The sequence below is a fragment of the Myripristis murdjan genome, chromosome 5 (genome assembly GCF_902150065.1).
Source record: "Myripristis murdjan chromosome 5, fMyrMur1.1, whole genome shotgun sequence".
NCBI lineage: Eukaryota > Metazoa > Chordata > Actinopteri > Holocentriformes > Holocentridae > Myripristis > Myripristis murdjan.
This window is the reverse complement of record NC_043984.1, coordinates 20,592,455-20,714,350: the sequence shown is the minus strand read 5'-3', so window position 1 is coordinate 20,714,350 and position 121,896 is coordinate 20,592,455. Positions and strand designations below refer to the sequence as shown.

At 41.7% G+C, this 121,896-nt stretch overlaps 9 protein-coding genes across 18 annotated transcripts in view; 4 read left to right on the top strand and 5 right to left on the bottom strand.

Annotated features, from left to right (window-relative positions):
• Positions 1–504: 504 nt before the first annotated feature.
• Positions 505–6,251, bottom strand: LOC115359800 (uncharacterized). Its single transcript, XM_030052442.1, has 8 exons — positions 6,202–6,251; positions 5,162–5,237; positions 4,771–4,824; positions 3,469–3,685; positions 3,099–3,259; positions 1,680–3,014; positions 1,374–1,591; positions 505–1,256 (listed from the first exon to the last, which is right to left on the bottom strand). Coding segments are annotated over exons 1-8 (2,133 nt in total). The 5' UTR covers positions 6,204–6,251; the 3' UTR covers positions 505–1,186.
• Positions 6,252–6,907: 656 nt separating this feature from the next.
• On the bottom strand, positions 6,908–23,630 carry LOC115359799 (uncharacterized). The gene is made up of 10 exons (XM_030052440.1): positions 23,600–23,630; positions 23,148–23,223; positions 22,769–22,828; positions 22,160–22,219; positions 21,564–21,623; positions 20,051–20,255; positions 10,796–10,950; positions 8,354–9,688; positions 7,697–7,914; positions 6,908–7,575 (listed from the first exon to the last, which is right to left on the bottom strand). The coding sequence occupies exons 1-10, from the start codon at positions 23,602–23,604 to the stop codon at positions 7,506–7,508; spliced, it is 2,244 nt and encodes a 747-aa protein (XP_029908300.1). The 5' UTR covers positions 23,605–23,630; the 3' UTR covers positions 6,908–7,505.
• A 2,721-nt stretch (positions 23,631–26,351) lies between these two features.
• On the bottom strand, positions 26,352–50,848 carry esyt1b (extended synaptotagmin-like protein 1b). 3 transcript variants are annotated; one of them, XM_030051377.1, is made up of 52 exons: positions 49,609–50,848; positions 48,051–48,092; positions 46,887–47,021; positions 46,689–46,762; positions 46,539–46,611; positions 46,312–46,401; positions 46,116–46,171; positions 45,826–45,946; positions 45,208–45,384; positions 44,870–44,952; positions 44,609–44,657; positions 44,431–44,520; positions 44,197–44,292; positions 43,589–43,660; positions 43,374–43,460; positions 43,110–43,259; positions 42,715–42,828; positions 42,446–42,622; positions 42,148–42,233; positions 42,019–42,067; positions 40,839–40,928; positions 40,658–40,753; positions 40,473–40,544; positions 40,246–40,332; positions 39,651–39,797; positions 39,382–39,488; positions 39,129–39,303; positions 38,273–38,443; positions 38,064–38,146; positions 37,111–37,159; positions 36,927–37,016; positions 36,656–36,751; positions 36,180–36,251; positions 35,895–35,981; positions 35,623–35,769; positions 35,395–35,531; positions 34,266–34,398; positions 34,084–34,181; positions 33,590–33,725; positions 32,469–32,645; positions 32,282–32,364; positions 31,412–31,460; positions 31,171–31,260; positions 30,846–30,941; positions 30,622–30,693; positions 30,437–30,523; positions 30,159–30,305; positions 29,887–30,035; positions 28,781–28,912; positions 28,561–28,663; positions 27,281–27,330; positions 26,352–27,152 (listed from the first exon to the last, which is right to left on the bottom strand). In XM_030051377.1, the coding sequence occupies exons 1-52, from the start codon at positions 49,969–49,971 to the stop codon at positions 27,125–27,127; spliced, it is 5,520 nt and encodes a 1,839-aa protein (XP_029907237.1). In that variant the 5' UTR covers positions 49,972–50,848; the 3' UTR covers positions 26,352–27,124. The 3 variants fall into 3 exon arrangements, with proteins under 3 accessions (XP_029907237.1, XP_029907238.1, XP_029907239.1); XM_030051378.1 differs by having other exon boundaries at positions 33,590–33,722; XM_030051379.1 differs by lacking the exons at positions 39,129–39,303; positions 39,382–39,488; positions 39,651–39,797; ... (5 more) ...; positions 42,148–42,233; positions 42,446–42,622.
• Positions 50,849–50,987: 139 nt separating this feature from the next.
• zc3h10 (zinc finger CCCH-type containing 10) lies at positions 50,988–55,805 on the bottom strand. Of its 2 annotated transcripts, none has more exons than XM_030051381.1 (3): positions 55,715–55,805; positions 52,074–53,365; positions 50,988–51,982 (listed from the first exon to the last, which is right to left on the bottom strand). In XM_030051381.1, the coding sequence occupies exons 2-3, from the start codon at positions 53,220–53,222 to the stop codon at positions 51,470–51,472; spliced, it is 1,662 nt and encodes a 553-aa protein (XP_029907241.1). In that variant the 5' UTR covers positions 53,223–53,365; positions 55,715–55,805; the 3' UTR covers positions 50,988–51,469. The 2 variants fall into 2 exon arrangements, with proteins under 2 accessions (XP_029907241.1, XP_029907240.1); XM_030051380.1 differs by having other exon boundaries at positions 55,594–55,795.
• A 625-nt stretch (positions 55,806–56,430) lies between these two features.
• LOC115359084 (dnaJ homolog subfamily B member 9-like) lies at positions 56,431–58,339 on the top strand. 3 transcript variants are annotated; one of them, XM_030051384.1, is made up of 3 exons: positions 56,431–56,566; positions 57,418–57,670; positions 57,883–58,339. In XM_030051384.1, the coding sequence occupies exons 2-3, from the start codon at positions 57,424–57,426 to the stop codon at positions 58,203–58,205; spliced, it is 570 nt and encodes a 189-aa protein (XP_029907244.1). In that variant the 5' UTR covers positions 56,431–56,566; positions 57,418–57,423; the 3' UTR covers positions 58,206–58,339. The 3 variants fall into 3 exon arrangements, with proteins under 3 accessions (XP_029907244.1, XP_029907243.1, XP_029907242.1); XM_030051383.1 differs by lacking the exon at positions 56,431–56,566 and adding an exon at positions 56,877–56,998; XM_030051382.1 differs by lacking the exon at positions 56,431–56,566 and adding an exon at positions 56,922–57,143.
• Positions 58,340–58,452: 113 nt separating this feature from the next.
• Positions 58,453–65,024, top strand: LOC115359516 (sorting nexin-6). Its single transcript, XM_030052047.1, has 14 exons — positions 58,453–58,838; positions 59,079–59,189; positions 59,372–59,479; positions 60,084–60,144; positions 60,305–60,432; positions 61,671–61,754; positions 61,834–61,908; positions 62,037–62,067; positions 62,522–62,609; positions 62,735–62,774; positions 62,874–62,960; positions 63,460–63,549; positions 63,765–63,830; positions 64,454–65,024. Exons 1-14 carry the CDS (start codon positions 58,833–58,835, stop codon positions 64,589–64,591), a joined length of 1,113 nt encoding a protein of 370 aa, XP_029907907.1. The 5' UTR covers positions 58,453–58,832; the 3' UTR covers positions 64,592–65,024.
• A 25,028-nt stretch (positions 65,025–90,052) lies between these two features.
• LOC115359931 (leucine-rich repeat neuronal protein 1-like) lies at positions 90,053–102,463 on the top strand. The gene is made up of 2 exons (XM_030052631.1): positions 90,053–90,381; positions 99,291–102,463. The coding sequence occupies exon 2, from the start codon at positions 99,546–99,548 to the stop codon at positions 101,691–101,693; it is 2,148 nt and encodes a 715-aa protein (XP_029908491.1). The 5' UTR covers positions 90,053–90,381; positions 99,291–99,545; the 3' UTR covers positions 101,694–102,463.
• A 1,138-nt stretch (positions 102,464–103,601) lies between these two features.
• Positions 103,602–111,086, bottom strand: sumf1 (sulfatase modifying factor 1). The gene is made up of 9 exons (XM_030052608.1): positions 110,781–111,086; positions 109,289–109,462; positions 109,002–109,076; positions 107,278–107,360; positions 106,940–107,062; positions 106,710–106,824; positions 105,763–105,876; positions 105,611–105,670; positions 103,602–104,650 (listed from the first exon to the last, which is right to left on the bottom strand). The coding sequence occupies exons 1-9, from the start codon at positions 111,039–111,041 to the stop codon at positions 104,549–104,551; spliced, it is 1,107 nt and encodes a 368-aa protein (XP_029908468.1). The 5' UTR covers positions 111,042–111,086; the 3' UTR covers positions 103,602–104,548.
• A 503-nt stretch (positions 111,087–111,589) lies between these two features.
• Positions 111,590–121,896, top strand: part of LOC115359857 (inositol 1,4,5-trisphosphate receptor type 1) — a 75,799-nt gene continuing 65,492 nt past the window's right edge. For all 5 annotated transcript variants that reach the window (XM_030052514.1, XM_030052511.1, XM_030052513.1 and 2 more), the window contains exons 1-3: positions 111,590–111,751; positions 113,412–113,526; positions 116,024–116,094. In XM_030052514.1, coding sequence (XP_029908374.1) covers positions 113,435–113,526; positions 116,024–116,094 — 163 coding nt within the window. In that variant the 5' untranslated portion in view covers positions 111,590–111,751; positions 113,412–113,434. The remainder of the gene's footprint in view (positions 111,752–113,411; positions 113,527–116,023; positions 116,095–121,896) is intronic.

Below are 121,896 nucleotides of genomic sequence, written 5' to 3'. Positions count from 1 at the left end.
GGCTCTTTTGATCGTCTTTTATTTCTCCAGTTAATTTTTGTGAAGACCAGATTAATGCCCATCTGGTATTAAGAGGAGATTTTGTATTTCTACCGTTAGAAGATCCGGTTTTGTAATGACTCAGTCGTAAGCGCGTTCTTTTCATTTCCTTGGGTTCTTCCTTAGCTGTTCCTGATCTCGCACTCTCCTCTCTGCCCTGCTGCTGCTAATGCTACCGTTCTGGTTGCTCTGATGTGTCCTTATGCTCAGCCTCTGTCCCAAAATGCTGCTTCTGTCAGAAGGTTGTCAGCCATATCTTAATGCATGTGAAACATAACAACAATCCCTAATGTAACTAGAATAACAAGTCCTTATTTTGCTTACCTGTCAGCAAGTGTTATTTTGATTTATGCTGTTGCACATGTTTTGTCTTTAATTGAGAGAGAAGTACAATCATTTTACATAAAGAACAGTTTTGCAAAATCATACATGCATTTTTGGAATTAAGTTGTTTTTGATTAGTCCTTGTTTTTTTTTTTTTTTAATGAAAAATGACATAGCTTTTATAGTACACAATGCATGGAGGCTCAGACTTTCTTCTGGAAAGAGAATAATGTTTAATTTTTGCTGGAGTACTTTACAAACTAAATAACAGATATTGTTATAAATAAAATTTTCAAAAATTGTACAGAAAGGAAGAAGCCTTTTGTCCTTTGTTTGCAAGCTGTGCATATATAGTTATGACTCAAGTGTTGATTGGTCAGTGTGAGTTCAATCGTTTATTAGATAGCTGTTCACATCCTGTAAATTAGGCAATGACCCATAACACAAATTAAATGTATGCATGCAAAAAAGCCATTCATTAAAGAAGAAGTATGCAGTAATAAATGAAAGCAAATACTACATAGCATACTACATAGTATCCAATTTGCCCTCAGGGTTCAATAAAGTATTTCTGACACTGATTCTGATTTTGAGAGCATGTACTCTAGCTGTTAATGCTGTCAAGTAAACAAATACAACAAAGCAGTCCTTACGTGCTTATGATGATTAAAAAATAATAATAAATTAAAAAAACATTGGAGAGGAGACAGCACACAGTATATTATTTTGAATTTCCAATAACCATTCTGAAAATATTACACCCCGGTCTAAATGAGACATGCAGCCATCCCTTGTGAGCTATGTGAGCTACTATGAACAGTCTTCACTCGATGCCTTTCGCCTTCAGCTTCTCTCTCACTCTGCCCAGGTAACCGGGGTCAGGGTATCCAAATCTGTGGAATAACACACATACATAAATATACAGTACCTGTGCAGTCAGGGTTGAGTCACAACACATGTGTAACATATCTGTAGACCAGCATACAAAAAACAAGATTTGGTTGCTTTACTTCAGTGGTCCTCCATAAGTGTAGGTCTTGTGCTCAATGTCGTTCCAGATCACCTGGTCCGACCCCCCGGTGTTTCTGGAGGTCCCAACAGTGAATATCAGTTTCTGATCAAAAGCTCTGCGCAGCAGTTGCAACACCTCTCTGCCTTCTCGGTTGTCTGGTAGATAAGCTGCTCTTATTACACCAATATGGGGCTGTCCAGGGTTAGGATGTTTCGCCTGAAAACAGAATGTGGAAGGGGGAGCCATAAGTGATATAAAATTACCTTTGGATTACTGTTACGGTGTCTTTAGTAAGTGCATTTACCATCTGTGTTCCACTTGGAATATTGTAAGTGATGACTATTGAGCCACAGTCTGGAAATCCAGGGAGGGGATGACGATGTGCAATCCATGACATAGTTCCATCAGGCTGGTCTCCCTCCATCTTCCCAAAGACAGTTTTACACAAGGGACAGATGGGTCCCATGCTATTCACTAACTGTGTCAGGCATTCCTCACAAAATTCATGAGAACATTTGATCTTTTTCTTGTTGGTAAATGTGTCCATGCAAATAGAACACGTATCTTCTTCTTCATTCCCTCCTGTCGTACTTCCTGCTGTAGCTCCCCCTTCCATTACTGCTCCACCATTAGATGTAGTGTGCCTTGAGTACTGAATCCTCTGCTTGTCCTCCTCTTTCAGGACAGGTCCACCTAAAATCTTCTCTAGCTCATCAACAGCAGGACCCAAGGTTTCTGGTAAGCCAGAGATTCTCCAGGCACCTGATTTCCCTCCTACTTGAACCCCAGGGTGTTTAGAAAGAAACTTCTTCAGCTTTTCTCCTGCATCTTGGGGCAGGTCAGGGGCCAGCAGGGGGCAGCTCATGGTTGATGTTGCAACCTTCTGGTAGAGGCACTGAAGAGCTCTGAGGGCATGGCTCTCAAGGGAAAAAGCTCCTACGGTGCTTGCAGCACGAGCTTTCACATTGACTTTACCCTGAGAGATCTTCAGTGGTTCAAACACCACATCAAATTTAGCCACGATCTGTGCTATTTTCTTATCAAAGACAGTGGTCATCCCATTCCAGTGGCTCTCATCTATGGTTAGTCCAGCAGAGACCAGAGGATCGTTAATACCTTTGTCAATCTTCTGTAACGCGTCATGAGATTCCCATGCAGTTGCTCCAAACAAATTGTCACCATTTATGAAGTCGTCTGAAGTTGTCTGTGGTGTTTTTAAGACTCTAAGGACATGATCTTGGCTCTTGCTTGGCCCATACACAGTTATTTCATCAGAGGACACAGAAAGTACAAGCTTGGCCTCGTTTGCCTGAGTGACTTTCAGTGTGTCCTTCCAGCCATCAGGATCTGCATGCCGAAGAGGGATCGTGGTGCCACTGGAATTACCTAAGCATGTCTGGACAAGGTTTGTAAACTCATTAAAGGCACTGTCTGGATCTCCTCCAGCTCCCTGCTTTGCTACAAAGGACACGTTTACATCAGCCATGATTTGAACCCCATGCTTCCTCTCGATACGTCTCATTTCCTCCTTGTAGGCCTGGCTCACGTACCAGAAGTGGCTCGGTGAAAGAGTGCACCTGATTGTCTCCTGTCCTGTGGCAGCAGCAGCTGTGCTAAGTCCCTGCTCTTGGACTTTCTCCTGAGAAAAAGATAGCACCTTATTTAAGTAATGAACATACATTTTATGCATTTAAATCACACTAATTTATGAAAACATACATACATCTTGTGCAGCAGCTTGAAACAGAAAAGGAACATCCACTGAGTTACTGCCTGGTATTTGAGTTTCCGGCTTTGATACTGAGATACTAAAATTCTTTAGTATGGCCGTTGTCTGGTCTTTGAAGCTTAGTTCAATTTCCTGTGAGACAAGCTCATTCAGGGCTTAAAAAAATAATAGCAAATGATTAATTAATCCAAAAAGACATATAAAGACAGCCTATGATACTGTATTGCAAGACCAATATTAATGGAGATGCTGCCTATAATTTGTTTGAATACACATAAAAGTAATATGCTTTAATGTTTACAGCAATTCATTGTTCCTGTCCATTTGTAAAAACTTAATAAAAGTAATTCCGACATAAACCTACCTGAAGTGGGTTTAATCATTATATCAGCTCTTCCATCTGGTGTGACAGTTAAAACATTGCAAGTCACATTTTTGTTGTTTCTGTTGAGCCAAGACTGAAGAGCTTTCTGTAGCTCTGCTTTTTTCAGTCTGTGTTGTTGTGGTCCATGTTGTTCTGACCACTCCAGAAAGGCAGCAACTTGAATTCCCTCTACATTCATTACTGAAGTCCTCTGAACCTGAAAACATGTTAATAAATAAGTACTGTTCTTAATTTGACAATAGTTGAAAAAAGCCTAGCTTGAGAAATGGGCCATTCAAGCCACAAGAATCGCACTGTGTGTGTGTGTGTGTGTGTGTGTGTGTGTGTGTGTGTGTGTGTGTGTGTGTAGCCCATGGCAGTGGTGGTTCTGCCTATGTTGCCGCCCTATGCGAAATTACTGGCTTGCACCCTTTCATGTTACTACTCCAACCCCCCCGCCCCCGTGGCACCATCAGGCGGCATCACGCGAGCCGGCCGCGGCACCAGCTGGCATCAGGCCGCTCACCTGTCAGATCCGGCAGACCTGACCGGGTGGGCGCGGTACCGGCCAGTGCCGCGGCCGGCTCGCGTGATAGGGTTAGGGTTAGGGTTAGGCCTTACCTTTCTCATGATACATTTTATTTTCTGCGCGGAAACCGTGCACCACGGTCACTCTTCCAGCTTGTCCATGCAGTTTCCCCAGAAACTGCACTTTTCTAGTTTTTTTTTCATTATTTTACCCCTGTTGTTGAAGTTTATTTAAATGAGTGTAAAAGGGCTTTACATGCCCACAAGTTTACAACAAACAGGACGACAACCACAATTTAATCCTGCTTTAATTAGTGCTACTGTTTTGCAAGTTCCTTGCAAACATTTTCCAATATGACAAACCAGGTCCTGAACATGGAATATGCTTAGTGTCCACATCTACCACCTTTTTTGAATTCTAGGACCTGCAACAGACTGAGTGGACTCTCAGTGAAAGCCTAATGTTTGCTCTCTCTCTCTCTCTCTCTCTCTCTCTCTCTCTCTCTCTCTCTCTCTCTCACACACACACACACACACACACACACACACACACACACACAGCACTTGCTTGATTTCAGAAAAATGATTATGGCAATATCAGAAGGGTTCACCATCTGACCTCCCTGAAGGTAGAAAAACAGTGGGGGCTTATAACGACCATAATAGTGTAACTACACCATAAGTAGGTAGTTATGTGTGAGCAGGCTTCCTGACATAGACATATTGTATCTACACTTCCAGTTCCATGTGAAAAATTCAATGACATACACATACCTCAGCTGCAAGGTCGTCAGGGTTTGCTGAAAATAGATATATGTCGTCTGAGGTCTATACAACCATGAGAGAGAGAGAGAGAGAGAGAGAGAGAGAGAGAGAGAGAGAGAGAAAACATTTATCTGTTTCAAGCTGAGATATGTCTTGACTTCAGATAATTATAATCTGAACAAAAGCAGCTATTCATACTGAATAAAGATGACTGTTTTGTGTGTGTGTGTGTGTGTGTGTGTGTGTGTGTGTTTTAACAGCTATGGGCCTAACACATGATTTTATTGCTGATGATGATGGTGATGATGATGATGATGATGATGATGATGATGATGACATTTAAATAGCGGTGTTACTCTTCAAGCGCTCAAAAACAAGTGAAAACAACACTCTAACTCACGTCCATTGGCTCATCCACCTCCGTCTCACTTAACCACTGTTCATCCGTCTCAGCTGACATTTTGATGGTGCTGTTCCTTTAATGAAACACAGCGCACATTTGCAACACTGACATTCCCCACGACTTCAACTGTCCAAACATGTTCAGGTGTCAAACTCACTTCCCTTAACTTATTAGTCTGTGTTTATGAGGGAATCACGTCAATTTTTGGTGATATGTTGAAGAAGTTGGCTGCCATCGCTCGATTCTATTTTACTTTCGTTTTTGCCAGTTGGTTCACAGACTTTAGATTGTATGGTAACAAACCCGTAACTCCTACAGGTCTATACAACCATGAGAGAGAGAGAGAGAGAGAGAGAGAGAGAGAGAGAGAGAGAGAGAGAGAGAGAGAGAGAGAGAGAGAGAGAGAGAGAGAGAATATTTCCAAACCTCTGATGAGAATTGTCCTCAACATTAGAAATTCGACCTTTGTGGACAGAACAGAATCTGTGATTTTGCAGCTATCCTTATTTCAGACATCATTCGCTCAATAGGCTACTTGAATTGCACTGATATGCCCGTTCTTCATGTGCTCAAAATCAGGTGAGGAATCAGTAGACCAACGATGGGCTCCACTTCAGACGTCTCAAATTGTGACATTTTGAGTTTTCTTCCCAAAACACACGGCGAAAACTGTGTGCTGAGGAAAATCTTATGAAATTATGCCCAACATGACCCTAACTATTTAGTAACCTGAACTGTTCAACCACCACAGTTCAAACATACTTACATAGTACCTGTTTCTTTACCTTATCTTATTGCAGAAATTATCTGGAAATGATACGTCAAATACTGACATGAAGCAAAACTGTCGCTCTATTCTCATTTTGGCTGTGACAGTTTTGTTTTTGTTTTTTTGTTTGTTTGTTTTTGTTTTTGTTTAACTGTTTCAACGCATAACACTTTAAACATTTTCTGCCGTGTGAAACTTTGACGTCGGATGGTTGCCTGACTAACCCAAGACCAAGAAAATGAGCTATAGCCCGACATACATTACTTACATTACTTCACGATCATGGGCGCTTCCCGGGAAATGAAAGCAAAAGTATCGCTCCTCTGACGTTGTTTTTGTCTACGCCCAGCAACGGTGATGACACTATCCGAAATACTATCCCTTGCTCTTTTCACCTCTTAATACAACTGGAAAGTACCTAGTTTCAACAGTCACTCATCCAAAAAAGGTTAAATAGATCTTCTACCCCCAGTAAGGCTACTGCATAAGTTTTGATACAAATCGAATGATACAGAAATATAGCCTATGATTATGGAAATAAGGTGTTGCCTCTACAAGACTATTTTGAGAAGAACACACGAAATATGAGACCTTAATTCCGTCAGACATTTAAATCGAGACACTCGGATCATTCACACATGCACACTCTCATCAGCCCTTCAGAAAATGGACACACATGCTTTCTGGAAGGGATGTGCCCATATCCCTGCTTGGATGAGAGATTTAAATATAGCTAACATTTGCATATTGTGTGGGGCCAATTAAGGGCCTCCAGCACCAAAGGGCATAAATGTGGAGACTGGAAACCCTGCTTGGCTCCAAGATCTACGCGGTCGAGTGAGATGATGACGCTGGGGAGCTGCTGGAGCAGGACTTAACACTGGACCAAGCAGGGCATATAATTCAAGCACATACACCCATACTGTTGATATATAGCTATGACAAGTGTTGACTGTTTGGAGGCTCAGGCTTTCTTCTGGAGAGCAAATCTTTATTTTTTTGCTAGAACTTTACAGACCCAATTACATCTATTCCTATGAATAAACTTTTACAATTTGTACAGAAAACAAGCAGATTCCCTTTGTCTTCCGTTTGCAAGCTCCACAGAGATAGTGATGAGTGTGTTGATTCATCAGTGAGTTCAATTATGTATCAGATTGCTGTCAGCATCATGCAAGTGAGGCCATATGTAGGACTATTCTAAAATCAAAATATATACTTGCAAAATTTACTCCCAAAAAAACCTTCTCTGAGTCACCAAAAAACAGAAGCCAGAGGTCATTTAGGAAAATAAAAACGCTCTAAGTGAAAACAAATATTATGCATTGTTACATATTTACTCAAGCTGTTATAGCAATGCTGTCAAATAAACCTTGTGAAAATAATCCTTACTCACTGGTAATACAAAGAATTACTGAATTACTGGGCAAAAGACAGCTCACAGTACACATATTATGAATATTATGTAGGCTATACTGCAATTATCATTCTGAAAATATTACACCCTGAATTATGAAATGAGACATGCTAGCCACAACCCTTGTGAGCTATGTGAGCTACTATGAACAGTCTTCACTCGATGCCTTTCGCCTTCAGCTCCTCTCTCACTCTGCTCAGGTAACCGGGGTCAGGATATCCAAAACTGTGGAATAACACACATACATTAGTAAATATACAGTACCTGTGCAGTCAGGATTTAGTCACAACACATCTGTAACATATCTGTAGACCAGCATATAAAAAACAAGATTTGGTTGCTTTACTTCTGTTGTCCTCCATGAGGGTTGGTCTTGTGGTGGATATCGTTCCAGGTCACTTGGTTGTCAGCCCCGGTGGTTCTGGAGGTCCCAACAGTGAATATCAGCTTCTGATCAAAAGCTCTGCGCAGCAGTTGCAACACCTCTCTGCCCTCTGGGTTGTTTGGTAGATAAGCTGTTCTTGTTACACCACTATAGCGTTGTCCAGGATTGGGATGTTTCTCCTGAAAACAGAATGTGGAAAATGAGTTATAAGCAATGTAAAAATAAATGAAGCCAAAGGTTCATAACTATGTAGAAATGAACGAAGACACATACGAGATAGGTCTGGCCAATATTCTGATACTATATCAGTACTGTGACAGGGGAGCATACAATCTGGGATTTTGAATATCAGCTTATCATTATATGGCATCAGTATTGTCTTTTCCTCATTTTTAAGGCTGTGTTAGTGAGGGAATGCAGTTTTGTGAACTTAGTTTGATCTGTTTTGTTTTTTGCCTCTACCTGCTTGGTCATCATAACCACATTACTCACACAACATCATCACAATACTGATATCAAGGTATTTGTTTGATTTTGTCAACATGAATACGCCCTAAAAGAAACATGCAATGGCCATTAAGGTGTCTTTACTTTAATAAGATAACTGTGTACATTTACCGTCTGTGTTCCACTTGGAATATTATAAGTGATGGTGATTGAGCCATAGCGTGGAAATCCAGGGAGGGGACGGCTATCTTCAGTCCATAACATAGTTCCATCAGGCTGGTCTCCCTCCATCTTCCCAAACACAGTTTTACACAAGGGACAGATGGGTCCTATGCTATTCACTGACCGTGTCAGGCATTCCTCGCAAAATTCATGAGAACATTTGATCTTTTTCTTGTTGGTAAATGTGTCCATGCAAATAGAACATGTATCTTCTTCTTTGTTCCCTCCTGTCGTACCTCCTGCTGTAGCTCCCCCTTCCATTTCTGCTCCACCATTAGACATGATGTGCCTTGAGTAATGAATCCTCTGCTTGTCCTCCTCTTTCAGGACAGGTCCACCTAAAATCTTCTCTAGCTCATCAACAGCAGGACCCAAGGTTTCTGGTAAGCCAGAGATTCTCCAGGCACCTGATTTCTCTCCTGCTTCAATCCCAGGGTGTTTAGAAAGAAACTCTTTCAGCTTTTCGCCTGCATCTTGGGCCTGGTCAGGGGCCAGCAGGGGGCAGCTCATGGTTGATGTTGCAACCTTCTGGTAGAGGCACTGAAGAGCTCTGAGGGCATGGCTCTCAAGGGACACAGCTCCTACTGTGCTTGTAGCATGAGCTTTTACACTGACTTTACCCTGAGAGAGCTTCAGTGGTTTAAACACCACATCAAATTTATCCATGACCTGTGCTATTTTCTTATCAAAGACAGTGGTGATCACCTTCCAGTGGCTCTCATCCATGGTTAGTCCAGCAGAGACCAGAGGATCGTTAATACCTTTGTCAATCTTCTGTAACGCGTCATGAGATCCCCATGCAGTTGCTCCAAACAAATTGTCACCGTTTATGAAGTCGTCTGAAGTTGTCTGTGGTGTTTTTAAGACTCTAAGGACAGCATCTCGGCTCTTGCTTGGCCCATACACAGTAATTTCATCAGAGGACACAGAAAGTACAAGCTTGGCCCCGTCTGCTTGGGTGGCTTTCAGTGTGTCCTTCCAGCCATCAGGATCTGCATGCCGAAGAGGGATCGTGGTGCCACTGAAATCACCTAAGCATGTCTGGACAAGGTTTATGAACTCATTAAAGGCACTGTCTGGATCTCCTCCAGCTCCCTGCTTTGCTACAAAGGACACGTTTACATCAGCCATGATTTGAACCCCATGCTTGCTCTCGATACGTCTCATTTGCTCCTTGTAGACCTGGCTCACGTACCAGAAGGGGCTCGGTGAAAGAGTGCAGCGCTTTGTCTCCTGTCCTGCAGCAGCAGCAGCTGTGCTAAGTCCCTGCTCTTGGGCTTTCTCCTGAGTAAAGAGATAACACATTACTGAAGTAATGAACATACATTTTATGCATTTAATTCACCCTTCTGTTGTCTTCGGGTCAAAATGACCCGCCACTGTGTTTAACAGCACAGAAAAATCCCCTAAATGATATTTTTTCAACTTGAAAATTGATGACTTTTCCTAGATTGACCCCTACATTAGAAAAAGTGAAGTGTTGCCTTTATTCACATTTCCACGTGAGCTGTACAAAAAACTGTACTAATATTGTCTTCGGGTCAAAATGACCCAACAGTTGAAATCACAGCCACAGAGTCAGTTACACACCACAAAAATGTGAGAATGCTTTAGTTCTGTCTAATATTGATCAGTAGCACACATAAAAATGACAAGACATGTGGTCTTTACCAACAGAGGGCCCTGCCTGTGACCAGCTCTGACCCAAGCAGGTGGCACTATAGATGTGAGTGTCAAGAAATGTGGGAACAGACAGGCTCTCAAGATCAAAATATAACAATGTTGCCACCTTGTGTGTGTGTATGTGTGTGTGTGCGTGTGTGTGAGCAGTTTCAGACCCTACAGAGACTAAAATGTGAGGGACAACAGGTGTGGGAACATACAGGCTCTCATGATCAAAATATAACAAAATATAACAATATTACCTTACTAATTCTAAGTTGAGACTCTGACCTGGTGGTGGCGCTAGAGGAAGAGGAAAGGTTATAGGGCCACCAAAATCAATAGGGTTCATCCTCAAGGTGTCATAAATATGGCCAGAAAATTTGAAAAGATTCAGATGAAAGCTTTTAAAGATACACTAATTTTAAAATTGAAAGTTTGACCTGATGGTGGCGCTAGAGGAAAGGTCATGGGGTCACCAAAATAAAGAGGCTTAATCCTTATGGGTTCATTAAAATCAGAGACATGGATGAATTTCAATCTATATCCTCTTTTGAAAAAAATTCAGATACAAATTTTTCCAGATATACTAACTCTAATTCAAACATTTGACCTGATGGTGGCGCTAGAGGGAAGGTCCTAGGGTCACCAAAATCAATCGGGGTCATTCTCAGGGGGTCATGAGTGTCCCCAGAAAATTGGAAAAGAATCAGATGAAAGCATACATACATCTTGTGCAGGAGCTGGAAACAGAGAAGGAACATCCACTGAGTTACTGCCTGGAGTTTCCAGCTTTGATACTGAGGTACTAAAAATCCTTAGTATGGCCGTTGTCTGGTCTTTGAAGTTAAGTTCAATTTTCTGCGAGACAAGCTTATTCAGGGCTTAAAAAAGAAGAAAAAAGGACACATCGTTAATTTGACAAGGATCATACTGTACTGCAAAATCAATATTAATGGCAGATCCTGCCGAAAAGTTTTGATTCTCATAAAAGTCAGCTAGAATAATAGTAGTTTGTGTTTAATTTTCTTTCTTCTCCTTATCCTGTTTCCCCTCTGAACTACTAATCCAGTTGCCTCTCTCCCGTCTGTGGGAGTGAACAGTGTCAGTACATGGGTCTTTCCCCTTACGACCTGGCATGCCTGTGTCAGGGTCTGTTTTATGTTTGTTCTGTTCATTTTACGCTGCTCAGTCCGTTGTTTACATTCTGTTTTTATCTAGTTATTCTCAATTGCACTCATTATTATTTATACTGGTTATTCAGTTGTTTACACTGTTTAGTCTGTTGTTGTACATTCTGTTTTATCTAGCTATTCTAAATTGCACTCATTACTATTTAGCTCCTGTTTTTTAGCACTAGTTATATAGACCATATCATACCAGTTATATAGACTATATTTATGTATAATATTTATATTTATATATACCTAAACGGTCCCACAATTCCATCTCTGCTGTAATCCGGAAGCCAAGCAACGACATTTCGTTGCCAAAATCTCACTGCTGTTTTTTTTTGTGCAATGACAATAAAAGAAGTCTAAGTCTCTAAGTCTAAGTCTTTATTTCCTGTTTTATTTTGAAAGTTTCATCTCCCCTTGTGTTGTCGCTGTGTTTACTTCCCTCTTTGTTCTCCTCCCGCTTCCTTTGATTATCCCAATGTGTTCCACCTGTCTCGTTGTCCCCTCTCTCCTGTGTATATAACCCATGCTCCCCAGTGTCTCAGTGCCAGATTGTCTTGTCTCTTAGTAGCAGTATTTCAGCTTTTTTTTTTTTTTTTGAGTATGAATCCCCATGCATGACCTGTTTGTTCCGAGTTTTTCCAAGTTTTGTCCTAGTCCCTTGTGCCTTTGCCTGAGATATAGTCTGCCTGGTTTTTGACCCCTTCTGCCTGTCGTCTTGGTATCTCCGCCTGTCTGTTTGTTTCTCTGGATTTTGACCAGGGGGCTATTCCATGAAAGCAGCTAAAGAAAGCTGCGCTTCCGTGATATAGCCTGGCTTGAATTAGCGTCAACTTTCACTAAAGCCTCAACCCGTTCCACTAACGCGATTCAGCCGCGTCAAGTCAGCGCTAATTCTAGCCACGTTTGAACAAGCCTCAAGTGTGCGCGTTCACGGGGCACATAAGCAGCCCAGAACAGTCGATTGTCGAAACGAACATACAACTGTCTCAAAAGGAGGGGAAAAGGAGAGCCTCGACATTTTCAGCGGCGGAGCAGACACTGCTGATCACAAACAGGGCCGGCTTTTGACATAGGTGGTACAGGCAATTGCCTAGGGCGCCATCTGCTGGAGGGGCGCCGCTAGCGGCCAGAGGGGCGCCGGAAGCAGGATTGTTGACCGGCGCGACACCGTCGGGATATGGAAATCAAAAAACTGGAAAAGGAAGTAAGTATAAATTTAAACACAACAGAAAGCCATGGTTTGGACTGTATTTAATGCTTTCATTCTTTGTCTTCACAGCTTGAACAAAATGATGATTATTGAGTTTTTTTTTTAATGGTTAATAGGCTAAATGATTTCAAAACTTAGGAATTTATATTAGCCTATATATGAAATTATAGGTAGGCTACATGTAAAAATCCAAATATAAAGGGATCATTCAAAAAGTGGGATGACCATGAATCCAATTGGGATTAACTGAAATATGTGTTCTTGTAAACGTCCCTCACCTGTGTCAACTCACCTCTTGGCTTCGGGCAGAAGAGAGGCGGATCATTGCAAATTGCGGGTGGGAAATAAAATAAGACGTCTTTTTTTTTTTATTTAACCTCATGTTCTTTTCAACCCTTTTATGTTCAACGCTTGTTGTTGCATTTGATGTATGACTTGTGCTATATGAATAAAATTTGATTGAGTAATTGATTGTTTATTCGGTTGATTTCGGAGACTGACAGTGATAACACATGATTTTCATTACGTTTATTTTTATTAAGTAAACACGTACATTCATGCTTGGTCACATTGTGGGAAATAGGCTAAGTCTGAATTTATATTTCCGAACACAGACAAGGTGCTACATAATTAAATTTGAATTTAATTAAATTGAATATGTGATGCCGGGGCAACAATACAGACGTGACGGAGCCGTCATTTGGGGGTCTGTTTCCGTCCGTCGGACATTCTCTGACACGCAGCTGAGCTAAGCCAGAGAATCTCTAATATGGGGAGAAGCATAGATATCTTAGTAAGGGTATTTTATCAGATATTTGACCAATCTGCCAACTAAATCGTTACCAAGAAATTTCTTCACCAATGTGTTTCTAAAGGTGTGTAATAACATGTACTAAAAGGTTGAAATTCAACTCCTGGGGGAAACCTCATAAAAAACTGCTTAAAGTTGGGGTACCAATAACCGATTTTTCAAAAATTCTAAAGTGCTTAAATTGGACTTGAGTAACTTTTGAGGGGTCAAACTTGGGGTTTTTCACGATTCTGAGTTGATTGCTAGCATTTATTTTTCACCAAGACCACTCCCTGGTGGAAAAACGGCCACACCCACTTTTCCCGCTCGACCGCGATCACCCCCAGTGGAATTACGGTGGAACTGCAACCAAGTTCGATACAATGGGGGTTAATGGAGAGTGGCAAGGTTCGTCGTAGACGGGCTCAGGTACTACTCTGGGTGCAATTTGATACAACATGTTCTCATGAAAGGCAGCGGCTGGGCTGATCAAACCAGAGACTCTACCTCCAACAGAGGGTGCAGCTGCACAGCATTCTCTCTGTGCCTACCTACAAACCCAGGACTGGATCCTTCTACAGAGCATGTCCCTGGACCCCAGTGACTATGGATGAACATTAGGGGCTCTAGGGCCCTATCTTGCGCCACCCTCTACCCGTTGCCACTACCCGCTATCCGTGAATTGCACATTTAACAGCTTCCACTATCCCTAAACGGTATCTTGCTACCCGCTATACATTATGCCGACTCCGTTATTTGCACCTGGAGCTGTGCCCGTGGGCGTGTTTTATACGCTTTCCCTACAATTGCTATCTTGAGCATACACTTCAGGGAAAGCGGACAGCGGGTCTTCGAAACCACCCACTATCCCATTTGGGCTTTTACAGGAGCGCGCCCAGGTGGCTTCAATACGCGTCCACTTGGACACATGTGGACGTGCACATGCGGCTCCACCTCCCGAATAAAAAGCCACCTTGCTTTAGCCTCAGTTGAACCCCTAAGAAAATGGCAGTGATAGTACTAAATCGCGACCTGCCTCTCTCCATCGCGGGTTTAGGATTTAGGATTTAGGATAGCGCAGCCTTCTCTTAAAGGCAATGGCACCTGGCACACTGATTGGTTTAACTGGCGTAACGCCCAAACCACACCTATGCATAATATAGTGGGTAGCGCAGGTGTTTTACGGATAACGGCAGGTGCGCAAGATAGCAACTTTTGAGGGGGAACACCTCTTACGCAATGCTAAATCCCCAAATAATGGGTTTAGGGACTCTGGCACAAGATAGGGCCCCTAGTTTCCCGGTGCGGCACAGGGTGGCGCAGTGAGGCGAACCCCCAGCAGAGCTAGTTTCAAGCAGCGCAACCCGAGGAACGCTCAGTTTGGTAGTTTGGCAGTCCAAGGTGTGCTGAGATGAGAGTAGTGTTGCAGCAGCGGGAGGTGTTGACAGATTCAGCTTGGCGTGGTGACAGTTTCATGCCAAAAGGCTTTGCCAAGGTGCGCTCAAAGCTCGCAATCTGAAACCAGGTCTACTTTCAGCGCAGCCGGTGTAGTGGAACTTTGGCAGACCAGCGCGCAGTGTGCACATGTCACCAAAACCTTACAGGCAGGTGTCCAGAATGTCAGGCACATTAACAATGCAATAAATACCGTCGAAATCCACTATTCAATGCTACTGTCTCAATTAGCACATACATTTATTTCCATATCGACTGTCCCGTCTAGGGTTGAGTACCGAAACACGGTGCCAATAGGGCACTGGTTCTGACGTAAATGGTAGTAATGAGACCGAATAAGAACAAAAATTTGTGCCTCATTTCAGTGCCGCCCTCTGGTGTTCCGGCATGAACTTGCGGTTGTTGAGCGTGACGTCAGCGCCGCTACTCAGCACACTTGTTGATCAGAACTGATAGTGAGAGGATCAATAAAGACGCTGAAGGCAAAACGCTCCAAGGTTTGGCTACATTTCACGTCTAAGGAGGATGCAGACTCTGCATGTAACAGATGCCTTAAAGCAACGTCATGCAAGGGAGGTAACACGTTGAATTTAATGAAACACCTGGCGACACATGGAGTTTATTTAAAAGCCGAACAATGCACCGTGTTTGATAATCTACGTCAGCGGTCCCCAACCACCAGTCCGCGGACCAGTACCGGGCCACAAGACATTCCCGACCGGGCCGTGCAGCCCGACTGTAAACCCCCCCCACAACACCCCCCACCCCCACCCACCCTGCGGTTGCGCACAAATGGCATGAGTTTATTATTACCATATGTTACTTGTATTTATATTGTTTAAATATTTAAGTTAATATTGTGTTCAATTTGGCCCTGGAAATAAAAGGGTATTGTTTTTTGACAAAGTGTGCGCATTTTTGTTTTTTTTTAAGTACCGGTTCAAAAATCGTTTAAGCACCGGAACCGTTTAAAAAATACCGAGTAGACACCAGTATCAGATATAACCCAACCGATACCCAACCCTAGTCCCGTCACAACTGATGCCAGATCAAAGGAGATTGACACCTTTTGGCATGCGTAATGGAAACCCAACCTGATCACCTGTCAGTCAAACAATGTGTCCAGTACGGTGATGTCTTTTTTCCAGTCATGGTGTCTGGAGCTGCTAATGTTAACTACCCAGTTCCTCTTCCAGATATATAAATATTCCTCACAAATCGAAAATGTAAAAGGCATCAATTCCTTGCCAGACTCTGGGCGTTTAGAACAGCAAATGTAAAAGCTTTCATGAACCGGATTTTGTTTTAATCTCTAGTGTGTTGTTGCATCAGTATGTGATGGAGACGAAAGTTGCAAAACAAATGTAATGTATTTAAATGAAGGTGGCGAGGATTATCCTTTGAGGTAAAAACATTCATTAAAAATGGGGGCTTCACAGTTAAATTTATATTTGCTTGTAAAAATCAATAACTTTAACAGACGGTGACAGAGCTGGAAAAAGAGATGCGAGGCAGGTAGGTAATGGAAAGACGGGAATGAGGAAGACGAATGTAAGGATAGATGGATGGATGGATGGATGGATGGATAGATGGATGGCAGCTCCAGCATCATTCCAGCAGCCAAGACTGGCCTCACTGTCCTGAGTGTGTGTTGCGGCTGCTCTCTTCCTCCATGTCAATTGTGTAAACGTTCATTATGTCTTCGTGCAGCGCATTTTAAAGGCGAGGACAGGGGCTCATTTGATTGGTTTAAAGTGAATCGGCTGTGTCAACCCCACTCCACGCCTTCTCTCCTCCCTTCCGCCGGTAGGAGGGACGGCAGAGTACTTGCGCCACGGCGCATGGCATGCCAAACTTGCAAAATCCACCTGGCCACACCCAGTTGGCGAAGCGCAGGTGCGCTGTGCCCCCGCCTCGCCAGGTCTGCGAAACTAGAGCCCTAGGTGTTCATGGTTATGAGCCAGTTCCAACACTAGACCCCATGGCTCCTGAGGAGCTACTCCAGTTCACAAACTGCAATTGTAGTGGAGATTGCAGCAACCAGTGATGCAGCTGCAAGTAATGTCAATCTCATTTTATTCTGTTTTTAGGGTGACTCTGTGACATCTGTCCAGGGACTACAGATGAAAAATAGCCTCTTGGCTAACTCTGGCGCATTTACAGTAATGTTAATTAATGTGCACTGTCCCTGTCAAACAAACAAACAAACAAACAAACAAACAAACAAACAAACAAATAAATAAATAAGAAGAATAGTGTCAAGTGCATCTCAGCATGTGGAGTTTGTAAAGGCATTACATGCAAGAATGTTATTCATGATGGTGTTGAAGAAGACTCAAACATTGACTCCTGAAGCATTTGACATGGTGGATCAGTATTTGCTCTGAGTATTATGCAACTAATTGAAATAAATGCAACTTTATATGTAGGCTAAATGCAAAAGTGGGCGTGGCAGTTTTTCCACTAAAAAGTGGTTGTAGTGAAAAATAAATGCTAGCAATCAACTCAGAATCATGAAAAACCCCTATTTTGTCCCCTCAAAAGTTACTTAAGTCCAATCTAAGCACTTTAGAATTTCTGAAAAATCGGTTATCGGTACCCCGACTTTGATCAGGTTTTTTCGGGGTTTCCCCCAGGAGTTGAATTTCAACCTTTTAATACATGTTATTACACACCTTTATGAACACACTGATAAATAAATTTCTTGGTAACGATTTAGTTGGCAGATTTTTATATGTTTCCCTTACTATCTATAATAAAGGCTAGATGTCTTACGGCGGAGTCTGTAACGTCATCACCGGGCGGCCATCTTACCACAGGCAAGCTCTCTGGCAGAATCTATGGTAACAGACGGAAGGTGTGTGATCTGCACAAACGTAAATACTCTTATCTCGCTGAAATCTTGACGGATTTACAAACGGTTTGGTTTCTTACAAACGTTATTAACGTGGCTACAATTCTGGATGTTTGACTGGAAGTGTAACAAAATTATTAATTAAATACAGTATTATAGCTACATCTCTGATGTTTATAACAAACCACGCCGTTTGAAAATCTGTAGAAAATTGAGCAAGTTATGGTTATTTAAAAGTACATGCACCACTACCACACAATGTTATGGGTGAGCGAGCTGACTGTGGCAAGATGGCCGCCATGTGCGGACGTGCAACTCCATTGGCCGGCAGCGGCCACGAGACATCTAGCCTTTATTATAGATATCTATGGGGAGAAGTGGCACTCTCGTCTAACTTCCGGGTCTCGGAAACACGTCTCTGTCCATGTGAGGGCGCTCGCGGGCGAGTGCAGAATGAATAGGAGTCTATGGGGCTACACCCCTAAAAATCCACTTTTCTCTGGAAATAATTTTTTGTCAAGTAATTTGAATGCTGTTTTCAAAAGTTGGGGCTAAAAAAATACACTCAGCTGAATATTGGATTTTTTAAGTTCACCTATATATTCTAAAAAGCCGTTCAAAAAGTGTGATGACGTCACACATTGAGAGGTGCTGCTTTACGGCGATTTCCAGAGCCCGTCTCCGGAGAGCAGACGGAGACACTCGAGAGAGCCCGCCTGTGCTATATTAGAAATTCTCTGTATACACAAATATCAGCTTTGATGGAAAAGTCCTCTTTAAGAGTGGGGTTTCCCGTTTCTCTTGGTCTTCGGGTGCCATCAAGTGGGATCCCTCGTCGTAAACAGCCGCAAGTCCGTCACTGACCAATCAGCATTCATTAGCAAATGCTAGCGTGTTATGGCCAACAACAGCCCAAACTGTAGGAAACTGAAAGGATATAAGTCCTCGCTAATTTCACTTTTAACCTATACTCCATACTGGACTTTCAGAAACTACAACAGTATTTGCGATCTTTCAAGCATAAACAGGAGTAAGAGACAAATTTAGCCGTTTAGCTCCATAGAGCCCCATTCATTCTGCACTCGCCCGCGATCACCCCCAGTGGAATTAACTGCAACCAAGTTTGATACAAAGGGAGTGGCAAGGCTCGTCGTAGACGGGCTCTGGCTAAGCTTGGCTGTAAGCCTGCCACGGAGCAGGCTAGTTCTGCTGACTAAGTTGCCATGGTTACTGAGCTGCAACTTATATAAGCCACTTTGATGGAACGGAACTCTCACTTAAATTAGCAAGGCTCATCGAAATAAGCCAGGCTATCCCGTTAGCCAGCTTGATGGAATAGGCCCCTGGACTGAAATAAATGACTTTGAGAGCTGTGATTACTTGCCTGCCTGTATTTGTGTCCGCCAGTGTGTATGTTCTTGACAGCCTGCCATCCCACGGTCCAGCTGCCTCCTGTCTGGCCATACATTAGCTGCGCCCTTCCCTGCCCTTTACCTCCTGTATACCTATTGTTTCTAGATGTTTTTCTCTTTCTTCTCCAAAACTGTCTCTCGTTTCCTTAATCGTTTTCCTTAAACGTCCACCGTGGGTCAAAGAGAGACCCACGTGGGTCCCTCCCTTTCACCTCCGAGCTGTTACTGTGACTGATGGCTGTGGCTGATGAGCACCTCTGTCCTGCTGCTGCTGTCTGCACTTGTCTTGATCTGTTTTTGTTTTTTCCCCTTTTTGGCTTCTGGGGTTTTGTGGGAGTTTTTCTTGGCCCCTTTGGGGGTTTATGCCAGGGGGTATTCTTTTCTACAAACTGAGCTTGTAAAGCCCTTTCAGACTTTAACAGTGATTTAGGGCCTGCTCACATTGGCAAGTTTGTCTCCGTATCGTGCTAAAGCCAAACCCCCCCCCTTCCCCAGTCCCCGGCTGGCCTGCGCTCACATTACCTAAAGCCCAAACGCGCCCAAGCTCGATTGCCCCCGGTATGCACGTCATCATGTTGAAATACGATACAAGCATGGCCCGACGACATTATAGATCAGTGTAGTTCAAATACATTCATCATGTCTTCCTTTTAACTAAAATACGTTTTTGTTCCTTTTAATCAGACATAGGGTGTTTATTTACCTTGACAGTTTCGGAGGTAACTTCCTCCTTCTTCAGCAAGGTCCGACTGACAGCCGGAGCAGCACCTGTCAGATCCGGCAGATCAGACCTGACCAGGTGCCGGCTGGAACCAGGTCTGCCGGATGTCCGCGCACACAGACTGCTGTACTTTCATTATAAACTGATTTTTGTTTATACGCGGTTGCAGCAGCACAATGGACAATGACACAGACAACACATTATTGACGATACGGAGCGATCACACTGGTCAAAGAATCCGGATTTTAGGGGCAAACGTGCTTGGGCACGGATCAAACTTGCCAATGTGAGCAGCTCCTTAGAGCTCAAAATAAACTAGGAGTTGAAGTTGAACTTCATGAAAATCCCAACACAAACCTACCTGCAGCAGGTTCAATCATGATATCAGCTCTTCCATCTTGTGTGATATTTAAAACATTGCAAGTCACATTTTCTTTGTTTTTGTTGAGCCGAGACTGAAGAGCCTTCTGTAGCTCTGTTTTCTTCAGTTGATGTTTTTGTGCTTTATCTTTCTCTTTCCACTCCAGAGAGCAAGTGACTTGAATTCCATCTGTTTTGTCTTTAATCTGAAAACATGTAATAAATTAATAAAATTTTATGACTGAAATCGCACAGCACAAAATCCTCTGACCTCCAGTTGAATAAGTTTGGCTTGAAGATGATCTGTCATTACATCCAAGACAGCAAATGACATGGCTGTCAAACTGTGTGGTTCATGCTGATTCAGGTTAGCCCTTTAGAACTGGAATACAGGTCAAAAATACCAACAATGCTGTGTATAGTTTGTGGGTTCTGAAAGGAGGAATCTGTAATTGCATAATTGAAAGATTTTACTGCCATATTATACAATATATTTATAAGCAGTGTACGTCTTAAGTTTTGTCCTAATAATTAAAAAATGTAAAAGTGTAAATATCAATGAGTGTGAGCTGGTGGCTACACAAGTGGTGTAAAAGAAACGCAATGCCTTAAATTTTGCTGAAACTAACATACAAGTTTATAATATTTTTTTTCTGACTTTCTTTTTTGGAGGAGACTAAAATAGCTTTTACAACCAATTGTACTGCAATGAATTCATTTTGGCAGATTGCTTTTACCACAGAAAAAGCCTTGACAGTGTTGACAGATCACCGTACAGTGGCTAAGAATATGAACAGGAACTATTTGAGCAAGACGAGTTATGATGCAGGGCAGCTCTGACCTGGCACAGCAACAGATGGTGGTTAGCTGTGACGGTGTACTCAACTTTCCCTTTTCTTCACTGTAAACATTTCACTTTCACACAAATTAAATAAAACAGACTACCACTTATCAGTAGAGTTTTCAGTTCTCAGTATGATAAGCTCCTGGAGATGGAATAATGAATGATCTAATCCAATAATGACATTCACAGTTCTACAGTGGCCTCTTCCCTCGCCATTTTCAAATATAATTCACATTTTCAAATACATGTCTTGGCAGGTGTTCTGACAAAAAGTGACTGTCTGCCAAAAGTGATTGCCATCGGCACGCAGCCTGTTAAAGCTGTATCAACCACTTTATGAAAATCCGTATCTTCTTCTATCTGGATCAAACAGTCAAATAACATGAAAATACACATAACTTTATGTCCGTGATAATAACTATAACGTTTCTTGTAACAAACGTACAGAGAGAGAGAGACAGAGAGAGAGAGGGAGGGAGAGAGAGAGAGAGAGAGAGAGAGAGAGAGAGAGAGAGAGAGAGAGCGCAATGGGGGCATGTAACAACCCAGGTAAGACTGCCCTGTCACAGCAGGCATGTGACTAAGTTGGCTCTCTGTTTCAGCTGCCTGCTAAATCCATTTGAACAACGGTTATCACAACATTAGATGTTGGACAGAAACAGAAACCTACCTCGACAGCAGACTCTTGATGGTTTGCTGAAGGTTGATCAATTTGACCGTTGTTTGAGGTCTACACAACCATGAGGAAAGAAAGAGAGAGAGAGAGAGAGAGAGAGAAAAGAAAAAAGAGAGGTGTTATAGTATAATAAAGCATGACATTTTCATAGTTTGGCGAGTCTAATATCCTTGTTTAGGCCCACATTTGGAAACTAGACTGTAATTAACATGATTTACAGATCACTTTGATTGTGCATTATCTCACTTGCTCTGTGCCCCAGATTATAACCAATCCAGTCCTTTTATCTTTTTTTTTTCTTAGCCACAATTGTGATAGCCACAATACTGCAGACGGCAATCACTTTTTGGCAGGTCATCATGTTTTGGCACCTGTAACCAAACAAGTATTCTCTCTCTCTGTCTTTAACAAATGCACAGAGAGAGAGAGAGAGAGAGAGAGAGAGCAATGGGGGCATGTAACAACCCAGGTAAGACTGCCCTGTCACAGCAGGCATGTGACTAAGTTGGCTCTCTGTTTCAGCTGCCTGCTAAATCCATTTGAACAACTGTTATCACAACATTAGATGTTGGACAGAAACAGAAACCTACCTCGACAGCAGACTCTTGATGGTTTGCTGAAGGTTGATCAATTTGACCGTTGTTTGAGGTCTACACAACCATGAGGAAAGAAAGAGAGAGAGAGAGAGAGAGAAAAGAAAAAAGAGAGGTGTTATAGTATAATAAAGCATGACATTTTCATAGTTTGGCGAGTCTAATATCCTTGTTTAGGCCCACATTTGGAAACTAGACTGTAATTAACATGATTTACAGATCACTTTGATTGTGCATTATCTCACTTGCTCTGTGCCCCAGATTATAACCAATCCAGTCCTTTTATCTTTTTTTTTCTTAGCCACAATTGTGATAGCCACAATACTGCAGACGGCAATCACTTTTTGGCAGGTCATCATGTTTTGGCACCTGTAACCAAACAAGTATTCTCTCTCTCTGTCTTTAACAAACGCACAGAGAGAGTGAGAGAGAGAGAGAGAGAGAGAGAGAGAGAGAGAGAGAGAGAGCAATGGGGGCATGTAACAACCCAGGTAAGACTGCCCTGTCACTGCAGGACTAAGTTGGCTCTCTGTTTCAGCTGCCTGCTAAATCCATTTGAACAACTGTTATCACAACATTAGATGTTGGACAGAAACAGAAACCTACCTCATCAGCAGACTCTTGATGGTTTGCTGAAGGCTGATCAATTTGACCGTTGTTTGAGGTCTACACAACCCATGAGGAAAGAAAAAGAGAGAGAGAGAGAGAGAGAGAGAGAGAGAGAGAGAGAGAGAGAGAGAGAGAGAGAGAGAGAACATTTATCTGTTTCAAGCTGAGATATGTCTTGACTTCAGATAATTATAATCTGAAAAATAGCAGCTATTCATACTGAGTAAAGATGACTGTTTTGTGTGTGTTTTTTAACAGCTATAGGTCTAACACATGATTTTATTGCTGATGATGATGGTGATGATGATGACGTTTAAATAGCGGTGTTACTCTTCAAGTGCTCAAAAACAAGTGAAAACAACACTCGATAACTCACGTCCATTGGCTCATCCACCTCCGTCTCACTTAACCACTGTTCATCCGTCTCAGCTGACATTTTGACGGTGCTGTTCCTTTAATGAAACACAGCACACATTTGCAACACTGAAATTCCCCACAGCGTGATGTGTTCACGACTTCAACTGTACAAACAAGTTCAGGTGTCAAACTCACATTTACAACGTCAACTGGGCGCTTCCCTTAACTTATTAGTCTGTTTATGTGGGAATCACGTCAATTTTTGGTGATATGTTGAAGAAGTTGGCTGCCATCGCTCGATTCTATTTTACTTTCGGTTTTGCCAGTTGGTTCACAGACTTTAGATTGTATGGTAACAAACGCCTCACATGTTCAGCCTTTTTTTTGACTCTGTTCACTAAAATGAGTTTTGTTGCTGAATAACCACACACAGAGAGCCGAAGCAATTTGATTTACAAGAGGCTTACTTACTCCATGTCACCTAGCGTCGACTGCAGCTCACTCTTCCTTAGAGTAGAAATGAAAACGAAACTGTCGCCGAGTTTTTCACTTCTTGAGGGGGGTGGGGAAACAACCACAACAACATGAAACACTCTCATTAGTTTTGTTTTTATTTTGTTTGTTTGTTTGTTTGTTTATTTGTTTGTTTGTTTGTTTTTTATCCATGATTTAGAAATAAATGGTCATATTTTGCTCACCAGATATTTTTCTGCACGCAGAAAGGTGGAAGGATTTATGCTTAAGTGTAATATTCCTCTGAGCACTAGGTGGTGTATGGCACACGCCGAGGCTGGCCACAGGACATTTAAATTCATGCCAATGATCACAAATGTTGCAAATGTTTGTGACAAAGTTTTTAACTGTGCTCGGACCAAATCATATGGTTTGGTTTAATCTTGTGTTGAAAACTTAGTGGAAGTGATTTGGGCAATGGTGAGAAAATAAACACCTTATTATCCTAAGTATTGGTAAAACACAATGTGTTTCTTTTCTAATTCAGTAATATATGTATGTATATTTATGTAAGTATCTATACATCTATATGTATACACATACTTAGCAACTCACATACACACACACACAGGCTATATATACATATGTGTGTGTGTGTGTGTGTGTGTGTGTGTGTGTGTGTGTGTACATATATATATATATATATATATATATATATATATACACACACACTTTTGGCCTGTATACAGTACAGGCCAAAAGTTTGGACACACCTTCTCATTCAATGTGTTTTCTTTATTTTCATGACTATTTACATTGTAGATTCTTACTGAAGGCATCAAAGCTATGAATGAACACATGTGGAGTTATGTACTTAACAAAAAAAGGTGAAATAACTGAAAACATGTTTTATATTCTAGTTTCTTCAAAATAGCCACCCTTTGCTCTGTTTACTGCTTTGCACACTCTTGGCATTCTCTCATGAGCTTCAAGAGGTAGTCACCTAAAATGGTTTTCACTTCACAGGTGTGCCTTATCAGGGTTAATTAGTGGAATTCTTGCTTTATCAATGGGGTTGGGACCATCAGTTGTGTTGTGCAGAAGTCAGGTTACTACACAGCCAACAGCCCTATTGCACAACTGTTAAAATTCATATTATGGCAAGAACCAATCAGCTAACTAAAGAAAAACGAGTGGCCATCATTATTTTAAGAAATGAAGGTCAGTCAGTCCGGAAAATTGCAAAAACTTTAAATGTGTCCCCAAGTGGAGTCGCAAAAACCATCAAGCGCTACAACGAAACTGGCACACATGAGGACCGACCCAGGAAAGGAAGACCAAGAGTCACCTCTGCTTCTGAGGACAAGTTCATCCGAGTCACCAGCCTCAGAAATCACAAGTTAACAGCAGCTCAGATCAGAGACCAGATAAATGCCACACAGAGTTCTAGCAGCAGACCCATCTCTAGAACAACTGTTAAGAGGAGACTGCGCCAATCAGGCCTTCATGGTCAAATAGCTGCTAGGAAACCACTGCTAAGGAGAGGCAACAAGCAGAAGAGATTTGTTTGGGCCAAGAAACACAAGGAATGGACATTAGACCAGTGGAAATCTGTGCTTTGGTCTGATGAGTCCAAATTTGAGATCTTTGGTTCCAACCGCCGTGTCTTTGTGAGACAAAGAAAAGGTGAACGGATGGATTCCACATGACTGGTTCCCACTGTGAAGCATGGAGGAGGAGGTGTGATGGTGTGGGGGTGTTTTGCTGGTGACGCTGTTGGGGATTTATTCAAAATTGAAGGCACACTGAACCAGCATGGCTACCACAGCATCCTGCAGCGACATGCCATCCCATCCGGTTTGCGTTTAGTTGGACGATCATTTATTTTTCAACAGGATAATGAGCCCAAACACACCTCCAGGCTGTGTAAGGGCTATTTGACCAAGAAGGAGAGTGATGGAGTGCTGTGGCAGATGACCTGGCCTCCACAGTCACCGGACCTGAACCCAATCCAGATGGTTTGGGGTGAGCTGGACCGCAGAGCGAAGGCAAAGGGGCCAACAAGTGCTAAACACCTCTGGGAACTCCTTCAAGACTGTTGGAAAACCATTTCAGGTGACTACCTCTTGAAGCTCATCGAGAGAATGCCAAAAGTGTGCAAAGCAGTAATCAGAGCAAAGGGTGGCTATTTTGAAGAAACTAGAATATAAAACATGTTTTCAGTTATTTCACCTTTTTTTGTTAAGCACATAACTCCACATGGGTCCATTCATAGTTTTGATTCCTTCAGTGAGAATCTACAATGTAAATAGTCATGAAAATAAAGGACACCCCATACATTTGTGAAATATTGCATTAACAAATCACTCTTAGGTCTTCAAGTGCAATTTCTTTTAGTACAGTCCCAGCCAAAATACTAAACAAATCCTAAAAAAGCCATTAAAAACTTAAAATTGATTGGTTCCATAAAAATACATAAGAAATTTTGAGTATTGGGTCATTTTGGTACCAGTGATGAAGGTCGTTCTTTTTATTAAAAGACACAATTTTTGTTGTCAAGCTTCGTGTCTATATAAAGCCAGCACATTTGAAAGTTCTTCAGACACAAAAATGGCTAAAACAAGGAACCTAATGCAGGAAACACACCTGAAGATAAAGATTAAACTGTCAAGAATTTAGTTTTGTTAGTTTTCCTTGTAAACAATAAACAAAAAAATAATTTTGAATTGCCAATTTTTAACTGTGACTGTACAAACCAGCTGACCAAGGCTGACATGTGCAAAATCTGTTTATTGTCATTATACAATCATCTTCCCACCAACAACAGCCTACATCCCATGCAAACCATAATCCTTGCAAATATACACAAAAATGACAAACATACTGTAACTTAATGTTGGCATAATAACAAATAGGCTACATGTCTCAACTGTAGAAAAAAAAAATATAAAAGTCCATTATTTTCAAACATGTCAATGTAGCATTGAGAGACAAAGCAAAGTGCTGTGAAACATAAAAGAAATAAAACGTAAACCTGTCATGAGACAGATGTAAAATACTGAAATGGCATTTGCATTAAGTGGTAAAAGAAACAAACAAAAAAAGTCAACCAATTCTTTGCAAGAAGAATAAAAGCAAACAATGCAACAACATACAGGATGTGGCATTACTTTTTGTCAGCCTGTGTATACTAAATTAGCCTAACCAATCTCCTCAAAAAAAAAAAAAAGTATCCTTCAATCAAACTCATACTTCATCTTGATCACAACAAAGTAGTTCAGCCTACAGTAAGTCTCTTTGGTGAGGGAACTGACAGGGGAATATATCAATATAGGGTATTGATGTGTGTGCATATACAGTACAATCTAATTCTATGGTATACATTAACAGGCAGAAAAACAGGTGAATGCAGGTAAGGCTGCCACAGTGGTTTCTGGAAGTGTAGAAGGGAAGGCATCAGCGTGAATTGCAGCAGTGGCACAATGCCAAGGCGACATCATCATCATCATCATAATAATAATATGATATCAGAAGACAGATCCACTACTCGGCCTCATCTTTCAGATCAAACCTGGATAAAGAGAGCAACAACTATTACTTTAAAACAGCCAGAGAAGTAAATCATCAGTCAGCTGTTACTGCAGTCTGGGGAAGCTTCAGTCTCTTTTCTGAGGCTGTGACCTCCTGTTTTAAACTCACCATTCAGTGACACCGGAATCCAAGTCAATTTGGGACAGCTCAATCTGCACCTAAAGATCAAGGATGACATGTTAACCAGTATTAGCGATGTTTCTTCTTCTGAGTTTCCTTGACCCTTGTTAAGTGTGAGAGTCACTACACTGCTAAAGCTGGAGGATAGTCAGGCCAATGTGGTCGGTTCTGCTTGACAAGAACTTGCAAAGTGTGAACATATTGCTTGCATTTACATAAACTGTGTCATTATCTAAGGCTACCTCGAAGATTTGCAGTACATAATAGTATACATATTACAAATATTATTGGCTTCAGAGGACTTCAATCATGCTGCTCTGACCCTGGTGTCATTTTTTGTCCTTTTTATGACTCTAAAAAGCTACCCACTGACATTACTTGTTTTGGCGAAGGCTTATTTTGGAAAGAGCTGTTCTAAATACCTTCCTGTGTGTTGAATGGACAAAGACGCTCCACCTGCTTTTAAACTCATACAAGGGTGAGTAGCTGACAGTCTGTTCCTGTAATGTCCTTAAATTTCATTGGGAATCTCTGTCTAACAATGAATGTACCAATAGTAAAAATAAATAATGTGAATATTTTTTGTTTATTCACATTTTTTATTTTTACTATTGGTAAAAAATGTACATGTAAATATGTTTGTTTATGCGTGTATGTTTATATAATTTAAAATCTGTTAATTTGGTTAATATGTATGGAAGTCAATTGACGCAGTGGTACTGAGAAGTGGAGAAGGGGTAGGATTTAATAAGCATACACTTCTTCCTTCTCCTTTTTGGACGTGTCGCCATCATAGTTTTGTTGTTTCAACTATTTTGTATTGTTTTGGCATTGTGATTTTCACATGTTCAAAATAAAGCCTTCATTCATTTATTCATTCATGTAAGTTATTGACCCAACTAACAATATCTTTTTTCCCCAATAAGGGCCACTGACGTCCAGCTCTAAGTGTACAATGCATTCTGACTGCATCTATCCTATCATGGATTTACCCATATTCTCTGTTTGTTTGTTTGTTCTGTGCATATTAATGCTTACTTCACTTAGGTCCTGACATCCATGACAGTTCAGCAGTCAGCAAAATCATCTTAGTTATACAGAGGTATGTAATGTCCCATCCTTGACTGGCAGCACAAAAATCACTCTGTGTGTGTGTGTGTGTGTGTGTGTATGTGGTAATGGATTTTCAAAACCAGTAGGGATTTCAGAAGTCTTCCAGTCTGTCCTCAGTCTAGCAAATGCAGGTGGAGGTTCAGTCTCAAACTAACCTGTCCAAGGACGTCTCGGCTCCTGAACGAGGAAGAATTGTTCTTCACTGACACACTGAGGCGCCTGAATCTTGTCTCTTTCACAGGTAGATCATACTCGAACCTTAAAGAAACAATCAATACATTATGAAGGATTAGATTTGAATATGAGACAAACACACACACAGGCCTTGACACTGACAGGCCTAGGAATAGCCAATACAATCAGTTACGCAGTTACCTCTCATTGTATTCAGGGTTGAGGTCTCTCTTCTTCACAGCTGTCTTCTTCTTGGTGGCCTTGCTTTTGTCTGGCAGCAGCATGAGGGAGACATAGCTGTCTACTCCATCCTTACCTTGAGACAACAGACCTCTGCACGAAGGAACAGAAAGCATTAGAATATGTAGCTTCACAAAATTAAGCATGAGAACATTATATTTCAGTCCATGACCTATAGTATACTGTCTAATGTTAAATATTTTTGTGCCCCAAAACTGTATGTTCTTTATGTTTTGAGATATCAGATTGAAGTGTCGAAGTCGAACTCTCAAACTGACACATGTCAATGATAAAAGAACTGAATGTAAAATAGCCCCTGCATGAAATTTGAGGCTGGAACAGGTTTGTTAATAACTGGAACAGACAAGAAGGAACCACATAATTTCTTTATTTTGTACCAGTCCTTAGTCCTGGCAAATCAGTTTGTTAAATGATATAGGATGTACATGTGCTGTATATGGCCTAAAGTCAATCAGTTTACACTGTGAGCCAATTAGTTGAGAGACTGCCAATAATTCAGTGAGAAGCTGTCATTGGTGGCTGTATGAAATAAAAACTAACCAGTGTTTGAAAATGGCCTGTATGTTCCATGTTTCACTGAGGTGCAAAGTTTTGCTGTGCATGGCCGATGTGATCCTGCTGCAGCAGCAGCGATAAACAGATGTTACAAAAATGAATCGTGGATCCCACCTGGACTTTTGCTAAAACTGCTGAACTCATTTAGCGAGTTACGGGTATTGTGCAAAGTGTGCACTGTCCATTTTTCATTTTAGCTGTTAAACAATCCAAATAAAAGGTTGGGAGCTCTTGCTTGTAAAAACACATTAATAAAGCTGCCATAGTACACAAGTACACAGACAGCATAGACGGACTTTGTGTGGATGGCTGTTAAATGATACCCTCACTTTGTTCAATTCTAAAGTTTTTTCTTATTTTATGAACTGTTAGAAAAAGAAAAAAAGGACATGCCTTTCAGCACTATGACTTTGGGTTTCCCTATATCATCTTTACTATGAATGAGATATGACAAAATGAAGTGTTGTGGTACACTATTTGAGGAGGCACACCTGCAGGCATGGACAATGACGACGAGCCTCTCCTCCTGTGAGGCGTAGGAAAGAGACAACTTCACCTGCCCGTTTCCAGATCCACAGCCAGAGGCTGCACAGGGCAGAGTGCCTGCACTTATCATGTCCACCATTCTGGACGCCAGAATCTATGAAAACACAAATATCCACTGGATAAAAACATGCTGTTAATACTTAACAAGCATTTAATACTAAGAGTACTAATCTAGTACTAAGAGAGTGTGCGTGTGTGAATGTGTTTGTTCTGTCACCTTGAGTTCAGCCCTCAGCAGGATCTGACTCTCAAGTGCTGCTCCGTCCAGTTGGAACCACTGGTCCAGGATCAGCTGTGGCTCTGACAGCAGGTCTCTGACAGGAACCACCAGAGATCCCATTGGCTGGTCCCAGGCACTGGACAACTACAATATCAGAGACCACAAATGTCACTATGATATTAACGCTGCTAAATTTGTGTAATATAATCTATAATCTCAAACGAGTGTAGAGATCAACAGCATAGATGCTGAACTTTTCAAATCAAAACTCTCACCTTTATGATAAGCATCTGATGTTTGGGGTCACGGACCTGGAAGTAAAAGGACTCACTCCACTGAGGAGAGACACCGCGATCACACACCTTGAGAGAGATGATTATTTGAGAAAAGAGACAGTTATTAGCATTTTAATTAACCACAGACAGACTGAGAATGGAGCATCACACATCAAGAGTCTGACCTTGGTTCGGTACGTTGTTTCACCAAGGACAAGCTCAGCTCCTGCTCTGGGCTCCTTTCCACTCTTCTTCAGCTATGAAAGAAGAAAAGCACTCATGTTTTATTCACCAAGCCAGGTGAGCCGAGTCATTCTGTAACCTGCTGCAGAGTATGTGGGATTTATTGATCACAACACAGAGATGTCAAAACAAATCATGGTAAGGTGAACGACTGTGGGTGACTCACAGGCAGTGAATGTGCTCTCTCCAAGTGGACAAAAAGCAGAGCAGCAGAAGGAACGCTTTTGTTCTGGTAAGACTGGAGCGACTGGAGCTGCAGCACCTGAGACATGGAACAGAGCCAATTAGGCCTGCAACAAACAAATCTGCTGCAGTGTGTATCATGTGCCCGGTGTGTGTGTGTCAGCTGGAATGTGACTCAGGCATTAGCCAGAGAGCTGCTTTTTTAAAACCATATAAATATTCCACATTGGAAAATATTTGAATAAAGAGAGAGGGTGACGATAAAACTAGAGAGTGAGAAAGGCTTATACATGCAGGTGAAGACTGACCTGGTCAAGTCTGACTGACTCTGAGACTGTAGGAACCCACTCCAGTATCAAGTGAACCCGGCCAGACTTTATATCCTTCAGAGTGTACCACTGAAACAGAGTCAATGTCATTTACAGGGGGCAGGCCAACACCATTTCTGCACAATGTACACAGGCTGGAAAATAAAAGGAAGTGCAAGTGCAACAGAACAAAGCTTAAAAACCAACTGGCATGATTTCAAGTTATGAATCATTGACTAACCTGATCTGTGTACTGGGACCTGATAACCTCATTCAGCCTAATGCTGAATCTGTAAACAAGAAGAAAAAAAAACAATAGATTTTTTACAGCATTTATCATCTTTTAAAGTCAGATACTTAAGATATTTGAGATACTTCACGTTTTCCATAATCAAATTCACATTTTTCTATATTTACATGAGAATTTTACCTGCACTACCACAACTCACACAGTTAGAAACTTAAGAAAACTTGGCTTTGTCTTACAAGCTAATGACAAAATTACTGATCTTCCTGTAGATTAGGAAAAATGTGACTGACTGTGCACACTGATAATCTGGTATGATAATTTGGGCATAATCATATATTTTGAAACCTATTTAAAGTTAATGAGAGATTAGAGTGCTCATCACAACTGAATGGACTACACAATTCTTTAAAAAAAGTATCTCAAGACAGTATCCACTTTTGTGGCAACAGTGGGACACCACTGGAATTGGGACTATTTTTGCTGGGAATAAGAGGATTCATTTTATCAAAACTGAAGTGTTAAAACACATGAAAGCAGTGTCAACATGAACTGGGCAAATGTCCTAACATGCTGGTCCTTTTGTTTCTTCAACCTGAGACAATGTCTGCCACTCTGAGCCAAATAATCTGAGAGTTTTCAATCCAGTCAAGAAATAGACTTAAGACTAAAATGTCTGGGTCTGTAAAGAAAGCATGAAACATACTCTTTTTTATTTATGGTACATCTGAAGACACATTTATGAAAAGTTAGTTACAGTTGTCCCATTCCACTGATCAATTTATGCTACGTTCCACCTTTTATCTTGAGCATTAACTTTAAGTTACTGATTAAACAACACTGAGAGGTACATGCAGCACACACCTGCCAAGGAAGTCATCAGCGTCTAAATCTTTATCAAAAGCTTCAAACTGGATCTCCTGGTCACCTTGCCCGCTCAAAACCACCTGCACAGAACGAAGCAGAAATCTGTATAAATCTGTATGCAATCCAGTCCAACAACACACATGCACACAAACACACACACACACAAGACCAGAATGTTCCGTACCTCATACATCTCATTCCAGGTTGGGTTGAGATTCTCCTTGATCACGTGACTCTTGAATGCGACCCCACCAATATTGATCTTGACATAAGGGTCACTCTTGCCCTTCACCATGCCCCCCATCAGGTTGTCCTTGGCGACCAGACTCTGGGCCTCCAGCAGGTGGATTCTCAGCACCCCCTACAGGACAGAGATTCAGGAACAACTGTACCACTTGTGCTGCTTCTTGCCTTGCACTTTCACACTGACTCATGAACTATTTGGTCAGTGTAAAGTCTCACAAGAGCGGGTGAGTCTTTTTCACAGTGTGGTGTGTATTTATGATCTGATGATAGGAAACAAAAATAAGCGAAAGGGGCCTGAGAGCGCAATAGTTAAGCTGCCTCGGTAATTCATGTTTATTATTAAAAAAGGGAGAATTCACCCAAAACATAAAGATATTGTCACACATACGCCCAGTGCAATCTATACTTCCAGATAGTTTCTGTGTGATTTGGTGAGGTTTACAGTCTGCCATGCTCTTCCCTATCTATATATATGATATAATGGGGCTAGATGGGTATGTGCATGTGGAGCAGCAACTCTTTCCAAAAACTATGACACGGATACCCCCAATGATCCACAACTGTCAAGGGAAAGAGTTTTGTTGGGAACTATTTTCTGCTGAGGAACACAATGACGGCACGAATGACAGGTGGAGCAATACAGTTTGCGTGTGTTCTTCAACAGGAAATAGTTCTAAACAAAACTCCCCGCCCCCAAAGGGCTGCCAATTATGGCGTACTTGTTTTTTAAACAAGCTGCTGCTGTTGATTTTATCACATGTACATTTTCCTTATTTTCTGTCAACGCAAACCATCAAAGGTTTGAGCTCTGAGGTTGCCAAATCACACGGAAAACTATCTGGATGGACAGACTGCACTAAACATAAGTGGGATAATATCCTTTTAGTATTTTGGGTCAACTGTCTTTTAGAAAAATACTCAGACCATCTCAGTCCATTCCATCACACTGAAAATGCAGGTGATGAATAACTCTTTGGATCTTTTTTTTTATCTGTGGATTCTTTACGGGTCCAATTATTCCACCGTAAGTCTAGTAATCAAGGGCTAATTCAAACACACCTCACTACTGAAGTCCTGGCTAGGGCTGGTGTGTTGTGGTAGGTCTTCACCAGGTTGGAGTTCTTCTGTGAGCTCTGCTGGCTCAGAGGGAAGACCAGTCACCGTGGCATGGGCGAGGTTGTCTACAGCAGTCCTACTTTAACACGCATGCACACACACACACACACACACACACACAGAAAGAGAGAGAGAGAGAGAGAGAGAGGGAGAGAGAGAGAGAGAGAGAGAGAGAGAGTACAGATTTAGTCATGTTTTTATGATGTTTCTTTGTAAAATGCATAAACTAGAGAAAAAGCCAGTATTTCCTATAAATGCAAAAACAGTATCTTTCTCCAGCAGTCACAAGGATCATAATTCAACTATATAGCCTTCATTAGCGTTTCATTCATTATTCATTTGTGGCTGTTTTTCTGGCTAACGGGTCTTTGAGGCAACAAGGAGAAAGGGGGAAAGCTGTGTGTGCTCTGTGTGATTTGCTTCAGTGCAGAGCTCACCCCTCTGTTGGCACTTGCCACGGCTGAAACTCTCCCTTTGCTGCTGCTGTGACTGCCTGCGGGGTCGGCTCTTTTGCGTCTGTCGGCTCCTCCACCAGCTGAGCAAAATCACATTTAAGCTATGAAGCTGACCACGCACAGTTAAGACCTGAAACAAGTGACTGTTATGCACCGTGACTCACCGGAGCAACAGGGTGGGCATCTGGGTCAGCGTGCATGGCAGCTGGCTCAGCAGCAGCAGCCTCTTCCATGGTGGCTGCAGCGTCCCTCTCCACTGCATCAGGGTCTTTAGGCTGGCTGCATACTGCACCAGACCTGACAATGCACAGTGGTGTTATTAAAGCCCCTTTTCCATTCCATGGCATCCACTCTACTTGCCTCAGCTGTATCTGCTTTTTTGGTTTTCCATTAGGCAACATTTTGGGCAGTATCTGTTATTGGATATTATTTTTGGAACCACATCTGTTGAGGTTCCAAGTTGCAGATACAAAAATGCAGATACAAAGCTGATAATCTATCCTTGATAAAAAAAAAAAAAAAAATCATATGGTGCGCTGGTGGAGGAGGGAGGAAAAACTAGTCAATACACCCACAAGCGACCAATGAGGATCCACCGGTATTATGTGCAGTGGAAACACAATCCTGAAAAGTAACTGGTACCAAAAGCTAGAAGAGAACAGGTGAGTAAAGCAGATATTATATAATGAAAAAGAGCCCAAAATGCTACAGCCAGAGACCTGACAGGAACTAAGATATTTCCCCAATTTAGTATCATTGGCTATGAGTGCAATTTAGGATTGATTTAACGATCTTATTGATTACTTTTAAGGAATGTTTTTATCTAGTGGCCAGCTACGTTTCTGAGCTTCTGAAGCACTTAAGAGTCCCTGAGTAACCAGAGATCCTCAGCAGAGCTCTTTTGGTCGTTCAACAGTCTAGGCTGATGATAAAGCATGATAATGTTTTCTCCATCAGCGTCCTGAGGCTCTGAAGCAACCTGTCCAGTGAGATCAGGCTAGCCTACTCAATGCTGTCCTCTAAAACACTCCTTTTAAAGCTGCCTTTTACTTGAATGATGGTCTGTTTTATTATAGTTATAGTCATCTTTTGAATTTGCACTTTTACACTGGACATGTTTTGTAGCAGCATGTTTGCTGGTATATTGGTATACTGGATAGCAGGCTGGGTTAGGGTTTATATTTGTCAGTGAACTGTAATGGTCATTATTTCTTGATTTCTTTTTTTTTACCTAACACAATTAATCAACAGTCTATACAGTTGTAATTAAAAGTCAGACATAAACACACTCACTCATCAGATGGCAGCTCAGAGCTTAGCCTCTCCTCGCTCGGTGCTGTGAATGACTGCTCAGTGGTGATGACCGGTTCCTCTTCTTTTGTACCTGTCAGAGGTCCCTGGGGAGCTTCGGTCATTTTAGAGTTCAGGACCTGTTATCCACAAAACTCTCATTAATTATTCTGTATTTCACTGACGAAGGAAATAATCATGTCTGTGCGTGTGTATGTGTACATCGCCCACCTTGAGCTCAGCCCTCAGCAAGATCTCACTCTCAGGTCCGGCTCCATCCAGCTGGAGCCACTTGTCCAGGACCAGCTCTGGTTCAGAGAGCAGCTCTCTTACTGGAAGCACCAGAGATCCCATTGGCTGATCCCAGCCGCTGGACAACTGGAGAGATGAGGACATGTTTACAGAGAGCGAGAATGTCAGTCAGAGCCTGAGAGGCTCCTGACGCTGGCAGCAGGTTTCAGGTCCTGCCTGTTAATAACATAAAACACTGAGTGTTCAATAACCTTCAGTATGAGCATCTCCTCTTTGGGGTCACGAATCAAGAAGTAGAAGGCCTCATCCCACTGAGGTGATCTGGAGCGTTCACACACCTGTAGACGGAAACAGAGGAGTGTCAAATGATAGGATGATCTCCAAACAGGCATTCAACAACAGAAGTTTTTAGGTAAGTATGAGTTCATTTCCCTGACAGAAGTTTTTGTTCCTAAATGAAAGGTTTCTGCAATCAAACAGCACAGAGTTAGCTAGAGCGTGTGTTATGTGTTTAATATCATAACAAACTGTTTTACCTTGGTTCTGTATGTTGTGTCGCCAAGAACAAGCTCAGCACCAGCTTTGGGCTCCTTCCCACTTTTCTTTAACTGCAGGAACACAGAAACACATAGCATACAATGGAGTGTGAGATACTCGATTATGTGATGATTTGAATTCATTGTCTGTCATGAATGCAATACTGAGATGAGGAAATACAACTTCCATTTTATTAAAGAAATAGCACATTGCCTTCCAACAGTGCATCACAGAAGCTAACAACAGCTACTAGTCAGCTACTGGGAACATTTTTTTTTTTTTACAACAATCTTTTCTTTGTTATTTTAAACAAGCAGCCTCTTAAAAAGATGATAGGTTTAATGACAAGTAACTGGTGCATTCCAATAAGATCTAACTATAGATCAAACTATAGTACTACAAACATCTCTTACTGTCTTATTTAACAGAGTTCATGTTTTTTTCCACTGTATCATGTATGATGCAAATGACTCACAGGCAGTGAGTGTGCTCTCTCCACACAGACAAAGAGTAGAGCAGCAGAGGGAACGGCCTTGTTCTGGTAAGCCTGGGCAGACTGAAGCTGCAGCACCTGTGGTGGTGAATCACATGAAAATCATGTTAGAAAGATTCAGCGCTAAATGTGGACAGTGAGTCAAGAATGGATGGGATCATATTCAGAATGGTAAAGAGGCTGGTTGAATAGAGAGGATATATGTATGGATGAAAGAGGAATAAAAACATTTGATGAGGAAAGTCTTACTAACTTTTTCCAGTCTGTCAGTTTCAGACACTGTTGGAACCCACTCCAGTATCAGATGGACCTGACCCGACTTCACCTCATTCAGAGTGTACCACTGGAACAGAGGTGTATACTTACTGAATCACAGCCCCTTTGTTACAATAGTTTAATATATATCATATAATCTAAGAGAAGGATGCAAAGCTCACCTGATCTGTGTACTGGGACTGGATAACATCCTCCAAGCTGATGCTGAATCTGTTCCCAATAAAAAACATAGTTTCAATTTTCAGACCATAACCTCCAAGTTAAACACAATAATGTACTCTACATTAAGCTGAGACTAGGGGTTTCATGGTATGATGATAACGGTGATATTTAAAAATGAAATATTGATATCATGTTAGTAATACGCAAATGATAATGTCATGTAAGTAATCCAGCACAGCTATCGTAAAATTATTTCCATTTCTTTCCCTTCTCACTTTGTCGCCCTCCCCCAACACAACACACACACACACACACATTCCTGATGTGGGTAAAGACTCAGCATTATTATTATTATTTTGTTTCAGATTTTCTATAGATATCGCAATAATATCATTAATGCATTTTATTTTGGCCACAATAATTGTTTAATGAAAATCTGCCATTGTGACACTCTGAGCTGAGACAGTACAAAATCGACTAAAACATAAATAAGACGGGCTGAGTGCAGAGGAAGATAATTTAAGATATGCCATTAACTTAAATGTATAATCAAATTTTAATGTCTGTCATTAAATCATGTTGTTTCTGTTAGCAAATTCAACTGCACTGCTTTTAATCATGTATTTTTTTTTTTTTTTTTTTTTGCTCTGAGGTGAGATGCTTTTATAAGCCCCTTTGTTTTGTTTTGTTTTGCTCTATTATTTTTTCTCACTTTCTTCTGCATTTCATTAATTTTACACAAGCAAATGAACTCTAGCATATCAAACTTGACTGGTAAAGATTAGCAGGTAACTTTCATTAACCCGGTAACTGCAACCAAAACTGGCATTGCCCCACTCCCTTAGATTATTTAGCCCCAAATTAGACTGCATGCAGACTAGGAGACTGAAGATGAATCCAAAAGTATCCAAGCCAATGAGGGAGGGCTACCATCACCACACATTGCCCTCACCTGCCCAAAAAGTCATCTCTGTCCATGTCTTTATCATACACCTCTACCTGCACGTCCACTCCTGACTCAGGCCTCAGGACCACCTGCGGGAAAATCATAACAACATTCAACTGAGCTCTGATGAGCTAAATAACACACAACATTCATGTTATGCCCTTCTTGTAAAGTGTGTACAGAGCAATGTAAACTTCCCAGCCCTCGCTCCGTACCTCATACATCTCATTCCAGGTTGGATTGAGATTCTCCTTGATCACGTGACTCTTGAGTATGACCTCCCCGACATTGATTTTAGCGTAAGGGTCACTCTTACCCTTGAAGCCCATAAGCTTATCTTTGGCAATCAGACTCTGAGCCTCCAGCAGGTGGATCCGCAGCAACCCCTACAAGACAGAGGCACAAAGACTCAACACGGTAGTGTGCAGCTCTGGGGCTGACATTGAGAAGAAGATTTCTAAACAACAAGTTGGTGCTTCATTGTGTTTTACTACAGGATGTCTGTAGAAGTTTTAGCTAGGAATATACTGTAGCAGATTATTAAAGTAGACTCTATGAAATTTTATTACAAAAGTTTAATTCAGGTTAAACACCAAGGTGGACTCTGTAAGAAATCTAATCAGGAATTTTTCCCATAAAACAGAGACAGGTAAATACAGGTAAGTATGGCAGATTAAGTGTAACATGAGTGGGGTTAATCTACAATAGGCATTATCCCAACAGGTAAGTGTAGCAGGTAACATTAAGGGAAAAATTAAAGCTTTCATAAGATCAGAAATGTTGACTAGTGCAAATATTATTGACAAATATTACAAAAATAAATAAAAAAAGTAAAATAAAAAATATGAAATGAAATTACATAGAATGTGTATGTTTAAATTAAGACCTCATAAATTCAAGCATAAGATGTTTTTGTTTTTTTTTTTTTAAGTCTTAAGGCAGAATATTGATGAAATTTAATCTAAAACAGTTTTAAAAAACGTAATGGCCTGCAGACATGCTGTGACAAACTGGATGTCATGGTCTCACACCTGTTGCTTCTATGAGCTGCAAACCTATAAGCAATCTCACCTCAGTGGCAAAGCTGGGGTCTGGGGAAGTATGTGGAGGCTGTACTACAGGAGGACTTTGGGATTCTTCCTCTTCCTCTTGAATCACATCAGCTGAAACTTCCTGCACATCAACATCCTCACACACAGAGACTGGAGTAATGGTTTCCACAGGAGGAGCGTCCACAGAGCTTGACCTGAACACACAAAGAGTGGCGTTAAAGGCAGCTTTAGAAAAGACAGTGAGAACAGCGTTTTAAGATTAACTGCCTCACCTCTGCACCCTGTCTGTCTCCAGTTTTTGCCGAGCAGGGGACGGCTCTGAAGCAGAGCTGGGTTTAGCCTTTTCAGTGGCACCGGGGCATTTAGTAGGAATCAGCATCTGCAGTTGAGCAAGAGTCAATATTATCATTATTGCATATCAGTTTGTAATGGGAACAGAGAGAGATAAAGGGACAGAGACAGAGACAAAGACAGAAATGCAGAGAAAGAGAAGGACAGAGACAGAAACAGAGACAGAGACAGAGACAGAGAGTTCTCCCACCTTGAGTTCAGACCTCAGCAGGATCTGACTCGCAGGTGAAGCTCCATCCAGATGGAGCCACTGGTCCAGGACCAGCTGTGGTTCAGACAGCAGGTCTCGGACAGGAACCACCAGGGAGCCAATGGGCAAGGTCCAGCTGTGGGACAACTGGAGAAAGATAAGACAGAGTTGAGGAAATTACTCAGAGTCAGAAGCTGTTCAAGTTGTACGTTATTGGGTGATCACTATACAAACAGCAGGCCAGTTGTAGACAGATTGTAGACAGAAGTTGCTCCAAGACAGCGCCTAACTATTTAAATTATTTTAAACTATTAAAGACTGGTTACAGTGCCATAAGATTTAGTGATTAAAACAGACCAGGATATAAAAGAAGCAAAGGACAGTGAGCTTTTTTTTATTAATGTGACTGGTGGTGCCTCAATTAGCTCTGAAGCCTGAGGTTCTTTGCATTTCCATCAATGCATGTGGACCGTCTTCATCAGCTGTTTGCATCCATAGTTATTATCCATGCTTAACTAAGGTAGGTAACATTATTCCATCTGTACAAGCGTATATTCTTTCTTTCAACTTAATTTAAGAACTCAAGCCAGCTTACCTTAACTACAAGTATATCCTCTCTGGGGTCACGAACCAGGAAGTGGAAGGCCTCATTCCACTGAGGCGATGTTGTGCGATCACACACCTTCAAGAACACCATAATTGGAGGAAATTACTGATGAATATCTATGTCACTCACTCTTACAATACAGCAGTTAGTATGATAGAAAGTGCACTGAAACACAGAACAGTCTACCATTAACTGAATGAGGTTTGGGGTTTTACCGTAGTTTTGTGGGAGGTTTGTCCAAGAGAAAGCTCAGCTCCCACTTTCGGCTCTTTGCCGCTCTTCTTCAACTGTTAAAAGAGAGGACCAGCCTCCCAATGAGTTTAAAACTAATAAAGTGCATTATTGCTCATTTTAGCGTCCTTCTTTGCCAGCTGTTAAGTAACATTCAAAAAAGACTCACAGGTAGGCCGTCTGCCTGCTCGACATATACAAACAGCAGGCCAGTTGAGGGAACCGCCTTGTTCTGGTACGACTGTCTGGAATGGAACTGAATAACCTGAAACAGAGGAACCGGTCAGTGAATCTGGATCAAGCAACTCAAGAAGTCTCTATTAATTAACGGCTTATTTGTCAGTACTGACCTGGTCCAGTCTGTCTGATTCTGAGGCTGTGGGAACCCATTCCAGTACCAGGTGAACCCGACCAGACTTTACATCACTCAGAGTATACCACTGAAACATGAGCAGCACACACACACACACACACACACACACACACACACACACACACACACACACAGAGTCTTGTGGGTATGGTCCAAAAACAGGAACACAAACACGCAAAGTTTCCTCAACGATGGTGGTTCTGTTATGGTGCTAAAGCATAATGTTGGCTGTTTTTGACCAGCATTTTTCAACATAACAATCAACACTGCTTATCATCTTCACACTCACTTCACCACAGAGCTACTCAACATTGCTTGAATGACTACAGGACTACTGGACATACTACTGGACATCCAAAAAAACACCCTCAAAAGCACCCACAGCATGTCCCTTTCATTACATTGAAGCCAGCATGACATGATGCATTTCATGATCTTTTTTATTATATTATACTTTGCCCAACAGAGCATATTGAGATGCAGCTGCAGCATGCCAGTGTGTGTGTGCGTGTGTGTGTGTGTTTGTGTTTATGTTGAAAAAGACATGCTTTGGGTGCTTTTGAAGCTTGGTTTTGTGTGCATCGGCCCTTCATGTCTGTACTGGAGACCCATGCACCCTTTCAAGCAAGAATGTACATAGTTCTACATTGATGTGACTTTGGTCGATGGAACGTGGGAAAATAGTCTCCAGATTGAAAACGGATGTTGTTATTCTTAAAGGTACTTTTCCTGGCAAGGTTTATACTACTATGGAGATATCTGTGGATATATCTTCATCTTCATAAAGTGATTATCAGACAGTTACAGTATTTCTATTTCCCATAAATGCTAAATTAGGGTTACATTTGACAAATGACAACAGTGATGGCAGCATAAGGCTGCCGTCACTGTTGTCTGAAGGTTGATAAAGGCATTGTCATTCGGGGAGACACTCCCTCCACCAAGAGAAATGTATCATGTGATGACGATAATAGGTCAGAATTATGCATGTAATGATTTTGACTTTGCCTAGCTCTCTCAGGGATACTTAGATCCACTCCACATAAGAAATGCACTCAAAACCAACAAACCATGACAGGATGTAATTTTTTTTCCTTTCATGTTGACCTCAATTAACCTAGACATAATGAGGTTTGTTTAATTTTGATGAATCTCACCTGATCGGTGTACTGAGAATCAATGATGTCCTTCAAACTGATCTTCAGCCTGAATGTAAGGGCATGTGAGATTAGAATACGCCTTAAAATAAATTAATCTTATCAAAATATTTAATTGTAGGCTTCTACCTGCCCATGAAATCATCCTTCATGTCCATGTCTTTATCAAACACCTCCATATGCAGCTCCTGACCAGGCAGCTGGGTCAGGACCACCTGAGGGACAAACAAAGCTGTAAACTTGAAGAGGCACTATCAAACAGAAAACAATTATAAGCATATTTCAAAGCAAATTACAAACAATGAAACTGATTTTGCACTATTTTGTCACTACAGTTTTATGAAAACTGCTTTTTTTTTTTTCATTTTGCCTCATATACAGAGGAGTGGCAGCTTTTGAAGTCAATGAGAGACCCTCTGTTAATCACCTCATACATCTCATTCCAGGTGGGGTTGAGATTCCCCTTGATGACCTGACTTGTGAATGTTTCACCCCCAATGTTGATCTGGACATAGGGGTCACTCTTGCCCTTCACAATGCCCCCCATCAGGTTATCTTTAGGCACCAGATTCTGGCCAGCCAAGAGGTGAATTCTGAGTAGTCCCTGAAAAAAAAAACAGACACCTAAAATTAAGTATATGTATTATCCACAGACATTTGAAAAACAACAAGAAACACACAAATGTCCTTCATTACCTCAGTGGCAAAGCTGGGATGTGGGGAGGTCTCCTGGGGCCGCTGTTTGGACAGTCCAGCCTCCAGACTGGATGATACATCAGCTGAAATATGTTCCTCATCCAACCACAGGACCTAAATAATGGATGAGAGAAGGTGAGAGGAAAAAAAGCAATGCTGGAAAGAAGAAATGTATCAAATGAAATCAAATGCAGTGAACTAGTGAACAGACTAATTTGCCAGATGAGACCCCAATAAAACTGGAACACAATGCACTATTTTAATTATCACCCACAAGGTGTCTGTTTTCATATTGTAGAATCATGTGAAGATCATCCTTATGAGGACCAATTAAGCGTTATTTTATCGTAGTTGTTCAAGTGCAGAATTAATTAGCATGTCCAATCCTCCATTACCCTGAGCACTGCCTTGATGGAGATGCGACTGGCCGGTCCAGCTTTGTCCAGCTGGAACCACTGGTCCAATGAAAGATCAGCACTGGACAGCAAGCGGGAAAGAGGGAGTGTCAGACTACCCAGTGTCTGCACACGGTCCACATCCTTCACCTGGTAAATTTAACACAAAGGAAAGCCAAAGAGACATCAATTGAAAGAAAGTAATTGCAACACGAAAGGCTGTCAGAACTTACAGTTTTGAAAACTACTTGTATGCAATGTTACCTGTATGTCTATGTCCTGTTTGTGTGGATCCTGGATGAAGAAGGTAAATGCTTCCTCCCACTCTGGATTGATGGTTGTGTAACAAGTCTAAAAGTAAGTGTATAATATAGATAAGCATAAAAACAAGTCAGCATCTATCAATGACAGAATGACATTAATAGACACACATGAGAGCATCATCTAAAGTATTTAATCAGCTTTCCCTTTAGACATACCCTGCTCTCTCGAGTGATGTCCTGCACAGACAGCTGTACCATGGGATTGGGCTCCTTATTCCCCTTCTTCATCTAAAACACACACAGATACAAACAAATATGAATACACAGTAATTGGTAAGGCCTGTCAAAAATACAGACTTTCTTCAGCCAGTGAATATACACACCTAGCATTCTGACCAACACAGGGTTAATTAGAATAACAATGGTTAAGACTTGCATGGCAACAGCACAAAGAACTGAAAGGAAGCAACCGAGCTGCCTCCCTTTATAAGGAAGTATAAATCTGCACTGATAAAAACCCACAATGGCTGAGCTTCAAACCAAAGAGTCTACCACTCTGCCCTGCCCTTAAAATCTCCCTTTGAGTTTACTATAACATGAGAGGCAAAATTAACATGGAAATGCTGTGTGCTTAATGATGTTGGATAAGGTTACTTACACCCGTCCAAACTGGAGTGGCGTGAACAAGGTTAGTGGTTAATGCAACAACTTTGTTGAATGTCAAACAGATGGCAGTTACATCTGTGCCTCAACTTAACCACGCACAGGAAGCCGCTCTGAGCTGAGAGTATGTGAGGACACATAAGGGGAAAAAAATTACTCACAGGAAGTGCCTCAGCCTTGTCCAGATAGACAACCAAGATGGCTGAAGACGGTGGATCAGCTGTCTTGCTCGTCACACTCTCATTCCTCTTCAGGATCTGGGAGAGATATGGTTGGGTACAAACACATTTATTCTGCCTCACAGTGATTATAGTGCACAGAGCTACAGAGTGCTAGATAATACAAAAGCACTGAGGCCTGCAGGTAATGTATCAGTGCAAATAAAAGATTCACACCTGCTCCAGTCGATCGGTGCTGGGCAGCAAGGCCAGCCACTCCAGTCTGAGATGGACTCGTCCTGAACGGGCGTCTTTCAAAGTGAACCACTGAGAAGACAGACACACATTTATAATCCACCGATGAAACCGGTTGCTTTCATATTTGAAGACTGTGCTGATTGTTGTGCTTACTCACATCATCAACAGCAATGGATTTCTTCACAATGCCCAAATCCAACTTGGTCCTACATTGCCGAGGAGTGAAGGATAGAATGGGTTAAGACAAATGAGCAAATGTATGAAAACAAAGGAACATCAAATTCCATATTTGTTAGAGTAGGATTCTATGGTTCAGGAAAGGTTAATACACCCTTTTGGTATGAGAGGTGAGAGATGAACTGTGATATTGTGAGATACAGCAGAGGCACATGGACAGACATGAACTGCATGAATGTACCTGCCCAGGAAATCATCCTGGTCTGGGTCTTTGTCATAAACCTCCACCTCCAACTCCTGACCAGGCACTTCATGGACTATAACCTGATGTACCAGACACACACAAGGACATGAAGACTGGCACACGGATTTGAATGGAAATTGGCTGTGGCTGGTTACATCTACCATGAGTGACAATGAATACTCACAGAACTAATCCCCCCAATTACAAATCACACTGAAATGAAATATGATATCTAATGCATCCGTGACAAACACAGGATTCTGACGACATCTGCACATGAGCTTTACTGATGATGCCGATGTTGAACTTGACATTAAATACTTGCGTCTCCTTACCTCATACATTTCTCCCCACTTGGGAGAGAGTGTGTTGTCTATGTGTTGGGATGTGAAGGTCTGAGGGCCGACTCTCAACAAGGCGTAGGGGTCAGACATGCCAGCCATCACACCCTTGATGTAGCTGTCCTTGGCGGCTAAATTATCTGCTTCCAGTAGGTGGATACGTACCACACCCTGGGGGAGGGAGGGAGGGAGAGAGAGAGAGAAAGAGAGAGAGAGAGAGAGAGAGAGAAAGAGAGAGCTACAACATAAAACAGCTACAACATAAAACAAATTCATTACAGAGTACACACTGGACCAACATAAATTGGCTAATGTGGAATCATCTGCAGTGAATGACTTTGCTTTGTGAGTGCAATTGTGCAATTTATGTCTCAGTACCAACTTACAATTTTTCCAATGAAAAGAATCTTGTTTGAATTCTGTCCCCTCATCCTTGTAAAATCACATTAAAAGGATCAAATGTAACAATGTTTCCTTTAATAAAAGTGACTCAGTAACTTTAACTCTTTTTGAGCTACTAATTTTTCCACCAGTAGTTTTACATCTACTTAGGTAAAAATTCAGCAGTGCTCTTTTCAGTATTCTTTCCCACTCCTGATATTCAGGTCTTACCCTGGGCAATGGAGAACGCAGCTGGGCCACATGCAGATTTGGAACCAGGGGAACAGTCAGGCGATTGGGCAACACCAAGAAGGAGGCAATGGCATCCATGATCATGCTATCAGACATGACACTGAGACAAAGGAAAAAGAGGCATGAGAGTGAAAACCCACTGCTATATGGAGTACAACATGTACTTTTAAGTGTGGACGTCTAATTCAATGCACAAGGTGTAACATAATGTGAGAAGAGGGTTGTTACTAATGTATAACTGAGCTGAAGTGAGATTGAAGAGAACTCACTTCAGTCCAGGAATATCCAACAAATTAGTCAATCCAGTCCAGTTGATGTCCAGTTTCTGAGAGGAAACAAGACGGAAGAACGTTGATTGATGTGTGGAGAAGTCAATAAAAAGAAAAGAACACCAGATCAATACAGTGTGTGGGGGGTGGGGGTGACTAGGACAGGAGAAGTGGAGCAGAACAGAGATGGACCCACCGGCCTCCGGATGAAAAACATGGTGACCGCACCCACTATTGGCACATCTCCAATCAGAGGCTCCAGAATCACCCGCATCATCCCATGCAGCTGGAAACAGGCAAATAATGAGGATATCTTATGAAAATCATTACTAAATGCAGATTCTCTATACATCTCAAGTGCCTCTTCAGATTTCTTTTCATACCACTTTATATTATAGTAGAGCAATTATGATTTAAGCTTACCTGTATTCCACTGACTCCTGCTTTGCAGAAATATCTCTTCACCTCAACATTGATCTCGACATTACCAACATAGCTGAAGAGGGAGAAAAATGTCATCCACTGAAAAGCCTTCTACAGTCTGTATCAAAAGGATAATTAGTGAATGCTCACCTGATATACAGATCTAGAAGCACTTGTCCCTTGTCATTTTCTGTGTGTGCCTTGATTCCTACAACCTTCATGGCCTGTAGCAAACAGAAAGCATGTGTATTTGCGGCCTCGTGTCTCTCTCCCAGTGTGAATGATATCAATGTTTTCTGAAGAATTATGATGTTGATATTAGATGTATTAAGTTATCTATGGCATCACCTTGTCTCCCATGTCCACCTTGGTGAAGCTCAGAGTCTGGAGGTGGCTGCTCGAGGCCCGGATAGACGGAGCGATGGTTTCCACCAGCAGTTTCTCAAGGTACTGGCCAACAAAGGGCCATACCTGCTGCAACACCTAGGCAAGCCCAGCAGACACAGTCACAATTTGGAGATTTTGTACACTGCACTGTACATTCCGACAGTCTGAAACCTAAGACTACGTCTTTAAGTAAACTTTGTCTGCAAATATTAACAAAACTATTTATCACATGCCTTGACTTCCACATGCCAAGAATGAAAAATGACACAGACAGCTGCAGCCAGTTTTGTAACAGCTGAGTTTCCTCAGCTGTTACAAAACGTATGCCATGATGGATCTTGTGCTCTACACATGCCACTGCTTCACTGAGTACAAAATATTACTGTTACTATAGAAACTTGTTTGTTCTTTGTCCCAAGGGTTGTGTTTCTCTAAAAACGGAAACAGTGGTTGTGTACTTGTGTGGTTCCACTGCACAAAAAAAAACCCATAGTTGGTTGCAGTGTGGCATAAGTAGAGAGTGAGTCATCAGCTGCCTGCTCCTCTGGAGGATGAAGACTGAACAACAGGGGACTCTGCTGATTGCCATTCCAGGAGTCAGCCTCAAGTATCTGCTTTGTCTGCCTCTCTGACGCTCAAACCTCGTGTTTCTGTTAGCATGATCATTATTTCTGTCTTGGCTGAGGGATCTATACTTAGTAGCCAACTCAGGCCTGGAAGAGCGAAGGGGGGGAAGGGGTGTTGCAGTTTGATTTGATTTCGGGTTTGGATGGCCCCTCCCCTTCCTGTGAGCCTGACTGCAATGAAATGGAAAAGTTGAGAGGGTGGCCTGGCAATGGACTTGCTCTCTGCAGTACAGACAGTGACTACAGGGAAGGGGGTGTGGCCTTTCCCTGCAACATGGAGGCAACAGCAGCAGTGCTACCATCTATCAGCTAACACCAGCTATTAATGTAGCATACACAATGAAGCGTCAATCAGCGCAACAGCTGGGCCACAGAATAAACTGCTGTGAGTGTGTTTGCTGTGGTTTAAATGGAGGGACAATAAAGGGACAACAGTGCTTCTGTAAGGGTCAGACAGAGTGAAATTAGAGAGTGAAATAGGAAAATATTGAATATTTACCTTATTCAGCCATTCAACTTTCTCCACATCTGGAAAGCTTACCTGAAACAAAAATGAGGCTTTGTAAATTCTACATAGAACCTGTTAAGAAGTTACTGTGCTCCCAGCTATCTGCACTTATTATTAAATAAAGATGTAGTATATTACAGTACCTTTTACATCACTTGTCATGTTTTTTACTTGTTGCCATGTAAACATTGTGCATCAGTGGTATAGGAAAACAAGCTGCTTTTACTGCTCTCTTCTTTGAGTTCTTGGACAAAGGATGAGATTGTTGCAGCAGCTGTTCTCAGTTATTTGTTTTTTTTTCTCTCATACAACCAGAGCTAATCGTTGGACAGCCCATTTTATCTTTACTGGTACTGAGAATCGAGTATATAAATGGAGCAAAAGGGTATAGGGATATGATTCACCCATTGGTGGTGTGGTTCTGAAAATATTAGCCCACTCTAGATGATCAATAGCTGAAAACACTGCCTCTGCCATCTCTAGCCTTTTTCCATAGGGTTTTAGTGTCCCTTTCAGATTATACAAACATTTACATAAATCAGCTAAAACCAGCTAAAGTGCTGCAATTGTCATTTAAAACAGACTAAAAGATGTTAATGTCTGTGTTTTACACTGACACCAAAGCCACACGTGAGGATAGCTCTGCAACAAAGACAGTGCTCTAAGGACTGGCCTTGAGCAACACACCCGGGACAGGTCACCTGATATTGCATGGAAAGCCACTGTGTGATGGATGCTAGAGGAAACCTTTGGCATGCACAATGGATGCCCTTTCTGAAAGATGGGACAGAGAGAGTTGTGTCTAATCGCAATATTCAGTGGATCGATTTCACCATTTATTCAAAGGCGTGGCCACAGGAGCCATTTTGGGTGTGGTTAGAGGCTCCTGATCATAAGAAGACCATGTGGGGGTTTTCTGCATATCAGTCTCTGGTGCATACATTTCCAGAATGATTGGCTTGCAAATAAGCTTTCAGTAGATCAGTCACACAGTTTGGTTTATCTCACCCAGCTTACTGCCAGTCTTTATAAAGCCCTTTTCTTATGAATCAGAAATTCAAGGTGTTGTTTTAATACGGGCAATTTCAAATCGTTGCCCAAACCTCATCCAAAAAGCAGCTCTTCAAATCCTCCTCATGGTACTGAGTGGTACTTCCTGCATACTCATCTTTTCTGATAGCCCCTGCCTAAATATGGGCAAATTACGCTCTCATGACCTAACAACTATAATGAATAGCTCATTTTAGAAAGATATTGCACAAATATCACAGAAAAGATACATGAACATTTTGTAAGATGGTAATAATGCTATTATAGCAGATGAAGTATCATAATCTACGTTAATGATACCAGATAAAGTACAGCTGAATACCACACACTGTTATTTTGTTTGGGTACATTACAAGACCCGCTGCTGGGCAACGGGTTACATTCGGTCACGACAGATTTGATAAGTCTAGGGCCGGTGTCCATGCGGGTCCTGTGCGGGTGGGTGGGTGCTTTTTGGACTATTTCTACTTATTCTCAGCGCCGGATACTCATCTCTTACCCAAGCAGGCAGGTCTCGCTTGCTTTTGGACACTTTCATCGATGTGTACTCCTGCTCGTTGCTGAGCAGCTGCATGGCAGACCGCAGGCGTGTTTCCTTTGCTTCTCGGGCATGTTTCCATCCCGTGTAGACCATCAAACCGAACACCAACAAACTGGTGCTGACCCGGTAGTATCCGGCCAGGTAGACGGGCAGCAGAGCAGTCAGGCACTTCCCAAATGTCCACAGCACCGCAACTGCGCTGATCCCTTGTGGTTTGGCAGCCTCTGTGTCCCCGTCACTCGGCGGCTTCTTCTCCTCTGGAGCTGCGCTCGGACACTCTGTGCCCTTAGGTCCGCTCGGCCCCGACTCGTCGCTTTGCATCGCGTTCTCTTCAGTGGTCACAAATGCTGAGAGATGGGTTACGATTAGATCAAACTCTTCAGTTCTAAGCACGAACGGCCGGAACCCGCGATGTCCTGAAAAATCTGAGTTTTATTTTAACGATCGCGTGTCTCGCTGTTTTTTGCGTGCGCTGTCGCCAGATTTCTATCACCGAACTCGTTTCATCTTATTTGATGGCGCCGTTGCAATTGCTGAATTTGTTTAATCGGAGCAGTTTTACATCGGTGCAGGCCTTTCAGTGTGATCCGAAGTGCCCGACTGCAAGTTGTGCTTTTCTTCCAGTTCCGTTAGCTGAATGAAAACACGCCCATCAGGAGGAAAAAAAAAATGCATCCATGACTTTCAGCGCTGCGGCAACACAGTCAGCGCTGGCCTGAGGTATCTGATGTATTGCTGCGCCAAATCACAATTAAAGGCTAGATTTTAGGGCGGCAGATGCGACTCAGTCAGCTATTATCTTTATTTAAAAAATAAGTTAACTTCTTGACTGGTTAAGTGTGAACAACTGGATTTGACAACGAAGGTGATTTGATAGAAATAGCTCAGTAAGCATTGGTTAGTCTAACCTGTCAGTCACTAGTAACTCTGGAGCCAGACAATGCTTTCTGCTGCCTCAGACCTTTTACATAAGCAGACCGAGCATTCTCCTCAGTCCTAAAATCCTGCATGTGTGCAAACCCTGCCTAACATTATTCTAAGTGATTACTGTAAGTTTACAAAACGACGAGTTGCATTTGTTTAAATAGCCACACGGATATTAGTGAAGAGGCACAGTATGCTCTTGTTATGTTTACATAATGTGCCTCCACCCAAACAAGGCAAGCAGTAGGATGTTTAGCTCTTACATGTGCAGCTGTTCTTTTACAGGTCTGAGTTGTTCACAACCTCTACAAAGCTCAAAACTTAATTACCCCTTCTGTGTGAGCAAAATAAGTATGGAAAAAAAAAAATGGAGCAGTTAAAATAGCAGTTTGAAACAAGGTGACAACATAAGATACTTTGTTGAGTGGTTGTTATTCTTGTTTTCCTTGATCTGAGCAAAATATCAAAGTTAATTTACACAAGAGCAGCCCACAAAAATATAAACAGAACCTACTGCCAAATCTCCTTGTAATGACACAACAGTCAGTGTGAGTTACGGGAATGCTTCAGACACAATGACCTCACATATTTTCAGTTTGTTGCTATTTTGGTGCCTATGTTTGAAAAGGCCCCAACTGCACATAGGCATTTGCTGAGTTCATGGGTCAGTCCAAAGGAAACATTTATTTGTTTTGTGGCCACAGAACAGACTGAAAAAGCTGGACAGAAAAGTCTTTTTGCTTGCTCTCTGGTGGGCTTATCAGTTTACCTCACTGTGGCAACTGTAGTCAGAAGCTACTGGTCTCTGTAATGAGTTGAGTCTCAAACACATAAAAGAGACAATGTTCAAAATCCCTCCTTACTTAAGGGTAATAAAGTCCTGACGAGGAATCAGTTAGTGAGGCAGAGTGGTGATCCTCATGCTCTGACTAGCAATGGGGTACGACACCATTGGGGTGGTGGCATGGCTCATAGTAATGACCGGCAGAGGTTGTGCCATGGATACTGCCACTGGTGCCACAGATACAGCAACTGGTGCCATGGAAACAGGGGGTGCCATCCCCTGGGCAATGGTCTGTGCCAGGGCAGCTGAGAGGGGGGTGATCTCTGGATTGAGATGGGGCGGAGGGGCTGTGGGTGGGGCAGCATTAGTTGGTGGTGCTGTAGGGGCACCCGTGGGAGCTACTAGGTCCTGCTGGGTGACGGGCCGAGGCTGCAGTCCAGCGCTGCTCAGGGTGGTGTGGGTTTGGGCAATGCTGTGATTGTAGGAGCTTACTGCACCCACAGGGGGCGCCAGACTCTGCTCGGTGGGGGCTGGTGTGGAAGACAGTGTCATCACCTTGGCCTGGCTTCGGAACTGGGCATTCTGCTCCAAGAGAACCTCATTGGTGGCAATAAGATTCGAAACCTGACAAATACATAAAAACAAATTTGAGCAGGAAATACACATTTTTGTATTTTCTTCAATCACTTTGTAATTTGATATCTTTCAGTCTAACCTGCTTCTTCAGCTCTTCCACTCTCTTCCTCAGCAGGGAGTTTTCTTCCTCCAGGAACCGGTACTCCAGAGGACGAGGTGGCAAGGTAGCCTGGACCCCCAACTCATAGTGCCCACCTCCACTCCCATCCGCCAGCCGCAACCCCTCCAACCTCCGTCTCTTCAGCTGCAGTGCAGTGTGGTCCACAGAAGCCTCCAGGGATCCCGTTTCAAACAGACCACTCTCAAACAGGGGGTCATACACAGAACAAGAGCCCCTGTCATAACGACGTTGTCCTAAGGAACCTATGGATAAACAGCCGCTCATTCCTCCACCCCCTACTCCCCCAACTCCTGAGATACCTGGATCTCGGCAGCCACCCAAGCTGGGGCAGCCCATTCCCATCATATTGCTTCCACCTCCGCCCCCAACAAGTCCTGCCATTCCTCCACAGGCACCTCCTCCACCTCCACCAACCCCTCCACCAGCATTAACCATCCCACTGACTCCTGGCCCCATAACACCACCCACTCCCACCCTTGACGGTTCATACTCATAGTCCTTCTTGACATGCCGAAATTTACATTTATTGCCCCTTTGACACTCCCCCTTCAGGAAGTCTCTGCAGATAGGGACCTCTCCCCGACTGTGGGGGAGATCCATGGGAGACAGGCCCAGTCGTGCTGCAACTTTCCCTCTGAGTCTGAGTGGCAGCTCTCCTGTCTTCTTGTAATAGTCCTCATCCTCTTTGGAGCCATGTACAAAGCGGCAGTTAGAGCGCATGCACTCTTTATTTTGATGGTCATGACAGAAGATAAATTCATTCTTCTGTACTCCCAAGTCTGGCACCTCATTGAAGTCTGGATGTCTGAAGCGACAACGCTTCCCTCTCTTGCAAACATTGCGTATGAAGTCCCTGCAGACACCGTCCAAAGCCAGTCCAGAACCCAGCCCGCCGCTTCCGCCATTCCCACAACTGTTGCCGTTTCCAAGAGCCCCTCCTCCCCCCATTCCCCCAGAGCCAGAGACGCTGCCCCCAACACCTCCCCCTGAACCCACTCTGCCCTCTCCCGTGCCCCCGCCTAAACTAGCTCCAGGTCCACCTTCGTCACCCAGGCTGCCACCACTCCCACCACCGCTAGACAGGTAGGAACTGTCCCGGTCAGGCATGGCGCTCGGCCCAGCTTGATGAGAAAACAGCACTCATGTGTATCTGGGGGGTTGACGTGGCTGGACAACCATTCACAAGCACAGGTAAACAGGTCATGAAAATGACGGATTTCCTTGAGCAGAGGAATCTTCTATTCACAGATCTGAAAAATAAATAGAGACACACCCGTTGAAAAAGTGATATAAGGTACAGCAGATGTGAAGTAATAATAATCTCTATTGTCCACAGATGTGGAAATTTAACTTCAGATTCACAAGTTTGTTAAAAACACATCACTGTTAATCACAAAAAATTATAAATTGCAAAAACAGATACAGTTCCAGTCCAAATGGTGTTGACAAGTTTAGCAGAGTTACTGCGTGTGGTATGAAAGACTTTTTGTAAATGTTCTCAGTTGCTGCTACGGCTCTATAGCATCTTCCCGAGGGCAGTTTCATGAACTCTTTATTGAGAGGATGAACAGGATCAGACACAATATTCCCAGCTTTTTGTTTCACCTTTTATATATACATCCTAGTTGTCTCTGCTCTTTCCCAATAATTTTACTGGCAGTTTTTATATTTCTGGAAATGAAAAGTTTAACCAGTTTCCACAAGATTTATGTAAACAGTCTCTAAAACTCCCTTACTTATATGAATCCAGTTTCCTGATTTAGATACAAGCCTTGCATTCTTTTTTTAAAGATCTATTCTGTGTTAGCTGTAAAACTTGTGCAAAACAAGTGCCATCAAAAAAGGTTCCTCAGTATTTAAACTTCTCTACTGCTTCAACAGTCTCTTAATAACCAGCTCTTAGTTTAGTTAATAAAAAGGCCTCTGTCTTCACACCACTTAGTAGACTGATATGTAGACGGATGAACAGTGTCCCCTGTCTGCATAAGACCAACTAACACCATGTCATCAGCATATTTAAACAATTGAAAAGTTTAATTCATAATCTGTATTTCATTAGTATATAGGAAAAACAAGACTGTTGAGAGCACACAGCCTTGAGGTCCTCCTGTAGTCAAGATGATTTTATCAGAAGTAACACCACTGTACCACACTCTCTGTGGTCGATCTGTGAGGAGCTCTTTCATCCACTGTATATCATGGCTGTTGGTGTTAATGTCACAAAGCCTTTTCATCAGTTTGTTTCTGCATGCACTTAAAAGCTGAGATCAAATCTAAACATAGGAGTCTGGCATAACTCTTACACAGCAGTAGATATTTACTAACAGTATTCATCAGTGTCAGTGTTGCATCACCAGTACCTCAGCCTCTCTTACATGCAAACTGAGGTGGGTCAAACCATTCACTGAGAGATGTTGAATGATTGTTTACTATAACCCTCTCCATACATTTAGATAGGATGCTGATAAATGCAACTGGTCCAAAATTATTAAGCTCTGCCACTCGTGGCTTCTTAGGGACAGGCATGATATTGGTGAGTTTCCGTGTGTTGGGAACAGTGTTCATTCGATAAAAGCTGGAACAATTTTGTAAAAACTGGTGTGCGGTGAAACCTAAATGATTTAATCACCCTGTCCCTTAATACATCAGGTCCAGGTGCTCTACTAGGTTTGATTCTTGCTGGGCTAACTGCTACTTCCACCTGTCAGTACAATTATGAAGTGATCAGAAATGTCTGTAAGGACATCAAAGCAGGGGTGGTTATTGAGTCTAGAGTAGAAATGATTCAGGTCATTAGCAAAAGACATACCCCTCTTCAGTGGGACATCTTGACTTATCCCTTCATTACCCATCATAACACTGGATCTGTTCTAGCCTTCCATTACCTGAACATAGCTGACTCTCTACATTGTCTTTATATTTCATCCTATTCCTCTTTAAAAACTGACATTAGTTTCTTCCTCTTAAGCATACACAGGTCAACATCCCCATTAATAAAAGCAGTTCTTCTCTCTTCAATACACTGTCCCATTTCTGTAGAAGCCTCTGTTTTGTTATTGGGGTACACTCTAATAGTTTCTTGGCAGTGACATTAGCCCCTCATATCATAAACTGGATTAAGATACATGGTTCAACCGGAGGAGGCTATGGCACTGGCACGTGATAGATGGAAATAATAGGAAGCACGAGCACTGCTGTTTACATTGGAGGCTGAGCAACAGTCGGCGCTTTCGCACCCCAAACTAGCCCTTTGATTCAAATGGTATAAAACTACAATGGATTTCCGACCGCATTCCTTAAAACTGTACTCCCTCAACAAAATCCCGAGTAAGTACATCTACGAGTTTGCCGCGCTGTGAGGCTGGTGGCTGTAAACTAGCCAGCTAGCTCGCTGACAACATGAGCCAGCCAATGTTAGCTGGCTAGCTGGCTAACGCTGATGTTATCTGGTTAAGGTTAAAGGTTGTTGTAGGCTTACCACGAACGCACCCGGAGCAGCATGCGGAGAACAGCTTCCCATTAAACCAGAACTACCTCCGAGAATCTGAGTAATACACAGTTATTTACACAAACAACAACAACAATCAGCCTGTCGTTACTTGACAATTCCTCAAGGCCAAGTCTTCTTCTTCGTCTTCCTCTCCTCTGTTTGTGTTCTTCTTCTTCTTCTTGTGTTTTTCCTGTGATTGACAACCAATTAAAAATGTGTTTTACTGCCACCTATCGAATTGGAGTGTATGTGCAGTATAAGTACTACAGTTGCGCCCCCCTGAGGACAGTTGAGATCCTGTGAAAGCAGTAAAATCATACATCTGTGGGTCGCTAATACATTACCAAACAAATAACAAATTGTGAATTTTTTAATGCAATGAAAATCATTTGCGTTAACAAGATAAAAATGTGGAAAGAAATAGTTTTCCATATGAACTAAGCGCACCATATTCTCTGTTGAATGACAGACTATGGTTTCACTTCACCTGAACTATCTCAAACTTCCACTCATTTTCTTAATCAAACAGATAAGATTAGATAAAATGAATGCAATGCATACAGTTTTCTGTGCTACCCAATTTGCTCTCCATTGTACCCAGTCCTCTCTGGCAGTACATTAAAAAATGATAACTTTCTGTTCTTGACAATAATTTACTCTAATTGTTACCCAAGTCATCCAACTTTCCCACCAGTCATTTGAATCTATCTCTCTGCATTTCTTTGCTGATGCGCCACCATTTACAACGCTACCCACAGGACTTGAATTAATTAAAGTACTCAAGGCTTGTGGGCCTAATTGGGCTTTTTCCCGAGACAAGACACAGAATAATTAAGAGCTAATCAAACTGAACCGTTTGTGGTGTCCCATTTTCCAACGGCGGTTTGTGAACAACATAGCGGCGCATTACCGCCATCAACTGGATAGGAGTGTAGCTATTTTCCAACTGGGTAGGAGATAAGTGAGTATCATGAACCCCCCAAATATTAATTTAATTTAATTTAATTTAATTTTATTTAATTTAATTTAATTTTATTTAATTTAATTTAATTTTATTTTATTTTATACATGCATGCAAAGAAGATTCTTCCTTCTCTAAAATATTCATTTGTTTCCCTCTGAGCTAAAGCATCATAACATCTCTCTCTTCTTTATAGCCTAATGAATGGTATATAATCATGACCTCCATCACATTTTCCAAGTAACAATGCACTAATTAGTGTTGCATCATGTTCCTACTCTGAAATGGGAAAACAGTTGTTTACCTTTTGTCTCTGCTAACGACGACGAGGAAGAACTTCTTCCTCTCGGAGCGGGTTTTTTTTTTAATCCTTCCAGGCCCTTGGTGAGGTAGTGAATTTAGTTTTTACTGGAAGATGTGTTCCGCCTGTCTGTAAGTAGGAACTGGACTAGCAACAATTTTAAAAATCCAGTTCTGCCACGTAATGTGATGCATTGCGAGGCAGATGACAATGCTACTTCACAGTTGGTGAGAAAAGGGAACAAGCTGCGTTTGATACACTGAGCCATTGTGGTTTGTAAGTAGGATTGTTTAACTCCTTCATTTTAGCTGGTTTAGTCAGTAAACTGTCGAGTTAGTCCAGCTCTGGGTTCACGGACAGTGCCAGGCTGTGTGTGCCTCATTTTTAGTGCACTTGTCTCTCCAGCTGCACAGGCCAGCTGACCTCTGCTGCTGCTGACGTGTTGCTGTGATAGCCCTGCAGATATGATGATGATGAGCTGCCAAAGCAAACGGTGGCTGGACGTGCAGATAAACTGCTCTGTGTGTAAGTCCTATGTGTTCTCTTAAAGCTCAGGATGGCAGTGCAAGGCGTCTCCCCCTGGATGTTGGCCCAGCTGATGACTGCAGTGGTCCTGCTCTGCTTATCTGGAGCTCAGCCTGCCTCCTCAGAGATGAGCAGGAATTATTACTCCACGCTCGGCGTTGAACCGACAGCAACTGAAAGACAGATAAAAAAAGCTTTCTACAAACTGGCCAAGAAGTACCACCCTGATAAGAACAAGAGCTCCGAAGCAGAAAAGACTTTTAGAAACCTTGCCGAAGGTAAATTATAATATAAGCTGTAATATGCTTGACAGTTATCTGTGCATCTCTGAAAGTTATAATTTACAACAATGATGTGAATTCTGTTGCATAATGACCTGCTAAATTAATGATTTCCACATAAAGTCAGGAAATACACTGCTAGTGGTGCTCTTTTTATTGCAGCATGTCAAATGTTGTTAAAGTAAGAGCTTCATTTTCTTGATCCTCAGCTTATGAGGTGCTCTCTAACAAGGAAAAGAGGAGGCAGTATGACCAGTTGGGCCATGAGGCTTTCCAACAGAATGATGACTATTTTAACCAGGAAGCTGCACATGAAGCCAGCGTCTTCGAATTCAGTTTTGATGACCTGTTCATGCATTTTGAAATGGATGAGGAGCAGCCACACTACCGCTGGAGCTTTCCGATGGGATGGGAGGATCAAGAGGACCACTATGAGTATCACAGTTTTCAGAGGTCTGACTTTTCTGATGTCGTGGACTTCTTTTTTCACGGGCATGAGGGGGAAGGGGAGGAGCATGAGCAGTTCTACTAGGCTAAAAAAAAACAAAAAAAAAACAAGCCGTTGGTACCAATGCTGAAGTGGGTGGGTGTGGAGTTAATCCTGTATGAGTGTTTTGTGTTAACGTGGTGTGCTTTGTTGATAATAAAGTCTTCACATAAATTGTTTACTCAGTATCTTGTCTTGTATCTGGTGTGCCTCATACAAATTCAGCTGAACTGAACCTTGGAAATGACCTAAAACAATATATTCAGCCTCTTTTATGGGATCACTTGTAAAGTCCAGTGGTTGTTTACAGGTTTGCAGGGCTGTCAGTGTTCACCCGCTAGGAACTGATGGGGCTGTTTTACCACTTTTCCTGTATGGGTGTGCCGAAGGTTCTGAGTTACTGACTAATAGAATTTACTCATCTTCTTTTCCCCTGCGCCAGCACTTTAGATTGGGCACTTTTTCACTCCCTTTCTTGCAGGACCAGTGTGCACTTTGACCTAGAGGATATCCTGTGCTTTCTCAGCAGTTGGAGCGTGTGAGTGCACTTGAAGCCATTAGAAAACAGAAGATCTTAAAGCTTTTATGCACTTTTATGAAGATAATAGCGGATTTACCCATTCCACAAACACAGAGAGTTGATACAACATATCTTAGCACACAGGCTCTGCCATGATGGTAAGTGTGATTCTGTGCCTGAAAGGTTACTCTTTGCAACTTGAGTATCATGTGACAGCCTTTGTGCCTGGCAGATGCACAGCGATATATATTTACTGAAATCTGCTGCAATTTAGTTTGCCTATTATTAAAGCAAATTTGCAATCTAGATAGAGCATTGCAGTTATCTCATTGCTCATTGGCTCTGCAAGACTTTTAACACTTTTTTTAAGACTTTTTTTTTTTTTTTTTTACTTAAAGGAGGCTGCCAAAGGAGAAACAACTACTCTCAGTGTCACTTCCCATAATATCAAAGTTACAGAGGCAGTGCAAGATGAGGATACACTTACTTTTGTAATTGTATCTCAAAAGGTGAGAAATTGACCCCCTTTATTGGTGATTACATGCTACAGGTATTGCCTAACATTATTCTTAAGTTAATCCAGTACACCTGTTAGATGGGTTAGTTTATTTTTATGGATTATATTTCTGCAAAAACGGGCTCATTGGATGTCATATATATCGGTCTGTTTTGTTTCTATTCTCTGTACCAGCTATCTGGGACAGGGGAGTACCATGTGGTCCGGACTTATGATGACTTTGAATGGCTACAGCAGCACCTGTTCTCTCAGGAGGATGTGCCTGGCATACAAGGCATCATTGTCAGTACTTCATCATGTGGTCTTAATCGCCTGACTCGTTAACCTAGAGATGATAATGGTTTGAAGAAAATTAGTATGGCTGAGTCCTCCTAGGGGAAATACCATGTTTACATAATGTTGGGGATTCAACTTCAGTTTGCAACTTCTGTTGTGTGTCATTGTCTCTTTCTTTTTTTGTTGTCATTAATAAGGGGCTATTTAAATGCTTGGTGGAGGGTGGAGGTTGACATTCAAACCTCCACCTTTTAACACCAAAATGCTTTGAGTGTGGTGACCAAGATAATTGCTCTTTTCAACTAAAATTTTGACTTAGCCACTATACTTAAAATATTTGTCAAGCTTTTTCCTGCTATGCCGCTGTACAAATGGCTGGCTCATGCATGTGTGGCTTCTACCATAATGCCTGGTGTACAAGTGAACTGTGTTTCCTTTATGGAGGACTCTGCAGCTCATACCATAATTCATGAACATACAGGGTATCTAATCCAAAAAATGAAATGTGAATATTTTTCTTAAATAAATACCATTATAAGAACATAAGACATATTGCATGTACTACAATTAAGCCTTACTTTTTTTCATTCTTTTTTTTTTTTTTTTCAAGTTTCCCCCTCTTCCAGCAAAGGCTCAGGTGAATGGATCTGTTAAAGTTATCAAACAACTTGGTATGTACCTTTGCAAAAATGTCTTTTATACTGCAGCTATTTTGAAGTTCTCTTTAAAATCAAAATAAATATTACATTTCTGCTCTTCAGTTTGTCTTTAGTTACACTGTAATCTGTGATGTGATCTGGTGAAAATGTTGATGGCCTCTTTCTGCTGCAGGTTTCCTGGCCATGGGACAGGACTTGCGGCCCTACTGCATGGCACTGGAAGCTTATCTCCGCCAGGTTGCTTCTCACAGCACACTCGGTAAAAACAAAGCTGTGGAGATCTTCCTCACTTGTCGAGATGTAAGTGGCCACTAACAAAATTACCTCACAGTTTTTTGTAATCCATTGTTGTGCCCCAGAAGCAAGAGAGGATACAGTGTGAAACCTCTTTTTATGAGAGTAAAGGCCAATAAGCTGTTAAACTTTATTGAGATTGTTTCAGAAGACAGAAGCGAGAGATTCATCTGCCAAATACCTTGTGAAGGAGAACACATTAAACCTGGCAACTTAATTGTAGCGGGTAGTGGAAATCTCACACAACAAATGCAAGTAAATTCTGTAAGGAAACTTAAATGGAAGTGAACACAGTGGGAAAAGAGCGCAGAGGAAATTGCACAACTAAACCAACTGAAAGTTTAAGCCTGGCACGAGGAGGTGAAACAAGACCTCACAGTCTTGTTTATGTCAAAGAAGAATAAAAAAGAAATCACTAATTTAGTGAGTGTATCATAAATGGTCAGGCTATGGAATGCTATTAATTTCTTATGTTGGACACTTACTCCATGTCATCAGTTTTACACATTTTTATGCTGACAAGGGAAACTCAGTGACATGTAAATCATATAGACGTTTGCCTTTGCCTCATTAATGATGCATCATTAAGCTTTGTTGTTTTGGATGCAGTTGTACGTTACTTCAAATCTGCTTTTGCATGCTGGAACATGTTTGATTAGCAGTTAGGGACAGATGGCCTGGCAGTTGCCTGAAGTTATAATGATTCAAAGAGAGGCAGCAAAGAGATTTTTCCTTAAAATGAAAATGCTCTGTGCTAAGGAAAGACCTGCCTCATAGAAACTAAACATTCAGTGCAGTTCATTGTTTGATTTGTAAGGCTGACGAAAGGAAGCAGGCCTACTATACTGAAACTTTAGGGCACTCTAGCTGGCTTTTCTTTGTTGTATTTAGTTTCAAGAATGGTCACTTTGGCTCATAGACCTAACTCAAACTAGTATGACACACATCCTGAGTAATCGTGTTGCTTAATTGTTATTCAGAATTTGCTCTGGTGAAAAAAGTATTGTGGTTTTCATTCATGCTGATTAACTTCCTGTCTGGATGAGTCTTATTCTGTGTGGAACTGTATATCTTCAGCAGAAGCAGCTTTGGTAGTGCTGTGTGCCAAAAATTTCTAGAGTCACCTCACAAGAAAGAGAGTATGAGCAATAACTCTGAAACTGACTACGTCTCCATTATTAAGTACTCTATTTTGCAAAAATACAACATTTTTTAAAACTTATATGCGCCTTGTGTGTTTGCAGCCCCCTGGCCATCAGAAAGTAAGGAAAAATATCTTCAACCGTCTAAGTCAAGCTGTAGAGGAGATGAGGAAGGAGGGTCACAAGGTACTGCACAGACAAACTCACACCCCGCACCTTTGCATCGCTATGAGAGGTTTTAAATGCATGATAATTGTGTCCGCAGGATGTGGATGTGTTTTTTCAAACTGAACGTGATCATAACCTTCCTCTCACTGCGTTCACCAAGACGGCAGTTGAGGTGAGCACCAAGTCAGAGTGTTTGTTTGTCTGTCTGCCTGTATGTTTGTCCTCCCCATCTTGCTTACATCCAGACACAGATACTGCCCTTTTTTCTGAGCTGAGTTTTTTTTTTTTTTTTTCTCACAGAAATTCCTGGATGTGGTATTGACTGAGCAAAGTAAGAAAACTGGTTTATTTTTCCCACAGTACCTTCCCACTAACACAATCTGCAGCGGGGGATAAGAAGTGATTAATCCACTGGTGTAATTTGTGTTTTTTAAGAGTGGTTTGATTCAATAGCTGATATTTATTGGTGGATATGTGTTTGGTCAGATCCATATCACATAACATTTGTAAGTACCAATTCTGAGCATTTTAACTTGTTGGGAGTACCGAGTGTGTCCACTTCACCATGGTAAGCAGTTTAGATCCTGTCAGGTAAGTTACTGATCACACAGAATTGGGATTTGTCATTTTCTAAATTTTTATGATACTCGTTTTATTACCCAGTGTACTAAACCCCAATCCTTTGGCACCTCAGCTAAATTATAACAGATGCGTTGATTTATTTGCAAGTGCTGCTTGACAAAGGTTTGGTGGTGGAGCTTGATTCATTCTCCACTCCTCTACAGAAATAGCGATGGCATGTGGACATTTCTCCACTGCTCTGCAACTCTGTGTGGAACCCGGGGACAATCCTGACAAACAAGCCTTCTCCAAGTGAGGCGATGATAGTATTGGTTTTTTGTTCATTGCATATGAAATTTACACACAGTACATTATGCACAATTTGCAATAAACATGCTAGTAAAAATGGACAAATTGACAGTATCTCTTTCATACAGGATTTGTGTGAAGCTGTCAGAGGTCTTTGATTCAATGAGGGTAAGGTATACAATATAAAGTAGCAATTCCATAGAAGTATAGTTATGTTCCTCTGTACCATATGTTTGGCGCATCATCTGTGTGTCTGTGCATGTGCAGAAAAACACTATGAGTGTAGCTGAGAACAACGTGAAGACTCTCGGGCTGGGCCTGGACCTGGAGTCACGCTACCAGGAAGCAGAGAAGGTCTGACCCCTGACATGATCACCCACAGCTTCTGCACACCATGAAAAAAATCCCACTTGTTCCATATTTGCAAATAAACTTGTCTCCAATATTTTCTTGAATCAAGTTTCATTTTCTTGACGGTAGCAGGCTGATTTATGTTACTCTGCCCCGTTTCAACATGCTTATACTCGTTCCTAGAAAAATGGTTGAAACATGTGAAACTGCATTTAAAATGAGTGGAATTTTCTCATCCCTTTGGCACATTTTTCTTTATAAGAAAAGCAAGATTTTTAACTGATTATGAGACTCAGCTTGATAAAATTGTGATTTTTTTTTTTTTTTGTCATGGATTAACTGCATTGTCAAGAGATGTCCACTCAGTGTGTATATGTGTGTTTTCCAGATGTAACCTGCCTCTGCATTTACCCACAATCTGAGCCTTCTTTCGGTGCATTTCTGTTGGCCCTGTAGCATTTTCTTGAGTATCATCACACGTGTGTCTTTGTGTTGAATGCAGGAAATGCTGTTCAGGAGAACCTGTAAACTGGTGGAGTTGGAGACAGCCAGCAGGAATGCTGAAAAAGCCAAACCTGTGAAGAAGGCTGCAGTGAGTGTCCATTCCCACACATATACAACAACCCACAGCCAGAGAAAAAAAAAAAAAAAAAAAAAACACGTTTTCTTATGACCAGTAGGTGTCAGTAATGCTCTGCTGAGTTGAAACAGTAACATCGTCGAAGCATGGGAAAGCTGATGTGAAGACGTTTGCATTGATAAACACCAAATATATAATTATGACGATAAGCTCTCCATATTCATCAGATGGAGGAGTTGAAGAAAGCATCAGAGAAGGAGTTTGATCACATATCTACAGTGGCCAAACAGGAGGTAAAACATCTACATGATTGAGCTGTGGATTTCTCATTGCCTCTCCCCCAACCTACCTTAGGCCTTAAAAGTTATTAGTCAGCATTAGTCAAGTTGTTCTGCATTAGAGTCAGCATTTCCAGTGTTATAAAACTCTAAGCCCACCTAAGCTTAAGCTGAAACCTAATTCTGCTTTTATACTTACCTGCAACACTTCCTTGTTGGTAAAATGTCCATTGTAGACTAGCCCAACTCACTGTATACTTATCTGTCATATGTAATTGTAGAGAGACTTACCAGATTATGTACATAGAAAAAAGTAATGATTTCATTTATTACAGTAGCACCTTGCTATTTCATCTAAACCAAAGTGTTACAACAGTTCATAGAGCCATCTATTTAATAGCGTGCCATATTCCTACCTAAATTTTACCTCTGCACTGGACCAGATGTATAGTGCTTACCTTTATATGTAACTGCAATGCTTATTTGAATAATAAAAATCAGTCTTAAATTTCCTGGAAATGTGTCTGGAAAATATTGTTAAAAGCCTTAAATTCAATGTTCTGATACCTGTAGACTCCCTGGTGTATACCTGTAATAAGGTTTGTGTGTGCGTATGTGTGTGTGCATGTATCTTCCAGATTACACGGCTCAAGAGTGCACGTGTGGGCATGTTGCAGCAGGCTCTGGTTCAGTGGTGTGAACAGCAGCTTCTCACGGCCAGGGAGACTGCTGACTGCTACAACCAGCACCTACAAGCCTTTATAGGGATGGCCTAGTGACCCTACTAGCACTTTCCCAGTAAAGCATCTGCAGGATGTCCAAACAGCATTGTATCTATCACCTAAACATGTTCCTGACCTTCCTACACTATCCTCTGCCAGTTTATTATGTTCATTTTCAGTGTAAATGTGACAATTTTAACAGAACTAAGCAAACCTTTTCCAATTCTCAGATAGTACACTAATGTTTTGTCAGTCCAGTAAAGTACATCGACACACACACACACAATCCTCTGTCAGCATCTCTAGTTACACACTGTAATAAAGCTGCTGTGAAAATGAAGCTATTGAGATCATAGCAGGTAAGGCCATGGTGTGTGTGTATGTGTACTTTTCTATACTTTGGCATTTGTGCTGAGAGTGTATTGTGCCGCTCTCTAGTGACCACATCAGCTTGGGTCACACAAAATAAAGTGTGATGAATTGATTGCCAAACTACTTGCTTGCCTGTGTGTGTGTTTCTCACTCCTGGATCATTAATCAGTTGGTTTGACTGCTCCTGCAAGGTCATAGCAACAAGGACACACTCTCTCTCTCTGTCTGCTGACTACAGTGTCTTAGTTCTGAAACAATTCTGGACTTATGATTATCCCTGGTTAGTGATCTCTCATTCAATCCCTGTATTTTAGATGTCATATCCTTTATCGTTATCTGAAACCTGCAGAGAGGTCCAGCCTAAAACTGTGGTGCACTTAATGAAAACTCCTGTGCATTTGATACTGTAGGTCTTTTTGAATGAAACGAAAATTAGAGTGTTAAGCACAATGTCACCTTCTCCTTGTACTGTGGACTGCAGGTCCATATCACAGCACTGCTGTGTTCTTCATCTCATCTGTTACAGCCTGTAATCGCTTCTTTGAGAGGATGGGGAGGATTAGTTCCCATTTCAGGGGAAGTGATGACTGGTCTCATAAGAAAAGAGGCTGGGGAGGAGGTTTTACTCATCTGACGATGAAGGAGTGGTGAGATACTTCCCTGATGGTCTTCCAACCTCATATCATTTTTATATCTGCATTCACTGTATACATCAACTCTGCACTCTGAAATCAGTTAAACAATGAATTATCATTCCTCGCTTCAGACTGCATCCTTGTAGGTACAAGCTGTTATCTTATTTTACTCATTTAAAGGAAAATAAACCTCACCCTAAAACAATTTTGATACTTAAACCAAACACTACAGCAAAACAGGTGCTGGTGGCATACTTTAAGTTTTTGGTCCTGATTTGTTGTCTGCTAATGTATTTTTCTTTTCCCTTTCACTGACCATACTTAGGAGTTGCAATGTCAGGCTGAGATACATCCTGCACAGCTACAGTGGAGATTAATAGGAAAAACAAATTCAGAGATCCCAAACATCAACAGGATGCATGAGGTTTTTGAGTCAATCCCTCAGAACCAAAGAACAAAGACAGATACCTATTTCTCCGGTGATAGTTGCCTCAGTAGAAATGAATGCAGTCTCAAGAAATGTTATGTTTTGAGTGAAGCACATACTGTACTTCAGTGAAAATAACATTTTTACATGTAAGTTAAGGGTTTGTTTCAAGTATTTGGGGTTGAAAAGGGGCTCTGTGCAGATTTTGCAAACCTGCACCAATTGGCAGGCAGACATTTTGGAACCACAAAGATTGAGCAGCTCTTTCCTGGAGGTCCTGGCCAAGAAAACAGCAATATGACAAAGTGTTGCAGACCAATCCTGCACAACAATATATAGCCTGCAGTCAAAACAGTCAAAGTCACATGAAAGAGAGAACAAAGTAAAATTTTCTATAGAAGTGCTCCAAAAAAAAAAAAAAAAAAGCAATAGTCTCATATCACACTGGCAGGCTCATTGGCCAAACCTGTTTAAGACTTAACAAAGCAAAGACAGCTACTGACACACGGAAGGATGTTTTTTTCCAGTCATCTTATGGGCTTCACAGGGAAAACTTCCAGCCTATGTGACAATAGTGTAATTTGTACATCAGTACAATTATGCAATTGTACTGATGTATTTCCTGTATTTCATTCCTAATTAAAATAGCATGCCTGTAGCTGTTTGTACTTGTAGCTGTTTGTACTTGATAGTCTATACTTTTTATTTCTGTTATTCAGGTAGTCATAAAATTTATTTTCTCTCATTATGTGCAAACTGCTAATTGTTGTTACATCCACTGCAGATTTTGCCCATCTGAATGCATTTGTGGTTTGTTAGTTTTAATAACGTCCAGTAAAAGTTAAGTGTGGGGGTTTTATGGACCATCTTGAATATCCAGTAATTTTACCTCTTTATTATTCTGAAGGCTTATATCATCATGAACAGACCTTGAAATATGAGATGTGAGTAACAAAATGCATCATACTTAGGCATTACAGATGGTTATGTTGTTATATTTTTCACAGGATGTACTGCAACAATAAACCCACTGTTATTATTATTCACAGCCATGATGCTTTCATCCCTGCTGCTTGTCACTTTATTAGACCAGATGAATTTCACAGCACGGAGCCATATTTCTGGTGCTTTCATGGATCCTGCAGCAGGTAGCTGGTGCACATGGTGTGCACACACACAGGCAAACACACTAATGAGAGCCCCTCTCAACTGCTGAGAGCGTGACCCAGATCAAGGACACAGTGATCGGGCACTGCTCTGTGTGTAAGAGAGAAAGAGAGTGTGCGTGGTGGGGGTGAATGTGTGTGTTTGCATGTGAGTGTGCGTTCATCCCAATGAAAACATGCACTTAAAGGCTGATTCGCCAAAGTGGCTCATTACTGGTGGAAAGGCAGCACTCAGCACAGAGCCCTATGGCCTGACCAAGACTGGGTTGTCAGCTGCGAAATGAAGGCAGTCGCCTGTCTGAATGCACAGTGTGACGAGGCCTAATGAATCAGACCCAGCAGGGCTGAACTAGACCAAGGACAGAATACTTTGAGTACCGCACCCACTCAACGAGGTCATACTACCCCAACAGGAGGAGCCTTATTCTCCGTCACATTATGAAAATACAGCTAAGCCAACCTTGATTATGTGGGAGCACCTGAACTTTAATCAGTGTTCACACCTAAGGTATTTTATAGCTGATCATTCAGTGTTTGGTGTGTTGAATCATAAACCCACACAGGGAATGATTAATATAATGTGAGTACAGCTTTATAAACTCTTTGGTGATATAACCTCGCAGATATTAAAGCTGACATGTTTGAACTTGATGAAAATTTTAATAATAGATTTTACTGGGTTTTCTTGAACAAGGGGAAATTAATATTTATCATCACAGCCATGTGCTGATGACTGATTTGTTCTTATACCTACCAGTATGTTTTCATTTGTTTGGTTTTGCTGCATCTGTACACTAACTTTTTGTTTAGAGTATGTTTTAAGTAGGCAAATCTATTTTGATTACTGACTGTTTTGCTTCTCCTATGAACTGCGTGCCCGGGCTTCTCCCGCCACAGGTCCACATTGATGTATTCCGTCTTCACAGCCAGCTTTGATATCTTTGTAGAGTCTTATGTGCTCCTGGGAAGCTACAAGGCTACATCTGACTATAGAATGCTGATATGAAAGTTTCATCATTTCCAACTTTCCGACAGAAAGTATAAGCCTCAGACAGCCCTGCCAATTATGTGAGTCTTGAAATCAAAAAGGGGAAGAAAAAAGTAAAGTTTTAGAGCCTTAAGCCTATATTCTCACTGACGATGCTTTTGTCACAAACAGAGCCCAAAGCTTGGCTCTCCTGTATCAGAAAATAGTGAGTGTGTTGCAGCTGAGTTGTGTCAACCCAAGGTTGTTGCCACCTCATTAAATCTAATCACTGGCGTACACAGTTTATGACTCATTAAAAGTTTGTAGGAGGGTGGGACAGAATGAGAGGGAGAGAGTGAGTGAGTGAGTGAGTGAGAAAGAGAGAGAGAGAGAGAGAGAGAGAGAGAGAGAGAGAGAGAGAGAGAGAGAGAGAGAGAGAGAGTACTTCATATAGCTTCATAGGGCTCCTCTCATCCTGAATTTTCAACAACAGTCTAAGATAAATAAAGCAGATACTCTCAACACCAAAGTCAACCTTTATGGCAACACTCCACTGAGTCTGTCAGATGCTGCCTGTATACTGTGTCATTTTCTCCCTTGCAGTAGATCCACAGCATCGCAAGGCATTAGACTTGCTAATTTAGTCCATTTCTCTGTTCACTATTGAATGGAGCCATAAATATTAATACTTGCACGCTCCCCTCCTGGCTGCTTGTCATGCATTCAAGGAATTCTGGGTGATGGTATAATATTGTTAATTAGGTTTGCAGAAATAATGTCACCACTCAGCTCATGGACAGGCTGACAAGCAGAGGTGATGACTTCCCTGCCATTCTTAATGGACGGCAGAGTTTTATGAATGCATCAGCTTTTCTGTGTCTGCTCTACTGTAGCATGAAAAACACAACAGCAGAGAGACATGCTCCCAGAGGGAGAAAACTGTCCATCGTGTGATTTCAAAACAGAGGGGTGATGATTCATTTTTGTTTACTCACAAGTGACTCAAATTGAATAACACAGAAGGAAATTGGAAATAAAAAAGAAAGAAAATGCAAATGAGAGATAATGTTTTGGCACACAGAAGCACTGAGAACCATACCAGCCAAATAGCTGCACAAAACATACACGTGTGAACGCAGGCACACACACACACACACATACACACACACACACACACACACACACACACACACACACACACACACACACTGCAGTAAAATCAATTATTTATCAATTTTTCCACCACAGCTTTATTTGTCAGAGCAACAGGTCACACACAATCAGGCTCACTACTCAAGGGGTCATTTTGTCACATGTTGTCAACACATGGGCTTTTTACAGTGTCTATCACCAACAGCTTGCCACAAAAACAGCTGTCCCACACCAACCTGTGCTGTGGGGACATGCTGTAACCACTTTACCACACATTACTGTAATATGCCATTGTAGCAGCTGTTGTACTGCATATTTGAATGACTCTTGCAACATGGCATTACACCAGCTTACATCATCTGCTCCAACAGATCAAAAGTGCTGCACATTGTCTCTAAGTCTGTTGTGTCCTGCTGTCTGTTGCTGTCATGATACCTGAGCTCTAAAACAATGGTCTGTTGATCTGAGTGGGAGAGGTTTTCGTCACACTGACACAAGCATGCAGCAAACAGTGCAGCAACAACAAACTAGAATTGGCTAAAGTTTCTGAAAAAACTTTAAATGTGCTTGCCTATGTTGCCGAACATGTGGCAACGCACTAACCTGCCATCCCTTCGATATGCTTTTTGTAGGTGGTGGTGTGTTTGGTTTGTAGTTGTTTTGTTAAATGGTTGCTGTGGTGTGTAGAATGGTTGCTAGAACATTGGCAGGTGGTTACTATTGTGTTCTGGGTGGTTGCAAGGTGGTTGCTATGGTCTTTGGAGTGGTTGCTATGGTGTTTGTAGGGTGGTTTCTATGCTGTTGAGGGTGGTTGCTAGGATGTTGCTAGGTGATTGCTGTGGTGTTCCTGATGGTGCTAAGGCATCGCAAGGTGGTTGCTATGATGTCTGCTGGTGTTCCCATGCAGTTGTTATGGTGTCCTGGGTGGTTGCTAGGGCATTGCTAGGCTGTTACTATGGTATTTGGGGTGGTTGCTAGGGAGTTGCCTGGGTTTTTGGGGTGGTTGCTATGGACTTCCTAGGTTGGTGGGGATGATTACTGGGGTGTAGTGTTAGCAGTGCAATAAACTTAAACTGCAATTGTGAAAAATTGGCGAGTTGGATTGCATCAAAAATTGACACATCACTTCTGCTCCACAAGATGCACATTCTTCATATTTTGTGTATATGCAAAGTCTGTGTGATGTAGAGCCTCACGAAAGTTTCACAATTCATTTGTAATGGGCCATAAATCACATATAAACTGGAAATGTGAAAAATCTGTAAGTAAGTAATCTATAAGTAATGCCAAAACTGCAGGAAGAGTTATGTGCCAAAATTTGGTGGAATAATAAGCATACAAGTGAATAAGATGTCTTTGTGAAGGCAATGCAGTGTTATTAGAGAGAGTTGGTGTTGTGAACGTTGTGTGGATGGATGCATGTGATATGGCTGCTTGCTTCCTAAAGCGGCAGGGCATCCATGTGACACAGAACAAGAAATGCCTCTACAGAGCCGTCTCTCTTCTAGACTGCCTCTGGTGCTAACCATGCCACCTTGATGTTCCAAACAAATACACAAGGGCGAAGCAACCATATGGAAAATCACCTGAGATCTGACAGCAGACAGAGGTTGAACATCTGTTGTAGGCTTGTCTGGAACTGAGGACAAGTCCCCCCTCACCTTTCCTGCTGTTGTTATCCTCTGTTGTCTCCTCTGACTGAGTCTTGGTGAGGTGATGCAGATGGGATCACTACAATCAAACGCCTCCTGGAAGCTGCTATTAAATTTCACTTTGAGATAATGCATGCTAAAGTCTCATTAAATCCCAGTCAGGGATAATGCACGTTAAACTCCCATTATGTTTTGATTAGAAGGCACAGGGCCTGCCGTCGCGCTGATTGTGTTCTTAATCAGATTCTTCCTGCAGCAGTGCAAACAAAAACTAAGAGGAGGAAAGAAGCAACAAAGGCAAACAAGCTGAGCAAGCAGTAACAATTTCCTTTCTCTCTGTGGACAGAATGGAATGGTTGTGTACTGTTTTTGGCATAATGAAAGTATGAGAGAGTGGATCTTAAATGAAATTGCTGCTTAGCGTTATTACTGTGTGACTGCAGGAATTAATAATTTGGGGGAGCAGAGACAAATGCAGCAACAAAAATAGAATTTGATCAGTTTAATGTCTAGCCTGTCTAGTGCTTTTTAGTTTGCAGTATATATATTTTCGTACACTGATCTCAGAGGCACGGTCCTTTTAAACTGCCAGATCAGTTGTCAGTGGGATCACACAGATGACCTTCCATCAGTACATATCAGTCCCAGAGCTATTGACATGTATTTCAAACCACTGTATTTATATATATTCATTTCATCCAATATATAATCTGCATATACACAATACATACAGGCCATGTAATTTAATGGAGTATAATGTGCCTTGGGCGTGGTTCAAACAGCAACCGCGGCTGTGTGTCAATACTGTATAGATCAGCATTTTTTTTCATTTGTGTGAACTAAAAGCATGTCACCAGCGTCTCCCAGTGATACATAGCAGATCTATACGGCCAGGGTGTGTGTTTCATTAGTGAAGTGTGACATGCTTTATAGCCGACTGCTATGGATACAGCGGAGCCTCAGACACACGCACACACCAATCATCATCAGACTAAAACACAATGATAGTGCACTGTAATGGACCATAAAAAGCATCACATTCTCTGTTATTTCTGCTGTAGCCCATATTCCTCAGGACATAATGTCAAGGAGAAAGGTCACCCATTTTTGTATGCATGTCTGTCTGTGTGTGAGTGACTGATAGTGTGTATATGATGCACTGCTGATTAGTCCCTATATCAATCAGCACTGTATCTGCCCCAGTCTAATCTGTTTTCAACTAAGCATGAAAAATGGATGAACCCAGTGAAGGATTTCAATGAATGCTCTTTTAATTCAATTGTCTCCAAGAACGGGAGTCAGGAAAGCAATAGAGATGTAGATAAATTTATCTCATTAACATTCATGTACAGATGCATGGTAGCACAACAGCTCCCATAGTATGAATTCATTATCTTGCATATGCAAACCTCATCAGGTTGCATAGGGAATGACCAATATTGGTTCAGTGTATTAAGAGGAGATTATACTCAAAGGAGCAAGATGTATGAAATTAACTGCAAACGAGCCAGTTGGTGTGTATGCACAAACTTTTGTACAAACTCTTGCAAAACTGCTTGTCTTTTGCAGTAGAAAACTGCAAAGGTTGGCTGCACCCACAGAGAGTTAGTGTAGAATTCTGTGTGATCAAAACAGCCATATTTGAATAACTAGTGTTTTTCCACACAGATGGCACTGAGAGGAGCCAGCAGCTGTCCAGGAACTTCCTGGTGGTTTAGACTCAGTGATTTATCATCACCTCCACCCATATGACTTACTATCAGAGGACAACAAGCAGCTAGGTGTTTGCTCCTGTTCAGCAAAGAGTTTCTATAGAAAAGGCTGTTCATGGCACTGTGCCCTGTCCCATGCATGTCCTGGATCTACAGAGATGCTGCTGCTTCCTCTAACATGCTGCCAGAGCAGTGATTCTTCTCCCTGTCTCTGTCAGCTGAGCCCAGGAGAGACAGAGGATTTTGCGCTGATTACAGCAGTTAGATGTACACAGAAGTGGCAGTGAAACAAGGGAGAGGACAACAGTCCTAATCAGTCATCAGGCAATATTTAAAAACGCGCAACCGGGAAACTGTATAATGCACAAAAGCAACAACAACAACAACAACAACAACAACAAAATTCCTCTCATTAGTGCTGTGCATTATGTGCAATATGTTTCAAGCTTGCCACTCCTCCACAAGCAGCATGTGAAAACTGAAAACTTTGAAACCTACATATTGTCCCCTCCCGTTTCCTCACTGTCTGTTTGGCAGGATAGACTACCTAACCCACCACCATCATCACTAGCAACAACAACAACAACAATATTTCTCATAGTGACTTTGACATGTTATACCTGTAATAGCTCAACAGCTTGTTGTTGTAAAGGATGCTCCTTTTTTGGTGCCTGTCTCCCACCATGGAGTCTCTCTACGCCTTCACATAGTGTCTGAAGTCAGAGGGAGCTGCAGTACAGGCACACAGGAGCTAGGCATGCAGCAGGAAAGGGGAGGTCTGGAAAAAAAATGAACAAAGATGCTTTAACAAATAAATTCTGTCTGTAGATCAAGATGTGGGCTTTAATGTGACACCTCGTAAACTATAATGAGGAGCATAATAAGCATATGAGAGAGGGAACAAAGTCATTTCAAATGATGAGTGGTACAATGGAACATTTTAACAAGCTTAAAACAGCCCTGCTCCTGTAGTGTCTCCGCCTTAAATGTACACGTGTCTGTTGGTGTGAGGATAACACTGCTCTGTCTCTACTCCCTTTCTCAGAGCGAGATGCAGCCAATTAGAGCCTGATTGGGGGAAAATGAACAGTACAGTTGGAAAAGGCGGGGAGAGAAGGCAAGGGGAGGGAGAAGCATGGAGAATAACCCAAAGAGAAGAACAGCCAAGTAAAAAAAAAAGAACTCGTTTCATGAAAAGGGAAATTAATTGGGCCATCTCTAAAGAATCCAGGTCTCTCTCTCTCTCACTGCATGGCTGTGGTGTTATTAATCAAACTCAGACAGCTGAGTGAATTATTCTTTGGTAGTGATAATGAATGATGAGGGAGAGTCAGTCCTGCCCTGTCTGAATGGGCATTGTGTGTACAGAGATTAACCCCTCCTCCACTTCAAGAATGGGAGCTACAGAGCACCAGGGAATAACAGTGTTTCTCTAAACTAAACTAAAGTGGAATTACTTATGAGATCCATCATTACTGCAGCCAAAAGCATAAGATAAATGATGTTGGTTGTTTGCCGTGAAGTATTTCTGTGGCAATCACAGATGTACTCACAAACATCAGGTAACTGACAGCTGACAAACACTACTGTCTAACAATTTTTGATTTTTTGGAAAGACTGGGGAGACATCTTAAGAAAAAAATAATAATAAAGAGGGAACGCTACTCTTTTAATCTAATGGGTGGCTATTTTTCACTGCAGTAAAATAATCAACAGTCAATATAACACAAAGCTCCTAATCTTGGTTGGATCACAGATGAGGGAATGTTTTTTGCAAAAAAGGTTGACAGCTTAAAAACTGTGTGATCTAACAATGCTCTTTTTACAGTTTGTGTATATAAGCTAGTATTGCACAATGAAATTAACATTTCAAAAGAAATTAGTGAATCATAAAGTTTTGCTCTATCAAAAATGTGTCAAGCGTTAAAAAAACAACTTTGGATTCAGAGGCAAGCTACCTTGATGCACAGAGTTTTGTTTTCCACCTCCATATTTAAAATGATCTGTAGAAATACACACAGAGTTCCTTAATCTACTTTGTGTAACCAGTGATGAATATGAATGAGGATATGAATACAAATGAGTAAAAAATGAATATTAATGAAGGCAGTTTCCCCTCCCTCCGACTGATGGTGTGAGGGCACTGAGTGGAACTAATCAATCATCGTAGACGCAATGATAGACAGAGAGGTCCATCACTCACCTGAAAACATATCACCTCTGTGAGTTTGCATGCGTGTCTGTGCCTTTGGCCCATAAGTTGTGTAATGATAAAATCAACAAAGGTGCTGGTCACCTGACCTTTGCAGTGTAGTGGTGTGAATTTCAAGAAAAACTTACCCTATCTCTCAGCTGCACCTGTCACAGTTTACTCTACCATTACAGTGGTTTGTCTAAACTGCTGGCTCAGTAGTAAGTGCTTTCTTGCACTGGTGCAGGTAGTGCTGTAGTAAACAAATTGTAATGAATGCACCTGCCCCAACAGACTAATGACATCACAGCATGATACTTATTGAGATGATAAATTACACACAAAAAAGATACACATTCATTTTTCCTAATGAGTTCATTGTCATTAAATTGATTAATGCTTAATGAGACCTGTCAATCTGATGGCAGATGTATTGATGGAAGGGACGGGGTGAGGTTAGGGGTCAAAATTTCACGATGACATGATGATTTAACTATCCCAAAATAATGCATGGTCAATACCAGTCTTAGAAGGCTGAGACCCCATTCTGCTTTCATCTATTCAATGTCACACAGCACTCCAATTTAAAAACCCTGGTTCCATTTAGAGTTGCCTCAACTTTAACTTCCCTCTCAAATGGAAAGCTTCCTATGGGCTATAGCCTTGCAGTGCTCCATTACAGACCTAATGCAGCATTTCCTTCTACAGCCGTGGGATCATTTACCACCTCTTTACCCCTTGCTTCTCCCCATTTACCCCGAGCTTTCCATTCCCAGTAATGAGTCAAATGGCACCAATGACTACATGGATCATATTGTTCCCCTGCCTTTTGTGGGACATCAACTCTGTGGCCCTTGATCTCTTTAAGAAGGTAGTGAGTCTTAGTCAGAGCTTATGGACAGATGGACACATGCACATTACAATGTGACTAAGGGGTAAGAGTAAGTTAAGGTGTTTTTTTTTTTTTATTACAAATCACGTGAATTGCGTCTGTGCTTTATGCAATCTGGTGTCAACATAAAGTGTAACAAGTAACATTAACCTTTAGATGAGATAATTTATTATAAGTGACTGTAGTATTCTGTATGCAGGCTATAACAGTGGTGTGTTTAACAGCAGTCTGATGTTAGTAAGTGGTTCATTATAAGCAGCACCTGAAAATAATGAGTAGTTGCAGGTGATGTTCAGGCAACACAACTCAATGGAACACATGAGGGAAGCATTTATGGAAGTTTGCACCTGCTGACTCATGATACTCTGCATGTGGAAGCAAAAAATATGCAAATCCTCTTTTCCTCACTGATAATATACACATTTACATGCATTTGCTTAATTTGAGTAGTTCTGTTTCTCTCCACAATGCAATGTGGAAGCATTATAATATGGGATTGGCAGTGATGAAGCCCACCCAGCTCTTGGAGAGAGAGCCAAAATAGGCTCCTGTGCCCACACTGTCACATGTATGTCACTGCTATCCAACTTACACTCCACCCAAACTCCCTCACTGTCACCTCCTGGATCCGCTGTAACGCGGACTGTATCGACAGTGGCAGGAATCCTTGTGACAAGTGCGATGGCGGAAACAGTGACATGCATCCATGGAGGCGGTGTAGAGGGGGTATGACAGGCCTAGACAGGGCTGTCTACCCCGTGTCAAGAGATAGTGTGTCAACACTGTGTGTGACATTCCCTCAGGGGCACAGTTTGTGTGAAAGAGACACTAAACCACCAGTGTCCCTGTAAAAGCCTATTGAGCGTCAGGACACTGAAAGAGAGAGGCCATGAATTATGAATGAATGGTTAATTAGCTGCCATTGTGTGCATAATTGGTGGATAATACACGGCTACCCAAAATAAAGTGTTACACGATCATCTCTGGGGAAAATATAATCAGCTTATATGGATGAAGCTCTTTTGTGAGGATCCTCTTGCTAGGCTTTCTGTCTGCCAGAGGTGGCATCGTCCTGGGGTTCCACATTTCCATCGCTTTCTTGCTTTACAGTGTGCTCTGAGAAAGCTGCAAATGCTCAGATTAAGCATGAGCAATAAAGGTCTCTGTCACTGGCATACATTAACTGGGCATTGCAGACAAAATTCTGTTTCCTAAATGAGATTATGGCCCAAATTCTTTAATTGGTAAATGGGCTCTAAATTCAGACTTGAGTGCAAGTTGAAGGAGAAAGAGAGATCTTTTTAGACCGAGAAACTGCATTCACAAGCCTTATAAATCAGAGTTTTTTTTTTCTCTGGCTGCACTGTAAAGCCAATTAGTCAGATGGATGTGCAGTGTTATCTTCACTCTGGCTCGTCTCCATTATACACAGGCACACAGCCCCTGTAAACGACCGTGGTCAAATAAGCCTAGATAAGATCAGTAATAAAGAACCCACCATGCTGATATTTCTGCAGCTACAGCAGCTGAAGGCGAAAAAAACAGAGGTTACTGCAGGGTGGTACTGAGCACTTTCATATAATCGTATCATTTAGTACCAATAAATACTGGAACTAAACTACTTCTGTAAATTCTGTGGTAAATGACATTATGTGACTTGCTTCTTTGACTAGAAAGTTTGATTTTCCTTGGGGCAAGGACCATGGGGACGTTGTGTCTTTGAAGCCAAGTCTTGATGGAGTGGATGACAATTGCAAGGCCTGATACCCAAGTTTGGATTCAACCTACAGTAAGGTAACTATAAAAGAGCAAATTAGTGAGTCATTTGCCTCAGTTTTTAAAACTGGCTGTAATATGTAGATTTGACCATATTTGGGCTTTTAATCTGATGCTCATCACGTGGTAGATCATAATTCACCACTCACTGTCAAGCAAGCTGAGCTGGGACTGATTGTTATGTCTACAGGTTTTACTCTAATGTGACCACCTAGGTGACTATAAGGTCCAAGACACACAAACACAATTTGCCGGTGATGTGATAGGAACAAGACACAGCAGAATGATTGTGAGAAGTAATTAATACTGGCTGCAGGCTGTGCTTTAGGAATGAACAACAGATGCTGTGTCTATTTCTTATGTATAACTGTCAACAGTGCTCTGCCTCCATAACAGGTGCATGGCATCACCTACATGTACATACCATGCAAGTGGATTCACATGCCTGGTCTCTGTATTGTATTAAGGACATGGTAGATGTTGAGGTGTGGGGTAGGCTTGGCTGAGTTTATGTTGAAGGTCAGAAATGTATATTTTTTTCTGTATCCTATTTACAGTTAATGCAACTTTCTTGTGCTTGCTTACTTTTTGTTTCCTATCTGGATGATTTTGCTAAAATACTTTGTATTGGCTAAATGAACCAAAATGTTCTAATTTGTTTGACATATATTTTGGGATTTTTAGTACACAGTGTAACTCAAAATAGATCCATGTAACAGCCAAAATGACAGACGCAAATGCAAAACAAATCATTTCTAGCTTTGAAAATGTATTCAGTGTATTCAATCCCATTCATTTGGTGTAGGGGCTGTACACTAATGTGTTTGGACATGCCACTGGTGAATGAAATCAAAGCATTGTTGCTTGTACTGATGGATCTCCCGGTGGGACTGTGTTGTACTTTCTACAGTATATAAGATGATATAACAGATGTGGGAATTATCACTTCCCTCTCTATTCTTTGTTAACAAGCTCCCACCACTGTCTCTTAGTGCCAATTGCGATAATACACTCATGTAAGAGTAATTCTTTTAAAGTAGCTACTGACAGAAAAGCTGTGAACTGTGTTAAACTGCTAATTTGGGTGAACATGAGTTGAGTGTGCTCGCCCAAAAATCTTGCAAGGAAGTCTGAGTTCACTGCCACGCTCTCGACAGCTGTTGACATGGTGTGACCATCATTAGTCTGTTTCCTTGGTTTTGTCTTTGCACTTCAAACCCTATCCACCCCTCCGTGTGTCTGCCCTGTGTTTGGGACAGATGTTCACTTCCAGAGAGGCCCCGTCGGAGCCTGGGAACTCCACTGAAGGCTTGCCAAGTTTGAGCTCGCTCTGGTGTTCACACAGCCCCTCCAATGCCTTCAGTCTTGAGGGGTCAGGCGCTCAGCTGTGGGACTCTGGGTGGGGGTTTGGTGTATTTAGTGTGACGTTTCTCCCTCTGGCCTGTTCCATATCCTATTGATGCCCTAAAGAGTCCAGGTCAAAGGTCAGCCCTTCAGAGGTGGCAGGGTCAAACCTATCTCATGAATATGGAGGAGAGCTGGGCTCAAGGGACCATCTGGTCTGCTGTGTCAGAAACTAAACAAATGAGCCTGCTGAGAGGGTGCTGTATTAGTGTGATTACTTAGGATTTCCCAGGCCTAAAATACCCAGTGGTTGCCCACTCCCCCTGCACACCCAGCTTAGAGACATCTGCAAGTGCCCTAAATGAAACTGAACCTGAATCTGAAGAAATTCCAAGTGTTAGAATTTATAACAATCAACCATTCAGTGAGCCTCCTTCATGCTTGGTATTCCATGAAACACTTTTGAATACAACCTGTAGATCTGGCACTGATGTCTAGCCCTGTGCTTTGTTGATATTGCAGTGAGATTGTGACTCACCCCTGCCACTGTCAACACAGAACATTATTCTCACTGGAATAAACCATTATGATACTGTCAGCGTCCTCTGTTGTATTCTTGGCTGCCTTTTCTCAGTTGTCTATGGTGTGTGTTGAAACAAAAAAGAATTGTTGTTGGGTTTTGGTGTTTGGTTGGTGGGGGTGGTTATAGTGTTGGGTGTAGGTGTTACTGTGATAAATGTTTCATGCCAGTAGGTGTTTAAAAATGGAACGAAAGAAAGATTTACTAATTGGCGAGGCAATTTCCAGGATATCAGCATGACTTCATGCGGGAGGCAAAAATAATCTTTTAAGTGGCTCTTGGTATACTCCAAGTAGATTTTGAATATGGAATGATGAGAGTACAATAGGGTTTATACAATAGACCTATCTTATTCAACTGGGGAATCTGATATGGTGTTTGTGGGAGATGACAGTGTTAAACACAGTTTGATACAGAGAGCAATAACCTTTTTACAGACTATATGTTTGTGCAAAAAATGCAATCACCTGACTGGTGACCTTGATAAGAATCTCATGCTGCTTGTCACACTGCGGTTGGGTCTTTATGTAGACTTTCACCAGAGGCTATTCATGGGTTAACCTCTGTGAATCTGTGCAGTCATTCTGTTCTCCTTTCTTCCTCTCTCCTTCCAGGAGAGAATAAATATACTGCATCTCTATGTTATGTTTCAGCAGGGGTTTGTATGTGTGTGTGTTTGTCTCAAGAGTATTTTATTGTGTTTGAGTACATTGAACAAAGCCCCTATTTTTTTTTTTTTTTTTTTTTTTTACTGTTGTTCAGTGATACAGGTGACCTGGAGTCACAGCAAGCAGCTGCACTAAAGGTGGTGGATTTCAAAGGAAGATGGAGAGACTTTGGATCCCAATTACTCTCTCATCTGGCAGCAATGTCTGAAAGCTTGTTGATATAAGGACTAAAACACAAGCACATTAGAACCAGTGTGGCAGCAGAGGTAGGTATTTTATCTAATTTCTGTCTCACTTCTTTGTTCTGATTCTAGTCTCCTAAGGATTGCGGCTTTGTATAAATCAAGTCACCTAGCCCACTTGATCAAACTCAGATCATGCATTAATTTGTGTGATGATATATATATATATATATATTTTTTTTTAACTTTGTAGTGAATGAATGGAGGGTGGGGGCTGGGGGGGCTGGCAGGAGTTTCTCTCAACATTATAGCATGTATAAATGTTTGTTTATGTCTCAGTTTTTCTTTTCTGGGCCAACAGACAGGAAAGACAAGTATCTATCTGTCATTTATGCACAGAATAATTATTGTATTACTTTTGGAGGAGATTTGAATGTGATTCACTGGAATGGGGATCTAACACAGCTCAGTGTCAGTCATCTGACAAAGTGCTGCATGTACCTTTACCTTTGCCATTGTTTCTACCAAACGTCTCACTGAAATGTTGCTGAAATTCTGCAACAGTTTGGGATCATCTGTATTTATGAGGGCACACATACACATATAAAGAAAAAGCATATTTGAGAACAAAAACAACTCTACATTGTTGTAACATTAGTAAAGAGGTACATCAGGGTGAGGTGTAGGGAGGGAGGAAGAGTGTTTATGTTAGGAAGGGGTGAGCCTGCAGCAAGCCTGTCAGGCTGAGTGGCTCTAAAGACTCAGAGCATGAATAAATCACCACAGTTTGACCCATTTAAATACCAAATGGAACCATACTCTCCATTGGGAAACAAGAGGCATGCTGAACACACTGCTTCATTTCCATGCTGGCGGCAGGATGCCACTAGTAGACAGTGGAACTGTGGGAGATACAGTATAATGTAGCAGTCCTTCCAGTACCGCTGTCATGGCTGCATTGCCTTTGGCACTGGGCCAAATGAGATGAGTCCCAAACTGTAGCCTGAGGTGGGCGATAGCATAGTAATCCAGTGATACCATAACCCTAACCTGAACTCCAACTTTTATCAGCTGAAATGGCAGACAGAAAACTCTCAGTCATGCTCTTCTTTCTTCTCCATCCCATACCATCACCCTCAGGCTTCCTTCTTTAAATGGCCTTGGAGTTGCTGTGCAGTACATTCATCACATGCTGGCTTGCGAACAAATGGGAACCTCTTTTCATTGACATCATGGCACCAAAACAATTCCCACAATGCACTAGACTCCATTCAAGCCAATTTGAAGCATTTTGAATTTGGGGATAGCTGAGCACACATAGTTTCCATCTAAATATATTGGCCTGTGTTTACCATTTGAGTACTATTAAAATGGCAAATGAAAACAATCATACATATTCTCCGTGTATGGACTGGAGAAATGGTAAGATTACTAAAGGTTGAGGATTGGTTTTATTCCCTGATGATGCTAACCTGTAGCTGTGGTGAACATACTCATGGTGAGTATATGTGGCTGTTAGACCTCAGCCAAAATCTCAAGTGGGATGGCTGTGGTTTGACCACAGTATAAAGTGTACACATGCACTGTCACTGAGCTGGTTACCACCTGACGGTTGCCCCTGCTATGCTCTGTTTTGTTGTCCCAGAGTGTATGTCATTTCTAGTTTGATGAGCTGCTTAATATTTAAATTTCATGTTTCTCTAGATGTGATGCGTGACAAGAACTACTGCAGAGGGAGGGTAGGTGGGAGGGAGAGAAAGAGATGGGTAAAAGGGCTGTGGTGAAGGGGATGGGGAATGAGCACCAGGCGGGAGGCAGGGAGAGCCAGGAGCAGTCCAGCTGGTCGACAAAATGTACCTGCACCTTATGAACTTCTCTCTTCCTATCTGTGGTTTCCTCTTTGGACAAGGGGCCAACAAATTATGCTTCAAGGTGCCATTAGCATTACACTCGATAAAGTTATTTCTTACTGTTTAGGCTGTTGGACCGAATAAGAGCAGTGATTCTGGTTAGTGATATCTAACATGTTGTATTTGTCTCCTATTTGCACTAAAGAAAAGACTGAACCAGTTCATCTCCTAATGTGCTTCATGCCCTTAGAGTTAATAGCTGACACAAGGTTATTTTTGTTGGAGTGAAGGTGCAACTTTGGGAAAATCACTTTCCATTAAAGATTGCTAATTATCTGTTTGAAACAAAGTCCTCTGGACAAGTCAAAGTCAGTAACATGATAATATGAATAATTCCAGTTATTTTAGAGATTCTCTGCCTTCAAAATGGACATGAATCGAACTCAAATATGTTTCAGTGTATGGAATAATTTGAATATTGTTATCATCATCAAAAAGCTCTTTTTGAATAAGATCATATTCTCTGGTAAATAGTACCCCCTTTCCAAAGGTAATTTTCTCATAACTACGTTTTAAGTAACTGCAAAGTCTACAGAGCAGTTGCCAATTTTTTTGTGACCTTGTAACATGTAATCTGTTTTTCACCAGCCTTGAGGGAATGATGTAGCTCACAGTATCCTTGCCCTCAAGCAGACTCAGCATCACTTTCAAGTGGGCCAGTTTCCTCCATGCAACAGCACTGCTACAGACAATATGCGGGCAGAGACCTTGGCACTATATACAGTAGCACATGTAGTGATCCTGAACAGGATTTGGTCAAAATAATAAACACAAAGGCAACCTTTTCTGTGGAGGCAGTCACCGTAGCAACATTCTGTTCTTGTGATTGCTTTAAAGGACACCAGAATGCATTATTTGTGTGGGTTTTATGGTTGCAGCAGTAGTGCCACATGTTTGTTTACTGAAAATGATATTTAATAATTATGCAAATGCAATCAAGCTCAGTGGAGTTGCTACACTGGCTTCAGTGAAGTGTCCCTTTGAAGAGCAGTTCTTATTGATTTAACCTAATGAAGCTCTTTTTTAAAAAATCCCAAAAGCATTCCAATTACTGCAATGAATCCTGTAGCTGCAATTAGTCCCAAAGCTGTTGGACTGCTGTGGGCATGTACAAGAATTAGCTGCAGAATGGGGATGCTACAGCTGAATCACCATAATAACCCTATCCACCACACAGCTTTACAAGACATTGTGTCTTCGACTTTTAAAATCCTGGGTGTTTTTTTTTCTTTCCCTGAAATAATAAGGGGCTTTTGCAGAAAAACAATAATTTGTGATGAGGCATGTTTGCTTTTATCCTGTGGAGTAAGCAAGTCTAAGTTCACCTTACAGTTGATCTAATGACTCATAGCTTGTCTTAATTAAGTCTCAGTTGATATTTCCACATTCGACAGTTGTGACATGAGGAGGTGGGTCATTCTGTCAAAGTTAAAAGACTCTTGCAGGTAAATTCACAGGAGCTTTCCTGTCCTTGACACTCCCCCTCGCTACCCTCTCTCTACCTCTAGCTCCCTCTCTCTCTGGAATCAGTGTGATTTATAATGGCTAATAGCCGCCCACTCTCTTCACGCTCTTTAACTCCCCATCACGCTCTATTGATATTAGCCTGCCAGGAAATGGAGCTAAATTATCCTATTCACCGGGTGACTTTAAGAGTCCATAGGATTTACCCTCTAAGAGAGACTGTTTTAATATACATGCAGTGCACACACACACACACACACACACACACACACACACACACACACACACACACATGCATGCAGTGACAAGCTTCCACACTCCAAGAACTGCATATGCACATGGAAATATAATCACATGTACATTTTCGTCATAATCTAATCAGCCATATGCAAACACAAAAGTGCTACTAGGCAGCACAGTCAAGATAAGGTAAGGGATAGACAAAGCAAAGACAGACAAAGAGGATAAGTTTTTCATGAGAAAGCAGACAGCAAAGGAGGCCACCCATCCCCCTTCTCCCCCCACACCCAAATAGTACCCTCAGAGAACAGACTAAGTAAACCACTTCATCAACCCCCAGCATATCAGACCTGCCATATATGGAAGAAAATGGGTGGGGTGGGTGGGATAGATTAAATTCCACCACTCTCTTCACTTCTTCTTCCCTTCCTAACACAAATCCTCTCTTCTCCTAGTCTCATCTTGGTATTCCCAATATTTCATTATTCACCTTGCTTGTCCCAAACTGGGGCAACGCACACTGCCATCTAACCCGAGGCCTCATGTCCACTAGGCACCTTTTTTGTGGCAGAAAAGCACTGTCAGGGCGCAGAGATGAAGTGCTTTGGTGTGGGGAGGAAAAAAAAGCGCTGTATGTGGGTATTGTATCTTTGACATCATCTCATCCTTCTGATGGGAAAAGTGCAGCGCTTTTCTGACAATCTGAGATATTTTCAACTTGAAGCGCTCAGAGCAGCAAAACAAAAAGGTGGAGCGTTCTGAAAAAAAAAAAAAAAAAAAAAGGTGCTGGGTACAGCGCTTTTCTAGAGGCAGCTGCTTCAGCTGCATCCGCTCTGTCTCTATTGAAAATGGCTGAAAAAGGCGCTGATGCTCTAAACAGAAGCCTAGTGGGCACAAGGCCTAACATTATCTCCAAGATTACTTTCAATCCCCCCAAACACACACATACAGACACACACACACATATATACACAGCCGCAGCACCACCACATCCACCACCAGCATTTTCAGACACATTTTCACTCCTGCTCTCAGACAGAGCCTGTAGCTAACAAAGACCAGTTGTCTTTGTTCGGTTGGTGCGGGAGAGGGAGGGGTGAACAAGGAAGGATAAGGATAGAGAATGGGGAGAGACAACCACCTCTTGCTACAGAATATGAGCACAAAGAGAGCTGAGGAGAGTGATTTCCTGCACTAATCACACGATGCAATTCTACCTGTTAGGGCCCAGTGTCCTGAGCGGCATCTCTGTAAGCACTGCTGTGCTCTTGCTTATTCAGGTGGGTCTAATGACCATTTAATATAATTTGATACTTACAATAAAGATCATAGTATATTGCACCACATTATATGGTTCATTTTAAACACACTCAATGCTTCTGGAACTTAAACGAGAGAGAAATCAGATTTCTGAACATCAGCATCAGATATGAAACAGATGAGATAACAACAAGCCAAGTTGAAAGAATTAGGGGTTACTACAGGGACATATGGTACATATAGCATATATGTCAGAATCAAATTTAAAGAGATATGCTCTTGTCATTGTCGCTCACAAATGCAAAGGAGACTTTTGTCATTATTAAATCAAACCCTTTCCTTCTTGCCCTGCTTCGTATCTGGAGATGTGACACAGCCTATATGCTTCCATCATCTCAACATACTGTAGATAATTATTTAATGATGGGAAACAGATGGTAAAGGCATCTTCAAGTCTGTGCAGCCCCACTCTAAAAAGATTTGCATGAAAAAGAGTTGAGTTATCTTTGAATTGCTGATGCTATATAACTGACCTAAACTGGAAACTCTCTATAATGTGTCTACAGCTGTATACGAAATGTAATATTTCAGAAAGTGAATTCCGGTCTACTCTCAGTGAGGGAGTCAAAGCAATTTTCTTCTCCTCCTTTGCAAACATCAGTGTTGTAAAAGCTGCTGATGCTGGATGTCAATTAAATATTAATGTTCTAGTTTGCTGAGGAAGAACTGAAAGGAAGAAAAAACGACTTGTCTGCTAAATGCCCCTGCTTGTCTGAGAGGAATATGCAAAGGATGGATAATTAAAATTGATAAACATAAGGATAGTATTCTAATGTCATATTCAATAACAGCATGCCACACCCTATTCACACCCAAGCATAGTTTCTCTTTAATAATTCCATTCATTTACTTTTGCATACAACTAATGAGTACAAATAGCTACCTAGTGTTATACTCTTTTCACATTTATGCTCCAGAAACTATTTCAATTTTTGTTTGGGCCAAAACAAATCAAGCAAGACGTGTGTTTGACAAACCTAAATGAGAGTCAATCCCCAAGAGCCTCTGCTGAATTGCTTTGCTTGGGAGCAATTATAAAGGGATCTGTTGATTTTGGTGTTAAGTGGCTTTGATTGGTTACAGAGTGGCAAGCTCTAATGTGGAGAATAATGGAAAGTGACGTGCGTAACAGGAGCCAGGACCTCATCACCTCTGTGGCTATTAAGGCCAATTCTGACAGAACAATTCAAACTCAAAACTCACCTTGAGCCTCAGCAAAACAACTGGATGGACACATTGTGCTCAGTGACAACAACATTGGAACAGTTCTGCTCTACATTGCTTATACAGAATGGATGTTAACACTGAGACATGGTACACCAAGACAACTAAACATATAGCAGAAAATTCTGCTATGTGAATTCACACAGAAATGTTCAAATGTCTCCTGCATTTTGTTAAATCCCTTCCTGCTAAACCTGGCCCACAGCCAGAACTGAACCTGACCCTCCGCTAAATTTAATTTAGTGTGCCACTGCCTGACCCAAACTGGGATTGTCAACCTATTCTGTGATTAAATGGTATGAATATGTCTATGTCAAAGGGATCTTAAGCCAAATCCTCACTACACCCACTAACTTTTCCTTAGGAAAATTTTGAAGATTCAGGATCTTTAACAAGATAGATATATAAGCAAATACATGAATACTGAGTGTGCAAAATGTAGATGAAGGAAAAGAGAAAGATTTGAGAAGGACTGAGGTAAAGGCTAGTTCAGTTTGTGCATGTGTATGTGAATATGAATTAATATATGAAATTATGTGTGTGTGTGTGTGTGTGTGTGTGTGTGTGAGAGAGAGAGAGAGAGAGAGAGAGAGAGATATCTCGAACAGCATCTGCAAATTGTTGGCTGTGCATGGTCTAACCTGGGGGAAAGTGGCAGTGGTACCAGTGAGGGTGTGATAGTGACATAATGTCACAACAAGGTGATGAATTTGCTAAATAGGTAGGAGGAAGCATCTGCTTCAGTTATGGCTGAAGACGCCATCAAGATGTTTCTCATTAGTGGCTATTTAACTTGTCTCAGACAAATTAGGGAAATCAGCTATAAAGGTTATGGTTATCTTGTCAGTAAAATTCAGCATCCTCACATGTACTGACATAAGGTGAGAAATTTCAGATATATTGTGGGCATTTGCATGCATGTGTGTATCTGTCAGCTTCTCGGCACCTGCTTTATTTTGGTCCTGCAGTCATTTCATCACTCTCTCTCATGCTCATTTAATATTCTACTCATCCATGACTGAAAACAGGTGTTATTGACAAGAAAAATGACACCTTGTCTTTTCTCCTAGTATGAACTGCAGGAAGCGATGGGGAGACTGGCAAAAGGTAAAGTGGGGGGTACACAGTTCTATGTGACTGGTTTTCCCAGATGGCCATGTGGAGGGAGCTCTGTGATCAGAGATTTAATAAACCGGTGGATATGCTGCAACGCCTTCCCTGGGAGGGAGCTGTTGCCATAGCAACCGCACCACAAGCACTGCAGGTTAATGGAGGAAAATTATGATTTGCTGGTTGCAGAGGTCAACTAACACAGACAGTGACCGCTGAATCAACTTTCAGCTTTCTCTGTTTGTAGCGCTGCACAAATGGATCCCAGAGAGCAGCTCTTTGACCTCCAAGGGTCTTGAAGAGGTTACAGTTGACCCAGGCAAAATAAACATTTCGCAGTTTCATTTTTATTTAAATGATAGATGCTACAGCAATGAAAGAATGTACAACCAACTGCATGAACATGGTTTCACTCTCCTTAACTAAGTCTGCCCTAGGTCTTTAGACATTTATGAAATACTGTTATAAATCCTTGATTTGAATTTAAAAACATCCAAAAACAAAATTATTTTTGGGATTATTGTTAAAGCCAGAATAATCTCAAATAATATGAATCCCTGAAGCCGGTTTCCTTTTGGGGGTTTTCTTAGAATGTCGAGTATCAGAAACTCTGTGTATTCAGCTATATACGCTTCCAAAAAGAAACCTGACATACATTTTATGGGTTTTATGGGTTTATTAACTGAGAGATGTTACAGTATGGCTGAAATACTGTAACAGCATCACTGGTGAGTCTATCTGCTAATAAACCCATGAGGCCCATAAAACCCATAAATGTCAAGTTTCTTTTTTGGGCAATTCTTATTTTTACCTGTGTCAAGTTTCTTTTTTGGAAGAATGTATAAGACACAATGTGTGAAACAACACAGGGCTGGCGCATTAGCCACTTCTAGTAGCAGCATGAGTCACAATGGTGCAGAACACCACAGACGTTACCTCAGGGGAAACGGAATAAGAGGACAATGCAATAAGTACTGTAATCTGCAAGACTCAAAATTAACACCTTTTAGTTTCAAGTACAATTGTAGATCTTTTTTTAAGTATTAAATTTCAAAGTTGTAAAAAGAAATTTGCAATAGGAGTCTATAAAAATGAATTGTTGTGACAGAGGCTTGAGCTGCATATGGAAATGAGCTTGTTCATTTTATCATGTTATGCTTGATACTTTTTAAAAGAATGATAATAGTCATACAGCCCCCAGAGAGCTGTGGTGCACAGACTGCTCTCCTTTAAATCATCAAATTAAGTCAATTAATCGGTCATTACTTTCCATCACTCAAGTAGAAATTGTCATTTTATATTTGCCTGCCCAAATTATGCCACCTCTGCCAAGTATATTATACCTTGTTTATTTGGATGCAGAGGAAGATTTAGATTACATTCATTTTCTTTATGCATTTAACCAGTTATAAGGTGAATGTGTAAAAGCCCCGAAATGTCTTTTCTGGGTTCACTTCTGTCTCATAAAATAGACCGACAGATGAGGTGTTTCAGCTGAGTGGTCACAGTGCAGGGGCAGAGAGGGGTGGCACACACAGTAATGGGCTCTGTGTCTTACTCATGTCAGCAGAGGTGGCCATCACAGCAGCTGCAGGGGGATCGAGCATGTAATCTCCTGGTTATTAGAAGAGAGAAAGAAATTGCTCAGAATAGTCAAATGATATCCAGGAAAAAAAATCCATCTTCAATTTTAGAAAATCTGGATTTCAGAGTTTACTCAAAGCTCTGGCCCTCTCCACCATGAAGTTAAATCATGCCAGTTATTGGAAGCTAATGCCAATAATGCACATGGGGTTTTTAGAAACTAGTGCACATGTCATCTGCTCTTGTTGTTGTTTTTCTCAACACACTGTGATGATCATATTGTTTCGTTGTGGCAACAGTACGTGAAGGACCAAAGCAGCACCACAGACAGCAGAAGATGAAGCTCTGTCACTTCAATGCTGCCCTTAGAGAGTTATGGAGGAAGAGGAAGAAGAGTGGAGGAAGAGCATAAACAAAGGACAGGTTTAAAGAGAAACTCTCATCTCTTTCAACATGGCAATATAGACTATCATATGTGAAAGTGTGTGTCCATGTGCAAGAGAAAGACAGAGAGAATATGTGTGACAGAGAGGGTGCTTGTGCATAAAAGACCTTCCTAGATAATATTAATGATTAATTCGCAACTCATCAAATTTAAATCATGTCTGGCTCCAAGGGAAGACCATGCCTTCAAAACCGATGTGATGACCCCGGCCTTAATGAGCCTTCAAACTTAATTGATGTCTTGATGATAAAGGAACCTCGGTTATGATGACTTGAGGAGTGATGATTCTAACAAATCATAACGAAATCACGCCAGCATTGAAACAATGAAGATTTCAGCAAAAATCAGTGGGATGCCATTGGTTCCTCCGTTGCTCCATCATCACCGCCTGCCACGGGACTCGGGCTTCACAGCTCCTCTACGGTAGGGTGGGACTTGTGCTCCCGTCGTGGTGAGGAGACTGAGCAGATGGTGTGGTTGCCTGTTTGGGCAGCACCGTCGGTGACAGACGCGTCTCAGTCCAGCTGACCTGCGCACGGCAGCTGCTCGTCATTGGAAGCTGTGCGCTGCAGCCTTCCCACTGGCTTTTTGAGTGTCACTGCTCCTTTCTGCCGGGCACAAACAGTGGAAATCACAGCAGATACGACAACCAAGAGGCGCAGTTATCTTATTGAATACTTTTTATTTGCGTCAATAAGGCTGCTTGTTCATTTTATTAAATTCTCAAATCTTGCGTCCACCCCTCGCATATTAATCCTGAAGCTGCGGATTGTGCATGGGTCAGATGCAGAAGCCTGCAGTCTTGTGTACGGAAGATACCACGCTTCATAGGTGAGAATTATGTTTATTTTATGACTGTTCTGAAATGTTGATGCATATATCGATTTGATGTCTCAGATTATCTTTTTGAATTTATCGCTTGGTTGGAAAATGAAAGTGTTTGAGTCCGGTCCAGAGTGGTTAACTCGCAAACATTGAATCACTTTCTTGTTTTAAGAAATGCACAGAGAACAACAAAGATGCAGTAATACAACAAAGCGTTCTTTCTCCGTGGTGTCTTTCGCAGTGTTACCCCGCAAACAGGATCAGGTCCTGATTTTACATTGGCTTAAATAAACAATAGCCTACAGATGTCATTTTGACACAAGAAAAACAATGCATGAACCTCGTCCACATTAATCAACATTTTCTCTGTTAACCTGCAATGTTTGTATGTTGGGTCAATCTCATCAATAGAATGCATCATTTCACTGTGTTGGATTTGCAAGGACGCTGCTCTGCAGTCAATACATATTGTTTTGAAGCCGAGCTCAAGTCTAGACTATCAATAAATATGGATTGATAAGAGTTACAAGGAATGAAAACAGAAAACCCCTCATCAAGTCAGCACAATGCAAACCAATTTCAGCATGTTGAGGTGGCATATTTCATATCATTCATCTGCCCGAATAGCTCTGATTGTACTACTTTCCCTCCTAATCCAGAAATTAAGGGATTTGAATTCAAAGTCAGTGATTAGGCTACCTGTAATTACACTTGAAGCCATGCCAGGAGATCTGACATTTCACTGCACAAAGACACCAGTGTTAACAAACAATGTAGTGTAACATCAGCACAAACTGCAGTGTCACACACATCAGTGCAGAGAGCAGTTGAAACAGCTGAGTAGCAGCCAGGCTCATGTTTTCCTTCAGAGCTATTTGCATGCTTAAGGGCCAGGAAATTGGCAGATGTCTGAATTGAGCCAATAGGGGGGAAAGACAGACAATCCACTGTTCCTACAAAGTTGGCTGTAAGAAAGGGTGGTGACTCTGCATTGTTAGAGTCACCTTTGTCAAGTGGCCTTTGTCAAGTGGCCTGGTTTCAGCTGCTGCATTACAGCGGCACCTGTTACTGAGTTCACCACCATCACAATGCCTAGGGATTTATTATGTATCAGAACAATATTTGTTTGTAAAGTTATGACTTTAATTCGAGGAGAAAGGCAGTGCTCAGCATTCATGTAATTTTGATGCTATCTTGATTTTCAATTTTGATGTGTCTTTTACCCTTTCCAACCTCACCCAGAACAAGTCTGTAGTGTGCTTTGTCTTGGAAATAAAGTTGATCTAGGTTAAGCCACTGAGCCAGTGATATGAGAACTAAGGCCATGGCCTTAAGGAGAGGACTTTTTCCCAATCTTCACAGTGCACAGTGATGTATTGCCTGAGCCTGCAGCCGGGGGTGTGAGAACCAGCCAAAAACAAAGACGTGTCTTGGTATGTCTGTGTGTTTATTTGAGCAGGAGCCTTTGTGATGGCTAGGGCCTGACTCTGCAGCATGCACTGTGGTACCAGGGCTCCCAGAGCGGTGGAGGGGAGTCAAGGGTGTACCAGCTTGACCTTCTTCCATTGTGAATGTGATCTGAGGGAACAGAGAAACACGGCAGGCCATTTGTAAAGACAATCACTGAGTCAGCTGTTTATCTAGCTCTATCTTTAACATCAACAAACAGAAAATGAATTTGTGCCATCGTTGTGCACACTACTTTGATTCTAGACAGAACAGGAACAAAGAACAATAAAAGTGGGAAAATGCTCAAGCTTAGCCTATAAAATAGATATTTCATGATCTCTTTTATCAATGTGTTTTTAAAAACTATGCAATTTATACTTTGTTGACATATTTTTAATGTATTGTTTCAAATGGGCATCCCTAGAGATATGTATTTGTATTGCAGTAGTGTTACGAGGACTTTGGCAAAGTCAGCATGATTGATCCATGCTCCAGTGACAATATATTGGCTTTTCTCTGCCACTGTGAAGGGAATGAGGGAAGAATCAGAGGGGGAGAATGAGGGCAAAAAGGGGAGTGTAACATGAAAGAGAGAGGAGAAAAACTGTGTCAGCATCCATCTCAATCCCATAGGGAATTAGAGACATGCTGCTCTTACACTGAAGCTACCGTATGGATGTGAAGTAAATAGAACTACAGAGACAATTTTAACGAGCTATGGCTTTTAAACTTTGATGGAGTGTTAAGTATGCTGCAAATTATCATTTAGTTCCTTGCCTAGTACTAATATTATAGTATCTTCAGCCCGGTTGAATTTGTGTTCACCCCCACCCCCCCCTCCACCCCCAGACACAAAAGTGTCCATCCCTTCTCTCTTTGCGTTTTCTCTTCTCTCTGATTGAGTGGACATGTATCCTTCTCCTCTTTGGCTCTACACCTCTGCCTTCAGCAGCTGCACCAAAGCCCTGTGTGATGTGAAGCGAGACACTTGCATACTAATGGAGTAGGAACAGGGTGTCTCTCAGGCAGGCCAACGCAGTGAGGACATGGAAAGACCATCAGGCAGCACTACTCTGCCCTGCCTTGCCAGATCCACATGATGGCTGCTGCAAATGCAGGATTGAAGCTGACTGTTGAATATTGGTAGCTTTTGCCCTTGGGATCCAGGAGTATATTAGTCCTATATGGTGTGGTGTGTGGTGTGTGAAGGAGAAGAGTCAGACAAATGTAATGTTGGTCATATAAATTAGATGGATATACTGGTCATGACGTAAACACAGAAATATTATGCACATTTTCCCCTATTCTGTTTTGATCATATGGTTTCATGTTGTCAGTGGATGGGCTTGGTGTGTTTGCAACTGTGTTGTTGTGCTAATGGCAGTTCTCGTTGGCATATTACTTTAGCTGCCTGATGGCACACATAGCTGTCTTCTCATGTCTTCTCATTTGGTTATGAAACAGACATGCCAGTGGCATAGCCGTTGCTATGGTGATGGCATGAATGTGAGCCTGTTGTGCGGCTGCTGATTCGGGAACACAGCTTACATTTTACACCCAGTGAAGTGGGGCTGGAAAATGGCAGAGAAAAGCATTTCTCCTCCCATAAAATGTGTTATCAGGTGAGGTTCCTCCTGACTGCACCAGTATCACGTGTTGAAGTGTCTAAAAGGTGAGGGTTAAGTCAAAACAGACAACCACCCAAAGTTGAATAGCGCCTCAATTGTGATCCCGAGAAAGTGTCTACAATTGAGGCGTGCATCTCTTATGACAAGACTCAGGCAAATCCAGTTTACTGAAACCACTGAACAAAAGGAAAACGATAAAAAGAACTTGTTTTGGATGAAATGTAGACAAGACCTCATTTGTGTGAATGTATGGCTATGGAGCAAGGAGTCTTACTTCCTTCCTCCACTCAGAAAAGTGACTGATGCCGAGGAACTGAGTCTTCCCAGCTCTGAGCAGAAAAGCTACAGTCCCTGGATCTCATTGCAACTCTGTATTACTTTAGTGGCCCTGATTAGCCTCATTAGTCTCTAGTGTTGTCTAGAGATGCTGTCTTATAGATGCATTTGTGGAGCCTTGGCATGAAACAGACAAAGCTAATTATGTCTCATGATTGCATCTTGCCCTATTTCAGTCTTGTATCCTTTGAACCTCAGGGCCATGGGTCCTCTGGAGGTTTATAGACACCAAGTGGAGATATAAGTCATTGCGTATATATTGTGTATGCATTTGTTTAGATTAATACCACATAAGCATTTGGTGAGCAAAGAGAGTAAATCCCTCCTGCTGGAGGCTGGCTCTGCTTCAGCTCGGACTGAATCAGCTGGATAATTCCAGGCTGATAAAGGGTTTTTACTCCCTTCCTTCCAGTGGTGTATGCATGTCTGAGGAAAGTAGATATGCATGTTCAGATGTAGGTGTGTGAGTCAAAGTAAGTAATAAAAAAACTGCACATGTCCTTTGTGAGGGACTGGGGATGGGAACGACATAAATGCCTGCATGAATCTTTGAATATGTGTTTGTGCATTTTATGTATAATGTCTTTGTTCCCTGCTTTTCCAGGTGAGGGATTAGCATGAGATTTTCATGATACAAGTACTGGGGCATGAATGACCGTGTCTTGCATTGGCAGGGAGGGAATTTATCTCAGACCTGATTTCTCTCTGTATGGTCCTAAAGAACACTGGTTGATAGAAGTGTTGTCCCATCAGGATTCTGTACTGAAGCCATAACATAACTCACAAAGGTAGTGAAGACAGTGGGATACCTTTGCATCTTTTTTTTCATATCATCTCATGTTAAATCCCTGTTGTTGGGACAAATATCAAAGACAGGACTCTGAAGCAGAAAGCCAAAACAATGTGTGCTATTTCAGCAATTTTCATCCTGTAAAATGATAGCAGATAAGGGAAGTAAACAGGATCTGTATTGTTGGAATCAGGATGTTGTTGTTGCTGTTATTGTTTGTAGTGCAGCCGTACCAAATCAAACAGGCCTTTTTGGACAGTATTGACCATTACTGATGACAATACCCACCTGTGTAATCTGACACTGTTGGATTGGGGCTGTTAAATCCAAGTATAGAATAACTGTGTTTCCCTCTATAACGTCATGGCACAAACAAGCAGCTAGATGTTTGTTGTTGTTGTTTTTTATATCTTTCATGAAAATTTCTTTATTTAACCAAAATAATGTCCAACATACAGACACAAACGCATGATTGCACCACAGTTGAATGGGCATGCAAGCATGCATGTATACTCAGACTTAGTTATATTAAGATAAATAAACAGCAGTGTTCAAGTTTTCAGGTGACAGTCCATCAGTGCAGAGGTGGCGCAGAGTGTTTATCATGTCTCCTGTTTATGGAATTTTTCTTTATATTCTGGACCCTGTGACATGAGAAAAAGCCTGGTATTCCAGCTGAGGAGGGTTAATGTCACAGGTTTATACCATTTTAGGTGCACATTGGTCCTCAGGTGGCTGCATACAGCTTACTATAAAGGGGAACACGATGTTCTGGCATTTGTATCAAATGGCTTAGCTATGTGTGCTGTCAAAGTGTTGTGGTTTTTCTAGAACAGGTCAAGCATCATTTATAGAGGCACAACACTGTGCCACTTTAAGAGAGATACCAGTGATGTAAAATGGTGATGTTCCAAAGGTGGAAATTTAAGAGGAATTGTGGAAAAATAAAGAGATTCATTTTATTTGAATGTTGACTCAGATATGTGAAGGATACTGTATTTAGGATGTGCTGCACTGTTTGAGCCATCGGTGCATTGAATTGATTGAATTTGAATTTAGAGTGCTATGGTGTTTGAATTTTTCAGCACACACCAACACATTGTATGCTAAAGAGAATTTCATCCAAGTGACGTGTCAGCTACGCTGAGAAAGTTCGGTGAGATATAAGTACCTGTGAAGAGGGGCTGTTGAAAATGACAAGGGTCAGGAGTCTTATTCTACATGAGCATATTTCTGGAGTGTATGCTATTGCAGAAAAAGCTATGAGATGTCTTATAACATCAGTGACGCATAGAGCCTTGAGAGCTGATGTCAAGGATGTCACGGTTGTTTGTGGTGAATACTCTGGTTCAGAGAGTGAAGGTAACAGTGGCAGAGTGGCAGTGGCCTAAAGGTTACAGAAGCAGGCTTGATGCCAGTTTGAATCCTTGGACTAGCTGGGAAACTCTGGGCTGTAAAACTACAAAGTCCCCTTGAGCAAGGTGCTTTACTCCAACCACTTCGATGGAGCTGGTTTGTGGCCAACAATAGGAGGCTGTGGATATACTGGGTAGCTCCTATGAATTTGTGAACTCAATGAGTGTGAAGCAGGCCATCACTGAAAAAGAGCATATGTGCTCAGCTAAGCTCCCCTGGGTCAACGAGGTTAACACAAACACACAGTGAGAAACGGGTGGGAACGGATGCAGCCCCCCATCGTGCTGCCAGGCTGCCAGAGACCTGGTGCCAGGTGTCTGAGTTTTATAGCCTCAGCGTGAAAGCAGCGATTACTTCGCCTGTCTCCTCCAATTTAAGACCAGAGCGGTTCAACACATGGAGAAACACAGAGAACAGACAAATATATTACCTGGTCGATCCCTAAATACTAAGGTGTAAGTGTATCTACAGACAGGAATACATTTAATTAAAAGATATATGGATGGATTTTTTGGAGAAAATAATGGATTAATGATTGAAGACAGAGGCAGGTGTCCCTCATTTCCACTATGTATTCCTAGTCAGGCACTGCACTCTAAGCAGGGAGAGGAGAAGGTGCAGTTTCCTGCTGGCACACATCAGTCACAGTGAGGAAATCAGTTAGATTGGTCTGAGTGTGACTGGGCCATTGCAGCGACAGGCTACCAGACATCAGTCACTCCATACATTTTCACTCAGGAGGAGACAAACATTGATGCTCTGTGAAACAGTTTTAGGCACTTTGTGCAGCATACTATGCTCTTACCTTCACCTGCTGTATTTCAAGTCCTTGACTCTGACAAGTTTGAGAAAAGGTGCTCTTACCTTTTCTTTACTTTTCTTCTCATATGTTGAGGTATCTTAAACAAATCTCATAATGTTTTGTTTAATGGTGCTTCATATATTCTCCACAAAATAAGACGCTAGGTTTTGCATTTGCTGAGCTGCTATAAATATTGTACACGCGCAATGTGCAATAAAAGCTGTGATGTTGTGTCACACATCTCACTGCTCCCTGTCTCTGCCAGGTTCCTGCTGAATTCACATGAACAGAGAGCGCATGAAAGGAAAGGGAAATCAAACTGAGTCTGTTTTATGTTAATATTGTAGAATTTCAGAGGAACTTGTCAGGTTTGATGTGAAACAAAACACAGTTCCCCTACCCCCACCCAATCATGTCTCTGCCTCACACACACACACACACACACACACACACACACACACACACACACACACACATAGAGAGAGAGACAGTGACTGAAAGCTCAATCTCTGTCTGTTTATGAGGATAAATGTGCATTTTTATTAGTGAGAGTCAGACTGGAGGCTTTGACACAGCGGTATTTAGTCATAGTGAAAACAAGGAAACTAAGCATCTCTCTCTCTCTCTCTCTCTCTCTCTCTCTCTCTCACACACACACACACACACACACACACACACACACTGAGAGAGTCATAGAAGGCTGATTATTCTGCCAGGTTGTGCAGACAAACTGCTGTTTTAGACAACACACCCCTCCCACTGAAATCCTGCCTAAGCACACACAGCTTAGATAAAAGAAGAATATTTAGGAATTATGTTTTCAGTATCAAGACAAAAATGGACCTGAATTGACAGGAATTCAATGTACAGGGATCAAATGTTGGATTTGTTTGACAAACTGGTGACCTTTTTATTATCCCCGTAGCTCATCACTGTCAGTTTGTTTGTGCAAATTGTGCAGATTGGCTGCTGTACCTTCCACTCTTGCAAATGTCTCTAGAAATAGGTGTAGTCATAGATCATCTTGACTACACACTGTACAATCGTAAACTGGAAATACTTTGTGGCAGAACCAACTTCAGAGGAAACTAGAGAGAAGAGGCTTGCTTCATTTTAGTAATTGTGTCTGATAAACATGTTGTCAAATTCAGTGGCATGGCAGAGCAGAAGACTCATCTGGAATCAAAATGAAGAAATTAAAAGTGTTGAAGATTATACTCTCTCTGGGGGCTCAGCCTGTCAGTCTCCTGCACCTTTCCACCTGCCTGGGTTTGGTCTCACCTGAGCCAGAACTGGTGTGCGCACATAGCATAGCCAGCAGCTCAGGAAGTCTCAAAGATTACTTCAGCATCAGAAAAAAATGTTCATTTTCCTTTATATGTGGATGGTTGCTTCCCATGGATCTGTATCACAAACAGAGCACGTACACTCACTCTGCGTCCCAGCAGATTAAGCCTGTTGTGTAATGGGCTCACAGCCAGAGCTGGAGGCTGTGCCCCCCTCGCTCCCCTTCCAAGAGGATCACTGACACCAAGCTGGTATGCAGATAATCTACCCAGCCTGGAAAAAAAAAAAAAAAACATGTTGGTAATCTCTGAGGAGACAGATATGCAATACATCAGCAAAACTGAATTAATATCAATTGTAACATCTCAGACATGGACAAATGAATTGTGGACCAAATTCTGCATTACTCCTATATTATGTATTTGCTAAGATAAACATCCTGATGTAAGTCATGAACAGCGATATCATATTCTACTATTTATAATGACATATATATCTATCAAGCTATGTACTTCTATTGATTTGAGATTTCATGTGACAATTTTTCTTCTGTTTGAGCATACCTCATTTTGTTTTCTATTAAGTAGATTGGCTTTATTATTGAGCCCGCTAATACCTTACTAATACTTGTTAACCACTAAAACAAGGTCTTAATTTCACTGCACACTAATTAAGAAGACGGTTTACACTGTGACTGTTAAATTCGGAGCATTGCCAGACTGGTGGCATCGTGGTTTAATCGTTTTCGTTGTACTTATAGAGTGATCTGATTTAATTTCAACATTCAGAAGTAGCTTTTCTCCTGTTTTCAAATTGTCTCTGGCTGTGTAAGAGCTCATTAAGGTAGGAATGAGTGTCTACACAATAGCAGGGCAACATGAAGAATTTGACGGATTTATTCTGCCCTGTTAGGCATGTCAAATTACTTCTCTAAATGTCGATGGGGTGGCACTGCAAAAACTGCCTCTTGCCTCATTTGTGACCCCCTGCAAGAAAGCCAAAAATATCTCCTTCTCTCTCTCTCTCTCTCTCTCTCTCTCTCTCTCTCTCTCTCTCTCTCTTTCTTTCTCTATTCAACTACCTGTCTTTTTGTTTCATTTCCTTGTTATTTTATCTAAACTTCTAGTTGATTGCAAAGTAATTCTTGACATCTTGTTTAACTGTGTTGCTTGGCTTTAACATCTGACTCTGTTTCTGTGTCTTTCAGGTTAATTCTGATAAATACTGAGAACTGAACACAGAAAAGCCCATTGGTGGAAGGGAGTTTGGAGTGGACGATCCTCTGGTCTCCTGCAACAGATATTCCCTGGACTGGAAATTGCCACTCAGAAAAGGACATACCGCAGTTAGCTAGCAGTAAAGGAGGCTGATGCTCATGAACAGCAGTTCACGTTCCCTCCAGGCCTTTCTTCAGAAAACTGCCTCTCCTCTGAGCTTAGTGTGAGAAGAGAGAGCAGACAAGATGGTGCTCAAATCCCTCCCTTGGCCCCCATTAATCTCTTTGTATGTAGGGTTGCTGCTGCCCCTTCTGTCCCCCGTAATTGGCAAAGAATGTCCTCGGCTGTGTGTATGCGAGGTCCGCCCTTGGTTTACTCCACAGTCCACCTACAAAGAAGCATCTACAGTGGACTGTAATGACCTGAGGCTCACACACATCCCTACCAACCTGTCCACAGATACCCAGGTGTTGTTGCTTCAAAGTAACAGCATCTCTCACACCAGCGGAGAGCTGGAGGCACTGTTCAACCTGACAGAGTTGGACCTGTCCCAGAACAACTTCAGCAGTGTGGAAGCGGTGGGCCTTACCAGCATGAACCAGCTGACCACTCTGCATCTAGAGGAAAACCAGATCAGTCAGTTGCCAGACCACTGCCTGCGGGACCTCTCCAACCTCCAGGAGCTCTACATCAATCACAACCAGATTAGTTCTATCTCCCCTGGAGCATTTGTAGGCCTGCACAGCCTGCTGCGCCTCCACCTCAACTCCAATAGGCTTCGTGTCATAGACAGTCGCTGGTTTGAAGCGACACCTAACCTTGAGATCCTCATGATCGGAGAGAACCCAGTCATTGGCCTACTAGACATGAACTTTAAGCCTCTAGGGAGTCTGAGGAGTCTGGTTCTGGCTGGTATGGACCTCACTGATGTCCCAGGGAATGCACTGGTAGGTTTGGATAGCCTGGAGAGCATTTCTTTCTACGACAACAAACTGGTCAGAATCCCCCAGCTGGCCCTCCAGAAAGTTCCCAATCTGAAGTTTCTGGATTTGAACAAAAATCCAGTTCACAAAATTCAGGAAGGAGACTTCAGGAACATGCTGCGACTAAAGGAGCTGGGCATCAACAATATGATGGAGTTAGTATCTATTGACCGGTATGCCCTGGACAACCTACCAGAGCTCACAAAGCTCGAGGCCACCAACAACCCTAAGCTGTCATATATCCATAGACTGGCCTTTAGGGACATGCCCTCCCTGGAGAGCCTGATGCTCAACAATAATGCACTCAGTTCCCTCTACCAGCGCACTGTGGAAGTGTTGCCTAACCTTCGGGAGATCAGTCTGCACAGCAACCCACTGCGTTGTGACTGTGTCATACAGTGGATGAGTTCAAACCGTACCACAGTACGCTTCATGGAGCCCCTGGCCATGCTGTGTGCTTCCCCACCAGAACTTAGAGACCAGCGTGTCAGAGAGCTAAGGCTGCTGGAGTCCTCAGAGCAGTGCCTCCCCCTCATATCCCACGACACCTTCCCCAGTCACTTGAGCCTGGAGTTGGGCATGAGTGTCAGTCTGGACTGCCGGGCCATGGCTGAGCCAGACCCTGAGATCTACTGGGTGTCTCCTCTTGGAACCAAAATCACTACAGACACTGTGTCAGAGAGGTACCACCTGAGCAGTGAGGGGACTCTGCGGCTGTCCCATGTACAGGTGGAAGATTCTGGTCGTTACACCTGTGTGGCCCAGAACACAGAGGGGGCGGACACACGGGTCATCACCATTCGTGTGAACGGTACCCTGCTCGACAGCACCCAGGTGATGAAAATCTATGTCAAACAGACAGAATCCCACTCCATCCTGGTTTCCTGGAAGGTCAATTCTAATGTCATGACCTCAAATCTGAAGTGGGCCTCAGCCACCATGAAGATTGACAACCCCCACATCACCTATACAGCACGTGTCCCCGTAGATGTTCATGAGTACAACCTCACTCACCTGCAACCTGCCACTGAGTATGAGGTATGCCTCACTGTTTCTAACATCCACCTGCAGACACACAAGTCTTGTGTTAATGTGACAACTCGTAGTGCTACTTTTGCCCTGGATGTATCAGACCAGCACCCCAGTGCTGCTGTCCTGGCTGTTATGGCTACCATGCTGGCCTTCCTCAGCTTGGCCACAGTCGGGGTCTATATGGCCCGCAGATGGAAGAGAAAGAACTATCACCACTCCCTGAAGAAGTATATGCAGAAGACCTCCTCCATCCCTCTGAACGAGCTTTACCCTCCGCTCATCAACCTGTGGGAAGCCGACGGTGAGAAGGACAAAGATGGCAGCACAGAGGGAAAACCCTCTCCTGTTGACACCACACGTAGCTACTACATGTGGTGAGGATTTAGCAAGGAGGCCTGGCTGCCTCTCCAGCAGCACAAACAGACACACTTTTGCCATTTTGGTGCAAAAGTTGGATAAAGTTGCAAATGTTTTTGTATTCTCAGCTTTGCTAATAAGAGGCAGAGTGATAAAAGACAGGATTTTTATTAGTATAGCGTATCGCCCTTGTTTGATTCTTTCTATCTATCTCTCTTGATTGTTTTGGTCTCTCCAAGATGGCAGCTGTATTTAGCCTCCAGGTTGTCTTAGTTGCTACGCTCTACTTCTGTGGTGCATTTTTGACTCACTTTCTTTTGGGTTGACAGTGCAGCAGCAGGGGCCGCTGGTCTTGTTGGGGTTTTAGTAGAGATCAGTGTTTATTTCTCTGTTTTGTAAAACAGGTAAACTGTTGTGCACTGATAGACAATGGAGTTTGTATGAACTTCAATTAAAAGCTGACGGAGGGGTTTAGACTTGTTATACTGTCTACTGAATGTTAGCGATTGTGCAGTAATGTTGTATCAACTATACTTTTGAACTTTTTGATTTTGATTGCAAGAGAATAGGATTTTAGTTTATTACTAAATGTGCTGTTAAATGCTAGAAACACAAATGTTTATTAAAGCATTTTTGGTTTTTACTATGGTACATTAGACATTTTTTGCCCCCTCCTTCCCCTCATTTACTCACTTAATTTGCTAGACTTTTGCTTATTGCTTAGTTTATGATTTTCACATGCAAAATGTATACTGAAGAAATCAAAATAAATAATTTTGTGTTCTTTTGGATACAATTGGTCTTTCTTAGTATTACTGTCCAAGACATAGAGTTGCTGTAGTATTTAACCCCTTAGATAGGCAACCAATCTCCTTTCACTTTGACATTATAGATGGTATGTTGGGTTCATGTGGTTTCCCAGTTGCATGTCTTAAAGAAACTAAAGCCCGAGTCAAGCCAAAACTGACTGAATCAGATTCGCTGTCACAGTGCTCACTGTCCTGAATCTAATCAGCCTCAGAGAGGGCTTACATCCTGTCAGCTTAAACTCATTGTGTGTGTATAGTATGTGAGTGTGTGTGTAATCTGACAAAGAAAGGGGCTAGGGGGTAGAATGTGACCACATCAGGTAAAGAGAAGTCATATGTAGCATTAATCTATTTGTTTCTCCTCAATCTCATTTAAAATGGGCCTTTTTAAAGATGTATATAGCAGTTCAAGAGCAGAAGCTGAAAATAAGAAATATTGTCTTATGATACTGACACCAGTAAAGAAGGTCTGCAGCAAGAATAGTTGTGTCTGATTTTGTGATGCCCCCTGGTGGGTGCATTTAGCTGCTGTAACAAAAACACTTCACAGTGATAACCTTAACTGAGGTGTCAATATTCAACAAATGCACACTTTCCTTTGGAGGGACTTGATTTATACCTCATGCTGTTTCTGCCTTGTTTTGTCACCTGCTACAAATGATTCAGTTTATTTATTTATTTTTTATTGCAAGAGTCTGTGCCCACAGACAGGCAAGAGCATTGCTTATCTTCGAATCTGTCCCAGAGCTTGGTATGTATTTGAATAAGCATATGATAGCACTGTGTCTGTAGCAGGCTTTGTCCAGTTTCCTAAATATTAAATATTACATATTCTGTCCACCCTATCTTTGATGTATAGATCACAGTCAGTGATAATTCAGGTTTAAAATTTATTCTGTAGCTTTAAGGTGGCACACAGAGCCTAATGTGTAGCCTAATATGCCAGAGGGATTTGGATGAATTCATGTTGTACAATTAATTATTAAACATAAGTTTAGTGTAAATAGATTAGAGCATTGTGATAGCAAAGTAAGAATCACTTAGCCCTATATCAACTATTCCTCAATTAAGCAACTTACACTAACTTAAAAATCGAGTTAATTGCATCAAGACACATATACACTTTATGTGGTAATTTTTATTATTATCAATTAAGAAACTGATTTGCCAGCAGGGACATTTGTAAAGACGAGAATTGCAAACAAAACAAACAAACAAAAAAAAAAAGGATGTGGTCTGGCACACAAAAGCAATACAACAAGGAATTGGAGGCTAATCTCCCAATAGAAATTATCTGGAGTTATCTGTTTAAAAAACAAAATAAAACAAAAAAATAAACACTGACAATGTAGAAAAACATGAAATACACACACACACACACACACACACACACACACACACACACACACTCATCTGTATTTGCACACATTACAAAGTTAATCATTTCATTCTCAATATACATTCAGAATTCATACTCAATCATAACCAGTCATAGACCATTATGCTTAGCTTTTCAAGGCTGCGTCAGTCAATTTATGGACTGGATCTTTATCTCAATCAACCCTTGGCTGATAATGACACTGATCAATGAAATTATCTGCAAAGATGGTGCGCGAGCAGAATCAATCATTTCTGGGGAATTACCTTTTGACATTTAAATTATCTTAGTCATCTCAGCCAGTGAAATAACTAAGTTCTTTCACCCATTTACAAAAGTAGAACTTCAGTTAAATATGCAGTGCCCTCTTGCCCTGTGTTCCAGCAGTCTTCTGTATCTATTTCTTTTGTACCTACGTAAAATCTGAGGATTCTGAAAAGATCAAGAGTAATGCGAGACATACTCCACTACCAGCTGTCTTGATGCAGCCTCAGTTAGATGGTGGCTGTTTTTTTTTTGTTTTTATTTTAAAGCCACCTGAGACACTCTGTAATCCTTTGCCAGGTAAAATACCTCCTTGCTAATTTCAAAAACTCGCTTCATGAGTTTATTGTACAGCAAGCCCTGGACCTGCGTTTAGGGAACCCTGCCTTTGACTAAAGGACCCTGTTTCAGAGGAGCGAGCCAGGTCATCGCTGCTCCTCAGAGACACACCGAAACCCAAGATTAGAGGCTGAGCTGTCAGGAGTGTTCTGGCTTCGTGCTGCACATCGGTATCTGTAACAGTAGGACTAGAGAGAGAAGAGAGAGAGATACTTTTACTGTCAATAATGTCATTGTCTCTTGTCATTGAGTTTTATTCAACACACAATACATTTAACAACAAAAATGGGATACTTTCAACATGATCGCATAAGAGCCAACAGAATCGCAGAAATATTCAGCCAATTTAGAGCGAGTCAGTCTGTTCACATTCAAACAGCATGTCTGATGGAAGCCCTTTCCTCCGTCAGATGGTTCATTCACATGAGACAAACAGACCTCTGTGCTTAGGACTTATTTTGCATGCGAACAATCACATTCCCATAGCAACCAGTGCCGGTGGCAGGCAAACTGGATTGGTCACCAGCGGGTGGCTGAATGTGTCTTGTAGATACAGTAAATGTACTGTATGAGCCCAAATGAGTTCCCGCATATGTCCCATTATGGAAAATTACATTCACTACTAAACATCCTAAAACACAATGGCATTCAGAACATGCAGGTTTACTGAACATGTGGCCAAGCTGTTCCTTGTGCAATGACTACTTCTGCCTCACAGTTCTTCACCATGCAACACAACCACAAAGTACAGAGAGAGTAGGGCAGAATTATTTTTCCCCCTTGTAATCAAGCAGGTGGAGAGTAACAGAGAGCTCCCTACATAGACTGCAGCCAAATACGAGAGGAAATGCTGATGTCAGAGTTGTTGTTGTCTTGATTCAATACCCTGCTATATATCAGGTTAGCATTGCTAGCATTTTATTTTCACTGATGAGCTTACATTTCAAAAGGCCTCTCTGCCCACTGAGTCTACCTCCCAAATGAGGCTGATAAATGCTAGCTCAACAGTTCCAAGGATATCAGCGCGCTACCAACCTGCCGTCTCTCCGCACTGCTCACTGCTGTTTACAATTTGTATTGCTTTACTCTATCTTGTGAGCTTGATACTTAGTGAATCTGTGAGACAGACAAGCTTTTTCTCCCCTCACCTTGTGGCACATGTAGGACCCTCCCTTCTTCACCCGGTCAGTGCCTGAAGGAGGACCTTTCTAAAAGAGAGGCGAGTTAAGAGAATCAGAGCAAAACTGAATCTGGTAAACTCTTTTGTTTTGGACAGAAATTGAAAGTAATAGTGTATTACTGGGTTTTGTTGTCGGTCTGTGGTGTGATGTACAGTCCACCAGTCTGAGGTCCATTCCCATGCGTTCCCCACCATGTCATAAAGGCCAAAGCCATTAGCAGGGAAGGACATCACCTGCAGGGTATGCACAGCGTAACATCATGTTGGAGCAATGCAGGATCTAAATAAAGCCTTTTATTAAGCTGACATTGCAGAACCAACTCTGTTTCTACTGAATGTACAGAAAATGTAACTGTAGCTTGCTTTGTCCTGTGTGTGTGTGTGTGTGTGTGTGTGTATACATAAAAAAAAAAAGAGTTTGACTCTCAAGGACCCTTGCAAGAACAACTCACAAATACAGATCACATTAGGCACAGCAGCATCTGTCAAAACCGCTTTATTATTACCTTATATGCCAGTCGACTCGAGAAGTTTCACTCTCTGAATAAGCTATTGATAAAATGATGTTTCATATACATATATTATTTACATTTACAAGGTATAAATGGTTTGGAATAAATTTGCATTGTTTGTAAACAGTAAAGCAAAAACTGACCTGTATTTTCAATTATAGTTGCAACAGAATCATACAGAGATTATTTTCATACCATTAAATAATCTGTGTGTGTGTATGTACCCTCACGGTTGATACTTGCAAAACAGTGGCTTTGAAGCTCACATTTCCCCCTGCAGTGAATTGGATTTGATTAATATTATCTAAATGGTATTCATTTGATCTCCGGAAGCTGTGAGTTACTGGTGCGACTTTGTTATCAACTTGAAAAGAACTCTTATCTCTAGGACCATTCATTTCCTGTTGGTTCTATAGGCAGCAGCTGAATTATAAATTGGCTTCCTGGTGGGTGACAATGGACTATGGGTAAAGGGACTTGGCCTCCATATCTTGCAATATGAAATGTCTTTAAGACACCCAAACTCGGTCATATCTCCCTCTCTTTCTCTCTTACCGGTGAGGTTTTGGTGTATCCGTCTTCTCCAGAATTGTGTGTGGGGAAATCTCCCTGCCAGAGGTTGGCATAATGTTGCCCTTTTGGATTCAGCTTGTTTCCCCAGGGGAAAAGTCTACATGCAGGGGAAAGAGATGACGAAGATGGCTCCGGTACAACCGAGAAATGAAGTAGAACGAGACATGAAGAATGGCTAGCACAGCTGCATGTTTTCTATTAAAACCTCCTACCTGTCTTTCAGGCCACCCCTGCAGGCGTATTCCCATTCTGCCTCTGTGGGAAGTCTCTTCTGGGCCCAGGTGCAATAGGCAACAGCATCCGCCCAGGAAACATGCAGAACAGGATGGTCCAGCCTGCAGCACAGAAACAGGTTTAGGTTTGACGACCGGGATCTAATATGGGTAATCAAAGTGTGTTCTCACCCAAAGATACAACTGCTTCTGAGGTCAATATTTAGCTAGTTAACTGCGTTCCAACAACTGTGCTAATGGGTCTTGGTATTGAATAGTTACTATGGATGCTCTGGTGTACCATCGCTGGGCTTCTAGTACACAGAACTTCCTTGTACCTGTCTACGATGTTGGAGTCTGGACCCTCAGGGTGCCTCCAGTCAGCCCCTTTGACAGGCAGCCACCAGGGGGCAGCAGCCACCTGATAACAACAACAATAAAAACATCAGGCACAGAGATGATGGTACTTCAGATTATTAAACTGAATGACATTTGGTTCGTCTCACGCTGTTTCACTTTTTCTCACACACTTAAATTGCTTTAGTTGAATGGTCTTCCATGCTGGGACACTAATGGGTACATGGCAACATCGCTGCCACACAGCCGGGCGACCAGCGACAACTGAGACAGAGCAGTTATCTCGTCTGTTGTCTGGATTTTGTCTTTGGCAAGCCTGCAATAGACAGGCTGCTCACAAACAATTTATGAACGTTCTCACGACTCAAATATCATCAGTGCTAGTCTTTCTGTACGTCCAAAGCCGCAGAAACATGTGACAAGAGGCTGGTGAGTTTGAGAGTTCACTAGGGAAAGGCTTGCAATGTATAGAACACTCAAAAGATTTTCATATAAAACACGTGAGTGCAAGCCTGAGGATATTGAAAATATATAATGTAAAAAAAAAAAAAAATTCACATGCGCACTTACACACACACTCACGCACACACACACTAGACACTTTCATCTCACATACAAATATTTCCTTTGTCCTTGCTCTATTAAAAAAAACAAAAAAAAACAAGTAAAAAGGCTTTTGGGCAATTTGCTACATTAGCATGAAATCATCACCACTGAAAACTAGATCTAAATCACAATCTACCTATATTTTACAGCTGGTATAACGTGTATTATCATAAACACTTGAAATATTTACCACTGTGTTGTCAATATTTCCATTAAAAAATAATTACCCTTGTGCATTTTCGAATTATTATTTTGCAAGAAATGTAATTTGTAATACAATTCTTTGTGAACAATCAAATATGTTTATTATCATTATTATTATTATTATTATTATTAACTCGATCTGGTATTTGTGATCTGGACTAATTAATTTCTTTAAAGAGTTACACTTTGTAGCAGCTTATCTCTCCTGCGCAGCTTTACTACTTCAGTCGTATGTAGGTGTTTGTTTTCCTTTTTCGCCCAAAGGTGGAACTGTGATCGTTCCATACCACAAATCTTTACGTACAGCACGGCTCTACGGTGTATGTGGGAGTTCTCGTATCAAAAGGCCTAAACAACAACAAGAACAAGAACAACAAAACAAGACATGCTTGATAAAATCATTGCTGTGGTAGACTTCACTGGGATCTGCTGAAGTGGTGGAGGAATGGTGTTAAAAGCAGGAAGCAGAAACTCTGTCCAACTTGAAAAACAAAGCGTGTGAACTTCTCCCCCTGGCCCCGAGTGCTCCAAGTTTCCATGGTGACCACAGGAGTGGATGTCCATCTGTGAGTGATTACACGGCTGTGTGTGTGTGTGTGTGTGTGTGTGTGTGTGTATCCCGATACCCCTGTCTCCGCTGAGAAATGCAGACTCAAACAAAGGAAAACTCTAATATTTCTGAAGCCTAGTGACCATTTTTCAGTAAGCCTCCTTATGGCTCAGTGTGTGCTGACTAATGGTCTCTGCACTGTTTGCATTATCTTCAGTAGTGATGTCATTGTAATGATCATTTCCAGTGCCATCAGCTTAAGAAAAGGTCAGGTGCATACAAATCAAGAGGTCAACCACATTTACTTTGAAAAAAAAAAAAAAAAAAAAAAAAATACATACTTACTGCTTGGGAGATTTGGTTTTTGACTGGTTCACTCAAAATTCCCTCAAACACAAACGAGTCTCCAAATTTCTCCGCCTAAAAGCACAAGGTTGAAAGACGTTATGAGCAACGATGATGACGATTACTTATCAGCTGAGAACATGACAAAGTTTAGTTTTCATTTTGAGCCCTAGACTAAATTTGCAATCTGTAATCTAGTTAATTCCACTTCTGTTTTGAAGACAATTTACAGTGGCAGCAGGACAGTTTCTGGCCTTGACTCGAACACAATCATCCATCATCCATACCTCAGTAATGTAGCCGGTGGCGTTGATGAAGCTCTGGAACTGCAGGTTGCTGACTTCCTGGATGTCCATGTAGAAGGAGTCCAGGTGCACCAGCCTCTGAGGGCCCTCGCCATCTGGAGGGATGCCTGGGTTGTCTGTTCCCATCAGGAACTCTCCTCCAGATATCAGCACCATCTGTATATGGGAAATAAAGTTATGCGCTTTTTTTTTTTTTTTTTTAAAGCAGACCTTCAATGTAAACTTTCCAAGGTCCAGGAAAGAAGGCCACCAAATTAGAAATATAACAGAGCTATAAAAAGCTCTGCAGCTGTAATCTCAGTTGAGTGCAAAGACAGTTTGGAGAGCTGGCTGGTCACTGGACACTGGATCATTCTGCAGAAAGGGACATCAGTTCATCTCAACTTATCCCACATGGGGCAATTTAAAAGATGCAAGTATAAAAAGGTACAGGCAAATGTTAAAACAACAGATAGAGTAAATATTAGACACAACTCAGGGACAACAGTCATTGCCAGGATAGCAGTTGGTGATTTACATATTTCTGAGGTTTTGAAGCGTATAATTGTCAAGTGTTAGAAGCCTCACAACTCAATTTGAAATGCATTATTTCTGCTCTCATAAGAGGCATTTTTCTATAGTTTGTCTTACACTGAGATACACACTTATCTGACAGGGGGAGGTTGAATTCACTATGTACTGTGTGTGACTTGTCATGTAATAAAACCTTGAACTTTTTCTTTATATGTGCTGAGTGCTGTCTGAGACTTCTTTGAACAATGATGGCGACTTTGGAATATGTACTAACAATGGCCAACGTGTGTCATTCAGATTGATATTTGCAAGCCATATAATAAAAGAGAACCTAAGAAGAGAATCTAAGAACCACCATAGCTTTAGGATCTTTGTCTACAGTCATAAGCCTTTGGAGACCAACTGGTGAGATTTTTTTTATTTGTAGAGTAATATGACTATGATTAATATAATTCCCCACCACTTTTTTTCATTTGTGTACCACGGGCAGGCAAGAGTCTGTTTTCACTGCAAGAAAACTCTGACAGCAGCTGAGTGTTAATGAGTAGCAGCACACCTTCAGCCAGAGAGAAGGACCTCATCAGTCAAATCAGCTGCTGTGGTGTTTGGTTGCAATGAAAACCGTGGCACATGGTTAAGATCCGCTAGTCAACAGTTTTGAAGCTGTCAGGGCGCCGGTGCCTTGCTCAAGAGCACATCAGCAGCAGAAGAGGCTTGTTCAGAAGGTCTTTTTTCTTACTACTGGTCTAGCGGAAAATGCAGGGCAAATTAAATGCAGACCAGTAAGAACCTATATTAGCAAAATTTCACCTTTTCAGAAAGTAAGAAAACCAGCATTGTTGTGACTTGATCCCTGGTTTTTCAGTTCATCTAATGAGCCGTTTAAATGACTGTGGAAACGCACGGTGTCGTCCTAAAACCTGCATTTTCATAGTAGTCGCATGACAGCTGCGATAGGTACCTGACTTTTAGACACCGCTTCATCTCCCCGGGCTTTCTCAGGGCTCTCATTCGCGCTTCTGGTGTATTTTTCGGCTGGGTTTACGGCTGCGGTTCCGCCGTCCTCGCTGTCTACGGGAGCGGCTCTCTTCAGGTTTTGACAGCCGCAGTCCGCTGCCTCCAACGGGACAGCGCTCTCCGGTTTAGTCCCATCTGAGCTCTGAAGGCACGAGACGGTACAACTACAGCTCAAGATAACAAACAATGCAAAGTAACGCAACATTGTTGCAGCGCAGCAAGACTGCAGCCACTTATGTTGTTGACAGTCCCCAGCTTCCGCATTTAGTCACGTGGTCAGACAGCTGGCAAAAATGTAACCCTTTGCTGTCCGCGTCGGCGTGATTTTTTTTATTGCCTGTTTCTAGAAGCTGTGATTTTGTATATTCTAAAACTGAAGACTGCGCTCTCAAATACATATTAGGATAAAGTAATATATTTGCATATTCGTCCATCGATTTAATACAAAGTCTTTTTTGGAAATTATACATATTTAATTGTTTATATAAAAGATACTGCATGCATATAGCCTACTTTTTTATATTTGTCAACATTTTATCCAGTTATGAGACGCTTCTCAGCGCTGCTAAAAAGTAATGGCGCCGCAGTGGGAGTTGTAGTCACAAAATACACTTTCGTTTTCTTCGGTAGTAGGACGGGACCTCGACAAGAACATCATTTCCCAGATATCAACGCTGGTACGATCGGCCGAGAAGAAGTGGCTGGGAGCCAGGCAGCGCAGCCAGTGCTGTCTCAGTGAACACAGCCCAGCAGGACCGTGCAGCCGCCGAAAGGTGATAGAGCTGTCAAAAAACTGGACTCCGCTCGCTGACGGCTCTAAGTTACCCACCGACTGTCCGGTGAAAAGCAGCCGCAGTCATGTTTCCTTAGTTGGTCCAGTGTGTGCAGAACCTCCGAGCGTTATCCACAGCCAAGGTAAAGTTGAGCGCACAACTTGTGCAGTTTACTATTCTCTTCAACTCATCCTTTTTTTGCAGCTTAGGCAAAGATTCAGTCGGGCCGCCTTAAATGGCAAATTACCCGGCGCTCACGACCGGTGTTTGTGATGTGCCCGTTCAGATAACACTATACTGACTGAAAACAAATTATCTGGCTCCGAAGATTTCGAACTGCTATGCTGCTGGGTTTGTGGATGCGGAATAAAATGACACCGTACTAAAGCATTCCCATTATGTATGTGTTTACAACTTCCTGGTGGGGTTCAGTGGAAAGGTAAACAAGGCTGCGGGAAGATGCGGACGTTGCTAGTGTATGTTTTTATTTATTTATTTATTTACTTATTTATTTTTGATAACTGAACTCTTAAGCAGGCCTTCTACCGACAGTGTCAGCATATTAGAATGCCTCAGCACCACAAAATAACCGAATACAGAGCAATAATCAAACCCAGTGCTGTATTTCATTGTATACCCAACGAGAGGCAGTGTTTTAACAGGTAATTGTCAAACTGAAGGAAGTGGACCTGCAGTGCCCACCTACTCAGCCTTAGCTGCGATGACCTTTGCAGGTGCACACCTCTCCTGTTTCTCTTTGCCGAGCTCCCACTCCTAATCATTAACTGTCCAGCCCTCAGCCACCTACACAACAAGCTACAGAGAATTTCCCTGCAGCTCCTATGCAAATCCTGCCAGTGCTGTCGCAGTTGTTTAGCGACCTCTTGGGGAACCCTCTCCTCCACCGCACTGCCACCTAATTGTGTGCATGAGGGTCAAGATCCTGCAAAGAGGATTCATTGATTAGCTGAGAGTGAGGCCTGTAAAATATTACTACAATAACATAAGCCAAATGAAACTGACAGAGGAAACAAATTATAGTGTTCCACAATTACAAATGAGCAGCTGTAATCATCCAGGTTGTCATTGCAAATATGATGACATCATTACAAATATGATCATCACAGGTACTAAAAATAACACCATTATAATAGGGATGTCTCCAGAATCATGGTGTAGGCAAGACAACACCAGCTTTTTTTCAATACGACACTATTTAGTATCAGTAGTATCGATGCAGCCTAATCCCTCTTTCTGTAACTCAGTGTTGTTAATCTAATGTAGCCTTGGTCTGTATGTTTAAAAACCTGAAACATTTGTTGCAATGATGCTTACAGGTTGGTAAATCAAAATGAGAGCAGCTTATCAATGTATTTGTCGCTCCAGCAGTACATTATATACAGTTTCTCTGATTTGAAATTTTGTTGAATGGCTCTGTTTTCTGTTGATAGGTAACAGGCTGATGTTACACTTGTAATGCAGTATTCCTATTTCAATGTAGAGTGTGTGTGTGTAAATACAAAAAAGTACAAAAAGTTTCTGTGTAATTGATAATGTTGAATCAAAGATTTTAAACAGTGGAGTGTGTACCGAATGGGATTTCAGTGGTTGGTGTCAAGAATCATTCAGTTTTACAGTTATTGGTATCATCTGCCAAAATTTTGTTATCATGTAGAGTGTAGTGATGATAACATTACTAATACTCAGAACACAAGGTAAGATGCTATCAGACTGTTTCATTTTCTCTGCGCACTTTATGAACCATCAAGTTTGTCACTTCTGACTCCTTTCCTCTGCCGCAGGTGTTCCCTAGTGCGCAACAGACATGTCGGATAAGATGTCCAGCTTCCTACACATTGGGGACATCTGCTCCCTGTATGCAGAGGGCTCCACCAATGGTTTCATCAGCACCCTGGGGTACGTCCATCCCACTGCATGATCACTGTGAATGTGTGCCTGTGTATGCCTCTGTGTGTGTGTGTGTGTGTGTGTGTGTGTGTGTGTGTGTGTGTGTGTGTGTGTGTGTGTGTGTGTGAGTGTGTGGGCCCACTTTGCACTTCTCCTGTTCCACTGCAAGCTGAGCTGTAGTGTGTATTTGGAAGGTAGGAAGAATGCCTATGGAGATAAATCACAGCAGTCATAATTTTATTGAGAAAGTTGGATTCAGTGAGAACAGAATGGCGATGCTGTCACTGCCACAAAGGACCCTGCCTTGTCATTGTGTGTTTGTGTATGCCCGATAGATGTTTGTGTGCATGTGTGATAGTCATCTGTTCATCAGTGTTGAAGTAGTTAAAGAGGTGGGCTTAATGGATGCAATTTCCTAGTTTATCACAAAAACCAAAGCTGGCAAAACAGTGGGAGGCCTTTGATGTGGCATTGGTGCTGTGACTGGCTCCACCACTGATTGTGCTAGTAGAATAGGAAGTAAGGGGCAACAAATGCTCAAATAAAGAATTAAAGATAAAGTATGTACCTTTTAAATATGTGTGCAAGTGTGGCAGGGATAAAAGATGAAGAAATACATTGTTGTTTGTCTGTCAGTTTCATCTCATATTTTAAACACAGTAGAATCAGTGTTGATTTTCTGTGTACGAGTTGTATATTAATGATGTGCTTCTCCTGTCATTTACCCCATGACCTGTGTTGCTTGCTTTTTTTGAAGTGTATTAGCTGAATGCACTGGTTCTTTCAAAAGAAAATTAAACATGATAAAGTACTAAGGCTGGTCAATATAGACAAAATCACGTATCACGGTGTCTTTGACCAAATATATCAATATTATAGGGATGACTGTTCGTCCTTTCATAAGATATTGACACACAAGAGGTTTTTGAGTAAAAAATAAGAATAAATGTGGATATAATGACCAAGCAGGTAGAGACAAAAAATAGAACTGGAACAGTCTAAGGAGTTCAGAAAATTGCATCCCTTTGCTGTAATGCAGCCTTTAAAACTATGAAAAGGCAACACTTCTGCAATGTCACAATACTGCAATATCCAAAATTCAAGATGATATGATATCATTTCACCCAGTCCTAAAAAATATAAGATATTATGTCTGCCTTCCTCCTCCTGTCACATCAATCCAGCAATCCAGTGTTGATTTAGTTTCATGTGCACTGGAAGATGAAATTCATGCAGTAATCGTCTGCACTTGTTGCACTTAGCCGGTCTCTGCCATATTGGATTCAAGCATTACAATTGCCTCAGTGAGAGACAGCTTGCAGTCAGGGTTGTGCCAGTATAAACCACCTGAAGAAATTTATAGGCAGTTACTGTATACAGTGCCTGGCAGCAGTAATGCTCGCGGGGTTATCTGCTCAGTGTCCAGCAACCCCCCTCCAACCTGCCACTAATGAAAGATGGAATGACCTACAGCAAAGACTGAGTCACAGCCAGCAGAGACATCACTGCCTTTCTTGAGTTCCAGAGCTTCCCACATAAATACACACACACAAACACACACGCGCACACACAGGCATGAATATTTATACACATATACAAAGCTGTCTGCACGCTTAACCACCAACTCAGCAGCAGGGGGGTGACAGGACAACTGAGAAGTAAGACAGCTATCTGAGCATCATCATTTGTCAGATTCTTGTCTATCCAGCTTCCCTAATCTCCAGCTGAGCAGCATTCCCAGCAACTTTTTGGTTACTGGGCAGAGGAGTCTGTGAGCAATTTAATTAAAGGCTAAAATGTGAAAAATGTTGCTTGTTGCTATGGGCTTTCAGCTTCCCTGTCTTGTTTATTTGTCCAAAAGGTGTAATGATTGAACTCATGTTAATTAATTACCACTGCCTGAGATATCAGCACCTAATGTGTGATACTCAGACATACACACATACATCATCATAGCTCTATTTTCCCAGCTATTGTCAGACTGTATATCCAAATCTGTAGTCTTCCTCATGAAGGTGTGCTGGTCTGCAGACTGGAGGAGTGAACAGGTCTGTTTGGACAACTGCAGACATTCCCCGGGAAAAAGCCTGAAATGGATGTGGGGTTTGGCCCGTGCCCAGACAAGTGTTATTCTAAGCCAGTAAAAGCTAAATTTGTCACCACAATTCTCGCCTACCCACAGGTCATCTAATCCTGAATTATTTCATTATTGTGTGGAGCCAGAGAGTAAACACACTAAAACTATGCAACAATACTAAAGATAGAATGAGAATTGGCTGGCGGTGCGTGCTGCACTTCTCAGAGTTAGGAAACCCCCGGAGGATTTTTGTATTCATGCCACTGTGTTTTATTGTGACTAGATTTGCTGGTAAATCATTTGTTAATATTGATCATCGTATCTCGTTACCATGCATAGCACATGCCCAATCCCGAGTCAGTGCCTTGATATGAAGGGATTGTGCAACTTTATGTCACTAACAATGTTATTTCGTGTTTCTCTATACAGCTTGGTGGATGACCGTTGTGTCGTCCAGCCTGACACGGGCGACCTCAATAACCCTCCTAAGAAGTTCAGAGGTAAGAGGCACACAGAGCTGACTCCCCTTGTGATCCCGAGGCCCGGCGCTGTCAGACTAACTGCTCTCTGTTTATACTGTGAGCTCTGTGAGAGACGCTGCTGAATGTGTTATGCTGTGTTTCTTTGGTGACAACCACAATATCCCTGCCCACTGGACTTCAAACAGGGCTCCCTTTGACAGTGATAATAGTATGTGTGTGTGTGCATGTGTGTGTGTGTGTGTATGTGCGCGTGTGTGCATGTGTATGTGTGTGTGTGCGTGTGTGTGCATGTTTGTGTGTTCATGCATGCACGTATAACCCTGTGCGCTTGTGTGTACGTGTGTCTGTGGAGATAGAAACAGATGGAGAGAATCAGCACTGATGTTGATTTGCTGGAGATCAACACATTTGGCTGCAGGGAACTTGGAAAAAAAAAAAAAAAAAGCTTTCCAACCAAAAGCCTTGAGATGCCTCTTTTGTGTACCCACTATTATTAGCTCTTACGCAGGAAGTAGAACTCGTGACCCGCAGTTCTCAAGCCAGGGGTTTGCGTCCCAGGAGAGAGGACTAGCCAGAAACCGTGCAGAGGGAGTCTACATGTACTTAGAGCTCTGTACTGTACATGTGAACGTCCATACAGGTTCTGGTGCAGAACATTATAAAATGCAGCACTTTGTCGTCATCACCTGCTTTTATTCAAATTGCAGTGCTTTGGCAAATTTACCCTGGATAGGAATGTTGAGACAGATATATTTATCTTAAAATATTTTCACTGAAATATTCAGTAAATATAAGCACATCACATTATCCACTATAATGAAGAACACACAGAAGACATAAACAGGATAAGCATACATTCTTTAATTTACATTATTACAAAGAATGAGGGGTTTATGCTGCTAGCTTTGCAGCAGTTCTTTTATGGGAATGGCTTGCTGTCAAATGACAGATTGTTGGCCTCCTCTTTAGACATCCCAAATCCACTGACCTTTTTTAATGTTGGCCAGCCTCACTTTGGGAAGTATCAGGTTGGCTTTGAAGTGTGTCAGATAACAAGCCGTCCACATGCAGCATACACACTCGCACTGTGCGCTTGGGCCACTATCTGCTGTCTTGAGACTAAAGAAAGCTTGTGCTGTGTTTAGAACGCTGAAAGGCTTTGATCTGAGCCGTGCAAACACAGCTGAGTTTTTCAGTGTGTGTCTGGTGTCCCAGAGCAGGTTATCTCCCCCAGGAGACTCTCCCTGTCACCACAACAAGCCCACAATGCAGACTGATACCTCTAAGCTCGGAGAAACATGAAAGACGAGTCTCTATCTCTCTCTAGCTCTGTAGCTGTGTGTGTTTGCACAAATGTCTTGTGAAGTATATCCCATAGATGTACACAGAGAGGTGGGAATAAGTGGCAAAAACATGCCTGTGGGGTTCACACTCATCCACTGCCCACAGATTCCCATCCAAGCCAGAATTGTTGCTCACCCATATTTAAACATTTATTTATCATTTTTGGTAGCATATGATTTTAGCCTTATCAGACATTTACATAATATATCTGTCTCTGCTGACAATGTAAAATTGTAAAATGTCATGATTTTTACAGTATATATATCAACTGGTACAGTAGCATCTCTGGCAATTTAGCTGAACCTGGACCAGCATGTGTTTATATTAGTGGGACCAGACAGAGACAAATCACGTGTCACAGGGTTTGAGCCATGCAAGATCAAGGCCATAGTAGTAGTAGTAGATTTGACTATTTTACTACTATTAGCACTAGTATTAGCAGGTGTGGAAAAAGTATGTAAGCAGCTGAAATTTTACTTAAATTGAAGTGAACTCTGGAATGGGAAAACAGTAAAAAGTAGCCCATTCAAAAAGAGAAGAGAAAATGATGTGATTTTTTCCCCCTATGTAATTCTAAAAGGACATGATGTTTTTATTTTTTTTTTTTTCAAACTTGAAAAATTAGAAGCTACAAAATAAAGTGCAAAAACTAAAGTCAAGCCAGATTATGTTTTACTTATTTGCTGATTGACTGTTCACTGCAAATGGGTGGATGATAAATCATTAAAAAAAAAAAAAATCAAATTACTGACTTTATAAAATACTCCCAACAAGAACAACTACACAATTTAGCCACTTAATTACAGTCATGGGAGTAAATATTATCAGTCACTGACACCCTCCATTACTAGTCTGGCTATTAGTATGGATATTCTTGGCACAAAACAGCTGATTGCAGCCTGATTGGAGCTGCCTTTTGGCTCACTTACATGGAAATCTTTTACTAATCACTTTGCGTCATTTAAGCTCTCATCGTCATACACTTCTAATCACATTTAAAACCCTTCACAAGATCATGATCAAAAAACCCTGTTGTAAAGTTTTGTAAGTTTTGGTCAGATATTTATTTCATAAATTAATTAATGCAGGATAGATATGATATGTTGGAAGATGTTTTTGACTAAATTACCCAAGTTTTCAATATCTTTGCAACACAAAACCAGTATGGGAAAAGTGTGAATGCGTAGGTAGTGGCTGGAGGATGAGGGGTTAAATTACAGGTCCAGCAGATTTTGTATAATTACATAATAGTCTCTAAATGCCTCTGTTTAACTCATGTCCATATGTTTGCTGTTAGTGAGTGGTCAGGAAGCTTTGGTAACTCCTGCCCTGTGTCAGCTGGTCCTGACCAGAAGGGTCTCTCATGACATTGTGAGAAGACCATCTACCAGACAGGAGGAGAAGGCAGATAAACATTTTGAAAAAGACAAATGAAGGGAGATGTGTAATATAACTGGGAGAGAAAGTATATGAGAGGAAATGTATTGAGAGCAAGGTACCACAGGGCCGATGAGATAGCAATCAGAGAGCAAGAAAAAACAATTTATTCTCACACTTAGTAAAATCTTTAGTTGGCACAGAAACCTTTGCAGTGTTCAAAGTCAGCTCTAAGTCATATCAGGAGTGCAAGACGCTTTGTAGTCAGGGGTTTTTCCCATGCCAAAGGTTTTTGCACCCATGACAGGCTTCAGTAAATCAGGACCATTGAAATAAAAACACTGTTGTGACACTAATCTTCACATGAAAAAGGGCAAAAGAAGAGACATTTTTCAGCGTCTACATCTTCATAAGGGCAATGTGGTTCACAATTTACTTTGTATTTTTTAGCCGAGTCAAGTGAAAGCTGTAGAGGACCTCCTGATCTTTGTTTTGATGGGGTCATGCGTCTACTTTGATAGAAAAAAAATTATCTTATATTGTCTAAAACAGAGTGACAGATTGGAAAATCCTGTTTCATGCTCTTCGACTGTGACAGAAATAAATGAATTATCCAGGCATCCTGCAGGCCAGTGCTGGAGGGTCATGACCCAAAACAGTTCAGGATCGTTCTGGATATGTGTCCATAAATCCGTCTTGACATTTTCATTAGCTATATGCGCAAATATATCGCTATAGTGTACAGACATTTGTATCTTTATGAACCATCAGTATGCATGCATTTTAAATTATTAGACAGATTAAAAGGTTGTATGATTTAAGAGAGTTTATACTGCAGACAGATGAAAAAAGAGGACTCTTGACATCCTGGAAATGACCCTGCCCCCTTTTACTGTTTTTTTTTTTTTCTAATTCTTCCCTGACCCATCATCAGATTCAGCAGAAAGGCCCTACTATGATGAACCGTAAGACTTGCAATTAATTTAAATGTCAGCGGAAGATGATGTGGGTCTGTCACTAGTGTTAATTTTCCCATAACATTTCCCATTATGGATGTTGTATTGAATCGGTTTGGTTCTGACCTTTACAGAAGACAGCAACCCTCAGTCTTGCTGTCATGGAGCTTCCCCCTCATGTGGGATTTCCACTCCTGATTAGGATCAAACTTTCTTACAACATCACAACTTAAAATTGTCAATTTCAACATCATCAATCAGTTAGGCTTTTTTGCTTTGTTCAGCTGTCGCTATTGAATTGATGCTGACTTTACGGGCAGACATGGCTTTTTGCAGCCAATTTCCAATGTAGACTTACTGTGATCATGAGGAAAGTTACGGGCAAAGATGTGGCCAGATCAAATAGCGTTGTGATTAGAAAAGTCTGTTTTATGTTATTTCCGCACCTGTTGTCATTTTTTTTTTTTCATGATGCAACTCAATCAAATGCTATAGGAATATATTCAGAGTGATTAAGCTGTGACTTTCCTGTTTTTTTTAGGTGTCTCACGATAACAGCCTCATTATTGTTGTGCATGCAATGTAAAGCACTGAGTCAGAGCTTCATTAATATCACATTTGGGCCCTGGTGCATAACAAATGAGGGTCACTCATCTGGCTAGCGGAGGAAGTTCTCCTCTTTGTCTCACAGACTTGGACATGCCATAGACTTCACTATCAACATTATCAAACCAAACAAGAAACTGGTTTTTCTTTGTTTTTACTAGACATCCAAAAACATAGACTGGCTCAGTGTGCTTCCATATCTATTTTCTCTCCAAACTACTATGGGAAGTTCTTATCTAAGCCCTCTGGGTATCCCTCAGTGAACCCCTTTCCTCCCTCATTTGGGACGCTCCTCAGCTCTTTGCTGCCAGGATAGGAGACAGTTCTGCAGAGATAATCCTCCTTAGTGGACGCTATGGGCACAGGGCCAGTCTAGCCATGTCCACCAGGCCTTACACTGTCACTGCTGAGGTATGCTTAACATTTCCTCCTAATGTAAGCACAAGCGCGCTTCACACAGTCACACTCGGTCTCATGTAGCATATGCAAGCAACACTGAGGCAGTGGAGCTCAACTCATGGAGTCTCACTTCATGGTTCAATTTCACAGACTCTCAAAAATGCCATGCACACACACACACACACATACAGTGTAATTCGCTCAGTGCATAGCGGCGTATAAGCAAAGGCACTCACTTAGTTACTGTAGTGCACATCAGCAGGCACTGAAACAGAGTTTGTCTGTGTTTTTGGAAATAGTAATTCTCTTTGCATCCTACACTTTGTCAGTTATCTCTATCAGCCTAATCCATGCTTCATAACTTAATTGTTTCGAAGTTAGGCCAAGTGACTGTTGACGGCTGACAGCTCTTTTTGTAGTGTACTGCAGTTGTGGTACAGACTGAATCCCACATTGTTGTTATTTCATTTTTCCTTGGTGAATACTCAAAGCCTTTTCTTGCTGTTTGTTCTCTGTGGGTTGCTCACATATTGTTCTCATATTTACATAACGCCTTTGTCTTAGGGGTTAAGTGTTGCAAAATCAAATCCTCATAACAGAAAGGTGGTTTTCGTTTTTCGAAAAGATGAGAACTGACAATATATCTCTAAGCTTGGCAAACCTTAACTAAGTTGGACAGTGTGACTTTTTTTTTTTTTTTTTTTTGGCTCTTTTTCTACTGCTTGTTTGTCAGTGGTTTGACATTAAATCAAGAACATGTGAAAACCATTATAGTGAACAGTGTTGTGCTGTCTGCATGTCCTGGCCTTGCAACAAGCTTATTTAATTTGTTATTTTTTCCCTCATACTTTCACATCTTAATTTCAGACATAATTTGCATTATTTGCACTCTGGATAGCAGTAACAAACCTTTAGTACCTCATCTTTAAAGTCACATTTGGAGTACTCTGCTGTAAGTCAGTGGCTGTTTGCTGTGATTAAAAAAAAATATCTTATAAGGTTGGCAGCACAAGCCACTGTTGCTTTCAGAGACAGCAGCTAGTTGGGTGGTTCAGCTGAGATTAACATGAGAAATTGTGCTGTCGTTGCTCCCTTCCTCCTCTAATAACCACATATATTGCTTTCCTGTCCATTCGGA

Excerpts from the sequence above, each read along its gene's own strand:
- LOC115359800 (XM_030052442.1), bottom strand. Across the intron at positions 3,686-4,770 it reads CTGACGACCTTGCAGCTGAG|GTTCAGAGGACTTCAGTAAT; the intron begins GTATGTGTATGT and ends ACATGTTTTCAG. Across the intron at positions 3,015-3,098 it reads TTCAAGCTGCTGCACAAGAT|GAGAAAGTCCAAGAGCAGGG; the intron begins GTATGTATGTTT and ends TCTTTTTCTCAG.
- LOC115359516 (XM_030052047.1), top strand. Across the intron at positions 62,775-62,873 it reads AGGTCTTTGATTCAATGAGG|AAAAACACTATGAGTGTAGC; the intron begins GTAAGGTATACA and ends GTGCATGTGCAG. Across the intron at positions 62,961-63,459 it reads GCTACCAGGAAGCAGAGAAG|GAAATGCTGTTCAGGAGAAC; the intron begins GTCTGACCCCTG and ends TGTTGAATGCAG.
- zc3h10 (XM_030051381.1), bottom strand. The coding sequence starts at position 53,222 with ATGCCTGACCGGGACAGTTCCTACCTGTCTAGCGGTGGTGGGAGTGGT. Across the intron at positions 51,983-52,073 it reads TGGAAGAGCTGAAGAAGCAG|GTTTCGAATCTTATTGCCAC; the intron begins GTTAGACTGAAA and ends TGTATTTGTCAG.
- esyt1b (XM_030051377.1), bottom strand. The coding sequence starts at position 49,971 with ATGCAAAGCGACGAGTCGGGGCCGAGCGGACCTAAGGGCACAGAGTGT. Across the intron at positions 47,022-48,050 it reads AAGTTGAATGGCTGAATAAG|GTGTTGCAGCAGGTATGGCC; the intron begins GTAAATATTCAA and ends GGGCTTGCCTAG. Across the intron at positions 27,331-28,560 it reads GCCGAGACGTCCTTGGACAG|GTGCAGATTGAGCTGTCCCA; the intron begins GTTAGTTTGAGA and ends CTTGATCTTTAG.
- LOC115359084 (XM_030051384.1), top strand. The coding sequence starts at position 57,424 with ATGGCAGTGCAAGGCGTCTCCCCCTGGATGTTGGCCCAGCTGATGACT. Across the intron at positions 57,671-57,882 it reads TTTTAGAAACCTTGCCGAAG|CTTATGAGGTGCTCTCTAAC; the intron begins GTAAATTATAAT and ends CTTGATCCTCAG.
- LOC115359799 (XM_030052440.1), bottom strand. Across the intron at positions 20,256-21,563 it reads ATCAAGAGTCTGCTGTCGAG|ATTAAAGACAAAACAGATGG; the intron begins GTAGGTTTCTGT and ends ACATGTTTTCAG. Across the intron at positions 7,915-8,353 it reads TTCCAAGTGGAACACAGACG|GAGAAACATCCCAATCCTGG; the intron begins GTAAATGTACAC and ends TTCTGTTTTCAG.
- LOC115359931 (XM_030052631.1), top strand. The coding sequence starts at position 99,546 with ATGGTGCTCAAATCCCTCCCTTGGCCCCCATTAATCTCTTTGTATGTA.
- sumf1 (XM_030052608.1), bottom strand. The coding sequence starts at position 111,041 with ATGTTGCGTTACTTTGCATTGTTTGTTATCTTGAGCTGTAGTTGTACC. Across the intron at positions 107,361-109,001 it reads AAAACCAAATCTCCCAAGCA|GTGGCTGCTGCCCCCTGGTG; the intron begins GTAAGTATGTAT and ends TGTTGTTATCAG. Across the intron at positions 105,671-105,762 it reads CAGACCGACAACAAAACCCA|AAAGGTCCTCCTTCAGGCAC; the intron begins GTAATACACTAT and ends CCTCTCTTTTAG.